This window comes from Schistocerca piceifrons, chromosome 3 (genome assembly GCF_021461385.2).
Source record: "Schistocerca piceifrons isolate TAMUIC-IGC-003096 chromosome 3, iqSchPice1.1, whole genome shotgun sequence".
Lineage (NCBI taxonomy): Eukaryota > Metazoa > Arthropoda > Insecta > Orthoptera > Acrididae > Schistocerca > Schistocerca piceifrons.
The window spans coordinates 877,676,373-877,820,551 of NC_060140.1; positions in this window are offsets into that span (position 1 = coordinate 877,676,373).

Here is a 144,179-nt window from a genome sequence, read left to right on the forward strand (position 1 = left end):
TGGCTAAGCAGTGATGGCTAGAAGACAAATGTAAGGATGTAGAGGCTTGTCTCCCTAGGGGTAAGATAGATACTGCCTACAGGAAAATTAAAGAGACCTTTGGAGAGAAGAGAACCACTTGCATGAATATCAAGAGCTCAGATGGCAACCCAGTTCTAAGCAAAGAATGGAAGGCAGAAAGGTGGAAGGAGTATATAGAGGGTTTATACAAGGGCGATGTACTTGAGGACAATATTATTGAATTGGAAGAGGATGTAGATGAAGATGAAATGGGAGATACGATACTGCGTGAAGAGTTTGACAGAGCACTGAAAGACCTGAGTCGAAACAAGGCCCCAGGAGTAGACAACATTCCATTAGAACTACTGAGGGCCTTGGGAGAGCCAGTCCTGACAAAACTCTACCATCTGGTGAGCAAGATGTATGAGACAGGTGAAATACCCTCAGACTTCAAGAAGACTATAATAATTCCAATCCCAAAGAAAGCAGGTGTTGACAGATGTGAAAATTACCGAACTATCAGCTTAATAAGTCACAGCTGCAAAATACTAACGCGAATTCTTTACAGACGAATGGAAAAACTGGTAGACGCGGACCTCAGGGAAGATCAGTTTAGATTCCGTAGAAATGTTGGAACACGTGAGGCAATACTAACCTTACGACTTATCTTAGAAGAAAGATTAAGAAAAGGCAAACCTACATTTCTAGCATTTGTAGACTTAGAGAAAGCTTTTGACAATGTTAACTGGAATACTCTCTTTCACATTCTAAAGGTGGCAGGGGTAAAATACAGGGAGCAAAAGGCTATTTACAATTTGTACAAAAACCAGATGGCAGTTATAAGAGTCGAGGGGCATGAAAGGGAAGCAGTGGTTGGGAAAGGAGTGAGACAGGGTTGTAGCCTCTCCCCGATGTTATTCAATCTGTATATTGAGCAAGCAGTAAAGGAAACAAAAGAAAAATTCGGAGTAGGTATTAAAATTCATGGAGAAGAAGTAAAAATTTTGAGGTTCGTCGATGACATTGTAATTCTGTCAGAGACAGCAAAGGACTTGGAAGAGCAGTTGAACGGAATGGACATAGTCTTGAAAGGAGGATATAAGATGAACATCAACAAAAGCAAAACGAGGATAATGGAATGTAGTCAAATTAAATCGGGTGATGCTGAGGGAATTAGATTAGGAAATGAGACACTTAAAGTAGTAAAGGAGTTTTGCTATTTAGGGAGTAAAATAACTGATGATGGTCGAAGTAGAGAGGATATAAAATGTAGACTGGCAATGGCAAGGAAATCGTTTCTGAAGAAGAGAAATTTGTTAACATCGAGTATAGATTTAAGTGTCAGGAAGTCGTTTCTGAAAGTATTTGTATGGAGTGTAACCATGTATGGAAGTGAAACATGGACGATAACTAGTATGGACAAGAAGAGAATAGAAGCTTTCGAAATGTGGTGCTACAGAAGAATGCTGAAGATAAGGTGGGTAGATCACATAACTAATGAGGAGGTATTGAATAGGATTGGGGAGAAGAGAAGTTTGTGGCACAACTTGACTAGAAGAAGGGATCGGTTGGTAGGACATGTTTTGAGGCATCAAGGGATCACAAATTTAGCATTGGAGGGCAGCGTGGATGGTAAAAATCGTAGAGGGAGACCAAGAGATGAATACACTAAGCAGATTCAGAAGGATGTAGGTTGCAGTAGGTATTTGGAGATGAAGAAGCTTGCACAGGATAGAGTAGCATGGAGAGCTGCATCAAACCAGTCTCAGGACTGAAGACCACAACAACAACAACAACCATCAAAGTACCACCCTGGCAGTTACACCGGAACTATGTGCGGGAATGTATGATGAATTTCTCAAATCACTGAGCATTTGACTCTCATTTAAAAATCAACTCTTTGATGATGAGCCATTTAGATGAATTTCGAGCCTAGAAGATTAGACATAAAAATTTTACTGGCACATTTGTGTGATATATCTTAAATTGTAATACACGCATAAAGGACCAACATTCTATGTGAAAGTTTAGCGTCTCTTGCAGCATATTAATCCCATAGACCAATATTATATGTGAAAGCTTTGCGTTTTGTGAAGCAACACTATGTATACTAATTTAAACAATTAACTTTTTCTGTTTGTGTGTTCGTGCTACTTAAACAGTGATGTTGCTATTGTCTCACTACATCACGTGTCCTTAGCTCTGAATACCCACTGTCATCGGCTGGCGAGATCACGTGACATGAGCTATGATTGGCTTACAAAAGCACATCGCAATCTCGATTTCAATGCTTCAGAAAGTAACATGTGGTGTTTGGTGGAATTCGAATTTATACTTTCATAATACGAAAATATGCAGCGTACATGTTGGTGCACATCAAAGATCTTTCCAAAACACATTTTTTTCTGTGTTTAGTTTTCTAAAACGCCGGGAAATTCTATGCCCATGTATAAAACCATAATTATTTGAAGGACTTATACAGTTCTGAGAGAAAATATACTGTCAGTTAACAGTGAAAAAGTGTGTTTTGATCCGGGAGAAAGTGTTTTTTTAACTGGGAAATCCGGGAATTTTTTTTCCTTGTCCGCGTGTACACCCTGTATAAAAGGCTGGCCCACATGTGAAGGCAGATATGTTGCAGTTACTATGCAGGATTCTTTGTGGGCATGAAAGGTAACTAATTCTGTTTTCACATGAATGACCACTGCCAAACTGTGTCCAACCACAAACTTGATCATTCGGTAGCAGAACAAGCTGAGTACAACTACACAAGTGACTTGTAACAGCTTCTTCATTATGCATGCCATTTAGATATTCCCTTCCAGCACAAGTTTCTCTGAATTATGCCAATGGGAATTGCCTCTCCAGTACATCATGTGTTCTCATAATCCCCCTGGCCCAAACCTCCGCTAACCATTTTCCAAGTTTCCCACTGCCTCATCTTTCCTTTCCATTTTCTGCTCTGTCATTGTCCACACCACTTCTTCCACATGTAATTTGTGTACTAACTTCTGCCATCAGCCTACCGCTTCCCTCATGTGAGCATCTCTCTCTCTCTCTCTCTCTCTCTCTCTCTCTCTCTCTCTCTCTCTCTCTCTCCCCCCCCCCCCCTCCCCCTCCCCCTCTCTGCTCACTCCTCCATTTCCATTCCTCTCCCTGTCTCTCTCACTTTCAGATCTCCCTTTCTGTCTAATCCACCCTCTCTTTGTTGTCTTCCCTCCCTCTCCCTGTCTCCCTCCCTCTACATATCTTATATACTCTGACACCCCACCCCCACCCCCCTCCTCACCTAGCATCCTTTTGTCTTGTTGTGCCAGTGCTGAACCATCTGTCTTTCTCACTCCTGCCTCACACTACCCCTCTACCTACTCTTTGCCTTTTATGTTTGTCCTTATCCCCTCTCTGCTTCTATCAGCCCAAGCACATCCTCTCAATAACTGCAGTAATCAATAATGAGAGTTGCCGTATCCATAATAGTGTGTGTTTGGGCTGTCAGTGTGGTTGTATATGCGAATGAGTGTACACTTTACTTGAAGGAGACCCAGAGCTCAAAATATAGTGAACACTGTTTACCTTTACATATATATCTATCCCCCACACATCAGACTGTTGCAGGCGAGTGGCTGCCTTTCCTTCATTTTACATAAAGAACTTGGTCTGTTGTGCATTCCTTCATATGGCTATATGTTTCTCCCATCTCCATTTCATTTCCAGTGAGTACATCTTTCTCTTTTGTTTGTCCCCTGACCTAGTTATCTGATTCCCTTTTTCTTCAAGTAATTCTCAATAATAAACTCTCTTATTCTTGTTGAGAACTCTTTTAAGTTTTTCCATTGATTTCTGCATTAAAATACCTTGCCTCATTGCCATGAGTAGAACTGATTGTAAACTTTCTATTTCAGACACATTTAAAACTTAAGTTTTCAATAATATTTGGTTTATTAAAACCACTCCAAGCCACTAATACTCAGCTATTTATTTATGCTGCTATCTTTAAATGACCTAAATATGAAAAATTCTCAACTGGTTCTATTACTGCGTCGGTAACTCATTTACAAGTCGTAACACAAAAATATTTTTTTTTATTGTGTTGATTGTGCATTGTTTTAGACTTATTGTTATTGATTTTTTCAAGGATGCTTTAAATTTGTCCTACTATGTGCTTCTATTAATTGCTGAAGCTTAATTGCAATAGAGACAATCACTATATTAAGCAACAAGTTTAGCATCTTACAAAGTGAAGATTGTACAGATGTAGACAAAAAGGGTCAGTTATTTAACATAGGTACTTACACAAACAAAAGAAGGTATTTTCATACAAAGAAAGAAAAGAAAATAAATCTCTATTGGAACAAGGTGTCCTCTACATGCAGCGCTGTCTCCCAGCCATGCAGCAGCTGCGCCACCTAAGCGGCCAGCCAGCCAGCAGCTGCTAGACTTGGACTCAGTGCTGATTTGTCTGTTCCAGTGTACACGTGTCTTACTTTGTTTATATGATCTGTGACTTACATGTATTGTGTCATCCTAGAAATATATTTGTTCAACTTGACATTACAAGAATTGGCGACGAGGTAGTGAATTTTTCTTTTTCATCGTTGACTCACAGGTTTCCATGGCTACTTTAGAGCAACTATTGCAAGGTCTCATTGAACAGCAAACACATCTCACATCGGCGATTCGTGATTTTGTCGCAGCATCCAGTGCAGTGCGTCTTTCGTCCTTGTGTATACCTCCTTTTCCTCCTTACGACGAAATGGCGGAAGACTGGTCTGATTACGTCTTCGACAGCACTTCTTGGCATTCCATGTCGCGCAGAAACAAACATGTAAGTCTCTGTTCCTTTCATGGATTTCACCTCAAATGTATTGGTTGTTGTTGCAATTGGCTCCTTTGAAAGCTCCTGCGTCTTTGTCCTTTGCTGAAATGTGCTCACTTCTGTCCATCTATTTTCAAAAGCATACGCATGTGGTAGCCTCTCATGTTGCCTTTTATCGTTGTCAAAAACAACCGCATCAATCCTATCGCACTTGGGCTGCTGAGCTTCACGGCCTCAGTAGAAAGTGTCAATTTGTTACTGACATTCACAAAGAATCCTATGCTGATTCCATGGTACGGGATGCTATTATCCGATCAGCGCCCAACAAAGAAGTTAGGCAACGTGCCCTTCAGTTAGCAAATCTGACTCTCGATGAGGCCCTATCCATCACACAGTCTTTTGAAATTTCTCATGCTGCTGCAACGCAAATAGAGGCATGGGGTGACGTCAGGGAAAAACAACCTCTGTGCGATGTTGACGCATCGTGCGGTGTGTCCCCGGTGGCCGACGTGGCTGCAGTATGCTCCCACGCACAGCCTCGGCCTAACCGTCAACAAACCTCTAAGAAACTACAGCAAAACCCACGGCACCTTCCTTCGTGTCCGCAGTGTTTTACGAAACATTCACGGGAGGATTGTCCCCAACGTTGGGCTGTGTGTCACACATGACAAAAACAGGGGTCATGTGTCCTCCGTTTGCTAATCCGACCGCATACCTGATGTTCATGAACGTGACACTGATTCTGCTTCTGTGTTGTCTGTCAATGGTACTTCTTCCCTTTCAGGGAAGTTATTCCTCACTGTCCAAATACTTGGTCGGGATGTTCACATGCAGTTGGATACTGGTTCTGCTGCCACTCTCATCAATTCTCAGATGTATCTTCAGTTGGGTTCTCCAATCCTATCACCTGTCACTAGGCAATTACGGACGTACAATAAACAGAAGATTTCTCTCTTAGGACAGTTTGATGCTGAGGTATCTCACAAATCCGTCGTTCGCTCTGTTCTCATATTTGTGGTTGACCATAGTAACATGGAGAATCTTTTTGGTTTCGATGCCTTTCACGTTTTTGGGTTCTCCATAGATGACTCTGTCAATATCATCTCTGATGCCATTCCTTATGCTCAATTGGATTCCTTGTCGACGACATTTTCATCCCTTTTTTCTCCTGGGTTAGGCCGTGCAAACGATTTTGAAGCTCATATCATGCTCAAACCCACTGCTCGGGCTCTGCCCATTCCTGTGGCCCTTCATGATCAGGTCAAACGGGAGCTGGATCGTCTCACTGCTTCCAGGGTCTTGCTTCCTGTCACTTCCAGTGAGTGGTCCTCTCCTGTCGTTGTCGTTTGCTAAGCCCAATGGTGATATTCGTCTCTGTGGTGATTTCAAAGTCACTGTAAATGCCCAATGCCTCATCGACACTTACCCTATGCCCCGACCTGAAGAATTGTTCACTAAACTAGCTGGAGGCCAGTATTTTTCTGAACTTGACCTGTCAGAAGCTTATCATCAATTTCCTCTCGACGCTGCTTCCCAGCAGTTCCTGGTCTTTAACACGCCTTTTAGCCTCTATCAATACCAACGACTGCCATTCGGGGTTGCCAGCGCCCCTGCTCTCTTTCAGTGATTCTTGGAACAATTATTGCTCCCTGTCCCTGGGTGTATAAATTACATGGACAACATTGTTGTCACTGGCTCCACCGCTGAAGAACATCTTCAGAATCTCCGCACACTTTTTCATGTCTTACAGACTGCCAGTCTTAAGTGTAACCTTCAGAAATAAAAATTTTTTCAGGCATCTATCAGATACTTGGGGTTTCACCTCTCGCAGGATGGTATTCGTCCACTTCAACAAACTGTCACTGTGATCGATGCCCTTCCTCGCCCTACATCTGTTAAGGAACTGCAGGCCTTCTTGGGGAAAATAGCATACTATCACAAGTTTTTACCATCTGCTGCTTTGGTGGCTCAGCTGTTGCATCGCCTGTTGCATAAAAACGTGCCTTTTCACTGGTCCGCGTCATGCGACGCAGCTTTCTAGAAATTTAAGACTATGCTGAAACAGGCCCCGTGCCTGGCTACTTATCCACCTGGCCAACATCTTGTTCTTGCCATGGACGCCTCTCAATACAGGATTGGTGCAGTCCTTGCGTACCATTTTTCTGACGGTTCTGAACAACCCATTGCTTATGCCTCCAAAACGCTCACGGATGCCCAACGAAAGTATTCTCAAATTAGAAAAGAAGCTTTGGCCGTTATTTATGCTCTTCATAAGTTTGGTGTTTTTCTCTACGGATCCAAATTTCATCTTGTTATGGACCACAAACCACTTGTTTCCTTGTTTCATCCATCAACGTCACTTCCCGACAAGGCTGCACACCGCCTCCAGCGTTGGGCTCTTTACTTGTCTCGTTTCAACTATGAGATACATTTCCGGCCGACGGCTCAACATGCGAATGCTGATGCACCGTCTCGCCGTCCTATGGGTCCTGATCTGGCATTCGATAGGTACGAACTGTTGTGTTTCCACCTGGATGTTGCTGAGCAGTGGGTTGTGGATGGGTTCCCCATCACCGGGGACCAGCTGGCGGCTGCTATGGGTTCTGATCCTACCCTCTCCTGGGTTTTACGCATTATTCAGAAGGGTTGGCCAGACCGCCCATCTGCTAAGATTTCTGACCCATTGCGGCAGTACTATGCATTGCGTTACCGCCTCACGGCTAGGGATGGTGTTATCCTCCTTTCCTCCGACAATGCTTTGCCGCATGTTGTGGTACTTGCATCTTTGCATGCTTCGGTCTTGTGCCTCCTTCACCAAGGGCACTGGGGTGTCTCTCGCACAAAATCTCTGGCGCGCCGTCATGTGTACTGGCCCGGCATCGACTCTGAAATCGCACACATGGTTGCTGCCTGCGGCCCTTGTGCATCACAGGCCACCATCCTGAAGTCATCTTTGTCCCCATGGCCTTCGCCTGAGAAGCCCTGGGAGCATATTCATGCTGACTACGCGGGACCTCTTTTAGGTACTTATTGGCTTCTCGTTATTGACGCCTGCTCTAAGTTCCCTTTCATTGTCCGTTGCACGTCGCCTACCAGCGCGGCAACCACCAATGCTCTAGCTCGCATTTTCTCTTTCGAAGGCCTTCCCTCTACTCTTGTTACTGATAATGGTCCGCAATTTTCCTCTTCTGATTTTGCAGATTTTTGTGCCCATCACGGCGTCATGCATGTCACAGCCCCTCCATTCCATCTACAGTCAAACGGTGAGGCTGAGCGACTGGTCCGCACATTCAAGGCTCAGATGAGGAAACTCCTGACTTCTTCTGCTGCTGATAGTGCACTTCTCCAATTTCTGGCTTCATACCGTTTCACCCCCATGGGCGACCACAGCCCGGCTGAGCTCTTACATGGCCAACAGCCCCGCATGTTACTTAATCTTCTGCGGCCCTCCACCTCACGGCTGCGGGTGCTTTCCCTTGGCAGGTTCACCGCCAGCAACCTTGTATGGGTATGGGTGTTGCAGTGCGTCATTCGGACCAGCTTCGGTCTCGTGTGCCAGCAACGCCTGTTCTGGAGCCGCTACACCACCTTCGGCTCTACCTGATGCTCAGGATTTTGGAATCTCTCATTACTCACAACACAGCCCTCTCACCACTATCTCGGTGCCAGCACAACAACTGACGCCACCAGGAGATGTGCCCATTTGGAACCAGATGACCATCCTCTGTCGGAGCCAATCTACTCGCCTCCTCCTCCAACGGACGCCGACACATCGCCCATGTCTCCTTTTATATCAACTGGACTTGCTGCAATGGGCAGATTGGTGCACAGGGCCCCAGCAGATTCGATCCCCACGTCTCCTGTCATCTCGACCCGTTATCATCAGGGACACTTCTGTCCGTATGGGAAGTCTCCTCCTTGAGACTTTACGGCCAGTCAAACAACACCTATGGATGTTAGCAATCTACAGGCCACCTCCATCAAGACCAGTGCAAAAAATTCAAAGGGGAGAAAAGTGTTGTGACTCGCGTTGTCTGCCAGCCATGCAGCAGCTGCCCCACCTAAGCGGCCAGCCAGCCAGCAGTCGCTAGACTTGGACTCGGTGCTGATTTGACTGTTCCAGTGTGCACGTGTCTTACTTTGTTTATGTGATCTGTGACTTACATGTATTGTGCCGTCTTAGAAATATATTTGTTCAACTTGATGTTACAAGAGTTTCCTTTGGCTCTTGATATTCTTCGGGTTAACTTTGTATCATTCTCTAGTATATATTCCAAAGCAGAGTTAAGCAACAATGGTGACAAACAATTTTCCCTGTTTTAAATTCCCCTCTGAACTTGATTTTAGATTTTGTGCAGGTGAAAGTGGGTTCTAACAATTTAATTAGTATTGTATGGAGTTGGAATTTCTTAAGATTTTCGATACTGGAGATCTATCAACACAGACATTTGTTTTTCAAAAATTTTAATGATTATTGCAAGAGGCTTGTTTTGTTTCCTGTAATATTCCATGACTAAGTTTAAATTTTCTAATTTACTTGGTTTTCCATCACAGTTACAGGATGTAAGGGTCAACAAGTCAGAATCAGAATTTTATTTTCCCATGGCATACATACATAAATAATTTTAACATCAGACAATTGACTTGCAAATAATCGATTTAAAGTACAGGAAACTCATCAATATAAATAATATAACAGAGATACATACAATGTGTCACAAAATTCAATCTTATGTACAAAAATCAGTACAATTTTCTCACTCTACAAAGAAATCTTCTACCTTAAATGGACAAAATCACAAAGAAATCGTCATCATCAATTAAAAATTCCATGAGTAAATAATGACATTTTTACACGAAGATGGCATGTAATTTTCTCTTCAGTAAACTTAGTACCATACTGTGAAATATTTTGACTTTGAGTTTATTATAAATTTTCATAGCCATGTTATGGGGAGTCTGGGAGTAGAATTTTAGTTCATGTGTCATACATAAGTTTAAAATGATTTCCTATAAAAATATTCTATATTGATACAGATAAAGACAAATAGTTCATAAATGTAAATAGAAGGAATAGTTAAAACATTTAGATCCCTGAATAAAGATCGTTTTGCCTCTCTAGGCTTAACACACAAACATCTCAGAAATGAGATCAACAGGAAGTGCAAAATGGCTAACAAGGATGGATAGAGGACAAATGTAAGGATGTAGAATCATGTATCATTAGGGGTAAGATAGATGCTGCCTACAGTGAAATTAAAGAGACGTTTAGCAAAAAGAGAACCACCTGTATGAATATCAAGAGCTCAGATGGAAAACCCATCCTAGGCAATAAAGGGAAAGCAGAAAGGTGGAAGGAGTATATAGAGGATCTATACAAAGGCAATGTACTTGACAGTTGTTGCTGTTGTGGTCTTCAGTTCAGAGACTGGTTTGATGCAGATCTCCATGCTAATCTACCCTGTGCGAGCTTCTTCATTTCCCCATACCTACTGCAACGTACATCATTCTGAATCTGTTTAGTGTATTCATCTCTTGGTCTCCCTCTACGATTTTTACCCTCTGCGCTGCCCTCCAATACTAAATTGGTGATCCCTTGATGCCTCAGAATATATCCTACCAACCAATCTCTTCTTCTAGTCAAGTTGTGCCACAAATTTGTCTTCTCCCCAATTCTATTCAATACTTCCTTATTAGTTATGTGATCTACCCATTTAATTTCCAGCATTCCTCTGTATCACCACATTTCGAAAGCTTCTATTCTCTTTTTGTCTAAACTATTTATCGTCCACTTGACAGTAATATTATGGAAATGGAAGAGATCATAGATGAAGATGAAATGGGAGATATGATACTGCATCAAGAATTTGACAGAGCGCTAAGAGATCTAAGTTGAAACAGGGCCCCAGGAGTAGACAATATTTCGTTAGAACTACTGAAAGCCTTGGGAATGCCAGCCATGACTAAACTCTTCCATCTGGTGAGCAAGACATATGAGACAGGCGAAATACCCTCTCATTTCAAGAAGAGTATAATAATTCCAATCTCAAAGAAAGCAGATGTGGACAGGTGTGAAAATAGCAGTACTATCAGTTTAATGCATCATGGTAAAAAAATACTAACACTAATTCCTTACAGAGAAATGGAAAACTGGTAGAAGCCAACCTCAGGAAAGATCAGTTTGAATTCCATGGGCATGTTGGGACACCTATGGCAATACTGGCCCTACGACTTATCTTAGAAGATAGGTTCAGGAAAGGCAAACCTAAGTTTCGAGCATTAGTAGACTTAGAGAAAGCTTTCGACAATATTGACTGGAATACTCTCTTTCAAATTCTGAAGGTGGTGGGGATCAAACACAGAGAGTGAAAGGCTGCTTACAATTTATACAGAAACCAGACAGCAGTTATAAGAGTCAAGGGGCATGAAAGGGAAGCAGTGGTTGAGAAGGTGAGTGAGGCAGGGTTGTAGCCTATCCCCGACGTTATTCAGTCTGTATATTGGGCAAGCAATAAAGGAAACAAAAGAAAAATTTGGAGTCGAAATTAAAATCTAAATTGAGTTTTGCTATTTGGGAAGCAAAATAACTGATGATGGCTGAAGAAGAGAGGATATAAAATGTAGACTGGCTATGGAAAGGAAAGCATTTCTGAAGAAGAGAAATTTGATAACATTGAGTATAGTCTTAAGTGTCAGGAAGTCTTTTCTGAAAATGTTTGCATGGAGTGTAGCCATGTATGGAAGTGAAATATGAATGATAGACAGTTAAGACATAAAGAGAATAGAAGCTTTAGAAATGTGGTGCTACAGAAGAAAGCTGAAGATTAGATGGGCAGATCACCTAACTAATGAGGAGGTACTGAATAGAATTTGGGAGAAGAGGAATTTGTGGCACAACTTGACTAGAAGAAGGGATCAGTTGGTATGGCACATTCTGAGGCATCAAGGAATCACCAATTTAGCACTCGAGAGAAGTGTGCAGGGTAAAAATTCTAGAGGGTGACCAAGAGATGAATACGCTAAGCAATTTCAGAAGGATGTAGGTTGTAGTAGTAATTCAGAGATGAAGAGGCTTGCAGAGGATGGAGTAGCATCAAGAACTGCATCAAACCAATCTCTGGACTGAAGACCACAAAAACAACAATAGGCTTAATGTCTCACATATTTCTAGTAATAGTTTTTGAAGCAGTAATATTCTGCATACACTACTTGCATTCCAGCAATAGATTATTCCATAGCTTACAATAGATTCAAAATTGCTGTGGCAAATAACTTTCCTAGTGTCCAAGTCACTTGCGTAGGACAGTACTGTCTTTAAGAATGCAAGACTGCTTAGTTTGTTTGCAAAGTAGCTTATAGGACAAGACCAGAATAATTTTTTTCTAGAAATATCCCCAGGAATTGGACAGATTCTGCTTCACTAAGTTCCTAATTTGTATGGGTAATTTTGAAGTCAACTGATTTTGATTTTTCAGATTTAAACTGTGTAAGTTACTTTTTAAGTTCAATTTTAATTCAAATTTTAATACACTTACATCAAAACCAGTGCTCTAAACTATTTAGAGTGTCAGTCAATGATTCTTTGGGAAATTTGTTTTTCTGTTAAATATGATTTAACCAATTCAAAGCACTACCATTTATTTTGCATTTTTTTAATTTCTGACAGTAGAGAATGGTTTACACATTCAAAAGCCTTCATAAGGTCACATGAAATTTCTATGACTTTTTGAGATTTGTCCAGAGATAAGCAAATTTTATCAAAAAATTTATTGATGCCACTTTCTGTACTCTTCCCTTTCTGGAAGCTGAAATGCTTTTATGTGATGATATTAGATTTTGCCAAAATTTTGGATCCAGATTGCAACAATTTTTTCACATACTTTTGAAAATATTGGTAGAAGATTTACTGGTCAGTAATTTCCTACCTCTTCCTTTGAGCCTTTCTCAGATAGTGGCTTTACTACAGTGTACTTTAGAGCATCTAGGAAGTATCCATCTTCAAATGACTGTTTTATCATTTCAGATATGGATTGTGATATGATAGTAGAAACAGTTTTAATTGCTCAAGTAGGTATTTCATCCCATACAGTCAAATTTTTATTTTTAAGGAAGGATAGTACCATTTTTATGTCTTTAGCTGTAACTCATTGAAATTTAGTTAGAACTCGCCTGTTATCCTGACTGAAATTGAAGTGTTGGACATTATCTAGGTAACTGCTTACATCAACATCTGATTTTGATATGTTTACAAAAAATCATTGAATTATTATGATATTTCTGAAGGATTTACAATGGATTTGTCACCTATCTTAGTTCTGGAAATTTCTGGAGTGCTGGCTGTGACAGTAAGTTCGGATTTTACAATTGCCCATACTACTTTTGATTCGTTTGCATGGCTCAGAATTAATTTTTTGTGCACCACGTCTTTCACTGCCTATACCAACTTTCTAAATATAGTTTTACACCTTTTTTAACATAGTTTATAAAATCTAAATTTGTATTAATTTTTGGTTCATTGTGCAATTTTCTTTTTCCGGCCTTGACACTTTTGTACCAGCAACTATCCATTTTTGTTTGCTTGTCATTTTTACATGGCAGATTGTTGGGGAAAATATTTCATTAAAAACATGCAAAAAATTCTCAAGAAATCTCTCATAGTTTTTAGAACTTGTAGTACAATGATTCTTGGCTAGTTTACTTCTTTAAATGTACAACAGTACAAGTTTATAGTTTCTTCATTGAAGCATTATTTGATGCATGTTTTTTTTCTTTTCTAATGGCTGGTTTGTTTATTTGTGGTAGCTCCAGAAACCATTCAGAATCATGAGAAATACCTAAATCAACACAGCATCTTTTTGACTCATCAAATGAATAATTTGTCAGGATATTATCTGTACAGGTTGCAGTTTGTATCCTGTCTTTTGTGAATTCTGTGCAGTTTAGCTTCAACCCAGTGATTGAATCAGATCAATAAATTCTGATGATTCATTGGATTCGTTTATTATGTTTATGTTGATAATCCTTTTCTTTTTCTGTTTTGTTAGTTTCTGTAAGAGGCTCCATAGTTTAAAGTGAAATGATTTTGCTATTTCTTAACCTGAGGTTCTGTATATCAAAATTATTTTGTCTCTCTAATAATATACAGCAACTTTCAAATATGTTCTCATCATATGCAAAATTAAAATCATCTCTTATTTTATATGTTAAAGAATTTTTAATTAGTATGCAGAAACCCCCCTGAATTTTGTTACTTATATAAAAGCTACCAACTACAACACAATTCTCTAATTTATTAAGGATTTTATTAGCCAATCCAAAGGATTGATATATTACTCCCATATGTCAAGAAAATTTGTAGATCATCAATTTTTGCTTATTGCCATTTATGTGTTTCGTTTGTAAGCCTTTTATGTTTAAATGCATCAAAAATGTGCTTTTACTGTTACCTATTGTCTTATGAATGGATTTTCTTAACAGCTCTTTAGCTTTTATTGTTTACAATTTACTAACGTTTCCATCACACTTGCATATAATTGTTTTAATGATGACAAGTTTATACACTTGCATTCATTTTCATCCATTGCCTACATTATAAGGTACAGTATTAATAAAAGCATAAAATACAAAATGTTGAAATACTTGACACTTTTATCAAATTGTGTACACAGATTACATTAGTTCAATTAATCTGTTGTAACACCTGTTCCTCTAATGTTTAGCTGTACATAATTAATTTCAGTGTAACATTAAAAAGATTTCTTCATAGATTAGAACTATATAACAAATATAATTTGATTGTAGTATAATTCCAGTGGCACATTCAAAACTTTACAGGCATCTTTGGTTGTTTGTACTTGCAAAATTTGATAGTTAGGTGTCTTCAGTTATTTATTATCTGTTCATGTGCATTGTCTTTCTGTGTACTATAAAGTTAAAATGTACTACATGGACATTGAACAATGAAAAATCCAGGATGGAATGTAACAATATTATGAGAAGGAAAGTTGCTACTCACCATATAGCGGAGATGCCGAGTTACAAATAGGCACAACAAAAAGATTTTCACACTTAAAGCCTTTGTCAACATTACACACACACACACACACACACACAAATATGCAACTCACACACACGACCATTCTGTGAGCAGCAGCAGCAGTGCATTATGGGAGTGGTGACTAGGTGGGGGAAAGGAGGAGGCTGGGACTGGGAGGGGGAGAGATAGTGTGGTGGGTATGGCAGACAGTAAAGTGCTGCAGGTTGGACAGTGGGCAGGGGAGAGGGGGGGAGTAGCGGAAAAGGAAAGAAATTGAGAGAAATAAACAAAAAAATAAAATAAATAAAAAAAGACTGGTTGTGGTGTTGGAATGACGGCTGTGTAATGCTGGAATAGGAGCAGGGAAGGAGTGTGGGGAGTGGTAGTGGTGAGTAGAGAGATGACCTCTGTGGACAGGTTCGGGGATGGGCCTAAGGATTTGAGTAGTGACTGGAGATCCTGCTGGATTACTGGAATGGGGTCACTGTGGCAAGGTTTGTAGGTGGAAGTATCTGACAGCTGGGAGAGTCCTTCCACCAGGTAATTCTTGCAGTTCAAAACAACAGTGGTGGACCCTTTGTCCGCAGGTAGGATATGGTGGACTGCGGTTTTTTCAGCAGATGTAAGGTTAGTATGCGTGCCCTGCCCATCACTATTGATGCCACCTCTAACTAATGCCCATGGCCTAGCCACCCATGGTCGTTGCACCTACAGTGACAAGCAGTCCCTCTCAAAATATACTGAGGGTCTTACTGAAGCCTTCACTGACTGTAATTATCCTCCCAACCTTGTTCAAAAACAAATCTCCTGTGCCTTATTTTTCGAGTCTCCCACCACCTCCCAAAGCACCACCACCAGGCCACAGAGGAGCAATTCCTTTGTAACTCAGTACCACAAAGGACTGGAGCAACTGAATTACATTCTCCACCAGGGTTTTGATTTGATTTGATTTTTTATTGGTCCAGTTTTATCATATAGCACAAATTGTACAATTGATATTGGACAGGTCAAAGATAAGTTACAATAATACATAGTATTAGCAGTTAAAATTAGGTACCTACTACAATTAATTTTGTTACGTATTCAGAAATTCTCTGACAGAATAGAAACAGTGCTTTATTAGAAATGCCTTTAGTTTAGCTTTAAATATTGGATGAGTAGTATTTTTTATTTCCTCTGGTATCTTATTGTGTAGTATATCGCCAATGTTAACTATGCTCCTCTGATAGGTGGTTGTTCTGTGATATTTTTGATGTATATTTGATTCCCTTCTGGTACTATAGTTGTGTACACTTTTGTTCTGTAGCAGTTTGCCTGTTTTCAGGAGGCAGTCTCTAGTGAACAAGGTAGTTTCATAAATGAATAAACTTGGAACATTTAGAACACCAAGCTCAGTAAAATGGGATTTACAGGACTCCATCTTTTTAAGACCACAAATTATTCTTAAAGCTCTTTTTTGCATTCTAAAAACCTTTACACTGTAGGTTGAATATCCCCAGAAAATGATCCCATATCGGATTAGTGAGTGGAACTATGCATAGTATGCCTGCAGTACTGTTGCTTTGCTTGTTGTAGCCTTTAAAATTCTTAGGCCATAGCACACAGATGATAGTTTTCTACACAAGTTATTTATATGTGTGTCCCACTTTAAGTCTTGCTGAATCCAAAGACCCAAGAATTTTGTGACTCTTACATTTTCTAGTGGATCATTTTTTAATTGGGCTTGAATAGACATTTGATTTGTTGGAGGAATTAAATGAAAATTGACACACACAGTTTTTTCAGTATTTATAATGAGTTTGTTTTTTGTGAACCACTCAGAGTCTTTTCATAGAACTTTCTGCTGTGGACCACAAAGTTTCTGGACTGGATCCAGTGAGCAATATGCTGGTGTCATCGGCAAACAGGATAGTTTTTGTGGGACTCATATATTCAACTAAGTCATCCACATAAATCGAAAAGAGTAGTGGACCCAAGATTGAGCCCTGTGGTACACCATATTTTATTGGTAATTCCCTAGAAAGAAAGGAGTTGTTTCTTGTTTTATTCATTTTGTTGAATTCATGCTGAAGTGATACTTTCTGCCTGCGGTTTTTTAGGTATGAACACAACCAGCTATGTGCTACACCTCTTACTCCTTGTCTTTCTAATTTTTCGAGCAGAATGTTATGGTCCAGGACGTCAAAGGCTTTTGATAGATCTAGAAAAATACCTGCAGCTAATTTATGTTGATCAAGCGATTTTAAAATGCAGTCTAAGAATTCGAAAATTGCTGTCTGTGTAGATTTAGACTTTCTAAAACCATGTTGTTGTACTGTAAGAGGTGCATATTCATTTATGAAACTTAAAAGCGTGTCATAGAAGAGTTTTTCTAGAATTTTTGAGAAGGAACTTAACTGTGACACGGGTCGGTAGTTTGATATTTTTTCAGAAGAACCTTTTTTTAGCAGTGGTGAAACTTTTGCTATTTTAAAAATATCTGGGAATAGACCAGTTTTTAAAGAGAGGTTGAAAATTTTTGCCAAGGGGTTTGCTATGTGGTGAGCACATGCTTTTAATATGAAATCAGGTACTTCATCAAGACCACTTGACATTTTATTGCTTAATGATTTAATTTTACTTACAATTTCCTTGGGGGTTTGTTTCATACACATACATAGAAGCAGTCGAGATCACTGACTTGCTGGAGAAACTTAGTACTGGTCCTTGACAGTGTATTTGAATGAGGTCTTCAGCTAGTGAGGTGAAGTATTCATTGAATTTTTCCACAACTGAATTTGGGTCTGTGACTTTTGAGCCTTCTAGTGTTAATGATACATTCTTTTTCTTTGGCACTGAACTACAAGTTTCTTTCTTTATAACTCTCCACGTGGATCTAATTTTGTTAGATGAGTTTCTTATCAAATTGTCATTCCACATAATTTTTGCCTCTTTGACTACTCTTCCATAGATTCTTTTGTAGGCTTTTGAATAATTGCGAATTCTTGGGTTACTCTATATTTCTTACAAGAGTTCTGCAGAAATCTGTTTCTCTCACTGGAAATTTTTATACCTTTAGTTACCCATTGCTTATTACTGTTTTTACTGCTTTTGGAAATGCTACATTAAAATAGTGAAGGAAGATGCTCTGAAAACTCATGTACATGCTATCGACATTGTTCTGAATGGCGATGCTTTCCCAGTTTTCCTTTGCCAGTAAGAGATTAAAAATTCTAATGTTATCTTCAGAAAAGGCATTTCTATACATAGCAGCTGTGCCTCATGATCACTATAACCCATGCTCAGTACTCTGCTTGTGAATCTGTAAGTTGTTTCTGAGATGAATATTTGGTTAATAATGGAATTTGTGCATTCTGTTAATCTTGTTGGACAGTGTATTGTGGGGATCATATTGAATGTGTTGGTCATATTTATCAAAGCATCCCTGCTGCTGCTGTCTTTTGAAAAATCAACATTGAAATCCCCACAAAGCACTATCTTCATATTTAATGTACTGATCCTGTTCAGCAGAACCTCTAGTTTATTCATGAAGACTGTCAGGTTTCCACTTGGTGCTCTATATATGTTAATAACTATGAAATTAAGCTCTGGCAGTTTGGTAATGGAAAGTTCAAAGTCTTTTTCAATTGAGTCAATATAACTTTTACTGACACACGTGCGGAATATTTGTGTCCAGGGCCTCGCTGTGATGGAGCACTTCCTTTCACGCCGATCACCTGCCACCCTACCTAAAACCTCTTTCCTCATTACCTTAGCCAGCTTCATCCTGACCCACAACTTCTTCACTTTCGAAGGCCAGACATACCAACAATTAAAGGGAACAGCCATGGGTACCAGGATGGCCCCCTCGTACGCCAACCTATTCATGGGTCGCTTAGAGGAAGCCTTCTTGGTTACCCAGGCCTCCCAACCCAAAGTTTGGTACAGATTTATTGATGACATCTTCATGATCTGGACTCACAGTGAAGAAGAACTCCAGAATTTCCACTCCAACCTCAACTCCTTTGGTTCCATCAGATTCACCTGGGCCTACTCCAAATCCCATGCCACTTTCCTTGACGTTGACCTCCACATGTCCAATGGCCAGCTCCACACGTCCATCCACATCAAACCCACCAACAAGCAACAGTACCTCCATTATGACAGCTGCCACCCATTCCACATCAAACGGTCCCTTCCCAACAGCCTAGGTCTTCGTGGCAAACGAATCTGCTCCAGTCCGGAATCCCTGAACCACTAAACCAACAATCCGAAAACAGCTTTCGCATCCCACAACTACCCTCCCGACCTGGTACAGAAGCAAATAACCAGAGCCACTTCCTCATCTCCTCAAACCCAGAACCTCCCACAGAAGAACCCTAAAAGTGCCCCACTTGTAACAGGATACTTTCTGGGACTGGATCAGACTCTGAATGTGGCTCTCCACCAGGGATACGACTTCCTCAAATCCTGCCCTCAAATGAGATCCATCCTTCATGAAATCCTCCCCACTCCACCAAGAGTGTCTTTCCGCCGTCCACCTAACCTTCATAACCTCTTAATTCATCCCTATGAAATCCCCAAACCACATTCCCTACCCTCTGGCTCCTACCCTTGTAACCGCCCCCGGTGTAAAACCTGTCCAATGCACCCTCCCACCACCACCTACTCCAGTCCTGTAACCCGGAAGGTGTACACGATCAAAGGCAGAGCCACGTGTGAAAGCACCCACGTCATTTACAAACTGACCTGCCTACACTGTGACGCTTTCTATGTGGGAATGACCAGTAACAAACTGTCCATTCGCATGAATGGACACAGGCAGACAGTGTTTGTTGGTAGTGTGGATCACCCTGTGGCTAAACATGCCTTGGTGCACAGCCAGCACATCTTGGCACAGTGTTACACCGTCCGGGTTATCTGGATACTTCCCACTAACACCAACCTGTCAGAACTCCGGAGATGGGAACTTGCCCTTCAGTATATCCTCTCCTCTCGTTATCCGCCAGTCCTCAATCTCCGCTAATTTCAATTTGCCGCCACTCATATCTCACCTGTCTTTCAACAACATCTTTGCCTCTGTACTTCCGCCTCGACTGACATCTCTGCTCAAACTCTTTGCCTTTACAAATGTCTGCTTGTGTCTGTGTATGTGCGGATGGATATGTGTGTGTGTGTGTGTGTGTGTGTGTGTGTGTGTGTGTGTGTGTGCGAGTGTATACCTGTCCTTTTTTCCCCCTAAGGTAAGTTTTTCCGCTCCCGGGATTGGAATGACTCCTTACCCTCTCCCTTAAAACCCATATCCTTTTGTCTTTCCTTCTCCTTCCCTCTTTCCTGACGAGGCAACCATTGGTTGCGAAAGCTAGAATTTTGTGTGTATGTTTGTGTTTGTTTGTGTGTCTATCGACCTGCCAGCGCTTTTGTTTGGTAAGTTTCATCATCTTTCTTTATATTAATCTGAGTGAATATTGTCCAATGTTCATATAAAATACTTTAATAAGCTTGATCTAAAGAAATATTTAGCATGTTTCTTGAGAGTTGCAGCACTGCATTTCAACCACGTGCCAAGACCCTAAATCTAAAAAATCACGCCTACAGGTTGCTACTGAGGAGCGCCTGTCATATGTTAAAGAAGAATATAACAAAATGCTGGAAGAATACACAATAAGAGAAAGAGAACTGGAAATATTACGTGGACAGATGAGTGAACAAAATGGAGATGAGCATCAGGTTAGAGAACTATTGGCATCTTCTGAAACAGAGATGTTAGAACTGGAGGGAAGACTGCATGCATTAAGGACACAGACAAATGAGGTACTGATGTGTGTTAATATAGAAAAAAAATTCTGATATTTGTAATATATCCTAAATTTTCACAAAAACTGTCAGCATTTAGTTCATTCATTCTTGTACAGTATTTACCAAATAGAAGATAAAGGATGATAGACTGCTTATCTTTCTGAAAAATACATTCTCTTAGGGGTGAGAAAAATGGAAATCATTTGTATGTGTGTGTGTGTGTGTGTGTGTGTGTGTGTGTGTGAGAGAGAGAGAGAGAGAGAGAGAGAGAGAGAGAGAGAGAGAGCTGTGTCCAAAACCTGAGCAATTGATTATATGGTGCTCAGTGTACCTCTTCTATTTGATAAGTAATGATCTGTCTTCATGTAAATATTACACACATCAAAAAAAAGTTTTGCATCATCTCGGTTCTGACAGTTCTAGAACTTGTACAGAAAACTGGAATAGAGATCAACATAAACATCATTTCTGCCCTTTTTATTGCTCATGAAAACCATACATTGCATGTTGTACCACCATACAGCGAAACCTTCAGAGGTGGTAGTCCAGATTTCTGTACACACTGGTACCTCTAATTCTCAGTAGCACATCCTCTTGCATTGATGAATGTCTGTATTCATCATGGCATACTATCCACAAGTTCATCAAGGCACTGTTGGTCCAGATTGTTCCAATCCTCAATGGCGATTCGGCGTAGATCCCTCAGAGGGGTTGGTGGGTCACATTGTCCATAAACAGCGCAAATTGTCGTCCATGAAGATGAATGCCTTGCCAATGTGCTTCCGATAGGGTTGCACTATATGTTATAGGATGGCATTCACGTATCGTACACCCATTACAGCGCCTCCCATGACCACCAGCGGCGTACATTGGCCCCACATAATGCCACCCCAAAAACGGCAGGGAATCTCCACCTTGCTGCACTCACTGGACCATGTGTCTAAGGCATTCAGCCTGACTGAGTTGCCTCCAAACAGGTCTCTGACGATTGTCTGGTTTGAAGGCATATGTGGCACTCATCGGTGAAGAGAACGTAATGCCAATCCTCAGTGGTCCATTTGGCATGTTGTTGGGCCCACCTGTACCACACTGCATGGTGTCATTGTTGCAAAGATGCACCTCACCATGGACATTGGGAGTGAAGTTGCTCATCCTGCAGCCTACTGTGCACAGTTTGAGTCATAACATGATGTCCTGCGGCTGCAGGAAAAGCATTATTCAACATGGTGACACTGCTGTCAGGGTTCCTCCGAGCGATAATCCATAGGTAGTGGTCATCTACTGCAGTAGTAGCCCTTGGGCGGCCTCAGTAAGGCATCTTATCAACAGTTCCTGTCTCTCTGTATGTCCTTCATGTCCGAACAACATCACTTTGGTTCACTCCGAGACACCTGGACACTTCCCTTGTTGAGAGCCCTTCCTGGCACAAAGTAACAATGCAGACATGATCGAACCATGGTATTGACCGTCTAGGCATGGCTGAACTACACACAACACGAGCTGTATACCTCCTTCTTGGCGGAATGACTGGAACTGATTGGCTGTCGGACCCCCTCTGTCTAATAGGCACTACTCATGCATGGTTGTTTACATCTTTAGGTGGGTTTAGGGACATCTCTGAACAGTCAGAGAGACTGTGTCTGTAGTACACTATCCACAGTCAATGACTATCTTCAGGAGCTCTGGGAACTGGGGCGATGCAAAACTTTTTGACGTGTTTGTGTTGCATCCTGGATTTTCCATTTATGTGCATTACCTTTACACATTGCTTTTCATATATTCGATCATGAGCCAGAACTCTCGGGGAGGTGAAAGAGGTCAAGATATACTTTTTATCACACTCACACAGTGAGAACTATGGTGAACTGCTTCTATAAAATATTAAAATATGTTCTTTTTTTTCCACCCATTGGCCCATCACCTCAGTGAGAAAAATGGCTGCAAAAATGCACACATACAACTAGTAACTGCTCACCAACTAAATAACTAAATACATGAGTAATTTTAAGTTCCCATAGTCTCAACTTCCGGGAGGTGGGTAGCGGGGGGAGGGGGGAGGGGGAGGAGGACAATGAGAAAATAGAGAGAGAGACTGAGAAATCAGTAGAAATCAGTGATATCAATATGATAAGATCAGAGTAATTTTATTTCCAATTTTTAAGTTGAAGGCTAAGAAAAAGTATTGCACAGTTATCCTAATGTTCTATTGTTGTTATTGTGATGTTAAGTCTGAAGCCTGGTTATTGAAGTCCATCCTGTATGAGCCTCTTCTACAGGATGTGTCCTATCAACCAGTAATTTCTGTTTTGAAGTTATGTCATAAATTAATTTTCTCTTCAAATCAGTTTGCTACTTCTTCATTAGTTACTTGATTTAGACATCTAGTTTTCAGCATTCTTCTGTAGCACCACATTTCAAAAGTTTTCGTAATCTTCTCATCTGAACAGTATCTCGACCAAGTTTTACTTCACACAAGGTCTCACTCCAGATAAATGCCTACTGCAAAATTTACAAACAGCTAAATTCAGCGTTAACAAATTTCTCTTTCTTAGAAATGCATTTTTTGTTGTTGCCAGTTTGTACTTTATATCATTTGTACTTCTGCCATCACCAGTTATTTTGATGCCCAGACAGCAGAACTAAAGTGCTATTTTTAGTGTCTTAATATCCTAGTCTAATTCCATCAGAATCATCTGATTTGATTCCATTGTCCTTGGTTTCCTTTTTTAAACCTCTTTTCAAAACAGTATCTCTTTGATTCAACTGATTTTGCAAGTCTGTTGCTGTCTTTGATAGAAGTACAGTGTCATCAGCCAACCTCAAATTGTAAATTTTTTGCCTTGAACCTTAATTCTTTTTTCTATACTTCATCTATACAGGGTGGAGAAAAATTGTGTCACGAAATTTTAAACCTGGATAGTTAATTCCGGTAAGAACCAAAATTACTAATGTTGTGTAGGTCAACAATGCACTATTTTTAAACTATGGAAACTTGGCACCATGCACTCTGATTGCCCTTTTGCCGGATGCTCTAGGCAATGCATGACCATGAATGCTTTGCCTGCCAGAGATCGTAATGTATCCAAGGCAGCCCGCACGCTCAGTGGTAGCACGCTAGCCTTCCACACTGGGGGCGTGCGGCGAATCTGCCAGGGTCCTGACACATCCATTGTAGTGTTATTATAAGACATACTGGGAACAAACCCATCAACAGCTGTTAGTTCACGTACAGAAAGCTTGAGAACAAACTGTATCAACCCTGAAAAGGGCCTTTTGTAGCTAGGACACTGTTTACTTAAAGCAGGTGCTCGAACTGGCAATCCACTGACACAAGTTTGGTAATGTTGCATGGCGTTTTGCTGAGCTCTTTCAAATTATTCCTGGCATTGCCCTTATATGATTGGCAGCATGTTGAATGTGATCCATTAATTCTTCTTCATTTCTAGGTGGTTTGCATCCTAGTGGGTGTACTAGAACCTGAAGAATCCCCACGAGAAAAAGTCCTGTTGCATGAGGTCTGATGATCATGGGGGCCATGTCCTACAACCACCTCTCTCAGTTACCTGGCTGTCAAAGAGTTAATTTAAATATCTGCACACAGCATGACTATTATGTGTGGGTGCTCTATCATGCAACAAATGTGTAGCCTTATGTCCAGGGAAACGTCTTCCAGCAGGCTGGGTAGAATTTCTTGCTAGAAGTGAAGGTAATTTTCCCCGGTAAGTTGAGGACATAGACGGGCCAACCCAATCAGATGGTCACCCACAATGCCTGCCCAAATGTTGAGCGAAAATGGGTCCTGGTGTACGTGACATGAGGATTTTCCCTTTCCCAGTAATGAACGTTTCAAATAATGTAAAGCCATCCCCGTGGAAGTTGCACTTGTCGGTAAACAACACAGTAGTGGAGAAATCGGGATCTCGTGCAACATGTCACAGAAACTACTGGAAAAACCCTAGCCTGTGTTCATATTCTGCAACAAGATTTAGGTCTTCGGCAGGGTGGAAGCTAAAAGGATGCTGGACATCATCCCCCAAAACCTCCCAGACTAACCGATGAGTGACCCCCATGTCATGTCCAACCACTTGAGTACCTATTGTAGGTGTTTCCTCAAAGCACACAAGAACAGTCTCTTCAAACGCAACTTCCCATTGTGTTCGATGTCTTCCAGCATCACGATGATATTCTGCTAATGAGCCTGTTTTGCCACGTCATGGGTGAATTGCTGTAAATGTTTGCAGATGTGGGTAGCATCTTGGCGGGTACCATTCTTCATACAACCATCAAGCTTCATCTGCTTAACTGTCAGTTAGTCCATAAACAAAAACCTTATCTTGTTGCAAGTGATGTGTGTGTGCTCCGAAGCAAAGCTTAGGTGTGAATGCCTCTGATGTGAGGTGGAAACGAACAGCAAGACCTATATGACATGTGTGGGTATCATGTTGGGGCAGTGATGGGGTGAGGTACGTTTGTATGTGTGAACTGACAACCATAGTGCTGCCCGTTAACCGCCTATTGGCAACAGGGCAATCCCACGGCAAATCGGAACACATGGCACCAAGTTTTTCTAGTTTAAAAATGGTGTGTTGTTGACATATGCAACATTAGTAATTTTGATTCCTACTGGCATCAGCTATCCAGGGTTAAAATTTCATGACACAATTTTTCTCCACCTCATATATATGTACATACATACTCTGCAAGCCACTGTATGGTACGTAGTGGGAGGGCCCTTGTACCACTGCTGGTCATTTCCTTTCCTGTTCCACTTGTAAATATAATGAAGTGACAAAATATTGTGTCAGACCTCCTTTTGCCCAGCAGCCTGTCATGGCATGGACTCAACAAGTGTTGGAAGTCCCATGCAGCAATACTGACCCTTGCTACCTCTATAGCAGTCCATAATATTGAAACTGTTGCCGGTGCAGGATTTTGTGCATGAATTCATCTCTCATTTATGTCATATAAATATTTGATATGATTCATGCTGGGTGATCTAGTTGGGCAAATTATTCACTTGAACTGTCCAGAATTTTCTTCAAACCAGTCATGAACTATTGTGGCCTGGTGACGTGGCACATTGTTGTCCATAAAAACCCCATCCTTGTTTGTGAACGTGAAGTTCATGAATGGTCTTAAAGTAGCCAAACATAACCATTTTCAGTCAGTGACTGGTTCAGTTGGACCAGAGGATCCAGTCGATTCCATGTAAACACAGTCCATATCATCATGAAGCCATTAACAGCTTCACAGTGCCTTGTTGACAACCTGAGCCCGTGACTTCCTGGGGCCTGCACCACACTTGAAACCTACCACGAGCTCTTACCAACTGAAATCAGGACTCATCTGACCAGGCCACAGTTTTCCAGTCGCCTAGAGCTAGAGTCCAACCAATACTGTCCCAGGCTTAGGGGGACAGTGCAGGTGATGCCGTGCTGTTATCAAAGGTATTTATGAGAGTCGTCATCTGCCAAATCCCATTAATACCAAATTTTGCCTCCCCCCCATGAACCATGGACCTTGCCGTGGTGGGGAGGCTTGCGTGCCTCAGCGATACAGATGGCCGTACCGTAGGTGCAACCACAATGGAGGGGGAGGGGTATCTGTTGAGAGGCCAGACAAACATGTGGTTCCTGAAGAGGGGCAGCAGCCTTTTCAGTAGTTGCAGGGGCAACAGTCTGGATGATTGACTGATTTGGCCTTGTAACATTAACCAAAACGGCCTTGCTGTGCTGGTACTGTGAACGCTGAAAGCAAGGGGAAACTACAGCCGTAATTTTTCCCGAGGACATGCAGCTATACTGTATGATTAAATGATGATGGCGCCCTCTTGGGTAAAATATTCCAGAGGTAAAATAGTCCCCCATTCGGATCTCCGGGCAGGGACTACTCAAGAGGACGTCGTTATCAGGAGAAAGAAAAATTGGCATTCTATGGATCGGAGCGTGGAATGTCAGATCCCTTAATCGGGCAGATAGGTTAGAAAATTTAAAAAGGGAAATGGATAGGTTAAAGTTAAATATAGTGGGAATTAGTGAAGTTCGGTGGCAGGAGGAACAAGACTTTTGGTCAGGTGATTACAGAGTTATAAATACAAAATCAAATAGGGGTAATGCAGGAGTAGGTTTAATAATGAATAAAAAAATAGGAGTCCTACCACAAACAGCATAGTGAACGCATTATTGTGGCCAAGATAGTCACAAAGCCCATGCCTACTACAGTAGTACAAGTTTATATGCCAACCAGCTCTGCAGATGATGAAGAAACTGATGAAATGTATGACGAGATAAAATAAATTATTCAAGTAGTGAAGGGAGACGAAAATTTAATGGTCATGGGTGACTGGAATTCATCAGTAGGAAAAGGGAGAGAAGGAAACATAGTAGGTGAATATGGATTGGGGGGAAGAAATGAAAGAGGAAGCCGCCTTGTAGAATTTTGCACAGAGCATAACTTAATCATAGCTAACACTTGGTTCAAGAATCATGAAAGAAGGTTGTATACCTGGAAGAATCCTGGAGATACTAAAAGGTATCAGATAGATTACATAATGGTAAGACAGAGATTTAGGAACCAGGTTTTAAATTGTAAGACATTTCCAGGGGCAGATGTGTATTCTGACCACAATCTATTGGTTATGAACTGCAGATTGAAACTGAAGAAACTGCAAAAAGGCGGGAATTTAAGGAGATGGGACCTGAATAAACTGAAAGAACCAGAGGTTGTAGAGAGTTTCAGGGAGAGCATAAGGGAACATTTGACAGGAATGGGGGAAAGAAATACAGTAGAAGAAGAATGGGCAGCTCTGAGGGATGAAGTAGTGAAGGCAGCAGAGGATCAAGTAGGTAAAAAGACGAGGGCTAATAGAAATCGCTGGGTAACAGAAGAAATATTGAATTTAATTGATGAAAGGAGAAAATATAAAAATGCAGTAAATGAAGCAGGCAAAAAGGAATACAAACGTCTCAAAAACGAGATCAACAGGAAGTGCAAAATGGCTAAGCAGGGATGCCTAGAGGACAAATGTAAGGATGTAGAGGCTTGTCTCACTAGGGGTAAGATAGATATTGCCTACAGGAAAATTAAAGATACCTTTGGAGAGAAGAGAACCACTTGTATGAATATCAAGAGCCCAGATGGAAACCCAGTTCTAAGCAAAGAAGGGAAAGCAGAAAGGTGGAAGGAGTATATAGAGGGTTTATACAAGGGCAATGTACTTGAGGACAATATTATGGAAATGGAAGAGGATGTAGATGAAGATGAAATGGGAGATAAGATACTGCGTGAAGAGTTTGACAGAGCACTGAAAGACCTGAGTCAAAACAAGGCCCCGGGAGTAGACAACATTCCATTAGAACTATTGATGGCCTTGGGAGAGCCAATCCTGACAAAACTCTACCATCTGGTGAGCAAGATGTATGAGGCAGGCGAAGTACCCTCAGACTTCAAGAAGAATATAATAATTCCAATCCCAAAGAAAGCAGGTGTTGACAGGTGTGAAAATTACCGAACTATCAGTTTAATAAGTCACAGCTGCAAAATACTAACGCGAATTCTTTACAGATGAATGGAAAAACTGGTAGAAGCGGACCTCGGGGAAGATGAGTTTGGATTCCGTAGAAATGTTGGAACACGTGAGGCAATACTAACCTTACGACTTATCTTAGAAGAAAGATTAAGAAAAGGCAAACCTACATTTCTAGCATTTGTAGACTTAGAGAAAGCTTTTGACAACGTTAACTGGAATACTCTCTTCCAAATTCTAAAGGTGGCAGGGGTAAAATACAGGGAGCAAAAGGCGATTTACAATTTGTACAGAAACCAGATGGCAGTTATAAGAGTCGAGGGACGTGAAAGGGAAGCAGTGGTTGGGAAGGGAGTTAGACAGGGTTGTAGCCTTTCCCCGATGTTATTCAATCTGTATATTGAGCAAGCAGTAAAGGAAACAAAAGAAAAATTCGGAGTAGGTATTAAAATCCATGGAGAAGAAATAAAAACTTTGAGGTTCGCCGATGACATTGTAATTCTGTCAGAGACAATAAAGGACTTGGAAGAGCAGTTGAACGGAATGGACATAGTCTTGAAAGGAGGATATAAGATGATCATCAACAAAAGTAAAACGAGGATAATGGAATGTAGTCGAATTAAGTCAGGTGATGCTGAGGGAATTAGATTACGGAATGAGACACTTAAAGTAGTAAAGGAGATTTCCTATTTGGGGAGCAAAATAACTGATGATGGTCAAAGTAGAGAAGATATAAATTGTAGACTGGCAATGGCAAGGAAAGCATTTCTGAAGAAGAGAAATTTGTTAACATCGAGTATAGATTTAAGTGTTAGGAAGTCATTTCTGAAAGTATTTGTATGGAGTGTAGCCATGTATGGAAGTGAAATGGACGATAAATGGTTTGGACAGGAAGAGAATAGATGCTTTCGAAATGTGATGCTACAGAAGAATGCTTAAGATTAGATGGGTATATCATATAACTAATGAGGAGGTATTGAATAGAATTGGGGAGAAGAGGAGTTTGTGGCATAACTTGACGAGAACAAGGGACTGGTTGGTAGGACATGTTCTGAGGCATAAAGGGATCACAAATTTAGCATTGGATTGCAGCGTGGAGGGTAAAAATCGTAGAGGGAGACCAAGAGATGAATACACTAAGCAGATTCAGAAGGATGTAGGTTGCAGTACGTACTGGGAGATGAAAGAGCTTGCACAGGATAGAGTAGCATGGAGAGCTGCATCAAACCAGTCTCAGGACTGAAGACCACAACACCAACAACACGGATCACAAACCATTTGTTTCCTTGTTTCATCCATCAACGTCACTTACCGACAAGGCTGCACACCGCCTCCAGCGTTGGGCTCTTTACTTGTCTCATTTCAATTATGAGATTCATTTCCAGCCAATGGCTCAACATGCAAATGCTGATGCACTGTCTCGCCTTCCCATAGGGACGAACTTTTGTGTTTCCACCTTGATGTTGGCAAGCAGCAGGTTGTGGATGGGTTCCCCATCACTGGGGACAGGCTGGCAGCTGCTACGGGTTCTGACCCTACCCTCTCCCAGGTTTTACGCTGTATTTAGAAGGGCTGGCCAGATCGCCCGTCTGCTAAGACTTCTGATCCGTTGCGGAACTACTACACTTTGCACTACCGCCTCACAGCTAGGGATGGTGTTATCCTCCTCTCCACTGACAATCCTTCACCGCGTGTTGTGGTAACTGCGTCTTTGCGTGCTTCGGTCTTGCGCCTTCTTCACCAGGGACACTGGGGCGTGTCTCGCACAAAATCTCTGGCGCGCCGTCATGTGTACTGGCCTGGCATCGACTCTGAAATAGCACACATGGTCGCTGCCTGCGGCCCTTGTGCGTCACAGGCCGCTGCCCCGAAGTCATCTTTGTCCCCGCAGCCTTCGCCTGAAAAGCCCTGGGAGCGCATTCATGCTGACTTTGTGGGACCCTTTTTAGGTACTTATTGGCTCCTCGTAATTGACACCTACTCTAACTTTCCTTTCATTGTCCATTGCATGTCGCCTACCACCGCGGCAACCACCAGTGCTCTCTCCTGCATTTTTTCTTTGGAAGGCCTCCCCTCTACTCTTGTTACTGATAATGGTCTGCAGTTTGCCTGTTCCGACTCGGATTTTTGTGCTCGTCATGGTGTTATGCATGTCACGGCCCCGCCGTTCCATCCACAATCCAACGGTGAGGCTGAACGACTGGTTTGCACATTTAAGGCTGAGATGCGGAAACTTCTGACTTCTTCTGCTGCTGATGATGCGCTTCTCCAGTTTCTATCATCTTACCGTTTCCCCCCCATGGGCAACCACAGCCCGGCTGAGCTCTTACATGTCCGACAGCCCCACACGCTACTTCATCTTCTGCGGCCTTCCACCTCACGGCCACGGGTGCCTTCACTTGGCCGGTTCACCGCCGACGACCTCGTCTGGGTACGGGGATATGGCAGGCAGCCGAAATGGAGCCCGGGCCGCATCTTAAGACACCATGGCAGATGCCTGTATGAAATCCAAACGGACACGGGTGTTGCAGTGCGTCTTTCAGACCAGCTTCGGCCTCGTGTGCCAGCAACGCCTGTTCCGAATGCCGCTACACCACCTTTGGCTCTACCTGACGCTCAGGATCTTGGCATCTCTCAATACTCACAACGCAGCCCTCTCACCGTCATCACGATGCCAGCGCAAGATCGGACGGCACCAGGAGACGTGCCCATTCAGGAACCGGATGACCATCCTCTGTCGGAGCAAATCTACGCGCCTCCTCCTCCAACGGACGCCGACACATTGCCCATGTCTCCTGTCATATCAACTGGAGTTGCCGCAACGGGCGGATTGGTGCATGGGGCCCCAGCAGATTCGACCCCTACGTCTCCTGTCATCTCAACCCGTTATCATCGGGGACACTTCCGTCCGTACGGGAAGCCTCCTCCTTGAGACTTTACGGGAAGTCAAACAACACCTATGGACGTTAGCCATCGCCAGGACACCTCCATCAAGACCAGTTCAACAATTTCAATGGGGGGAAAAGTGTTGTGACTCGCCGCTCATTCAAAGCGCCGCCGCGCAATTACGCGCATCCTCTACTTGCGGCGCTGTCTGCCAGCCATGCAGCAGCTGCGCCACCTAAGCGGCCAGCCGAGCAGCGACCGCTAGACTGGGACTCAGTGCTCATTCAAATGCTAACGTGCACACATGTCTTGCTTGTCAACTTAGTCTGTGACTTATATGTGTTGTGTCGTTCTGAAATATATTTGTTAAACTTGGTGTTACAACACAAACAAATAGTGGGAAATAAACAAATGGATTATCAAATTCACCATTGTGAGGTCTACTTTTGCAAAATAGACTTTATTTGTTTAAATTTAATCAGACATTTACGAAACAATTAACTAGTGATGTGAGGAAAAATTTATATCCGAATTTTCATAGTCAAATAGAGAATGGGAAATGTACAAATAGGGTATCAAATTGACCAGCATAAGTTCTAGTTTTGCCAAAAAATATTTAATGGATTTAAGGTAAACACAGAAATTAAGGAAAACTTAATTCCAGATTTTCAGAGCCAAACAAAGTGTGGGACATGGACAAACAAGGTATGAAATTGACCTGCATGTGGGGGCTAGTAATCATGGTATTTAAGAAAAACTTCATTAACAGTTTGAGAAAAAATAAAAATATTTCATGAACAGCTGCTACTAGCTACGAGACTGAAGTGCGAAAAAGTTTATCTCTTCAAGACCTAGCTATTTTATGCATTAATAGTTGCAGTGGTATTATATTTAACTGCCAAAAAGGCTTCCTTTCAATCAAGTACTAAATTCAGAACATTCCAAGAATATAAGATGCTAGGAAAGCAAATGAGGTGTCAATGTGATCATGCTTTCTGAAAAAACTTGAAAATAACACAATATTTTGACAAAAGAAGTGGTCAGTGAAATTATTTGTCTAAAAGTAAGAAATAGAATATTAGAGATTTTTCCCCCTCCAGACAGTCATGCATGCTTTTACAGGTTAGCATTTCTGCTTCAGCCATTCCTGCTTTGCCATTCTACACTTTATGTCATCTCATTTTTAGACAGCTTTTGTGTACTTCACTTTCTGCATTTTTAGATTTTCTCACTTTCATTGTTAAATTAAATATTTTGTTTGTATGCTAAGGATTTTTGCTGGGCTTTGTCTTTATGCATGTTATAGTTAGCAATATATACTATATAAATATTATTTTATAGATGGTGTTGATACATATTTGCATGAAGCAGGACACACAATATAGATATTAGTGCAAAAATTAACTGAAATCTTGCAAGCTACTTTGGTTACCATTAAACTCATTCTGCGCCCACTTGACAACCTTAAGAATTAGAAATCGATAGACTGGGATGAAGTTTCTCTTTTTCTACTGAAAATTATGCCAGTAAGAGTTAATCAGGCCATTAGCCTACTTAATAAGCTGTGTCTGTACTTGAAGTACATGTATACCCAGAAATCTGAAACTGGTTGTAGTCAAATTCTTCTATAAAAAAAGTGAAAGAAAGCAGGTCAGAAGTACAGGATGAAATGTAGCATCAGGTGTGGCATTATCATTCTCCTTTAATTGTAAAGAATTTACTATCTTCTGTTTTATTTTCTTTGAAATAATTTCCATCAGTTTTAATTAATGTTGAACTTTCATTATCTGTATGAGTATGGGTATATGATGTGATCAGATGATATGATTGAACCCAACTAACTGCTTTTATGTAATTCACTCATTCTTTTTTTTAACAGCAGTGTTGTATTTTTTCTTCGGTGATGAATCTCGTAATGTAGTAGTCTTAGATCCTCCTTGTCACTCTTTATGGTGTTGGTAGCTCTATGCAGTGATGTAGGAATGTCTCCTAACTATGGGGGATGTATGCTAACTGCATCTGCCACACACTGCCTGAGGAGTACCTCAAACAAACAATGAAATATGAAACATATATTTTAACATTTGCAACATACAGGATATCATCTACATACAAATAACATCTTTCAGGAATACTTTGGTCCCATTTCATTATTATTAGAAGTAAGACAAAACTACTTATATCCCATTTCATTATTATTAGAACTGTGACAAAACTACTTATACACATGCTGTACAATATTGCAGCGAATTCCACACCTCTACTGCTTGTAGGAAAATCTCCTAATTAAATTCAGCCAAGTACTGTGTGCTCACATGTGCCGTCTCATATAAATGAGTAAAAGTGCATCAATTTTCTAAGTAATTTAATTCAAATATGAATAGTGTAGGAAAAGATAGATTGCTATTTACTGTAAAAGAGATACATTAAGTCACAGACAGGCACCATTAAAAGACACTTACATAAAACTTTTGGCCACAACTTTAATCAGTAAAAGCGAAGTGCACACCATTCACACACACAAGCAAGCTCATCTCATGCATACATGACTGCCAACTCCAGCAGCTCGGACTGGAATGCCAGAATTGGTGGTCATGTGTACATGAGGGGTGTTTGCTTGTGTGTATGAATGATGTATGGTTCTCTTTAGCTAATTAAGGCTGAGGCCAAAAGCTTGATGTATGTGTCTTTTAATTGTGCCTGTCTGCAACTTAACATTTCTTCTTTACAGTAAATAGCAATCTATCTTTTCCTACATTGTTGATATTCCTACTAGAGTTACCATTGTTTTATTCAAATATGAACTATTATGAGCAGAATCATTCTTTTCAGTCATAAAATGAACCCTTGAGCATTAACTGTGTGTGATTTTAATTCTCATTAATTAATAATTATACTATTCAGTACGTTCACACCATATTTCATTGGCTTTTGAAAGCTACGAGTTTATGAGTTTGTGACTATTCCTATTATGTGGAGCGGCGGCAATCATTAAATAACACACCAAAATACATGAAGACAACTTTATTATGCGTGAATAATTACAAAGTCGTACACAGTCACTGGCACAAAACAGAATGAAAGGCAATATGGGTCAGAGAGCCTGCTATGGCAAAGATATATCACTTGTAGGGACAATAGTCGCCACAGAGCCCCCCCTCCCCCCCCTTGCAGTGTGGAGCATGGTGGTGCATAAAGTCCTATGCCAGCCCAGTAGGGGTGGAACACTTGATGATCACAAAAGCACTTGGCCATGGTGAAATCACACGCACAACACTTGGGAGTAGGTGTAGCAAGCTCGACTGAAGCTAGGATATAATTACTGTGCCAATGGTGTGGAACCACCGGTCGTCCAGCCCATGATGTAGGATGCAAGGGGGGGGGGGGGGGGGAAGGGGGGGGGGGGCCCATCCAAATCATGATAGGATTCCTGGGAAGGAGAGCAGGTGTCATGTACGTCGGTGTCACTTGCAGAGTGCTTCTGCAAGGTCCACGCAGGTTTCACCTGATGGAGCGAAACAGTTATTGGTTTGCCGTTGTTAAGAATCGACAATGTGGAAGGGCCTTGGGACAGGACTTTAAATGGACCAGTGTAGGGAGGCTGCAGGGTCGTCCGTACTGTGTCGTCACGTAACATGAGATAAATTCACATGTGGCCAGTTCCTTATGCATGAACACACGAGGCCTACAGTGGGCAGAGGGCAGGGGAGGTTTGATGAGTGCGATGTGCCCTCGGATGCTCTCAATGAGTGCTGGGAGCTCGGAAGAGCTTGGTAGCGGCGTATCCTCGACAAATTCGGCTGGTAAAACCAGGGGCTCCCCGTAAAGGATCTCGGTGAGGGAGGCTTGCAAGTCCTCTTTGTATGCGGTGCGGAGGCCTAGCAAACCCCGGGGGAGAGTGTCAGATCACTCGTCACCATGGCACAAAAGTGCAGCTTTAAGTGTGCGGTGCCAGTGCTCCACAAGTCCATTGGCCTGGGGGTGATAAGCGGTTGTGTGAAAATTCGCAATGCCACAGTACAAACAGAGGGAGGCAAACAGCTGTGATTCAAACTGCCTACCTTCATCGGTGGTCAGTGAGGTAGGGCTTCCGAATCGGGAAATCCAAGTGGCAACGAAGGCCCAAGCCACAGACTCAGCCGAAATATCTTCTAAAGGGACTGCCTCGACCCATCTAGTGACCCTATCAATAACAGACAGGAAAGAGCGAAGGAGAGGGAAAAACGAAAGGATGTGGGTTTTTAGGGAGAGGGTAAGGAGTCATTTCAATCCCGGGAGTGGAAAGACTTACCTTAGGGGGAAAAAAGGACAGGTATACACTCGCACACACACACACACACACATATCCATCCGCACATACACAGACACAAGCAGACATTTGTAAAGGCAAAGAGTTTGGGCAGAGATGTCAGTCGAGGCGGAAGTACAGAGGCAAAGATGTTGTTGAATGACAGGTGAGGTATGAGCGGCGGCAACTTGAAAGTAGCAGAGTTTGAGGCCTGGCGGATAACGAGAAGAGAGGATACACTGAAGGGCAAGTTCCCATCTCCGGAGTTCTGACAGGTTGGTGTTAGTGGGAAGTATCCAGATAACCCGGACGGTGTAACACTGTGCCAAGATGTGCTGGCTGGTAAGGAAGGTGGTTTGGGGATTTCATAGGGATGAACTAAGAGGTTACGAAGGTTAGGTGGATGGCGGAAAGACACTCTTGGTGGAGTGGGGAGGATTTCATGAAGGATGGATCTCATTTCAGGGCAGGATTTGAGGAAGTCGTATCCCTGCTGGAGAGCCACATTCAGAGTCTGATCCAGTCCCGGAAAGTATCCTGTCACAAGTGGGGCACTTTTGTGGTTCTTCTGTGGGAGGTTCTGGGTTTGAGGAGATGAGGAAGTGGCTCTGGTTATTTGCTTCTGTACCAAGTCTGGGGGGGTAGTTGCGGGATGTGAAAGCTGTTTTCAGGTTGTTGGTGTAATGGTTCAGGGATTCCGGACTGGAGCAGATTCGTTTGCCACGAAGACCTAGGCTGTAGGGAAGGGACCATTTGATGTGGAATGGGTGGCAGCTGTCATAATGGAGGTACTGTTGCTTGTTGGTGGGTTTGATGTGGATGGACATGTGAAGCTGGCCATTGGCCCACTAACACCAACCTGTCAGAACTCCGGAGATGGGAACTTGCCCTTCAGTACATCCTCTCTTCTCGTTATCCACCAGGCCTCAACCTCCCCTAATTTCAAGTTGCCGCCACTCATGCCTCACCTGTCTTTCAACCGAAGTCCGAATGGGCGACTATTTTACCTCCGGTATATTTTACCCAAGAGGACACCATCATCAATAACCATACAGTAAAGCTGCATGCCCTCGGGAAAAATTACGGCTGTAGTTTCCCCTTGCTTTCAACCGTTCGCAGTACCAGCACAGCAAGGCCGTTTTGGTTAGTGTTACAAGGCCAGATCAGTCAATCATCCAGACTGTTGCCCCTGCAACTACTGAAAAGGCTGCTGCCCCTCTTCAGGAACCACGCGTTTGTCTGGCCTCTCAAGAGATACCCCTCCGTTGTGGTTGCACCTACGGTACGGCTATCTGTATCGCTGAGGCACACAAGCCTCCCCACCAACTGCAAGGTCCATGGTTCATGGGGGGAGGGCCTTCAACAAAAGTTTAAAAAATCACCAACATTCATCCACCCCCAATACCAGATCTCTTTCCTAACATAATATGACAGTCTGTGAGCTAATACTTGTACAAGAGATGTCTCTTCTTTTGGAATAGCTAAATATTTTTATGTAGTGAGATGCCACTCTGTATACTTCTTTTAACTACTCCATGAACTTTTATAATACTTTGGATCTAATAATTCTAATGTTTCTGTTTGCTTGTCGATCAGTACTTTCGTATAAGCTTTTCCTGAAAATCCTCCCATGATTTAAATTTTCCTAATGGACAGTTTCCCATTCTGTCGCTAAGTACCTGAGAGTCAAATTTATTCTGTTTAAGTCCTCCCATTTCGTAGATAATGATCTGAAGAGTACCTTCAAAAATAGGTAGTATATACTTGCCCATCAGGCTTGAATTTAGGAAAGTTTCTGTAAATTCATTTGTGTTCCAAGCTGAAGCTGCCCTAACTGATCACCTCATGTCCCATTGTTACCACTACCTGACCTTTTGCAGTGTTCTAATTGGGTCTTTTCCAATTCTTCCCACTTGTATATTGCCCACAGAATTAGGCATAGTGTTGGCAGAATCAACTTTTTCTTATACTTTCAGCTCCACAAATTCCTATAGCCATTCTTCCAAATGAGCCGATGTGTTTCACTGAATTCTCTGCTCTGTTCTAATGAACTTATGAGTTTTGATAAATTCCTTATTCTGTTCTAACACCTCTACCCTGCCTCGTGTATCAGAGATTTTTATTATTTAACGACTTAAGTCCATTATGTTCTTTGTTTCTTATTAGATCGCACTGTTTATTCCCTGTAACTCCTTAGACAAATTTGATATTATTGTTTCTAAATGAAGAATCTTAACAACTTGTGTATCAATGATAGAAGTATATTCTATTGATTCCGTTTTAGTGGTTTTAACTTCGGTCATCAGTTCCACCGACTTCACAAATAAGGCCATCACATTCTCTTCCACTTTTAATGTGACCACAGGCAATAGTAGTAACCAAACTAAATATTTAGAATTAAAAGTACTTCTATATTGTCACTTCGTGTTAACCTCCCTACGCCAATTGAACCTTAGTTTAAACACAATAAACTGCATGAAATCTCAGTTCTAGGCTGAGAACTGCTCACCTGACGATGAGAACAGTTCACTGTGCTATGATCCCAGCAATCAGCATACACATAGCTTGTGTATTGTGTCATTGAACTGTGCCTGGTCAGTGTGCGGCTATGAGCCGCTGTCATGATGACATGACGATTGTCAGCAGCTATAGTGATGTCATGAACTGCTGAGTCAGTTGTAGCCCCGCAGCCCAAGACAGGAAATCATCATAGTCAAACGAAATCTTCTTGTATTCCCATGTCTAATTTGACTTGAACATTGTCATGTCTACTGTTGTTGTCAGAGTTGTTATGGACAACAAAGTTTAATCTCAAAGTTACCATTTTCATTCAGTTTGCTCAACTTCTTTTAAATGTTATTTGAAGTTACTTTTCTTCATATACACTGCATATTTTTATCTTTCTTATAAATGTATGTTGTTGGTATCATTCATCCTTGGTAACAATGAATTTTCCCAAATTATTCCAACAAAACTTGCATAAAATCTTTTAATTCTCTGTTTCTTTGTAGAATGAATATAGAATGTAATTTATTCGTATCATAAAGTACAGTTAGAAATCAAAGATTTTTGTACTGGAGACACATCAGTTTACTTTTAAAAAATAAGGTTATAATAATTAACATATTTCAGCCAGCATTTCTGCATTTTTACACATGAACAATTTAACAAGAACATATACAACAATTATGGTCATTTTGCAGCTTGTAATACAATTTATACAATAGATTAACAATTTATTATACAATACATAATCTTTATTGTTTCTTTTCTTTTCAAACTGCTAAACTGTCCTGCATGAATTCTGCATTCGAATAATAACATTTTTCCACTAGTATATTAAATAACAATTTTTTTAGTGGCTCTAACTCCATATTTAACAGATTTGTGTTTTTAAATTTATTGTAAATTTTTAATCCTGTGTACAATGGTGTTTGAGCATAAAGTTTTAAATTATGAGAGGGAAGTTTGAAACTGTCTCTGTGATGAGTACTGCAATTGTGGTTGAAATGAAAATTGTCAAGTGAGTTTTGATTTTTATAGATGAAAATAAAAATTTTGTAGATATACAGAGAAGGAATGGTTAGTATTTTTAATTTTTTAATTAATGGGCAACATGATGTTGTTTTTTGGACTAAACACATGTTTCTTATTATTCTCTTTTGAAGTGTAAGTACTCTCAGGCTGTTCATAGAGTTTCCCCAGAAAATAATTCCATATCGAATTATAGTCTCAAAGTAGCTGTGGTAGACTATCTTCCTGGTGGCCATAACGGTGTAACCAGATAAGACATTCATCACATAAGCAAGGCTGTTTAGTTTGTTTGCTAAGAACTCTCTATGTGCCTTCCAATTTAAATTTTTGTCAAGATTTAAACCTAGAAATATTATGTAACTTGCTTCTGTCATTTCCTGATCACTGTGCACTATTTTTGTGGGCAATGCTGATGATGTTTTAACACTGAACTGCACTAATTGTGTTTTTGTGACAATGAGTTTTAATCCATTTGCTGAAACCATAATTCTAGGTTTCCCATTATGTTTTCCACAGTATCATGAATTTGTTCTAAATTGTCATTTTAAATTAAAACCGAGGTGTCATCTATGAATAAAAGGGAGTGATCATCAATGTTTAAAGATAAATCATTTGTGTACAGCAAAAAAGGATAAGGCCCTAAAATTGAGCCCTATGGGACCCCTGTGCAAATCTTTTTCCAATCAGAGTGATTTTTTCCCATTTGAATTTAGAATAACTCTGTGCTTTCTTTCTGAGAAATAAGATTTGCACCACTGCTAATCCATGTCCTTTCATGGCCATCACAATGGACTGGAATGTTGATAGTTTTTGGTATAGTTTCAGTGTTCCGTTTCCAGTGTTTGATCTGTAATCTTCTTATATTTGATACCAGTAGCTTAATTTAATAAGATTTCTTTTTGTCACCTTTTCTTGTTATTTGGTAAGGTGGATCTGTTAGTCAGTTCCATCCAACTGTGTTTCACAAATCTTCACAGGACTTATGCGTTGATGGGTGCTGAAAGAGATTGTTAATTCTCCTCCAAACTCTCTGAATGATGCAAATGACAGAACTTTAAACTTTCTGTATTCAGTACTCTTTTTACAACACAATCTCATGTACTAAGTGGGTTGACAGATCGCCTTAAACCTATGTAGCTTTTGCAAAAGCAAGACAACAAGTATATTTTACATAAGTTAATTTGACATCCTTTTTTCACAGCATCAACTGTAGTCATGACCTTTCCTCTTTTTCTCGTGTTGTTCCAAACACCTCCAAAGCTTGACTTCAAGGAACAAAAGGCTCCACACACCAGGTTGAGATACTCACTCACCATCTCATCTTGTAGAAGTGATGGGCTCAAGACATTTTTCCATCTGCACAATCATAAAAATATCTCCCACAGTGGGATGTCCCAACACTTAGTACTAAATGGTCATGAACATTTCTCATTATCACTGAAGCTCGGAAGTAAGACATACTATTCTAAAAATGTCATGTCACACTTCAATGAGACAGGTGAAACACTACCAGACTTAAAGCATAATGTAATAATTCCTGTTCCAAAGAAAGTAGATGGTGGCAGTTGTGAGTGTTAGTAGTGAACTATCAGTTTAATAAGTAATGGTTGCAGAATCCTAACACAAATTATTTACTGAAAAGTCGAAAGACTGATGAAAGCCAACCATTGGAAATATCAGTTTGGATTCTGGAGAAATGATGGAAATGCAAGGTAATACTGACCCTAACTCTTTATTATGAGAAAGAAAGTTGCTACTCACAATATAGCGGAGATGCTGAGTTGCAGATACACTATGTGATCAAAAGGATCTGGATGTATCCAAAAACATATGTTTTTCATATTAGGTGGATTGCTCTGCCACCTACTGCCAGGTACTCCATATCAGAGCGACCTCAGCAGTCATTAGGCATCGTGAGAGAGCACATGGGACACTCTATAGAACTCGTGGACTTCGAACATGGTCAGGTGATTGGGTGTCACTTGTGTCATACATCTGTACATGAGATTTCCACATGCCTAAACATCTCTAGTCCACTGAAATGGAAACGTGAAGGGTCACGTACAGCACAAAAGCGTATATGCAAACCTCGTCTGTTGACTGACAGAGATCGCCAACAGTTGAAGAGGGTCATAGTGTGTAATAGGCAGACATCTCTCCAGACCATCTAACAGGAATTCCTGACTGCATTAGCGTGCATTGCAAGTACTATGACAGTTAACCGGGAGGTGAGGAAACTTGGATTTCATGGTTAAGCAACTGTTCATAAGCCACATGTCATGCCAGTAAATGCCAAATGACACCTCGCTTGGTGTAAGGAGTGCAAACATTGGACGATTGATCCGTAGAAAAACATTGTGTGGAGTGATGAATCATGGCACACAATGTGGCGATCCTATGGCAGGGTGTGGGTATGGTGAACACCCAGTGAACATAATCAGCCAGCATGTGTAGTGCCAACAGTAAAATTCAGAGGTGGTGGTATGGTGTGGTCATGTTTTTCATTGAGGGGGCTTGCACACCTTGTTGTTTTGCATGGCACTATCACACCACAGGCTTACACTGCTGTTTTAAGCACCTCCTTGCTTCCCACTGTTGAAGAGCAATTCGGAGATGGAAATTGCATCTTTCAACACAATCGAGCGCCTGTTCATAATGCACGGCCTGTGGTAGTATGGTTACATGACAACAACATCCCTGTAATGGACTGGCTAGTAAAGAGTCCTGACCTGAATCCTATAGAAAATGTATGGGATGTTTTGGAACACCAACTTTGTGCCAGGTCTCATTAACTAACATTGATGCCTCTCCTCAGTGCAGCATTCAGTGAAGAATGGCCTGTCATTCCCCAAGAAACCTTCTAGCACCTGATTGAGCATAAGCCTGCAACGCTTTTAGCCCCGGTGGGACTTAGTAATACTACTTAGCAATCATATACAACCGCTCACTTGACGAAAAGTCTGTTCCTAAAGACTGGAAAGTAGCACAGGTCACACCAATATTCAAGAAGGGAAATAGGAGTAACCCATTGAATTACAGACCCATGTCATTGACCTCAATATGCAGTAGGATTTTGGGGCATATACTGTACTCGAACATTATGAATCATCTTGAAGAAATGACTTATTGATACATAACCAACACAAGTTCAGAAAATATTGTTCTTGGTAATGAGTGCTGTTGACAAGGGATCTCAGATCAATTCCATATTTCTAGATTTCAAGAAGGCTTTTAATACCATTCCTCACAAGCGTCAATTTGCGTGCATATGGAGTATCATCTCAGTTGTGTGACTGGATTCGTGATTTCCTCTCAGAGAGGTCATATTTTGTAGTGATAGATGATAAATCATTGAGTAGAACAGAAGTCATATCTAGCATTCCGCAAGGTAGTGTCATAGGCCCTCTGCTGTTCCTGATTTACATAAATGATCTAGGTGATAATCTCAGCAACCCCCTTAGACTTTTTGCAGATGACGCTGTAATTTACCATCTAGTAAAATCATCAGATGATCTATTCCAATTATAAAATGATCTAGAGAGAATTTCTGCATGGTGCAAAAAGTGGCAATTATACTAAACAAAGAAGAGTGTGAGGTCATCCACATGGGTACTAAAAGAAATCCCGTAAATTTTGGGTATACAAATTGCACAAATCTAAAGGCTGTCACTTTGACTAAATACTTAGGAATTACAATTACGAGCAACTTAAATTAGAAAGACCACATAGATAATATTGTGGGGAAGGCGAAACAAAGACTGCGCTTTGTTGGCAGAACACTTAGAAGATGTGAGAAACCCACTAAAGAGACAGCCTACATTACACTTGTCTGTCCTCTGCTGGAATATTGCTGCATGGTGTGGGATCCTTACCAGGTAGGATTGACGGAGGGCATCGAAAAAGTGCAAAGAAGGGCAGCTTGTTTTGTGCTATCACGCAATATGGCTGAGATCGTCAGTGATATGATACGCGAGTTGGGGTGGCAGCCACTCTAACAAAGGCGGTTTTCTTTGCAGCGAGATCTATTTGCGAAATTTCAGTCACCAATTTTCTCTTCCAAATGCGTAAATATTTTGTTGACACCCACCTACATAGGGAGAAATGATCAACATAATAAAATAAGAGAAATCAGAGCTCGAACGGGAAGATTTAGGTGTTCCTTTTTCTCACGTGCCATTCGAGAGTGGAATGGTAGAGTAGTAGTATGAAAATTGTTCGATGAACCCTCTGCCAGGCACTTAAGTGTGAATTGCATAGTAACCATGTAGATGTAGATGTAGGTGTAGAGTGGAAGCTGTTATCAAGGTTGTGGGTGGGCCAACATCATACTGAATTCCACCATTACTGATGGAGGGCGCCACGAACTTGTCATTTTCAGCCAGGTGTCTGGCTACTTTTGATCACATAGTGTAGGCATGACAAAAAGACTTTCACAGTTATACCTTTTGGCCATTAAGAACTCCTTCAACAAAATACACACACACACACACACACACACACACACACACACACACACACACGACTGCAGTCTCAGGCAACTGAAACCACACTGCGAGCAGCATCACCAGTGCATGATGGGAGTGGTGACTGGGTGGTTGTAAGGAGGAGGCTGGGGCAGTGAGGGGGTAGGGATAATATGATGGGTGTGATGGACAGTGAAGTGCTGCAGGTTAGAGGAAGGGCAGGGGAGAGATGAAGTGGGCGGGGGGGGGGGGGGGGGAGTGGCAGAAAAGGAGAGAATAGCAGGAGACTGAGTGTGGTAGTTGAAAGATGCTGTGTAGCGCTGGAATAGGAAAAGGGAAGGGGCTGGAAGGATAAGGAAAGTGGCTAACAAAGATTGAGGCCAGGAGGGTTATGGGAACATAGGATGTATTTCAGGAAAATGTCCGATCTGCACAGTTCAGAAAAGCTGGTGTTGGTGGGAAGGTTCATATGGCACAGGCTGTGAAGCAGTCATTGAAATGAAGGATATCATGTTTGGCAGCATGTTCAGTAACAGGGTGGTCCACTTGTTTCTTGGCCACAGTTTGTCGGTAGCCGTTCATGCTGACAGACAGCTTGTTGGTTGTCGTGCCTAAATAGAATGCAACACAGTGACTGAAGCTTAGCTTGTAGACCACATGACTGGTTTCACAGGTAGCCTTGCCTTTGTTGGGATAGGTGATGTTAGTGACCAGACTGGAGTAGGTGGTGGTGGGAGGATGTATGGCACAGGTCTTGTATCAAGGTCTATTACAGGGGTTTGAGCCGTGAGGTAAGGGATTGAGAGCAGGCGTTGTGTAAGAATGGATGAGTATATTGTGTAGGTTAGGTGGATGGCAGGATACCACTATGGGAGTGGTGTGAAGGATAGTGGGCATGACATTTCTCATGTCAGGGCACAATGAGAGGTAATTGAAACCCTGGCAGAGAACGTAATTTGGTTGCTCCAGTCCTGGGTGGTACTGAGTTACAAGGGGAATGCTCCCCTGTGGCCAGATGGTGGGACTTTGGGAGGTGGTGGGAGACTGGAAAGATAAGGCAGGGGAGATTTGTTTTTGTACAAGGGTGGAAGGATAATTACAGTCAATAAAGGCATCTGTGAGACCCTAAGTATACTTCGAGAAAGACTGCTCGTCACAGCAGATATGATGACCAAGGGTGGCTGGGCTGTACAGAACGGACTTCTTGGAATGGAACGGGTGGCAGCTTTCAAAGTGGAGGTATTGCTGGTGGTTAGTAGATTTGATATGGATTGAGTTACTAATGTAGCCATGTTTGAGGTGGAGGTCAACATCTAGGAAGTTGGCTTGTTAGGTTGAGTAGGACCATGTGAAACAAATGAGGGAGAAGTTGTTGAGGTTCTGGAGGAATGTGGATAGGGTGTCCTCGCCTTCGGTCCAGATAGCAAAGATGTTATCAGTGAATTTGAACCAGGTGAAAGGTTTAGGATTCTGGGTGTTTAGGAAGGATTCCTGTAGATGGCCCATGAATAGGTTGGCATAGGATGGTACCACATGGGTTCGCATAGCCTTAACCTGGATATGTTTGTACATAATGCCTTCGAAGGAGAAGTAATTGTGGGTGAGAATATAGTTGGTCACGGCGACTAGGAAGAACATTGTTGGTTTGGAATCCATCAGGTGTTGGGAAAGGTAGTGTTCAATAGCAGTAAGGCCATGGGCATTAGGAATGTTAGTGTACAAGGAGGTGGTATCAATAGTGGTAAAGTAACAGGAACTGTGGAGAGCCGATGGAGGAAATTGTTGGTACCTTTTATATAGGAGGGTAGGTTCTGGGTTATAGATTGAAGGTGTTGGTCTATTAAAGCAGAGATCCTCTTGGTGGGGGCACAATAATCAGCCACAATGGGGTGTCCTAGGTGGTTAAGTTTATGGACTTTAGGAAGCATGTAGAAGGTAGGAATGCAGGGAGTGCTAGGCGTGACCAGAGAGATGGACTCTGGGGAGAGATTATAGGTTGGGCCTAAGGATTTGAGTAGCGACTGAAGGTCGTGCTGGGTTACTGGAATGGGGTCACTGTGGCAAGGTTTGTAGGTGGAAGTATCTGACAGGTGGTGGAGTCCTTCTGCCAGGTATCCTTGCAGTTCAAAATGACAGTGGTACACCCAAATACATGTGAAAAGTTATGAAAAGGATTAAATGGATGCAAATGGCGAAAACAAGACTAAATCTGAGGGAGTCACCAATAGGGAAAAACGAAAACTCATTAAAATTGGTGATAAGTCACAAGGATCAAAGTAAAGAATAACGAATAAAAATATATATATTACAGTGAGTAGCAGGTCTGAGGGTGAATAAATGTGAAGAAGGGGGATGGCATATGTGACTGGGTGGTAGAATTAGTGGGTGTGAACTTCTGGCAGTTTCCGGTGATTAAAGGTGGCTGTGTGGTACTAGTGTGCAAGACTCACACTCCCCCTTGGATGTCGAACTTACTTGGAGTTACTTCGCCGATCTTCTTTCAGGATAGTCAGCTGTGATATTCTGCCCAGCTTCTTCTCCAAGTAATAGATGCTACTCTGGAGGAATTTATTATACTTTTAAATAACTCAGTACACTCAAGAATACTTTGAATTCAATCTCACTATATCTCAAAACATATAACAGTTTTCATACACTAAACATTTCCTATAAGCTCGACACCTTCTGGTCTGACAGAAGCTATTAGAATCATCTTTCTATACATACAGTCTATAAATCTCTCCAAGTTTAACAAGACAACTGTCCTGACTTTACAGCAGTAAATGAGAGAATGAGTGAACAAAAGTCTCTTCTTTTCTTTCAACAACCTTCAAATGTTCACACCAATAATGTTTTATATCTCACACAATAATATTTTATAACTCACAGAGAATGATTCGTTTACTTCATGGGCCGGATGTGTAACTTCTTAGGCACCGATCATCCATCCTATACACGACTGTCCTGTATGCACATAATTGTGGGGCAGTAGACATAGTTCTACGTTACCACACTTATCTCTAAAATAACATGTGTTCAAGAGGGTGAAAATACGAGTGTCTCTAGAATTTACCCCAAATTCTCTAGGCACTACATATCCCCCTCCTTAGCTCGAACACACAATATTTTATACATGTTTGTTATGTACATCAATATCGTATTTGTATAACATTACTTTATGATTCCAACAGTTTTGCTTTTAACAATTGTCTACTTAGTACATCATGGACCTTTTGGTTAATTTAAACTTTGTAAGGACAAGGATCTTTTTGTTCCCTTTCCAATTATCCATTCTGAGTGTGCATTACCCAAGTGTATGCTGTTATTTGCTCTTACTTCATGTACTCCTTTCTCTAAGTATGGAAATATTCACTATTTATTACAATCTGGAAGAACTCTGTGTCAATAAATGTGTTCTTTTCAACACATGTAACTTCACACAAATATAACAATGCAAGTGGAAATGAGGATTCAAACTTACCAGAATAATCTCTACAAGATTTGTGACTTTTGTCACGATACTGCTGTTTTTCTTTAGGCACAATACCTATACCTTACCCAAAGGCAGACACTATGAATGCACTACAGCATTCCGTTTTGTTAGGTACGCCCCTTTAAACAAATTCCTAATATAATATGGTACAGGTCAATCCCTTTCTTGGTGACCCTGTCTGCACGGTATAGGTCAGCCTTCCTTGGGTCTGCCTACCTGCCCTTTTCCATCCAGTCAATTCTGGGTGCACCCTGCTTATTCTTCCTGAGCAGGCTTCATAGTCCATTGCCCTAGTATACCAATTTATGTGCACTGTGATTCAAAACTACCCGGAAAAATTAATATTCTATTTTACCCCTCACACTCGCTTCACAATACTTACTTTAACCCTTTCTTGAGTCGTCCATTGCTCTTCCAGTCCTAAGTTTCCAATAGACACCATACGTGGGAAAATATGTAGACACACACACACACACACACACACACACACACACACACACACACACACACACACACCTACTAATGCACTGCTTGTCCCATTACCCTACAATTCATCAGAATAGTCGTTAAACTGACACCAATTCTGTCCATTTAAGTATATGCCATAACATAATGAACCACCAGGTGTTCCTCCTTCTCCAACGTACACTTACTATGATGTAATACTGTCATCATAACTGTGAATACTCTCAGTTCTTACCTATATAAATATCCCTGTACATGACCATGAATACTCTTCTGTACATACCTTTATGTGATTTGGAACAGTAAACTCACATAACCATGTGCGCATACCTATCACTATGTGCACCATTTTCCCCCTCCAACTCATGACGGTTCTCACATTACCTTAAACTGTACTCTTTCCGTTTGTGTCTTTGTATTTCACTGTGTGTATGCATATGGGTATTTGTGTAGTAGCCTGTTTCTTCAGCCAGCTTATGTAAAATAACTTGAAGGTTATAGAAAACCACGGAAATTGAGAAGGACTTCAGCAATAGAAGTGTGTGCATATGGACAGAGGGAAAGGTAGACTGGTACTCAAAAGAGAAGTAAGAAGGGAATAAGTAGAAATGGTTGCTAAGATCGAAGAAGAGAAAGAAGATAGCCCCAAAGACAGGAAACTCTTCCCACCCCTCTTCCCAGAATCCCCACTTTGCTGGTACTTGAGTGAGTATAGATGTAGATGTAGCGAGATGTAGAAGCCAGAGGAGGTATGATGTTAAATGTCTCCTGCAGAACGGACACTCTCACCTTCACATTTGAAGTCCCTGAAGAAAGATATTAGCATCTCCTATGGAACAGCAAATGGTGAAGAATCAGTCACATTTGTCTAAGAGGGATGTGTGAAAGGTGTGGTGTGTGTGTAGTGTTAACCTTGTGTACCTTCACTACCCACCCCCTTTCAAAATTGATACAAACCCTCCCCATTCATACGATATCTCACAAGCGGTATAAATATTCTATAAAAACAGGAAATTATACACTACAACCAAATAGTTATTTTACCAGTTAGTCACTTCACTTTATATCTTATACACACATAAAATACCCTGTTCATGTTATGTCATCTGTATATCATTCTTCTTAAACAGTACCATCATATTATATCATCACCTAGAATGTTATTCTGTTAGTTTTACCTCATGCTTAGAGGTCACTGTTTACCATGCCCTCCTTAAATTAGTCATAACTGTGCAGTCATAGGTCACATAAATACTAATATGATAGGATAGTTTAAGAAGTTGTAAATATATTACAGAATAGTTGAAGATTTTAAGGGAATTTGGTGTAAGAAAACTAATGTGGAAGCAACACCGAACTCAACTCAGGAACCAACGGTCGTCACTCCACCTGTTAACACAGAATGTTAACATCCCTGGGGAATAATGTGATTCCTTCTGGATCCCATGTATCTGCTCTTAACCTCACTTGAGCATGTGCAGACCTATACTTCTTGTTAAATTTTGTGTGAAAGTCCACCTACAACCAAACAATTACCATTTTATTATGTAACCCAACATTAGGTAAAGTTATTCTGTGTTCTAACTTGTTCTGGATAAGTTGGAATTCTCTCCATGAGTCATCCATAATCTTGATAGTATCATTAGGTTTGGAAAACTCAACAGTTGTGACATTTTGGGAGATTATACTCTCGGTAATTTCTCGATCTACAATTAGCTCAAAAGGTTCTGCCAGACTGTTCATACTTATAATGTCGAAGTCAACTACCTTTTCTTTGAAATTTTGTTCTACTTTATTTACTCACAAACTGACAGTTGGTATACCAACACCTGGAATTTTTGATTGAATAATCGATATTAATTCCTTAGATCGATCTGTGCTCTCTTTCAATATATTCAGTTTCTGTCTTACAGAATTACATTTAACATTACATACATTTTCACAAGATTCTAATTTTTCATTAAACTCTGACTCTACGCTACTACACTTGTCTTCAATATCAAATTCTAGTTTCTTGGTCAAATTCTGTAATTGCTCCTCCTGTCTTTGCTTAAAGTCTGTAAATATTTGATTCATTTGTACTGTTAAAGAATTACTTAATTATTTCTTTAAAGCTACTCGTAAATTTTCCACTTTATCATTTAATGCCTCAAATATAGAATTTAAAGCTTCACCCTGTGCTTCTAGTTTTTCAAAAGCTTCACCCTGTGCTTTGAGTTTTTCATTTAACGAAGCATTCTGAACATTTATAGCATTTAATTGAATACTCTGAGCTTTGATAAGTTTTTTACTGTAGACAAATCTGGCATGTTTTTGTTCACCATCATGGCCATGGCTAGTCCTGTAGTGTAGGTTGTTGTTCCTTCTCCATAGTCCTAACCTTTCGTGATCTCATGATCATTAAAAAAAACCGCCTCTGCAAATAATGACCACCCTAGTTTAAATTTAAATGGTTATTATCTTGAGCTCACCTGGCATAGGATTGTAGGCTGCATTGGTGAGGTGTAGAAACGGCACCGGTGAACTGCACAGGCACTGGCAGCATCACACGTTGGTTGTGGCAACGGCGTCAGCAGGCGCGAAGCCAGCAACTCGAACAGCAACCAGCAACGATGGCGTGTTACTGCGACTGCTTCGACGTTGCCTGGTTACTGTGTCGGTGTTGGTTGATTACTGCATCGGCTTCAGCGTCAGCTAGTTACTGCCTGTGTGAGGATTGTTTCCTCCCCACAAACGAATCTTTTTGATTGGATCTTGCAGACCAATTTCTTTGTCTCATTATTATGTGTTGCTACGGCAAATCTCAACTTTTTCTTATCTCAATCTTCTTCAAAAAAATTACTCCTTTTCTTGTCCTGTCACGTTCGCCACATTCTGGTAGTTTCTGGTGATTAAGGGGGGCAGTGTGATACTAGTGTCCAAGACTCACACTCCCTCTACCTACTTGTAGTTACTTTGCCGATCTCCTTTCAGGATAGTCTGCTGCGATATTGTACCCAGCTTCTTTTCCGAAGAACAGATGCTACTCTGGAGGAATTTTTTATACTTTTAAATAACTCAGTGCACTCAAGAATACTCTGAATTCAATCTCACTATATTTCATAACACATAACAGTTTTCATACACTAAACATTTCCCATAAGCTCGACACCTTCCAGTTCGACAGAGCTATTACAATCATCTTTCTATACATACATTCTATAAATCTCTCCAAGTTTAACAAAACAACTGTCCCGACTTTATGGTAGTAAATGAGAGAATTAATGAATAAAAGTCTCTTAATTTCTTTCAACAACCTTCAAATGTTCACACCAGTTAATGTTTTATATCTCATAGAGTATGATGCGTTTACTCCATAGACGGGACGTGCAACTTCTTAGGTGGGCTCGGTGACTACCTGCTCGCGCCGATCGTCCATCTGATACACAAGCGTCCTGTATGCACATAACTGTGGGGAAGCAGACATAGTTCTACTTTACCACACTTATCTCTAAAATAACGTGTGTTTGGGATGGTGGAAATATGTGTGTCTCTAGAATTTACCCTGAAATTCTCGAGGCACTACAAACTTGGACAGAATGGAGGAAGTCTGGGGGAGGGGGGGGGGGGGGGGGGGGGGGGGGTTGTAGGATGGATACTAGATCATGTGGCACTGGAAGGGTGCGGGAGTTAAGACGCAAACATATGGGAAATGACATAGGGAGAGTGATCAATTTGAAAGTATAGGATTAATTATATTGGCGGGAGTAATGTGGGACATAAGGTGCTGCACCAACAACCAGTGTGATTTTGTAGCCATCTGTTGTGTGCGGCCGAGGTGGCTGTTACAGTGTGGCTCGTAAGTAGAGTGCAAACTGCAGTTTGTAAGGCAACAAGAGAGACACAGGAAAAAAGACAAAGAAGAATGAACATTGAGTATAGTGATGCAAAAGAAAATAGTAACGAAGGAAACAGCACTAATGCAAATGCAACTCACACACGAGTGCGGTCTCAGGCAACAGAAACCACAATGCAAGCAGCAGCACCAGTGCATGATTGGAGTGGCAACTGGTTGGGGGTAAGGAGGAGTCTTGGGCTGGGAGGGGAAGGGATAGTATGGTGGGGGTGACAGACAGTGAAGTGCTGAAGTGCTGCAGGTTAGACAGTGGGCAGGGGAGAGATGGGAAAGGGGGGAGGGGGGGGAGAGAAATGAAAAGAGACTGTGTGTGGTGGTGGAACGATGCCTGTGTAGTGCTGGAATGGGAACAGGAAGGGGCTAGAAAGGTGAGGACATTAATTTCTCTGTCAGGGTTTTGATTACCTCTTGTCATGCCCTGAAATGAGAAATGTCCTGCCCTCTACCCTTCCCACCCGTCTCACAGTGGTACACCAACATCTACCGAACCTACACAATATACTCGTCCATCCTTATACAACCTCTGCTCCCAATCCCTTATCTCATGGCCCATACTCCTGTAATAGACTTTGATTCAAGACCTGTCCCATTCATCCTCCCACCACCACCTACTCCAGTCCGGTCACTAACATCACATATCCCATCAAAGGCAGGGCTACCTGCCTCTCACGTGGTCTACAAGCTAAGCTGCAACCTCTGTGCTGCTTTCTATGTAGGCACGAGAGCCAACAAGCTGTCTGTCTACATGAATAGCCTGTGTTGCCAAGAAACAAGTGGACCATCCTGTTGCTGAACACGCTGCCAAACATGGTATCCTGCTTCACAGCCTTTGCCCTATGGATCCTTCCTACCAACACCAGCTTTTCTGAATTGCATTACATCCTATGTTCCCGTATCCCTTTTGGCCTCAACCTTCCTTAATCACTATCCTTGCCCTTCCACCTGCTTCCCTGTTCCCATTCCAGCACTACACAGACGTCATTCCACCACCACATCCAGCCTCTCTTTATTTCTCTCCTTTTCTGCAACTCCCCCCCCCCCCCCCTCCGTCCCCACCTCTCCCATGCCCTGTGTCTAACCTGTAGCACTTCACTGTCATCACTACCACCATACTATTCCTCCCCTTCCCCACCCCAGTCACCTCCTTACCCCCACCCAGTCACCACTCCCATCTGCACTGTTGCTGCCACTCACAGTGTGGTTTCAATTGCCTGAGACTGCAGACGTGTGTGAGTTGCGTTTGTGTGAGTGTGTTGTGTGTGTGCATTTGTGTGTCTATTGTTGAAGAAGGCCTTAAGGGCTGAAAGCTGTAATTGTGAGAGTCTTTTTGTTGTGCCTATCTGTTACTTAGCATCTCTGCTATAGGGTGAGTAGCAACTCTCCTTCTCGTAATATTGTTACATTCAATCCTGAATTTTCCATTGTTTGATTTTTGACTTTACATGTTCTTGTAGAAGATATGTTAAGGAAAGGTAAACCTACATCCATGGCATTTTTAGACTTAGAAGAAGCTCTTGAAAGGTTGACTGTAATATACTCCGAAATTTTGAAGGTAGCAGGGGTAAGATACAGAGAGCAAAAGATTATTTACAACTTGTACAGCAACAACACATCAGTTGCAAGAATCAAAGGAAACATTGGTTGAGAAGGGAATGAGACAGGGTTGTAGCCTATCCCTGATGTTATTCAATCTGTATTTCAAGCAAGCAGTAAAGGAAATCAATGAAAAATTTGGAAAAGTAATCGAAGTTGAGGGAGAAGAAATAAAAACTTCAAAGTTTGGTGAGTACATGGCAATTCTGTCAGAGACAGCAAAGGACTTGGAAGAGCAGTTGAACAGAATGGATAGCATCTTGAAGAGAGTTTCTATGATGAACATCAAGAAAAGTAAAACAAGGTAGTTGAATAAAGTCAAATTAAATCAGGTGATTTTGAGAGAATTAGATTAGGATATTAGACACAAAAAGCAGTAGACGGGTTTCACTGTTTGGCCAGCAAAATACCTGATTATGATTGAAATTGAGATGCTATAAAATGCAGACTGGCTGTACCAAGGAATGCATTTTTAAAAAAGGACAAATTTGGTACATAAACTATAAATTTATGTATTAGGAAGTATTTTCTAAAGATATAAGTCTGGAGTGTACACTTGAATGGAAATGAATTGTGGATGAGAAGTAGTTCAGACAAAAAGAGAATAGATGCTTCTTAAATGTGGTTCTATGACATTCCACTATAATTTAATATTGAAAACAAATTTGCATATTTTGTGTTTTGGCTTCTAACTGATCGTCAAAGCATATTGCAGAATGTTAAAAACTGTTTGTAGTTGAATGCTACTTATCTTAGGTCTCCTCTGTTGTTATAGGTGTCATTATGGATTATCTTGCTTGACTGTGTTGCATTTGTTAATGGATTAATCACATGTGTAGGAACAGAAAGCTAACATTCTTAGTCACTAAAATTATGTACACATAGCTCTAGTTTCATCTTCACTGTATTATCAAATCCTATAGAAATACATTGATCTTGTTGTGAAACATAACAACAGAGTACTTCTCATACAGACTTAAAAAACCATCGAATTACAACTACCAAATCTGCATATTTCTCTACAGAACTTGACTCAAAAAATTTTGCACAAAAGCTAATCCATATGGTCTGTGCTCACAGTTCAATTACAACTATCCACAGTGACTGACTAATTTCATACTGTCTGCACATTCTTCTAGAGAACTTGACTGAAAAACGTTTGCACAGAAGCTAATCCATATGGTCCGTGCCACACTACAACATATAACATAACAACAATTACTTTTCCTAAACAGATAATTACATCAATTAACTTAAGTGAAAATTTACATTGTATAAAATATTTTTGACATCGTGTAATACTGCAGATTGAAATAAATCTTCTGTCATTAGGACAGTTCAAACTGACCCTAACATCTGACCCCCACAAATGTTCGAGAACATTCTTGAGTGCATTACATGTTACCACTTCTTGCCACATAATAATATGTCCATCATTCTCAAACATGATCATTTTGATGGTCTAGGTGTTACGCTGTGGGAAAGTATAAGGTCACATGAGCATACTGACCTGCAAGTCTTTGCACACAGTACACTCACCAGCCAACATTTTTGTGACACTGTTTTCTTTCACAATGTGCACCTTTTCAGGTTTGCATTCAGTGCTGACTCCTTTTTTATGGGTGCCACTCCTCAATGGCATCAATTATCACAGGTGTAGGTGCTCTTAGAGTGAGAGGATATTCAGTGAGTGGACTGGCCTGCCAATTCCCCTAATTTAAATCCCACCAAGAATGCATAGAATGTGTTGGGGAGATGTATTGCAGCACAGATTTGCATTGAGGAGATGTATTGCAGAACAACCACATGCACAATAACCATCCAGCAGTTGTCAACGACACTGGTGGAGGAATGGAGTACCCTACCACATGAACTCCTTACCAACCTTGTGACCAGCATGGAGCACATTGCAAAGCATTCACTACCATTCATGGTGATTGCTTACCCTATTAAGAACCTTATCCAGCCTTTCATAATGTCCAGAGATCATCATGAATCATGGTGACTTCAGTGTAATTGAATAGAAGTGTCATTTCTGTTGTTGCCATGGCATGTTTCTTTCAGTTACCTTCTGGGCTATATTTTAACATTTTTTGTACATATTGTTAAATTCAGTGAGCTTTGTTACTTGGCAGTGACATATCATGCGAAATTTACTTTCATCTTTTAAGTTTTACTTACCAGTGTATCTGAAGACACAATAATAAAGGACACCAAATAACATATGAATAATTATGATTTCTAGGTTGCTCTGTACCAGGAGAAAGTCACCCAGTCAGAACAAAATTTAATAACCTCAAAAATCATGTACTTTAAAGTGCAAGATCAAGCAGAAAAGTGTAGAGTATTGATCAAAGAACATGCACAGGAAACTGAAAAATATCGCAAAAAGGTTTGTGCATTAACTTATATCACTGATGTTATCTTTCATTTTGTATGTGACTTTTAGATTTCAGAAGCCAAAGATTTAGTTCTCATAACTGTCATCAAAACAATAAAATCCTGCATTTCCTGTGTCATTTCAAAAGTCTGTATTTGTTTGTTTTATAAAACTTGACCAACTAGTCTATGGTATATGTATGCTAGTGACTGGAGTTACATTAACTGACTCCATAGAAATAAAAATAAGTGCAGGAAGTGGCAGTGTATTGGAAAAAGACTTAGATGTAATTTGCTGACATTTCAAGAATACTTACCAAGAGGTTATATATAATTGAACATACTAGACTCAGTGAAGAACTGAGTAATGCCTTTATAAATGTTTCACTGCAAAGATATTTTCTGTTATCTTATACAGGTTCATACTAGGAAGTTCAAAGTAAATAATGATAAATAACAACTAGCTGTCACTTACTAAATTTAACATCCTTATAATGGGGGTTGACAAAGATTAAACTTTTACCTCTCTCCCACTCAACCATATATTGGATTTTTCTCCAAAGATTCCTCAGGTGTATTGTCTGTGGTGTTTTCGCAGATACTTGCATTTTTTTGATGGAATTAGACCATGTAAACTATGCTCATTACATGTTTCATGCATGCCTGCTGCCAGTAGGAAAGGTCAGTTTTACTAAAAAACTATTTTTTTTAATGAAGTTTTATGCATCTATTCAAAAGGGTGATCTTAACTAAATGTAGTGTGATAATATGTTGAACAATATGTATTAACAGATACATAAAAACATGAGAAATAAGCAGTCCAGCTGACTCTCAGGAGAGAGAGCCACTGTAAAATACAGGATACGCAGAATTTAAAGTGAATGTAAGTTGTACTGTAACTAAGACTCATATTTATCAAGGAATTATTATCGCAGTATACAGAATAAGATGCTGTTGCTGCTGATGTTAAGACTTCTTGTCTATTGTACATGATATTCTTGTAAAATCTTCTGATCTGAATTTTTAGCTTCCTTACAGGGGTATTCTTCCAGAACTGGCTGCACATTGTAGCTGACCGTCACACTTGAACTTTTAAGGATAGTATTTCCCACATTTATTGCCATATCATTTGATAATTGTGTTGTGCAAACACACCATTATTTAGAATTGTATGTTGTGGTGGTGCCCTCCCTATTGTATATGATTCAGAAGATGAAGATTCTAATTTTGTTGAAAATTTTCTTGCAGATTGGTAACGGACAACATCATCGAGAGGATGCAGATGCTGTACATACTTCTGGAAGCTCAAGTACCAACTCCATCCCTGAAAGCACTTACGTACTTGGTGATGAGATTACACTCCAACATGGCAACAAGAAATGGACTCTTAGGGGAAGACACAACCTTAATTTTGAGCTATTTGATTAATTAGAAGTTTCTTCACAACCACCATCTGCCTTTGGTGTAACAACCTTATTAGAATTTCTGAAATTTCAGAGCGATGGTATTTCACTGATGTTATTGTCATCAGAGGACCAGATGATGTTAATGAATTGTGTAGACGAATTACTATTATCTCACAAAACTATCCTGGAGAAGTTATCATGTACAAAAAAGATGGGGACCATTTCCACATTATCCATGACTGTATCTACTCCTCCAGACGATGCCAATGCTGTTTCTGCACTGACTCATTTATTGCCACCAGAATTTAAAAAACCAATCGACGCACCAGAGCAATCGCAGCCATTTCCGACATCGACTGGCTCAATATATTGTTATATCTCTACTTGCAAAAATGGCCAAGTTGTGGACAATTATGGCTTAGAGGAGCAAATAAGCGATGACGTGTTGAGTATGAAATTGTACAATGGTAAAGTTTCATCGAAGGATCCCTCCATGTATTAGAATTATTGATCAGTGCAGAACAGGGGTCGACAGTCATGGAACACGTAAATGGCCTCATAGCAAGTGGCAGCCAATCATTACAGGTAAAGGGTGCAACACTGAAACCACAGAGTCAAAGATACTTTCTCTATTAATATCTTATTATTGCATTCCTCCAGAGAACATCATCAATGTAATACCATTGGCTCATCCGTATTTTATAAATTTAATTGATCCAAAGTTTAAAAGGTATTTGGACATGGGAATGGAGTTGTACAAAAAAACTATTAATGAATTGGATTTAAAAGGTTTAGAAAATTTGTTTGCTTCTGGTTCAGAAGATAATATTTTCTATTCCCACATTACAGTAGTCTGGGAATATTATTACACTTTGCAAGATTCTTTATGTTGGTTAAAAAAATTACTTTTATTTCAATGTAATGATGATACGGATTAAACTACAAAATTTTTAACAAATTTAGTATTGTGGTTTAACCATAATGGTTTATTTCAGTGGCAGGATGTGAATGGTACAGAATGTTATGTTCCTAATAAAAAATTAAGCACTTTATGTATTGTTGGACGCTCAAATTCTGGTAAAAATTGGTTTTTCGTTTTTTTTATCTCTCTCGCATTAAATGTTGACACATTGGATGATGCAACAATAAGACATGAAATTTCATTGGAAGAAGGTGCTACTGAAGATTTTAGAAAAGTTTGTGAAGGGATAGCATGTAATATTCATGTAAAATATGAAGAAGACGCCATTTTAAGATGTACTCCATTGTTATTGATATCAAATTCTCAACCTGTAATATGTTCTCGCCCTGATTTCAATAATGTATGGTGAGAACTGTCCGTTAGAAATTTCATGAACTGAAAAATGCATCTAAAAAACCGTATCCACATGCTTTTTTAAATTTATTGTAATTGTATAAAGTGAAATATTAAATAAATGTAACACTTGTTTCTACTACATATTGTTTACTGAAACTCTATTTTTACAAAATTAATGTAACATTGTCCTGTACAAATTTGCTTAGAATATATACAACAAAAATATTACAATTGTTTCATTTCATATTGTCCCTTATATATTGATGACTCCTCACTCCTTGTTACATTAGTCATATAAATCATATCAGAAGTTTGAACATTTGCTACATTTGCATGAGGATAGTGGGTTTCTAAAGCATCTGAATGCACAGAACATTCAGAAATAACTTCAAATAACATTTGGGTATCTGAGTATTTTGCTACATCAGAATTTAAACTACTTGTACTTAAAGCATACATAGGATTTATCCCAACATGAAGATTGGGTTGAACATTAGTATCATGAAGTATAATATTGTAGCCTGCAGAAGCAATGTCAGCCATCCCTATTAAATTGTTGTATCCAGATTTATCTCCATTCGTTACTAAACTAACAGCTCCTACTAGTTGCTCTTGAATTTGTGTTGGTTCTAACAGTGTTGTAGAAAAATTATCACAAGTCATGAAAGGATTACAATGCTTATGGCCATTCATTCTGTATGGTTGAGGTACACCGGATGAATTATAAGTAATGGGAAAAATATCATAATTACATGGTTTTGGTATTTTAAGAAAACCTAATGTGGGGTTATATTCATAATTAACAACAACACTTCCTGTACGTGCATCGGTATCTACTTCATAAATACATGATTGTACACATTTCCAACCCCAATGATGTAAGCCGTTCTCTTTTGTGTTTGACACACATGCATAATAGTATTTCAAATTAATAGGTTGCCTAAATTGATGTGCAGGAACTGTAGTTAAAAAAGCGTCTTCGTTATTTTGATATCCATACCATGACTTCCAAATTGGAGATAAATCTCGTTTATGGTCAGTACTAGTTGTTTCCATTGGGGGCCGAAGCACCAAATGCAGTAGGCTTTACATTAACACCAGGAATTTTCATATTAATGCCAATACTAGTAATCATATTTTTATTTTTATTTAATGTTGCAAGTTCTGAATCCAATGAATTAGTTGGAAAAGCAATCCTAAGGTTACGGGCAATTACTTTTGCATAACAATCAACAATTCTACTACCATCCAGAAGTAAATCAAATCCAGAAGTAAATCAAATTCAGATGGCGTCATGTACAAAAATGGTCAATCGACTGGAATTTCAGTTAAAGGTGTTATCATAAAAACAGCACTTTCATGAGTCATTACTTTTTATGTCAACCCATATGTAAAAAATCTATGTACTTTCCTATATCGCGTTAAGTTTCCCGTGTCTAAAATGAATGGTGCAGGCAAAGGTACATCATGTGTATTTGCTGAATCAGTCATTTCTCTTGATGGTGCTGCAGTGCCTGTTAATGATTTCTTTTTTTCTTGGCATCGTTTGCCTTTTGCAATTGTGCTATATGTTTTCCTGAATCTACATCCATACCACTCATATTTGTGTCAGAGTCAGAATATGGAACCAATGGTGCACCGGCATTGTGATCATCTGATTCTTCTTCCGAATGCTTTAAGTCATCTTCAGAGAAGTTGTCTTCATGATGAGGGGCAGTTTCTCCAGTTGATGCTAATGATGTATGTCCAGAAGTTGATGGTTGCTCGTGATCTATAGGCAAACCACGACGTACATGAGACATTAGCCATTGTTCATATGCATAATGTTTCTGGCCTTCTTGCATTTGATTCCAATTTGGACATTTCCAAGGTGGCCAATCATAATTCTGAAGGCAAGAAACGTTTATATTATATTCGATACATAATACAACAATTATAAACAAAAAGATAAGATAAAGAAATTCACATACCTTGTTGTTTGACATCATGTTTTTTTGGATATAACACTTTTTCAAGTTTCTTTGCAACAAATGTTTTCAATTTCAATCCGTACTTTCCTGCAATGAATACCAATTTCTTGTATGACTCCAATCAATGGCAAAGTCTATAATCGCTTTAGCATCCAACTGCTGTACTCATTACCTAAATTCTTCTTCAGTAAAAACAGGTTCTCGAGCTTCCTTTAGTAAGCGATCATACCCAACGTCATGTTCTTCAGCAATGGCATCAGCTCCACTTCGTGGTATGTATATATTTATAGGGTTTCCAGGCCCAACATAGTCACTACCTGGTAACATGGCGTAGTTTCAGCTTTATCCATTTCTATTGCTGTGTGACCTTCCTCACCGTACTGATATGGATGGCGCTGGTTCAGTCCAGTATTGACTTCTTCCGCCAGCTTTGGCTCGAATTAAAATTCAACAACTTCTTCATCTAAATCATCATATACTGGACTTTGACCAAATCTAATTTTATTTGCAGCATCTCGCCTACCAACTGTCCTTATACTGTTGCTTCTATTAACATTAAAATTGTTCCCCCTTTCCGACATTTCAGTATAGTCCATTGGTCCTGGATATAAAGTTCCTCCATCGTACTGTATTGAACTATGCTGTCCTGCACTTGTATACTCATTTAACCATGACATTGCGCTGACTAACAAAGATTTACTAGTATCTCCGTTTATATAAATATAAGGATAAAAACCTCTCATAGTATGGCGCTCTAATTTTAAAATTTTTACATATGCCAACCTTTTTCTGGCGTGGGTGCTTGCCCAAATAGTGTCCTAAAAGGACAACTATCTCAGTGGGACAGTGACACTGCCATGCTGACCTTTGGACCTTGGGTGTCATGAAACATGAATCATGGTACGCGCGTGCCTTTTCGTTTCGATACCCAAGGTCATTTGGTCACTGTGTCCTGACCAGGGTCAACTGCTCAGGTTGAAAGGTCAACATGGCAGCCTCACTGTCCCGCTGACATAGTTGTCCTTTTAGGACACTATCTAGGCAAGCACCCACGCCAGCAAGTGTAGAAATTTTAAAATTAGAGTGCCATGCCATGACAGATTTTTATCCATATATTTATATGAATGGAAATTCTAGTAAATCTTTGTTAGTCAGCACACTGTCATGGTTCGATGAGTATATAAGCACAGGACAACATAGTTCAATACAGTACGACAGAGGACGATATTGAAATGGCGGAACGGGGGAACAATTTTAATGCTAATAGAAGCAACAGTATAAGGACAATTGGTAGGCAAGATGCTGCAAATGAAATTAGATTTGGTCAAAATTCAGCATATGATGATTTAGACAAAGAAGTTAATTGAATTCGAATTGAAGCAGAAGCTGACAGAAGAAGTCAATACTGGATTGCCCCAGTGCCATCCATATCAGTATGGTGAGGAAGGTCACACAGCAATAGAAATAGATACAGCTGAAAATATGCTTCTGTTATCTGGAGCACATGAAACAGCAGTTGATGGCATGACCTTAAGCTCCTCGTTATTAAAAGTGCAAATAGTTAACACTGCTGGTGTAACAGCTTTAGCAGGTCCTGGAGTAGCATAGGGGACAATGAAACTAATTGAAAGAGTAAAAAATAAAGGATTAACATTACCACAAAGCGCTTATGTTTGGCCTGGAAACCCTATAAAGAAGTGGAGCTGATGCCATTGCTAAAGAACACGACGTTGGGTACGATCGCTTACTAAAGGAAGCTTGAGAACCTGTTTTTACTGAAGAAGAATTTAGGTAATGAGTACAGCAGTTGAATGCTAAAGCGATTACAGACTTTGCCATTGATTGGGAGTCATAAAAGAAATTGGCATTCTTTGCAGGAAAGTATGGTTTGAAATTGAAAACATTTGTTGCAAAGAAACTTGAAAAAGTGTTATATCCAAAAACCTGATGCCAAACAACAAGGAATGTGAATTTCTTTATCTTATCTTTTTGTTTATAATTGTTGTATTATGTATCAAATATGATATTAACGTTTCTTGCCTTCAGAATTATGATTGGCCACCTTGGGAATGTCCAAATTGGAACCAAATGCATGAAGGCCAGAAATGTTATGCATATGAACAATGGCTAATGTCTCGTGTACGTCGTGGTTTGCCTATAGATCACGAGCAACCATCAACTTCTGGACATACATCATAGGATCAACTGGGGAAACTGCCCCTCCTCACGAAGACAACTTCTCTGAAGATGACTTAGAGCATTCGGAAGAAGAATCAGACGATCACAATGCAGGTGCGCCATTGGTTCCATATTTTGATTCTGACACAAATATGAGTGATATGGATGTAGATTCAGGAAAACGTACAGCACAATCGCAAAAGGCAAATGACACCAAGAAAAAAAAGAAATCATTACCAGGCACTGCAGCACCATAAAGAGGAATGGCTGATTCTGCAAATACATGTGATGTACCTTTCCCTGCACCATCCATTTTAAACACAGGACCTTAACGCTATATAGGAAAGTACATAGATTTTTTACAGATGGGTTGGCATACAAAGTAATAACTCATGAAAGTGCTGTTTTTATGATAACACCTTTAGCTGAAACTCCTGTCGATAGACCATTTCTGTACATGACGCCATCTGAATTTGATTTACTTCCGGATGGTAGTAGAATTGTTCATTGCTCTGCAAAAGTAATTGCTCATAACCTTAGGATTGCTTTTCCAACTAATTCATCGGAATCAGAACTTGAAACTTTAAATCAAAATAAAAATACGATTACTAGTATTGGCATTAATATGAAAATTCCTGGTGTTAATGTAAAGCCTACTGCATTTGGTGCTTCGGCCCCTGTGGAAACAACTAGTATTGACCATAAACGAGATTTATCTCCAATTTGGAAGTCATGGTATGGATAGCAAAATAACGAAGACGCTTTTTTAACTACAGTTCCTGCACATCAATTTAGGCAACCTATTAATTTGAAATACTATTATGCATGTGTGTCAAACACAAAGGAGAACGGCTTACATCATTGGGGTTGGAAATGTGTACAATCATGTATTTATGAAGTAGATACCGATGCACGTACAGGAAGTGTTGTTGTTAATTATGAGTATAATCTCACATTAGGTTTTCTTAAAATACCAAAACCATGTAATTATGATATTTTTCCCATTACTTATAATTCATCCGGTGTACCTCAACCATACAGAATGAATGGCGATAAGCATTGTAATCCTTTCATGACTTGTGATAATTTTTCTACAACACTGTTAGAACCAATACAAATTCAAGAGCAACTAGTAGGAACTGTTAGTTTACTAATGAATGGAAATAAATCTGGATACAACAATTTAATAGAGATGGCTGACATTGCTTATGCAGGCTACAATATTATACTTCATGATACTAATGTTCAACCCAATCTTCATGTTGGGATAAATCCTACATATGCTTTAAGTACAAGTAGTTTAAATTCTGATGTAGCAAAATACTCAGATACCCAAATGTTATTTGAAGTTATTGCTGAATGTTCTGTGCATTCAGATGCTTTAGAAACCCATTATCCTCATGCAAATGTAGCAAATGTTCAAATTTCTGATATAATTTATATGACTAATGTAACAAGGAGTGAGGAGTCATCAATATATAAGGGACAATATGAAATGAAACAATTGTAATACTTTTGTTGTATATATTGTAAACAAATTTGTACAGTACAATGTTACATTAATTTTGTAAAAATAGAGTTTCAGTAAACAATATGTAGTAGAAACAAGTGTTACATTTATTTAATATTTCACTTTATACAATTACAATAAATTAAAAAAAGCATGTGAATATGGTTTTTTTGATGCATTTTTTAGTTCATCAAATTTCCTCCAACGGACAGTTCTCACACATACATTATTGAAATCAGGGCGAGAACATATTACAGGTTGAGAATTTGATATCAATAACAATGGAGTACATCTTAAAATGGCATTTCCTTCATATTTTACATGAATGTTACATGCTATCCCTTCACAAACTTTTCTAAAATCTTCAGTAGCACCTTCTTCCAATGAAATTTCATGTCTTATTGTTGCATCGTCCAACGTGGTCAACATTTAATGCGAGAGAAATAAAACAAACAAAAAACCAATTTTTACCAGAATTTGAGAGTCCAACAATACATGAAGTGTTCAATTTTTTATTAGGAACATAACATTCTGTATCATTCACATCCTGCCACTGAAATAAATCATTATGTTTAAACCACAATACTAAATTTGTTAAAAATTTTGTGGTTTCATCCGTATTATCATTACATCGAAATAAAAGTAATTTTTTTAACCAACATAAAGAATCTTGCAATGTGTAATAATATTCCCAGACTACTGTAATGTGGGAATAGAAAATATTATCTTCTGAACCAGAAGCAAACAAATTTTCTAAACCTTTTAAATCCAATTCATTAATAGTTTTTTTTTTACAACTCCATTCCCATGTCCAAATACCTTTTAAACTTTGGATCAATTAAATTTATAAAATACGAACGAGCCAATGCTATTACATTGACAATGTTCTCTGGAGGAATGCAATAATAAGATATTAATAGGGAAAGTTCCTTTGACACTGTGGTTTCAGTGTTGCACCCTTTACCTGTAATGATTAGCTGCTGCTTGCTATGAGGCCATTTACGTGTTCCATGACTGTCGACCCCTGTTCTGCACTAATCAATAATTCCAAAGTTTTCCCCTTCCACTACGTGGAGGGATCCTTCGATGAAACTTTGCCATTGTACAATTTCATACTCACCGGGTAATCACTTATTTGATCCTCTAAGCCATACTTGTCCGCAACTTGGCCATTTTGGCAAGTAGACAATATATTGAGCCAGTCAATGTCAGACATGGTGCGATTGCTCTGGTGTGTCGATTGGTTTTTTAAATTCTGGTGGCAATAAATGAGTCAGTGCAGAAACAGCATCGGCATCCTCTGGAAGAGTAGATACAGTCATGGATAATGTGGAAGTGGTCCCCATCTTGTTTGTACATGATAACTTCTCCAGGGTAGTTTTGTGAGATGATATTAATTCATCTAAACAATTCAATAACATCGTCTCATCCTCTGATGACAATAACGTCAGTGAAATACCATCGCTCTGAGATTTCAGAAATTCTAATAAGGTTATTAAACCAAAGGCAGATGGTGTTTGTGAAGAAACTTCTAATTAATCAAAAAGCTCAAAATTAAGGTTGTGTATTCCCCTAAGAGTCCATTTCTTGTTGCCATGTTGGAGTGTAATCTCGTCACCAAGTACGTAAGTGCTTTCAGGGATGGAGTTGGTACTTGAGCTTCCAGAAGTGTGTACAGCATCTGCATTACCTTGATGATGTTGTCCGTTACCAATCTGCAAGCAAATTTTCAACAAAATTAGAATCTTCATCTTCTGAATCATATACAGTAGGGAGGGCACCACCACAACGTACTCTTCACACAAAGATTCCATTATGAAGAAGTTTACTCACTGTTGTGGTTTCCTCCATCAGTGATGATCTGGCAACTGCAGAAGCTGAGCTAATGATGCACGGACCTAGTTTCTCTCTCTTATATACCCAAAAATTCTGTTGCTAAAGTACTTTTTTATTTGTCATAAGTTTTTTATTATTTCTTCTCATGCTCTGATCGTGCCAACCTTTTGTTGGCATGGGTGCTTGCCCAGGTAGTGTCCTAAAGGACAACTATCTCAGCAGGGCAGTGATGCTGCCATGCTGACCTTTGAACCCGCGCAGTTGACACCGGTCAGGACACACCTACCTTGGGTGTCGAAACGAAACGGCACGCGCGTGCCATGTTTCATGTTTCATGACACCCAAGGTCGTTTGGTCACTGTGCCCAGACCGGAGTCAACTGCCTGGGTCCAAAAGTCAGCATGGCAGCGCCACTGACCTGCTGAGATATTTGTCCTTTTAGGACACTATCTGGGCAAGCAACCACGCCAGCAAAAGGTTGGCATGAGCATAGCACAAGAAGAAATAATAAAAAACTTGTGACAGATAAAAAAGTACCTTAGCAACAGGATGGATTTTTGGGTATATAGGAGAGGGAAACTGTAGGTCCGTGCATTTATTGCCTTGTCATTTGATAACTGGTTGTTAAAAGGTGTTGTAGGATTGCTGGGGCATTCATTGGTGTACTAGTGACTGAATGGCAGGGTATGACTGACACCTTGTTTGTGTTTATGTTTGCGTAGCCAGTTGCAACTCAGCAAGTCACCCATAGCTAAATATAATGAAAAATTTGCCAAAATCTAGACTTTGCTAATGTTTTACAAAAATACTGAATCAGTGTAAACAAAATGTCAGTGACTCAGATGAAATTACTAAATGCCTGAACAGTTTTAATTTGAAAATGGCCTTAAGCTACAATCAATCATGGAATAATAACAATATTTTCAATATGACACTGACTTTATTAAATTAGTCGCATTCAGAAAATTAAGTATTAAAAAAGATTTGAACTATTTACCCCTTAAGAGTTTCAAAAGTAAATCTTGCAGTTGCCTGTACATATCACTCTATGTTTCATGCAATAATTCAGAAGTGTATCCAGAGAATAATAACTCTTGTAACATACTTACGTGTTCTTCTCTACGAACAGCCACATTTGCAGTCATTGTAAACATAAAAAATAAATACAATGTTCAAAAAGTGTAGGAAATATGACGTAAATGACTACACACCAGTCAATGTCAGTCGCCACATAGAGGAGGCATTGTTTCACGGACAGGCGCAATGAATATAATTGCTAGACATATTCAGCTATCAGACTAAGTCCTTAATCTGACATGGAAAATGCACACTCATTCACACAAGCAAAACTCACACACCTATGGTTATCATCATCTCCAGGCACTAAGGTCAAACTGCGACTATGTCTGAGGTAAGCAGCAACCTTTGTTGGGGTGGGTGATGGGGGTTCAGAGGAGGTGTGGGCAGAGAGGGGGAGAGAGTGCACAGTAAGGGTGGGGGAAGACACTAGTATTGCCTGTGGGAATGTGCAGAGTCATGGTGGAGACAAGACAAGATTGTTAGGTGTAGCACCAGAGGACTGTGCTGGGAAGGGAAGCGGGGAAGGGGATGGGATGTGGGGAGGGGGAGGGAAGGACATTGCAGGGGAATGGAAATTTCAGGAGCTTTGGCAGCATAGAAGGTATGTGTAGTACTGGAGTGTGACCAAGCATGGTGATAGGCAGGTGGAGGATAGGGCCTAGCAATGGCTATGATCAGGGTGTTATGTGAATGAGGGACATGTTGCAAGGAACTGTTGTGGGATCTCTCCATACAACACATACTTCGTTCCTGTAATGCCCCGGCTTCAAACTTTTCCAGTATCTGGTCACCACCTGCCTAACCTCTTCCCTGCTCCCACTCCAGTACTACACATGCATTCTATCCTGTCAGTGCACCTGACCTGCAATGTTCTTTTCCCCTTCTCTACTTCTCTTCTCTTCTTTTCCTCCCCCCCCCCCCCCTTCGCCCCTCAAAACCCCCAGTGCCCAACACAGCCAACTGATGGTGAGCCTAGCAGCCCTACCCTACTCCAGCCACATCTCTGCATACTCTCACAGGCAACACTAGCATCTTCCCCCATCCCTACCCTACTATCATTCCATCTCCCTGGCCCACATCTCCTCTGCATGCCAACTATGCACCCCAGTAAATACAGGGTGTACATAAAGTCCAGGAACATTTCAGTTATTTATTGCACAAGAGCTTGTGTACAGATGTCATACATTTTGCATTTTGTAGAGAAACTCGGAAAGTTTTTTTTTTTTTTTTTTTTTTTTTTTTTTTTTTTTTTTTTTACAAACATTTGTTATGCAAACTGTGAGTGACCTGGCAGACGTCAATATGATAATCAAATTCTCCCCATACCCACCCCAGCATGGCATCATAGACTGTGGGAGTCTCTTTCCAAATTCTCTCTCAGAGCTCTGCTACATCATGTGGCAGAGGTGTAGATACACCAGATCTTTAATGTGTCCCCACAGAGAAAAGTCACACGGAGTGAGATCTGGTGATCGGGGAGGCCATTTCATGAAACAGCTGTCTCCTCCTGTAGCATGGCTGATCCATCGATGTGGCACCTCCATGTTCAGGTACCCATGAACTTCACGATGAAAATAGGGTGGAGCCCCATCCTGCTGAAAGGTGAACAGAGAGTCCGATTGCATTTGAGGCATCAGCCATTGTTGCTGCAACATGTCCAAGTAGGGATATCCAGTGACAGCGCTCTTGGTGAAGAAGAAGCCCATACAGTTTTCGACGTGACATGGCACAAATAACATTTACCTTTGGGGAATCACGCTCAAATTCAATGCATTTGTGTGGATGCTTTGCACCGCAGGTTTGACAATTATGCCTGTTCACTTTCCCATTAGTGTGAAAAGTGGCTTCATCGCCAAAAATTAAGCAATCAGCAATGTCATCCCCACCCTCATTCAATTGTTGCAACTGCGAACAAAATTCAAAATGCTTGTCTTTGTCATCATCATTGAGGTCCTGCACTAGCTCCAATTTGAATGGTTTTATAGACAGCTTCTGTCACAGGACTTTCCACACTGTCATTGGAGCCATTTCGAGTTCAGGGGATGCACAACATACCAATTTCCTCTTTATGAACGTCTCTCGTACGCTCTCCACATTCACTTCACTGACACTGGGACGTCCACTTCTCTTTGCCGGGGACAAGCAACCTGCTGTAATGAATTTGTTGTGCCAATGGTAAATGGCCTTCCTTGTTGGTGGCTTTTTACCGTACTTGGTTCTAAACATCTATTGAACAGCTGTAACATGCATGGTTTTGTTGAACTCCAACACACAGAAAGCTCACTCCGTACCTGAACTCACCATGTTTGTGACTAGCGCTGACTATTGGCAAATTACCAAACTATGCTATGGCGATATAAATGAAAAAAAATCAGGGTTTCTCTTCAAAATGACATATGTATGATATCTGTACAATGTTTGGTTCTTGTGCAATAAATAATTTAAAGTCTTCCCAGATTGTATGTACACCCTGTATCGCTGTGTACCTCAGACACAGTCGCAGTTGTACCTTTTTCCCCGGAGATGACAGTAGCCGTGTATGTGTATGTGTGTGTGTGTGTGTGTGTGTGTGTGTGTGTGTGTGTGTGTGTGTCATGTTGTCATGAACATGTGTCAATTTTCTGTTTCTGATTAAGGACTTAGTCCGATAGTTCTTTTTCATTGTGCATATCTATGACTCAACACATTCTGTGTGTGGTGAGCAGGAATCTATCCTTTGCATACTGTTGTTATTCCACCCTGGTTTTTCCATTGTTTAAAACTGATGTCATTTGTAGATCATAATGGTGTACTTACTAGGTCAGAACATGAATTCCTAAAATGTAGTTAAATCTGATTGACAAGGATACATTTAGATCTGTCTAAAGCTTTTCACATTGTAGACCAACAGACCACTTCCCTTAACCCCCCCTCCCCTTCTCACGTACAATTTGATGTCTCTGTCAGTTCTAACATTCTTCACTTTAGAAGTAGAAGATCTAACACAGCATAAAATCAAAGTATGCACTCACTATTGTTAATATTTCACTTAGCACTATGATTGTAAACAGAGGTATACAGTGTGTGGCTGTGCAAGCATATAAATGAGATGAATACTACTAGTTTCAATTACTTTCACCTGCAAAAGTTAGTGATTTATATCACTTTTTCCCTTAGTTGGAGGCCTTCTCTCTTCACTCTTGCCTTACCCAAGTTCTTATGGTTTTACTAATTCTACGCATGAATGCATGAACCAAGTCAGATTTATAGATGACTGCAAGTTTGCCCATCCTGTGAATGGGCACCATTATCTTCCTGGAGTTCTCTCTGGAGCTAGTCAGCCCACAAGCCCATTCTTATGGACTGGGCCTCAAGTGAGAAATCAAAAGTTTCCTGTATTAAATATAGCTTGTAATTCTAGAATTCCTTGCCATTTTAGGCTGTTTTAGGCTGTTTACAGTTTCTGATGTGACAAGGCACAAATGACATTTACCTTTGGGGAATTACACTCAAATTCAATGCATTTGTGTGGATGCTTTGTACCCTTTGTGCAAAACTTGAAAATTGATATATGTAAATATATTAACATCTTTAGCAAAATGTTCTTTGCAGTGGGGGGAGGGGGGGGGGGATGATGTCTGCCCGCACCCCTCCCCCATGACTTTCCTCTCCCCTTCTGTTGAATCTGCAGCTGCCCTACGATGCCAGAACATTATGGCAAACAAGGAATCTTAATGATCATTCTCTGATAATTGAAAATGGTTGGCAACAGTGAAGTATACTGGCAGAAAATGCCACACCAAGTACCCACTGAAATGATATCAAAGGAACACCAATCACAATTGACTTCTTCTTGTGCAACAAAGTTATATTGGAATTTGATTTGCAACGGAAAGCCGATTTGGGTGTTTTAACGGGTTATTGTGAAGTAGGCTACAGAGTGCTAATAAATAATAAGATAGTTGTTGCTCGACATGTGGACATTGTTGAAAGTGGTGTTAAATGTATTGGGTTTAAAGATTATGATTCAGTAAGTGAATATTCTAGTGATTCTGAACACGAAAGTATAGAAAATGAAACTGAACTAATAGAAAAACAGAAGGAAATTGAGAAAAATGAAAAGCTTTCTGATAATCATGAACCAGAGAAAGTACTTGAGTTGAGGAGATCATCTAGAGAAAGAAAACCAAAAATATTAAATGATTATGTTTACAGCAATTTTATTTATGTAAACTTTTGCAGTGCAAATAGTCCGGAAAGCTTTGAGGAGGCGATTAACAGCGCCGAATCAAATTATTGGGAGAAAGCAATGAATAAGGAAATTGATTGTTTGAACAAAAAAAAACATGGGAATTAGTAGATAAACCAGTTGATAAAGAAGCCATTGATGTAAAGTGGGTTTTCACAAAGAAATCAGAAAGTGTTTACAAAGCAAGATTAGTTGTCAGGGGGTTTCAACAAAAAGAAGTCATTGAGGATATTTATTCTCCAGTAACCAATATGCAAACATTAAAGATTTTGTTGTCATACTGTTGTCAAGAAGGTTTGGTTATAGAACAAATGGACGTAGAGACTGCGTTTCTAAATTGTAAAGTTTTATCTGAAGTTTATGTAAAGCAGCCAAGAGGATATGATGATGGTATGGATAGAGTCTGTAAATTGTATAAAGCATTGTATGGTTTGCGAGAAAGCTCACGAGCTTGGTACAATTGTCTTGACGAGTTTTTAAGAAGTTTAGGTTTTAAAAGGAGTAAATAAGATTATTGTCTTTATGTATTGCGAGATGGAGATGTCTTGATTTATTTGATTATTTTTGTCGACGATTTGCTGATTTGCTGTGTGAGAAAAGAAAAAATTGTTAAGATTAAGAACTTATTGTCAAAACGAATTAATATGAATGATTTAGGTGAGGTAAAAAGATATCTTGGCATCGATATTAATTATGATTGCGAAATAAGAGTTATGAGTTTGAGTCAAGAAAAATATATTGATTCGTTAGCTGCGAAATATAAAATTGAAGATTCGATCTTGTACAAAACTCCAATGGAAGTAAATTTAAAGTTAGAACCAGCGTATGAAGATTGTAATGACGTTAGATATAGGAACTTGATAGGTGCACTCTTGTACGTAAGTTCGGGTACTAGACCAGATATTAGCTATAGTGTGAATTACTTGAGCAGATTCCAAAGTTGTTACAGTAGTACTCATTTTAAATATGCTTTGAGAATTTTGAAATATTTATATTTAACTAAAGATTTGAAATTAAACTATTGTAGGAATGAAAGTGCTGAGATATTAGATTGTTTTGTGGATTCAGATTTGGCAGGTGATAGTGTGGATAGAAAGTCAACTTCTGGTTATGTATTTAGATTATTTGGTAATGTTGTATTTTGTAAGTCAAGAAAACAAGCGAGTGTTACAAAGGCTTCATCTTTCGCAGAATATGTAGCATTGTCTGAAGCTGTAAGTGAGGTGAAACTTGTACATGATATTTTAGACATTTTTAATGTTAAATTTGAAAAACCTGTTGTCATAAATGAAGATAATTCAGGAGCATTAAATATAGCGAAGTTTGGTAATTTTACAAAGAATTCAAAATACATAGAAGTGCATTACCATTTTGTGAATGAGTATTATTTACAGGGACTCATTGATATTGTTAAAGTAGATTCAAATGAAAATGTTGCAGATATAGTCACAAAGTCGTTATGTAAAGAAAAATTCATTAAAATTAGGAATATGTTAAAAATCGCGATATAAATGTAAGGAGGTGTGTTGGAATTATGTAATACATTTATATCGGATATGAGAAAGTTCCAGAACATCGTTCTAGAATAAGTTATATCGAGTATGTTCGAGAAGTATCGATTGTGGTGACAGCTATGTTTGTGTATATATGCGTGAATGATGAGGCGCAATAGATAGTCTTCGTGTGTCTTTTGTAAAGTGAACATATGTATATTTTAATAAAGTATTTTATAAGTAAAAGTGTGAACGTGATTCAAAACACAAACAAAAAAAAAACCGACTTTGTTCAGGTTGTAATAATTGTTTTCATTTGAAGACTCTGTTTCAAGGTGATGACTTTTTGTGTTCTAAATGTTTTGCCAGGATAACAAAAATGATAGTATTCGAACAAGGTGAAGCCTTCCATGGTGCATATGATGCAGATTTTGCATCAATAGAGGAAGAATTAAATACCCTGGCTCAGTCAACTACATAGGTAGGTGTTAGTCCTATTAAAAACTGTGGTCAGTGAAGTCGAATCGTAAGCTCTATGTGTCAAGTAAGCGCAGAGAAATTACTAAAAACTGACCACACTCTTCAAAGTAGAAATTCCATCTTCAGAAGAAAATGAACTGAAGCACTCTTGCACCTCTTGCCAGGAATTTTTCCCAAATACCAATTCAGATGTTGAATATTGTGCATCCTACAGTGAAAAGGTGCAACTTTTAACTATTATTCCAGAGACATTTTCAAAGAAAACAGTTTTGAACCATGTTCCATCAGTATTTCCTAGCAGATGGCGGCTAGTGTTAAAGTAAATCGTGTATCTCCGCAAAAAAAAGTAAAATTCGATGGAAAAAAGAAATCGTGTATGAGTTGTAAGAACGAGATATCAAAGCTAAGTTAACGTATAAAAAGTCTAGAATTCATAATCGGTACTCTAAAACAAGATATAAAAGAACTTCAGTCGGGAAAATACGGGAAGCAAGAAGACACGGTTTCCACAGGAAAATGGGAATCAGTGACCGAAAAACTCTATCCAGGAAGATAAATCTCTAAGAAGCAGTCTAACTTTAATACAAAAAAACAGTGTGCAAAAATCGAGTGTAGTAAATCATGGAATACAGACATCTGAAGAAAAACTGTTGCAAGGAACTGAAAGTAAACAAAAACGTGTGCAAACAAAAACTCTAGCATGGTAGCGGAAAAGCATGTAAACAGATCAAACTTTCCTCGAAATCGCGAACTACCAAACATACCGGTAGTGAAAAGTAAACTGTCAAATTCTCAAAGAAAGTTATTGACCGATTCTAATATCGTGTGCAAAAACAGATTCAGTGTGCTATCAGAAAAAACGAACAGACAAAGTGAAGCAAATATACAAACGAAAGTTTCGGAACCGAAAACAACAAACGAAAACAGTCAACGTAAAAAACAAGATGCTGGCATTATTTATTTATTTTCTGATAGTCATGGAAAAGGACTGGCAAATATCATGAACGAAAAACTAATGAATGAAAGTGTTATTGGATTTGTGAAGCCAGGTGCTCCACTGCGAGAAGTTACTCAGCATATTGACACACAGTAACCATGGAAGTTGTAACTCTTGCATTATTTTAGCTGGCACAAACGATGTCTACAAGAACGAGGCAAAATTCGCTTTGCGATCTTTAAGGGAAACATTGGCAACAGTTATGGACATGAAAGTTTTAGTAATAAGCATCCCTATGAGACATGATCTCATCAAAACATCGTGTGTGAATGCAGAGATCGAAGCAACTAACCGAAAGTTCGAGAAAATATGTAAGCTCTTCAGAAATGTGACATATATTAATGCAGACAGTCAAAAAAGAGAAGATTTCACTACCCATGGATTGCACAGAAACATGAAAGGGAAAGTAGCACTGTACGATACAATCATGGAACAATTAAACCGAAATCAGCCAGGCTTAGTGCAGCCTCCAATTGTAGCAGCAGGAGCAATGGAATCACCAATTTCAAATGAAGAGCATATTACTCCAATGACTTCAGGAAGTGTTGAAGCGGCAAGAAGAGGATCCCCATCTAGCTTAGTTGCAGTTCCTCAAATTACAACTCCAAAAATTACAGCAGAAACGCCATCACACTACAAGTCAACTTGCCCAACACGAAACAGGAAAGAACCACAACGTTTTTTATGGCAAGTGATTCCAAAGAAATGTTGATTTCATCTTCTAAAACATCGCTCTAGAAAGAAAACTTCAATTGTAAAAGTGTTAAAAATGATATGTCATGTGCAGCTGTCGAACATAAGGTAGGCCAAAACAACCTAGTAAATAAGTCATCGTCGAAATTTATGCTCCTGCACCAAAATGTACAATCCTTATCAAATAAAGTTAATGAGATAGAAATATTGTTATCAGATGAACTAAAAGAAGTGTCTGTTATATGTATTAGTGAGCACTGGTTATCCGAAAATATATGGTACATCACACAAGGATAGAGGGCTTTACTCTTTTTTTTGTAGGAAAACCTCCATGCATGGAGGAACATGCATATATGTCAGAGAGGACGTCAAACACGAAAATTTAAAGTTCACTAACCAGCTAGGGGAAGAGCAAAACTTCGAAATTTCTGCTACACAACTGACAAATTTAAATATAATTGTTATTTGCATATATAGAAGCCCAGATGGAAACGTAACTACTTTCATTGAAAATCTTGAGAAGGCACTTAACAGTATAAAAATAGTAAAACAACCATCATATGTGGTGACTTTAATATACACTCCTGGAAATTGAAATAAGTACACCGTGAATTTATTGTCCCAGGAAGGGGAAACTTTATTGACACATTCCTGGGGTCAGATACATCACATGATCACACTGACAGAACCACAGGCACATAGACACAGGCAACAGAGCATGCACAATGTCGGCACTAGTACAGTGTATATCCACCTTTCGCAGCAATGCAGGCTGCTATTCTCCCATGGAGACGATCGTAGAGATGCTGGATGTAGTCCTGTGGAACGGCTTGCCATGCCATTTCCACCTGGCGCCTCAGTTGGACCAGCGTTCGTGCTGGACGTGCAGACCGCGTGAGACGATGCTTCATCCAGTCCCAAACATGCTCTATGGGGGACAGATCCGGAGATCTTGCTGGCCAGGGTAGTTCTTACACCTTCTAGAGCACGTTGGGTGGCACGGGATACATGCGGACGTGCATTGTCCTGTTGGAACAGCAAGTTCCCTTGCCGGTCTAGGAATGGTAGAACGATGGGTTCGATGACGGTTTGGATGTACCGTGCACTATTCAGTGTCCCCTCGACGATCACCAGTGGTGTACGGCCAGTGTAGGAGATCGCTCCCCACACCATGATGCCGGGTGTTGGCCCTGTGTGCCTCGGTCGTATGCAGTCCTGATTGTGGCGCTCACCTGCACGGCGCCAAACACGCATACGACCATCATTGGCACCAAGGCAGAAGCGACTCTCATCGCTGAAGACGACACGTCTCCATTCGTCCCTCCATTCACGCCTGTCGCGACACCACTGGAGGCGGGCTGCACGATGTTGGGGCGTGAGCGGAAGACAGCCTAACGGTGTGCGGGACCGTAGCCCAGCTTCATGGAGACAGTTGCGAATGGTCCTCGCAGATACCCCAGGAGCAACAGTGTCCCTAATTTGCTGGGAAGTGGCGGTGCGGTCCCCTACGGCACTGCGTAGGATCCTACAGTCTTGGCGTGCATCCGTGCGTCGCTGCGGTCTGGTCCCAGGTCGACGGGCACGTGCACCTTCCGCCGACCACTGGCGACAACATCGATGTACTGTGGAGACCTCACGCCCCACGTGTTGAGCAATTCGGTGGTACGTCCACCCGGCCTCCCGCATGCCCACTATACGCCCTCGCTCAAAGTCCGTCAACTGCACATACGGTTCACGTCCACGCTGTCGCGGCATGCTACCAGTGTTAAAGACTGCGATGGAGCTCCGTATGCCACGGCAAACTGGCTGTCACTGATGGCGGCGGTGCACAAATGCTGCGCAGCTAGTGCCATTCGACGGCCAACACCGCGGTTCCTGGTGTGTCCGCTGTGCCGTGCGTGTGATCATTGCTTGTACAGCCCTCTCGCAGTGTCCGGAGCAAGTATGGTGGGTCTGACACACCGGTGTCAATGTGTTCTTTTTTCCATTTCCAGGAGTGTAGATTTCAACAAGAACTCAAAAGACAGATTAAACCTTGAGGCCTTATTAAAAACCTACAATATACATACAACTATCAAATCTCGCACCGGAGTCACCAAATCGTCAAGCAGTGCTATAGATCAGATACTAATAAATACAGGTAAATATTTATACAAATCTGGAAATATGAATACAGGTGTGGTGTAGAGCGCCATAAAAATCGATATTTGTTCTGTGCGTAAGTGTGCTATCTTTGAGGAGAGGGCTTTGGAGAGCATGTTGGACGCTAACGGCAGTTAGCCTCGGAGGATGCTAAGTTCACCCAACCTGGATATGATGTGACGTCATTATGACGTGTATACGCTTTATTCGATTAACACACCTATCGACTTTTACGAATGTTCGAGATACTAAACTGTCGTCTGCTAGCGTTCTGAAAACAGCGTATATGTATTTCGCCAAAATAAAAGAGCTGGATATTAGTAGAAATATTCATGAACGTGGCCTTGAAAACACCACGGACAACACGTTTCGTAAAAAAGTGAAGTCTTCTTATGTCCCGACCAGATTAGATTGTGTGATTGTTGTATTGAATGCTTACGCCGAAAATAATATTTATTTACTATCAACATTTTAGTATGGTTTCATACAATTGGTCTTGTCAGTACATATTAGATTGTAGCAGCATACTCTTGCTGACTTTTTTTCTTAATTTATATAGCTGAAAGAGAACTCGTGCACGTTTGTTACCTAAGTAATTTATGTGTCCATCCCAAGATAGTCTTTTATCAACCATAATTCCAAGTAATTTTACACTCGGACCGCTGAGACAGGTACCGTAGCGTCCAGTAATGACTGGTGTGTAGAATGATTGAATTTCGAACTTAAAAAGAAAAATATGAGGCATTGTTGAAGAAAAATCGTCGACCGGAGATGAAATACGAGGGGAAGTGGATTTCTCAATGTAATCTTAACCAAAGGTTAGTGTCTAGTACTGATTGACGTATGAAATAATTGAATGCAGTGTCAAAGCATTCCACGGTGGTATGATAAACCAGACGTACTGTTTATTATGTCATGTATACAACCACAATAGTTTTAGCATGTACCTGGCCATGTCAGTGTGGTTTATGTCAGCGGTATAATTTGCTAAGACAAGATTATGCAAAATACGATTTGCATCACAACATGAGCGGATACCTTAAACTATGCAGAAGTCTCGTTACTTTTGCTGGATGCAGCTTGCAGAAGATGGCAGCAGTAAAGGTCTCTTACTCGGAGAACCAATGTGTTAGGTCATCATATACTCAGTTCAGCTTTAGAGTCTACTGTTCACAAACAAATGGCGCAGAGCACAGCGCTACCCTGTCACAACCTCTCGAAAGTTCAGAAAAGTCGAATAGTTGATATACGGTTTCTATCGTTTTCGATGTAGCGTGTATACGTCATAATGACATCACATCGTATTCAAGTCCGGTGAACTTAGCATCCTCCGTTAGCCTCCGGACTTGTATCTGGGTAGACGCTAAGTGTGAATAAATCTGTAAATGAGAGAATTCTAGTTCTTTACCTACAACTATACCATATTCCCTCACAGGTTTCAGTGATCATTATGCACAGTTTATTGAATTCCCAGTAGAGACTGCAGGAAATACTGAACAACAAATGACGAGAAAAGGTAGAAATTTTAGCGAGCACAACCTAGAACACTTCAGGCACTTAAGAAAAAAGAAACATGGAATGATATAGACAACTATGAGGACATATGTAAAAAGTTTGACATGTTCATGGAAATATTCTCCCATTATTTCAATATTTCTTTTCCAATTAAAAACTAAAGAAAGAAATGTTACATGGCTGACGAAAGGCATTAAAATATCATGTGCTGAAAAGAGGAGACTTTATGAAATCTCAAAAACACAAAATGTTACAGAAGAATTTCTGATGCATTTCAAGAATTATAAGAGAGTGCTTCAAAAAGTCATAAAAGAAGCTAAAAAAAACAACAAATGATCACCATATAAAAATGGCCAGGAACAAAATGAAAGCCATGTGGAAGATAGTCAGAGAACAAGTAGGAAATGAGACCTCCCAAAATGTAAATCTCCAGGTAATCCAAGATGGCAAAAAAATTACAAATCCAGAAGAAGTAGCCAATGCTTTTAATACATACTTTGCAAATATTAGTGAAAAATTACTATCTGACATAAAATCTTCAAATAAAAATCCTGCTACAACACCATCAAATCAAAATAGAAATTGCAACTCCCTATTTATTACTCCAACCAACCCTAAAGAAATTATACTATCAATTAGAGAGTTAAAAACAAAATTTTCAACAGATGTGGATGAGATTCCAGATTATGTCATTAAAAATGTGGGTGACCTCATTGCAATACCATTAGCACACATTTTCAACAGTTCATTAACAAATGGAGTCTTTCCTTCCTGCTTAAAGACAGTGAAACTAAAACCACTGTTCAAAAAGGGTAAGAAAGAAGACATAGCCAATTATAGACCTATTGCCTTGCTATCTATATTTTCGAAAATACTAGAAATTTTTTTTTATAAGAGGTTGATAGATTTTCTAGAAAAGTGCAAAATATTATCCACAACCCAACATGGCTTCCGGAAAGGCCGATCAACAGAAACAGCAATATATGAATTTCTGGGTGAAGTACTCAAAAAAATTGATAGTGGACAAAAAGTAACTGGCATATGCCTTGATCTGTCTAAGGCTTTTGACATCATAGACCACACTCTATTGCTGCAGAAGCTTGGAAGAATTGGTATCAGAGGTATGCCTAACAGCTGGCTTAGATCATATCTTACTGACCGCAAGCAAATAGTAGAAATACATTTTCACAAAGAAAATAAATCAACAAGACACTATTCTGATTATAAAGCAGCAAAAATATGGAGTACCGCAGGGCTCGGTGCTGGGCCCCATCCTATTTTTGATATATATAAATGATCTAACATCAACGAACCAGTACCATAGCACTATCCAGTTTGCAGATGACACAAGCATATTAGTCAGCGGGAAGACTGCAGAGATACTACAGACAAGACTGTCTGAGGCATTAACAAATGTTGTAAACTGGTTCAACCAAAACAAACTAATAATAAATAAAAGCAAAACAGTAGCATTAAATTTTCATAATATCAAGAGAAACATTGAAGAGGATATAAGAATTCAGATGTCAGACACGGATATTGCAAGTGTGCCTAATACAAAATTTCTGGGGATCTGGCTACAGGATAATCTTAGATGGGAAACTCACATTGACAACATATTAAAGAAGCTAAGTACCATGTGTTATTTAATGAGAGTGCTAGAAAACTGCTGTCATAAGGACTGTCTAATGACAGTTTACTATTCTAATATACATTCTGTCCTAAAATATGGGATCACTTTTTGGGGTAACTCGCCATCCTGCCTAAAACTATTCAGGATGCAAAAAAGAATAGTGAGAATCATGGCTGGAATAAAAAGGAACAAACCATGTAGACCATTATTTAAAAGGATGGGGATTCTTCCCCTTCCATGTATTTTCCTATTTGAAAGTGCAATGTTTATAAAGAAATATACAATAACAAATCCTAGTAACCTCCCCAAAAATGAAAATGTTCATCATCATAATATAAGACAGAAAACTGACTTTCATGTACTGCATACAAAAACCAGTTTGTGCCAAAAAGGAACATTACACCATGGAAAAATTATCTACAATAAATTGCCAAGAGAAATTAAAGTAAAGACTGATGTAAAAATTTTTAAAGCAGAATTAAAAGAATATCTGTTGACACATTGCTTTTATAGTGTGGAAGAGTTCCTCCAAAATCCTCGAGAGTCTAAGTGATGATTATGCAAATACTGTAACCATTAATATTGGCCTATAAATACATTCAGATGTAATTCTCAAGTTTATATTGGGGTTCAAGTATAAGTTGTATAGCGACTTGCCCAGTATATGAAGTAAAATTCTGTGAATGTAATTCTCTAGTGTACATGTCAATTCATAGTGTAGAAGAGTTCCTCAAAAATCCTTAGAGCTTAAGTGAGGATCATGCAAATACTGTAATCGTTAATATTGGCTTATACATGTATTCAGTTGTAAACTTCAAGTTTCTAATGTTGTTTAATTATAACTTACACATTGACTTGCACAGTATATGAAGTGCTGTAAAATTTTGTGAACATAATTTTCTAGTTTCTAAAGTGTTTTAATTGTAAGATATACTTTGACCTGTCCAATATCTGATGTGCTGTACTGTACATGTAAGATTTACTGGAGCAATAAATACAATACAATACAATACAATATTAAAGTACATGGTAGACAACTCAAGAAATGTGAGGTCTGTCAAAGGAGTCCCTATTATGGCCACCCTGTAGAAGCAGCTTGTATTGTTATGTTAGATGCTGATGATGTTTACTATAGTGTTAAGACATTTTGTAAGAAATACACACCCAAAAGTGAACAATCTGTCAACAGAACTGGAAGAACTAGAGAATTTATTGAAACTGGTTTCTGCAAGAAAGAAAAGAATTATTTTCATTAGATACATTGTGGCGGTGCAGATCATCTAACATATACCCATCATACCTAATGGAAATAAAAATAGGACAGCTTAATAACATGAGAAGACCCAGCATATCACATGAAACTAGGAAAGTGACAGAAGAGTTTAATTTATATATATTGTGTTTCCAAGAACAGCAGTCTAAGGCAAGAATGGTCCCCAGTATGCCAATAACTGCCCAGATAATCAGGTAATGGCAATGTACCATCACAGCAATAATAGTATTTAACAAGGCAATTACAGTGATGAAAATAACACAGTATTAGTTCAGAACATTGTGGAAATATTTGCTGGAAAGGAGAGTTGCATCCTGGTTTCTGTGTGTTTTAAATTTAGTGATTAGATAGATGAGGTTGTGCTAAGACAAAGATATTAAACACCTAGGATGAATTAAGCTCTTCTTTATGCCACTCATTAAACACAAAGTAAATATTGTGGTATAGCTGCCTGATGGATGACACATGAAAGGGAATTAGAAGAAGCTATCATGGAACTCAGCCTACAGGTATTGAAAGAACCTTGCAGTCTACCAACCTATGAGGGGAGAATCAGAGTAACATCAAACACAGACATCACTCCAACAAATATGCTTGCAGCATGCCATTAAAAATGCCGGAAAGTTGAAAGTGGAATAACATCAAGTGATCCAAATATCATATACTGCTCCATCACTGGAAGGAAAATCCAAGACATCACAGAAAAAAAAAATGTGCTTAAGGCCCAAATACAACATCAAGGAGGCTAACTGGGAGAAAATGAGAAGGGTGAGTCCAGGAAGTCCATCATTGGGTGATAATACAGATGTTAAAGTGCAAGTAACTGACAGTGGCTATACATGGAGCAATGGAGGCAGAAGAGGTACTTCTAGAGGAGTACCTTGCATGTGGACTGAAGTGCTACAGAAGACGTGGGAAGAAGAGCCAGGAAGATATACTATAGTTGCATGACACAAGAAGAAAGAATTCAAAGACTGATTTGACACCTGCATGTTAAAAGTTTTAAGTAAAAGCTATGAAGGAAGAGGGGAAAAAAACAGATCAATGGAAAGAATTCGTGGACACTTACTAAGAAACTGATCCCTGGGGAATGCTGTATGGAATAATCTAAGAGAAAATGCTATTACGAATAGTCTTGTCCTCTTTGATTCCACAATGTTGTGCACAATGGCCATAGGTTAATTAAGGAAGGATAGGAACACAGCAATCGGTCACAGTCCCACGTTTTTTTTTTTTTTTTTTTTTTTTTTTTTTTTTTTTTTTTTTTTTTTTTTTTTTTTTTTTTAAATTATTATTGCTTATCAAGAATTCAGCTATAAATAGCCATCTTCAGTGCTAAAATACAAGTAAATTACAGAATCAGAATTGCTTTACATAAAACTATAAGTAAAACACTGTGTTATCCAATAGCAATGATCCATTCCAGATAACTAACCATTAGTGTGAGTTACCATCCATCAAGTTTGCAGCTGTTCATGTCGTCATATGACTTTCGTGGTGTATAGGCTGATGGTTTTATATTAATTATTTAGTTTATCACTTAACTACTATGATATGAGTGACTCTGCTATATTTTAGATTTTGACAAAATTCAAATCTGTACGGAACTATATTTTATCAAGACCATCTTCAAAGGAATTTTTAATGTGATGTAGCAGTTCTGTTTTAGACTGTTGTATGAACCCATTAATGATCTTTTGCATAAGATTTGGTGGATTGCTTCACCATTAATACATGAATGAACACATTGCAAATCAGCATTTCTTGAAGCATGTTAAAAGTGATAGGCAAATATACATGCTGGTTTTATTAAATAAAACAAGGGTTTTAAACTACTATATTGGAATGAAGCTAGGTTAGTTATTTTTATAATATAGAGGATGGTACACTTATACTACACGATGCAGACTGAGGTGGCTGTACCTGTTGTTGTAAACAGTAACCACAGTTTCCATTTTCCTATATGCCAGTGAAGTCAATTCATAGGTCAACCTTCTCTGGGATGTATGTATTATGCTCACGCAATGGATATTGTCGATCTTCAAAAAACATTCAGAACAAAGCATTAACTTGCACCATGAACACCGAATTAAGAATGGAGTGCCACAGTGATCACAAAGGTTCGCATCATCAAGATCGAAGGCGAACTCCTGGAGAATTACAAATCTTGCAGATGTTTAGCTAGAGATCCAGTCTTAAAGAATTCATATAGAATCATATTGGTGTGACGGGCTGATGAGAGCTGTGGAATGTGACGGTATCCAACCAAATCAGAAAAAGTCTGCTCTGGAGCTTATCATGAAAGTGGCTATCCTTTAAGGCCTTGCTGTAGACAGTGCAATAATATATTTTATAGACCAGAAAAAAAAAAATCCAGACGCTGAATTTTTCCAGTGGTTCCAGGTGGTATGAGCTGCAAAGTCACACACTTTTTGGGAGGGATAGTTTGCTCAAAAGGAGTATGATTTTTATACGCATACCAGAAATCAAGCAAAATTAAGTTGTTTTGACCAGCTGTTGGCCAAAAGCAGGATTGAATTGTAACTCACACGTTATTAGTTAGTTGACAAGAATGGATCATTGCTATTGGATAACGTGGTGTTTTACTTACTGTTTTATGTAAATCAGTTCTGATTCTGTAATTTACTTGTATTTTAGCAGTAAGGTAGCTTTTTATTGCTTGATTCTGGATATACAAGAATAATAAAAAACTAGTGAGATTGTGACTGATTGCTGTGTTCTTATCCCTTCTTAACAGTCTTGTCCATGCTTGAAACAAACTTTAGGACAGTGACATAAAGCTCAGAACAGTCAAGTGCTGTGCTAATGGAAACACTGCTTTTGACAATGAAGGAAAAGACAAGAAAGAAGATTAGTGTAAATTATGAACGATGTTATGTGCAGTAAATTATGAACAATGTTACGTGCAGAAGCAATAAGCTTGTGTATCCTTCTGTACAAGAAGAAATTAGGCAGATAATTTTAAGACTGAAAAATAAAAAAATAAAAATGTGTAGAACATGATGTAACCCTTGCTAAAGAACAAACCTTACGTGACCAATTAAGTATTTACAGTATTATGAAAAGGGTAGATTGCTACTCACTAAATAGAGGAGATGGTGGGTTGCAGACAGGCACAGCAGAAATACAGCTGTACATTTGAGCTTTCAGCCAAAAGGCCTCAGTGACCAGAGGCAGTGGTCATGTGTGTGTCAGAATTGTGTTTGTAGGAAAGTGTGTGTGTGTTTTCTACTTTAGAAGGCCTTTTGGCTGAAAACTCAAACATAAAGCTGTCTTTTTGTTGTGCCTATTTACAACTCAACATCTCCTCTGTATGGTGAGTAGCAGTCTTATCCTTTCCACAATACTGTCATTATTCCATCATGGATTTTGCATTGTTTGATTCGATATTTACTTCTGTGAACTGTAGAACGAGTGTCTCTTGCAAGAAAGCGTTCCTGCACCATGGACGAATGCTGCGGTGGTGATTATTAGGAAAGGGCATGACAGGGATCCAGTGATACCCAAATCCTGCAGACCAGTTTGTCTTCTAAACATTCTTGGTAAGATATTTTAAAAACCATTATGCAAAAGATTCAAGATCATAGACTACAACATGGGGTGAGTCCTTACCATTATGGGTTTGGAAGAGGCAAGTCAACTGAAGATACAATTAATATAATGATCTTGCATGGTCAACCTAGTGGTGGAACACACTACTGACACTCAAACCTCCATATGTCAGACACACGGATCTGTGCAAAAACATTATATGTTACAGAGTATCAGCCAAAACTCAGATTTAGTTCATACTATGTGCTGTCGTCCTGCAGAATTGGCATAAACATTAATTAAAATTAACATCAGAACTAGCAGAGCTCAGGAAAAGTGTGTCTGTGAATGATTAACACATATGGCTTGTGTGGGCGAGCTAGTAGAGCATTGGGTCATCGTAGTAAGCATCTCGGGCTCTATTCCCAATGATGACAATTTTTTTTAACTGTATTAGGTGTGAATGTGTTATATGGGACAACATGTTTATGAAATCTAAAAGGGCTGTTGGGAGTTTTCAGCAGTGTCCTCTTGGCAGTCTGCTTTCACTTTGTTTCTTTGAAAGTAATAAATGTATAGGGTACATTTGAGTTTGACACAGTATAGAAACAGAACAGAAAAATAAAGAAACAACTTCATCATATATGTAATAGCATAATAACAACAATAATGACATTAAAACTAATAGTAGTAATAATAAGCAAAATTATAAAATTAAAGTACATAACATTCAAAACTCAATGCAAACATGACCTCTCCCCTCTAAAAAAAACACACACACACACAATGTCATTCATTCAGGAACAAATGCTTCATAATATTGGTTGCATACAAATAAGCATGTGAAGCAAATTATTTTCGTTCACCAAGCACATTTGATGAAATCCACACTTGCACATCCACCCTGTAGATTGCAGAGTGATATCTTGTGTCCAAAACAGAACTTTGTCATAGTTTCAAAAGGTCTGGATTCATCAGGGAGTTTAGCCATTTTCCACCCATAAAAGTGAGAATTATAGAAACATGGAGAACAAAACTGCTTGTATGTGACGGATTGCAGCTTAAGAAGATTGTTCCTTTGTTGCAGACTAATCTGTTCCAAAGAATCACGAGCAGTGTTGGATATATTATGAATCATATGCTTGTACATTTTGAAGAAATGAAGATCAAGAGATTGACAAATGGAAATTGTGTTTACAGGAACTATGTGAATTGTGATTTTGTCTTCTGGTAGGTTACTTTGTGCGTGCAGATCATAAAGAACACTAGCATCTTTATGGGTCCTCTAAGAATCCAGTGTTAGCAGATGTTTCTCTTCACTGACTTTTTCCACTACCCCTTTTTGTATAAATGTCTTGAACAGTTCTTTGGTTATTTTGCCGGAGAAGTGAGGTTGGTTGATTACAGTTTAGTGCTGGGAACATGTACTGATGTGTATGAGTGCTCAAGAAACGAGACTCCTGAAGGACAATAAACAGCTTTGGAGCAAGTTTACCCATCTGTGAAAGCAATAGAATAACTGTGTATGTATTGCTTGTCACATGAACAGACTGTACAACCCCTGTAATATCCGTAGAACCTCTAGTTGAAAGAGTGCAGCCAACAGACATCTCCTTGTTGAATTTACTTTTGTTGGTGTTGCAGATATTTGCATCTGTGTAGGTTGTCACGAGCGCATGAGTTGTTCTTGCCAATCCTCTACCGTTTTCTGGATGATGTTTCTGTTGTGGTACATTTTCACTGTAGCTAAAGATCTGACTTTATGGCATACAATATTGTTTTTATGCTTTCAATGCAGCAACCAACTGCGACTGGCATCTAATCTTGGGAAATTTACTTCTCGCTTTTGCTTTTGCCCACAATTTGATGTCTGGTGGTGGTGGTGTTTGCAGGTTTCCATCATATGCATTGTACTATGCGTGTTCTTTTCCTTCACAGACATTAACTCTCCTCTTTCCCACTGCTGTTTCCATTCATACAACATACACACAGTGCAGGTCATCTAGTGCAAAATCTGCTTTTCATTGCAGACATCATATGATGTGCAAATATTTGGCTTCAGCTGCTTTTTGATGTTGAGCCAATATCTGAGCATTTTGATTTTCTCATTTCTTGAATAAAACACAACCCTTTTCTCCTTCTATGGTATTTCATCATTTCCGTCACTTAAGGACCCCTCTGGTGAAGATGTTGACTCTAGTCCATTCACTTGGTCACAAACGAATGATTCCAGTCCACCTGGTGTGCACTCATTGATATCTAATGTTTCCTCTCCAATGAAACTCAATGCATTCCATTGATCAATTATGTCCAGTAGGAATGCTACACACTTTCTCCGCTCTTCAGTTCTTTCTGTTGTTGTAAGTACACACCAGTCACTATGCAACAGTTTGACAAGAATGTCAATAACGTTCCACAGATTCATGTAGCACAACAGCAGTACCTGCAGAGTGCAGACTGGAAAGCAACTGCAGACCCATTTGTCTGTGTGTGCACACACATGAGACTCTGCTCACAACACGCACTTCTAACATATGCGGTGCTGCCATCTGCAGTCAATTATTATTATTATTGTTATTATTATTACTGTCACAATTATGAAAAGGAAAGTAGCTACCCACCATATAGCAGAGATGCTGAGTCGCAGATAGGCACAACAAAAAGACTGTCACAAATAAAGTTTCAGCCAGTAAGGCCTCTGTCAACAACAGACCCCCCCCCTCCCCCCCACCCACCCACACACACACACACAGATGCAACTCACACACACACAAGTGTGGTTTCAGTTGCCTGAGACTGCAGTCATATGTCTGAGTTGCATTTGTGTGTGTGTGTGTGTGTGTGTGTGTGTGTGTGTATGTGTTTTGTATATTGTTGACAAAGGCCTTACTGGCCGAAAGCTTTATTTACAACAGTGTCTCTCTCTCTATCTCTCTCTCTCTCTCTCTCTCTCTCTCTTTCTTCCCCCACCTGCGACTCAGCATCTCCGCTATATGGTGAGCAGCAACTTTCCTTTTCATAATTGTTACATTCCATCCTGGATTTTCCATTGTTTTATTACTATTGTCATTATTTTGTTATTATTGCTATTAATGCTTCTGCATGTATGATGCAATTGTTTCTTTCTTCTATTGTCACATTGCCTATGTTTATTCTCTGTTTATTCTTTCATTCAGTTGTAAGGTGTGGTATTATTTTTTGGGGAAATTCAAGCAATATATAGCGCATACTAAAGTTACAGAAAAGAATAATAAGGAACATGTGTACTGCCCATCCAAGGACATCATGTTGCCCACTATTTGAAAAACAACAGTTATTAACAGTTCCCTCCTAATACATCTATGACACTATCATCTTTCTACACAGCAATTTAGAGTTATTCGAGAAAAACTGTTTCAATCACACGTATGACACAAGAAACAAAGACAATTTTATGCTTCCCGCTCATCGCTTGCACCTATATGCGCAGTCTCCTCAGTATATGGCAATGAAAATTCATAACAAGCTAAAAGGAAAGAATGTTCTGAGTATGAACCTAGAGACACTGAAACAAATATATATGATATACTTGTCAAACGCTGCTACTACACTGTTGAGGAGTTCATGAAGGATGAACTGAACATTTTAGCAGGATAAATTTACATATAGTCTTGTGTGTAAATGTAGCTGTGTTTCACAAAAGGGAGGAAAGAAAAATAAAAGTTTATATTAATGTTAAAATTCTTTGTACCAATTAGGCCGAAGTTGTGTTATCCATTTTTTGACGTGGCTCCTGTACACTAATCATATGATTCGAAATTGTATGTTATGAGACGAATAAAACACTATTCACTATTCATATGTGTTAGCTGCTTCATCATGAGTGACGTGTGTTCTCTCACACATGTCCGACAGAACACCACACTAATGAAGCAAAGACAGACTGCCAAAAGAACATCTCTACAAACTCTGAAAAGTATTTTTACATGCCAGGAAAATGTTTTTCCATGTAGCAGTTTCATATGTAAACAGTTTAAAAAATAGTATACATTTTAAAAAATAGTCATTAATGGGGTTTTGAAACCAGGACCCTTGGTACAAGAACCTAATGCTCTACCAACTCACCCACGGAATCCACACAAGTTAACCACTCACAGATTTGGTTGACCTATGCTGTGATGGTTCTGGTGTTACTTTTAATGAACGTTTACACCCGTTCTGCTGGGTGACTGCACATGCTACGAACCAAGTCGGAGTTTTGGTTGATACTCTATCAACGTGCAATGTTTTGTATGGGTCTGACATATGGAGGTTTGGGAGTGAGCTCAAAATGATTGAGTTCAGATGGTGCTTCACAACCCATACCATCTGGATTTCCCTACCCCCCTCCCCTCCCCCACCACCAGCTTTCCTGTATTAAGCAGATGAGAGCTATCCTTAGAACATCTCCCTTTCTCCCGTGATCCTCCTGGCTTCCATCTCCTCTAACCCACTGCACCCACAGCCTCTACTTAACAAATCATCTTCCTCTGGCTTGTCACTTTCCTTCCGATCCACACCTTAACATCATCATTGGGCACTGCATGAATTAACCGGCTTCGGTGCCTATGTGTGCAATCCTCTCCAGTACACGTACTGCCTCCCTGTTCTATATTTCTACCCTGTCCCCAACTGCCTACCTCCAAGCCATCAGCTACCTCTCTCTAACACCTCCTCCTACTTTCACCCTCTTTCTTTCTCTACCCACACCACTCAACACAACCCGCCATTCCAGTCCACCTGCAGAACTGAGACCCCAGCATTGTATTTCAGCCAGCACTGTGTAGCTGCAGAGTGTGTGTGTGTGTGTGTGTGTGTGTGTGTGTGTGTGTGTGTGTGTGTGTGTGTGTGCCAATGCATGCATATGCATGTGTGCATCCGTGTGCTCGTGCATGCAGGCATGTTTGCTTGCTTATGTGTTTGTTCTCTATCTTGTTAAAGGGTTTGTCTGAAGGCCAGCAAGTTTTTATTGTTTTTTATGTGCCTGTCAACGACTCAATTCTTCTACTATTTGGTGAGTGGTCTCCTTTATTCCTAAATTATTTACCTTCTATCAGTACTGCCCTTACCATCTTTGCTTATTTTACAAATCATCTGAGTAGTTGTATTCTGTGGCTACTAATCTTTGTTATTTTTGGGGTAAATAGTTTAAATGCTAAACTAAGCACCAGTTCTTAAATACTGAGTTAACTAATAGTGATTGAAAATGCCTTAGATTGTTACTCTATTGCTTAACTATATTACTTCATTATTTAAACTCATACACAATACAAATCAATTTATGTGACTTATTTTATTTCATATTTTGATCTAAAGTTGCTATATATTTTATTTCATATCCTGTCTCTAATATTGCAGTATCTGAAGACTCAACAGGCTGCTGATGACTTAAGAAGACAAATGGAAGTAAAAGAAACAGAAAGCAACCATATTCACAGTCAAGTTAGCATGGAAATATCACTTGTGCAGGTTTCTGAGCTCTAACATCAACAAACTTTAGATAATTTAAACTACCTAAATGTACTTAGCTGTTTAGTAAGTATGATAACTTCACTTATGTCTTTCAGAATCAATTTCAAGAACAACTGCAGTTATTGTCTTCGATACCAGATGCAGTCAACAAACTACAGCTTCAAGTGCAGGAAGAAGAGCAGCAGTGGTGTATGGCCGAATTTCGACGCAGGGAACTGATGCATGAGCTTTATGATGCTAAACAGCAGGTTAGTATTTTCCTGTAGGCGTTCGGTTTCAGTAATGCAGTTGTAACATTCCCTGGCCTTGTAGTAAACGTGAAAACAAAAATATTAATTGGAATTGCTTCAGAATGCTTGCAAAAATTTTGCAGTGTCAGCGTCTTCAAGCAGCAATGTTGCTTTGTATAGAACAATATTTATGGTAACTTGTACGTCATGTTGTTTATCAAATTAAGTGGCATTCTGCTTGCCACTTTTGACTGGTTAATCTTTAAATAAAAACTCATACACTTCAGATAAGTTTGTTTGCTGACTTAAGTAACTTTCTGACTGTTTTTCTATGAAATAAAAATTATGAATACATGTACTTTACTGGTAGCAGTTCTAAACTTCCATGTACTGTACTCCAATTGATTGCTTTATTCTCTTCCACAACTTACTGGTTCGGTAAGTGCAGCTACCCGAGCAGAAATATTTTTTAACAATGTGAACCAGCACATGTATTATTGACAGTAAAATTGTAACTTAGTTATAATTAAAAATAGTAATTAAAAATTATCGAAATAAACCATGGCATACTTATTTCACTATAATTTCCATATCTGTAAACAATAAACTGCATTCCTACACATCAAAACTCACATCATAAGTGTCTTTAAAAATTAAAATTATGATGTCTTTATTATGGATATGCTTCCTTTTTGCTATCATTTATATCCTAACTCCTTATTATATATTGTCATATCGTGTGTACCGGTATTACTCTACTTCAAATTACAAAAAAAGACTAAGAATATAGCATTTATTTATATCATGAACAATGATTTCTGTTTAAAAAAAATTGGCGAAGATATTAATAATTAACTTTCCATATCACATAATGAATAATAATCAGAGCCATCAAAAAATAAGAATATTTTCATGAACGTTTTCATGCACTACAAGAAGTACAATGGTTCGTTTCTTAAATACATGTATCATGTAGCACTATAAATGAATCTTAATCTATTACAGAAGACAGTGCAACAATGGAACAGGGTACACATTTGACAAAGATTGAGAATGCTTGCACAGTTTCATCTGATATGCAAACATTTGTTTCCATAGATTTTGCTGATATTTTCTTTTTCTGTACATGTGTACCCAGTAATCCACTGTAACACCTGTAATAATGTAAACATAACATGCCACCATCATTTTCTTTCTACTGATTCCATTTGTGGCCCATAAACAATACATTTGACTGTCACTTTGCTCCATATAAGTGCAAATTTCTTTAATTGCACTGTCATAGGGGTTATGTGAGACTAATGTGGAGGAAGTAATATGTTACTGTACGTGTCTTTCAACATCCACAATCAGATTTTAAAGGGTAAGTCTTCCTGTGCTATGAAATGGCTTTCTCACAAAGTGGATTCTGCTGAATATTTATAATGCTCTGGCACAGGTTAAAATGAAATAAACTTATAATGAATCATGCAACCCTTCACTAAATCAATCTCTTTTTCTTCTGTTAATCAAACTGTTAGGTGTCTCAGAGTGATGAAAAACACTGAAGAATCACCTGGATGTCAGTTTTATAATTAACTTAACTTCATGGATTGATTACTAAAAATAACATGAACTTCTTCCATGGCAAGAGAGATGCAGTGAAATGGCTTATAAATAATAGTGTGTCAAGTACTGAGAACTTCGATTATTTTCTAAGAAGTTTTCTGTAGGTATTCAATGAATCATTCCCACCTAGGATCTGGTACCAAAAAGTTAAAAGTAAACTAAACTGGATTGCTCCAGGCTTAAAGATACCTAGTGCTTGAAAACAAGAGCTACATAAAAAAAATGAAACATAATAAAAACCCTGAATTTGTTAACTTGGTGAGATGTTATGAAGTTGTATTTAAAAGTGCTGTTAAAGTTGCCAAAAGAATGTCAAATGGTAAGTTCATTGTAGGACATAAGAATAAATCTAAAGCACTATGGTCTCTGATTAAATCAGAATTAGGTACGACAGTTAACCTCCAGGAAATCTCAAAAATCAAACAAAACAACTGTACTATTTCAAACCCTGCTCATAAATAGCTCAATGTTTTAATATGTTTCTCATAAATGTAACAAAATCTGATGTAAATGTGACTACTTATCAAAACAGTGTGATTTCTTTGGCCTGGACCAGAATGGCGACCCCTTGTGACATTTAGTAAAGTCTTGGCCGAAGATGTAAAAAATACTATTTGGTTGTTAAAAAACTAAAATGCTGCAGGGTGGGATCAAATACCCACCAAAGTAATTAAATCTGTATATGATAAAACAGCATACCCTCTGTCCTTCATAATCAATCAATCATTTGAGCAAGCCAACTTCCCTGATGTGATTAAGTATGCAGAGGTAAAACCACTACACCAAAAAGGATCAAGATAGGATATGGGAAGTTTCTGCCCCATCTCTATCCTCCCAGTGCAATCCAAAGTATTTGAAAAAATAGCTGCAGTCCAGATAACAAATTTTATTGTGAGACATAGTGTTATTGTTAAAAACCGATATGGGTTCTAAAAAGGGAAAAGCACGATGAGTGCTATAACGAATTCGGTGAAAAAACCTGCTAATCACTGGACAGAAGCAACAAAGTAGCAGGTATCTTCTGCAACCTTACAAAGGCATTCGATTCTATGAATCAATCTATGCTGCTTCATAAAGTAGACAGGTATGGCTTCGGACATAATGCTCTGCAGTGGCTCACGTCTTATATCAGGGTGTATATGACCCGGGACAACAGGGAGATCCGGGAAAAACCTGGGAATTTTTTCATCCGGTAGAAAACCGGGAAAAACCCGGGATATTTTTAGAATTCCGGGAATTTTTCATTGTTTTAGTTTTCAGTTAATTTTTTTTACTTTTGACTGGTAAGAACCGATACTCTAAGAAAGGATATTACTGTATCCCGCTATTGCAGAATAATACTTCAACAATTAAACATAAACTCGAGAAAAAAAACGAAAATAACTTAAATTGCAAAGAAAATGCGCCATATACAACAAAGACACACAGTGCTCATGCAAGTGTCTGCCAATTGAAAATGTGTCAAAGGATTTAGGAAGACTATGCAGTGCTTCATAAGAACAAATTGCCTCCAATGAGCGTGAGGTCGTAACTGTTTACAGTTGATTTGTTTTAGCAGATATGCGCGGGCTCATGCGCATGCGCAGTTGAGTCACGTTTGAGTAGTAGATTCTCCCGCTTCTGGCAACAGGAATGTGGCTGTTGGCTGTGCAAGCAGTCACAACAAGCAGCTAGATGCTACTGGGAAAAGGGGGCGCCAAATTCATATTCTTGAGGAAAAAAACTTGTTTCACAAAGCACCTAGCATCCAGCGCATGTTTGCCTATTGATTATTCATATGATTTTGAAACGCTTCCCTGTTGGTTTTTGAACACATTTTAAGTTGATTTCTGAGTGAATCATAAGTTGACTTTTGAATGCGTGCATAGTGTATGTGATGTCTCTGTCAGGAGAATCCTCGTCGCATCTAGAAATAAACTTTCCGCAGACAAAAGGGGACGGGGCTATACGAGCTGAGGGAGTAAAGCCGAACTGATGAATGCCAATCGCTGCCTGATTATGTGGTTGATTGGGTTTGCAAATGATCAGCATTGTTATAATTACTAGCGAAATCCATAGCTTCAGACCACCAGAATGGAAATAAACAACTGACAGGAATAACAGGTGAGAAAGATTATGTATTATCTTCTCGGTGTATCCAAGAAAACGAAATTTTGACAGAAAATTTTTGGCCAGATCGCTACACTAGTAAGGACCAGTAGTACAGTCCCTGGATAGCAGCCACGTAAGTTCTATTCTGGAAGTAACGCGGAAAATGTGTTGTTCGAACACGTAATAACGCCTAACCAGAAAATAATCGCGGGCCAAATAAACCTGTGATTCTGGCAAGCTTAGTGAAGTTAATCGGCGAACTAATTTTGACAGTGGAAACAGTAGCTACAGAATTGGTGATGACGAGAGTGTTTGTTAGAATGAGGAAGAAGAAGAAACGGGGACATCACACAAATTATTGAAGAATAAGATGATCCCAAATTTATATAAAAATTTCATAATACTACTTTTCGATCTCATGCTTGAGAAGCTGGTGCATATGAATGAAATGTGAAACTATGTCCTAACATAAAGCTTTTTGCTTGTAGTAGGCCCAATAGGCATTTGATATTGGTACTTATTGGATTATATTCTGTCGTGTTATAAAAATTGATATTTGTGTCAAAACAGTCTCGTATATTTGGTGTGTTACAAAATTGCTGCCATATTAGAAAGGCCTATTTTGTTTTATCTAGCAGACAGTGACAAAATATACGTAATCAGATCGAGAAACCACACCAGTCTTGAGTATTATTTGTATTAACGGCTTTTTCAGTATTAGATAACGACATTTCGATTTTTCATGTAACAAAACGTTTGACAAACTTTGATGAGGTAATAGATTCTTTCGCAGAAAGGAAAGCACGCCATGTAAAGCTGTAGCAAGATTAGAGACAAGAAAAAATGCTAGGAGCTCAGGTTTGAAGAAATGTGTAATTTCCTGCTTATCTCTTGTCAGTATTGGTTTTATATATCCTATATTTGATTTTATGTCACACAAAACAGCAAGTTATTAACTAATAGGCAATAAAGAGTTCAGATTTTCTGAAGAGTTCTTGTTCTCTTGATTACAAATAATCCCATCCACTATTAATTGCGAGATTTCTTTTAAAGAGCGGCGGGCTGTAAAACCGGCCGACTGGGAGCAGGAGAGGCACCACAGGACATTTCAATTTCCACTCCTGAATATTGTTTGGACGTGCGCTAGAAAAATGGTTTATGAAGAGGTGTGGCGGCACTGCACTTTGGCTTACTTAAGACCAAATAATATGTCTTAAATTTCCTTGAATACATATGTTTTATGTTTCAGACTTTTCAGAAAGATGTGCGCTACAAGATGAACATATTTTGAAAATTCGATTTTTTTTAGTATTGACCCGGTTTCCAAACATTGTAGATCCCGTACTGATGCGCAGAGCAGTCTGAGTTATAGTGGGTAGTCTCCACGTGACCCGTGTTTACATTTAGTGATTTTACTGTTTCCCCTTCGTTTACTCTCACGTCAAATGAAAACAAAATGGATATCTGTGGCCGGGAGCTATCAAGTGAATTAAAACAAATCAAATAATTACAGAAGGCTGAAATACATCATTAGTTTCAGATTTGATTTTATTTCCACCTTTCTGACAGTCAAGCATTAATCGCCTTGCGGAACAATGAAGTTATTTTTGTCTGCTAAAGAAATATGACTTATGTTAACCTTTTCCGCAGAAGCAGTCAATGTATTTGAAACGAAATGTTTAATTCCACAGTACTGGCTAGTTTCAACTGTTCGCTTCTTTTTAAGTGCACGTTTTCATTTTCTAGCACATACGGCATTATATCATAAAAAGAACCAAACATGATATAATACAGTTTTGGTGTTCCAAGAAAATTTACATCCAGAAAACCGCACTGAAAAGCTTAATATCAGGTCGAGGTCTACTTCATAGGGAATCTGGACATACGAATGTGCCCTTTAAGTATGCACTTTAAATGTGCACAATTTAATACGGTTCATGAAATTCCGATTCTCTTGCAGTATCCTCTGATGTCTTCTTTCTTTTATGACATAATTTATGAGCTTTCAATGTTTTACATGTACGTACATACGGGCTTCCTACGTCATGGTAGCTACCCAAGCACGGTGTCGCCTGTTATCTGCGCTCTCTGGCAACTGCTGAAACAAACCTGTTTCTAACAGGTCACAGGAAAATATTGTGAATGGTGGTTTGAAAAGCGGTACTTTCAAAGTAAATATCCTTTTACGTAAGTAGAGCTATGTGCAAGAATGTACCATGAATTTATTAAATCACAGAGCGTTAGACTCTCATTTAAAAATCAGCTCTTTGATGACGAGCCATTTAGAAGAATTTCGAACCCTGAAGATCAGACATTTATGACATCATTAAAAATTTTACTGGCACAGTTGTGTGATATATTTTAAAGTGCCCATGCGCAAAAAATATCAACAGTATATGCGAAAGCTTCGTTTCTCTTGCAGCTTGAGCCCAATATTATATGTGAAAGCTTTTCTTTTCTTGTAGCAACACTATGTATATTAATTTAAACCATTAACTTTCCGCCGGCCTATGTGGCTGAGCGGTTCTAGGCGCTTCAGTCTGGAACCGCGCGGCCGCAACGGTCACAGGTTCGAATCCTGCCTCAGGCATGGATGTGTGTGATGTCCTTAGGTTAGTTAGGTTTAAGTAGTTTTAAGTTCTAGGGGTCTGATGACCTCAGAAGTTAAGTCCCATAGCGCTCAGAGCCATTTGAACCATTAACTTTCCCTGTTTGTGCGTTCATGCCTGACTACATCACGTGTCCTCTGCTCTGAACATCCGCTGTCGTCGGCTGTCGAGACCATGTGACATGAGCTACAAACGGCTTACAAAAGCGCATTGAAATCTCGATTTCAATGATTCGGAAAGTAACATGTGGTGTTTGGTGGAATTCCAATGTATGCTTTCGTAATACGAAAATACGCAGCGTACATGTTGCTGCACAACAAAGACATTTCCAAAACGTGTCTTTTTCCCCGAGTTTCGTTTTCTAAAGTGCCAAGAAATTGTACGCCTGTGTATAAAACCATAACCATTCAAAGGATTGATAAGGGAAAATATACTGTCACCCAGGAGAAAGTGTAATTTTAACTGTGAAATCCGGAATTTTTTTTTCCTTGTCCACTTATACACCCTGTATATGACAAACAGGAAGCAAAGGGTAATCACAACATCTAACACCACAAATTATGCATCTCAGTGGGATACAATATCACAAGGAGTCCCTGAAGGCTCAATCTTAGAGCCAGTATTGTTTCTCTTTTACATAAATGATTTACCTCTTAATATCAATGCCCAGCCAGTCATGTTTGCTGATGATAAGTCAGCACTCCTTGAAAAACTAAATGAGGAAGGAATTTCGGATCGTGCTATAAACACACTAAGCAACCTAGATACATGGTTTCAACAAAATGGCCTTAAACTTAACTTTTCAAATAACTTGTTTACACAATTTAGAACCAAACAATAAAAAATCAGTGACATCAGTATTGTACATAAAAATCAAGTTATGGATGAAGCTCAGTCCATTAAATTCTTGGGATTAAACTGGGAATAAAATTTAAGCCAGCAAACACATATAGATTATTTAACTACAAAATTAAACAGTCTTTCCTTTGCAATGGATATTCTATGTGGTAAAACAGACATAAGCTGCAGAAAAGTGGTGTACCACAGCTACTTTGAATCCATAATTAGATATGGTTTAATTTCTTGGGGAAATTCGAGCTACATTTCATGAATCATGCTACTTCAAAAAAGAATTGTTAGACAAATGTGTGCTGCCCCTCAAATAACATCCTGCCACCCATTATTCAAGAACCTAAAAATATTACCTATCCCTGCATTGTACGTATTTGAAATTATCTTTTATTTTTACATAGTAATCCTGAGCTAACAGAAGAAAACCATTTCAAACATATGTATAACACTAGATGCAAAGAAAATTTCATGCTTCCACATCACTTAAAACTCTACCAACAGACACCCCAGTACATGGGAATGAAAATTTACAATAAACTCAAGGGTAGGCGTGAACTGAGCATGGAGATAGGTTCACTGAAGAGAAAACTATATGATTGCCTGGTGGAAAAATGCTACTATTCAATTAAGGAATTTATGAGGGATGAAATCATCATTTGAATAGTGTGACTGTTTAATATTATAGCATTTTGTATAATACTGTATACATATATAAAGATAATGTACTGTTACATCATAAGAAAAACAATTTAATAATAATACTATGGCTATCATGTGAATAATGTGACTGTTTAATATTATAGCATTGTGTATAATATTGTATTCATATACAAAGATAATGTAATGTTACATCACAAGAAAATCAATTTAATAACATTACTATGTCCAATGTCATCCTGTACTGGTAAAAAGTAGTGATAGGGAATTATGTGATTATGTATATCATAAAGCCAAAATTGACATGTCTCTTGTAGAGCATGATCTGTAAAGGGATGTTTTGAGACAAATAAAATAGAATACAAATACAAAGCTATTCCTCAGTATTCTTCCTGTGAATCTGAGTCTTGCACATTCCATCCCCACAATTCAATGTATGTGGCTGTTCTGCCTTCTGTAACTACAGATAGATGTTTCAAATCAAACAAAATATGTGCTGCCCTTAAACATGTATAAAAATCGTTGCTTGATTTTATGTCAGAAACAGGAAGATAGCATCACTGTATGTCTTCAGGTACATGAGTAATGTACAATTTAGAATAACCTTTGAGAACTACAGCTATCAACTCACATTTGTGCATTATGATGTTTATGGCTCCTCTGCCCCTGCCGCCCCTCCCCCCTCCTTTGCCCCTTACCAAAAATGTAGCCATATCTTTACTGAGAAAATTTGTAAACTTACAGTTACTTTTGTGGTCTTCAGTATTAAGACTGTTTTGATACCTAGCTGTCCATGTTAGTCTATGCTGTGAAGTCTCTTTCATATTTGCTTAACTGTTGCACTTTACATCCACTTGAGTCTGCTTGCTCTAATCAGCCTGTGTCTCTCTTCCTCTACATCACACTACCCCCTGTACTCTCCTCCACCATAAGTTGATGCCTCAGGGTGTGTCCAATGAACTGGTTCCTTCTTTTAGTGAAGTTATGTTATAAGTATCTTTTCTCCCCAGTTTGATTCAGAACCTCTTCATTAGTTATCAAATCTATCCATTTAACCTTCAACATTCTTCTGTAGAACCACATTCTGAATATTTCTATTTTCTACTTGTATTTAATGTTTATTATGTATGTTTCATTTCATTATAAGGTTCATGAATGTTGTTATTTACATTTACTTGTTGGATTTTAGATTGCTCATATTTTCAAAACCCAAATAAATTCATCTCACAAGCAAATACTATCAACTCGACCTCATATTTTAAAAAGGACAAACCACATTTGCAAGATATCAGCCCCATCAATTGATCCCATGCAAAAATTTTGACCATAATTTGGATTGTAAGCAGTTATGACCTTCTGAAAGCATAACTTTTAAATTGTGTAACTCATAGCCCACTGCAGCTGCTTAATGCCCAAGTGCGAAGTATTGTACAGTGGAATGACAGCCACAGCACTCTTATTCTTTTTCAAGAAACCACATTATTCTACATGAAAAGTAGTAAATAATAAAAGTATGTAATATGTAAATCTTCTGCACATATATTTTCAATATTACTTTAAAAAATTTTCTCGTATTGATTCCGCAGTTCTCTCCCTCTCTGTATATATATCCTCAAAATCAAAATGAATAAACCTAAGCAACAGAAGAATTGAAGTTAACGAATTTCAATCTACAATTTAATCTTGTCATTCGTGTTGAGGAATAACATATCTCCTGCAAATCAACTTCACATCAATGGTGCCAGCTTCAAAATCCAACAAAAATAATGCACAACAGTGATGTTAATAATAAAATAGCACTACACTATGTATTTAGTGATACACTCCTTCATTTCAGTCACTTCTGCTTCATTTGTGAATCACTACATAAAAATGTTCAAAGCAAAGAGATCTTTCGAACTAGGTGCAGGTTGGACACTGTGCATTTTGACATAATAAACAAAGCATGTTATCAATATCAACAAAATATTTCACAAACCTCTTCCTCACACCACTGTACAGCACTTTGCATTCAAGCACTAAGCAGTTTTGCAGTGGGGTGGATTAAGTGACAAACATCCAATGTGTGCGAAAATTTAAAAGATGTAGTTTTGGAAGGTCATAACTGCATGCTGCCAGAGTTATGGCACAAATTTTTAAGTGGGATTGATTGCTGAGGCTGATATCATGGAAATGTGCATATTTTGTCCTTAAAATATGAGGCCAAGTTTTGATGTTTACTCGTCAGCCAGCTAAGAAGTTGAATAATTTATCTATATATAATCTCTGTTTTGATCAAGCTCACTTTTATTCAGTATGTAAATCACTGGATCAAAAATTAATTTCAAAAATACTGTTGCAGGTGCACTTGTATCATTTAACTCAATTATTCACCACATTGCACCAAAGAGATTACACATATAGTTCCAAAAAGCACAATAAATAAAATCCTTTATTCACCTAAAAATATACTCCAACATTTCAAAAAAACATCACTCTCAGTTAAAAATATTCTGTGTAAACTTCCTCTGACTTCGTACCTCACAAAATTAAAGTAATCATTTAAAAAAATTATCATTGTTATATCAATTAGCAGTCCATTACTCTCAGATATTATTTAACCTCACATCAAAGAGCATCACCAACTTCTGCTCAAAATTAACATACATTAACATCGAAGTTAATCAAACAGATTCTCCTCCTCCCTCTCTCTCTATCCATTTCCTTCCTCTGTCCATCGACTCCTCCCCCTCTGTCTGTCCCCCTCCTCCTCTTCCCTTTCTCTATTCATTTCCACCTCCCATCTCTCTTTCCAGCTCTTCCTCCCCTGCTCTCTTCTGCCCCTCTCTTCCTCCCCCTGTCTCTGTCCATCTGCCACTATCGCCTTTCTCTATCCATCCCCCCCCCCCCCCCCCCAAAAAAAAAAATAAATCTGTTGCCAATCCCTTCTGCCACCTCACTCTCACTGTCTGCCCAATTCCTCCTCCCATCTTTTGTCTCAACGTTATCACCTCCACCCCAGTAAGAGGCTGGCAGCTCTTAACCCCATCCACCCTCCCCAGTATTTCTTTCAATATTGTAACTGGTATATGTACCACGTTTGGTAGCAATTGTTCCAGGAGTTTAGGACATGTTAAATATACAGGGTGATTCAAAAAGAATACCACAACTTTAAAAATATGTATTTAATGAAAGAAACATAATATAACCTTCTGTTATACATCATTACAAAGAGTATTTAAAAAGGTTTTTTTTTTTTCACTCAAAAACAAGTTCAGAGATGTTCAATATGGCTCCCTCCAGACACTCGAGCAATATCAACCCGATACTCCAACTCGTTCCACACTCTCTGTAGCATATCAGGCGTAACAGTTTGGATAGCTGCTGTTATTTCTCGTTTCAAATCATCAATGGTGGCTGGGAGAGGTGGCCGAAACACCATATCCTTAACATACCCCCATAAGAAAAAATCGCAGGGGGTAAGATCAGGGCTTCTTGGAGGCCAGTAATGAAGTGCTATGTCACGGGCTGCCTGGCGGCCGATCCATCACCTCGGGTAGTTGACGTTTCATAACTAACCTTTTTCGTAGGACTCTCCACACAGTTGATTGTGGAATTTGCAGCTCTCTGCTAGCTCTGCGAGTCGATTTTCCTGGGCTGCAAACAAATGCTTGCTGGATGCGTGTTACATTTTCATCACTCGTTCTCGGCCGTCCAGAACTTTTCCCTTTGCACAAACACCCATCCTCTGTAAACTGTTTATACCAACGTTTAATACACCACCTATCAGGAGGTTTAACACCATACTTCGTTCGAAATGCACGCTGAACAACTGTCATCGATTCACTTCTGCCGTACTCAATAACACAAAAAGCCTTCTGTTGAGCGGTCGCCATCTTAGCATCAACTGACGCTGACGCCTAGTCAACAGCGCCTCAAGCGAACAAATGTACAACTAAATGAAACTTTATAGCTCCCTTAATTCGCCGACAGATAGTGCGTAGCTCTGCCTTTTGTCGTTGCAGAGTTTTAAATTCCTAAAGTTGTGGTATTCTTTTTGAATCACCCTGTATTTCACATACATTTAATATTTTCCACAGTATTTGTACCCTTATTTCACCTGTATCTCTAGCCAATTTCACTCTCCAGTTTCATTTTCATACAGCTCAATTTTTATGGTCCTATGTCTCCTGAACTACATGTCGTACAATGGTATAACTTCGCAGATACATCGATGTGTATATGTGGCTACCATCTGTGAAATTTGTTGTGAGTAGAGTTAATAGTTATGAGGTAACAAATCAAAACATCATGTGTAATGCAGCAATTTTTCATGCGGCTCAATGTTTATGACATCATAGCAGGTGGTTATAATTAAAGCGTAGCTACACATGGAGATAAAGTGTGGGCTGCAATTATTGTATGATGCCAAAAGTTGGTAGAGATGCTAATATGTTAATGCAGAATCAATTTACAGTGAAAAGAAGTAATTCCAATTTTAACTACCAGCTGCAAATCTGGCTCTGTACAGCACTTTGTCAACATCACCGGTGCTCTTATTGAACAAAATCATTACACCTGTCTCACTTTTTTACCATTTCTGCCTTTGTCCCATTCCTAATCCATTATAGATGAAAACATTGCATTCACAGTTCCAGATTTGCTCCTAGTGGCCAAAATTGGAACTAACTTTTTCCCAGAGTAAATCAGTTCAACATTAACTCCTTAGAATATCTACCAAGTTTCACTGCCATATGATTATTACAGCCTATGCTGGACCTCTGTGAGTAGGTGCACTTTCAATATAACCACCTGGTATAAGAATGTGGTTCAGTTGTTCCAGCCCAAGGTGTTACTGGGTGACGAAGTGATTTCTACATCTACATCTACATCTACATGACTACTCTGCAATTCACATTTAAGTGCTTGGCAGAGGGTTCATTGAACCACGATCATACTATCTCTCTACCATTCCACTCCCGAACAGCACGCAGGAAAAACGAACACCTAAACCTTTCTGTTCGAGCTCTGATTTCTCTTATTTTATTTTGATGATCATTCCTACCTATGTAGGCTGGGCTCAACAAAATATTTTCGCATTCGGAAGAGAAAGTTGGTGACTGAAATTTCGTAAATAGATCTCGCCGCGACGAAAAACGTCTTTGCAACTCACAACTCGCGTATCATATCTGCCACACTCTCTCCCCTATTACGTGATAATACAAAACGAGCTGCCCTTTTTTGCACCCTTTCAATGTCCTCCGTCAATCCCACCTGGTAAGGATCCCACACCGTGCAGCAATATTCTAACAGAGGACGAACGAGTGTAGTGTAAGCTGTCTCTTTAGTGGACTTGTTGCATCTTCTAAGTGTCCTGCCAATGAAACGCAACCTTTGGCTTGCCTTCCCCACAATATTGTCTATGTGGTCTTTCCAACTGAAGTTGTTCATAATTTTAACACCCAGGTACTTAGTTGAATTGACAGCCTTGAGAATTGTACTATTTATCGAGTAATCAAATTCCAATGGATTTCTTTTGGAACTCATGTGCATCACCTCACACTTTTCGTTATTTAGCGTCAACTGCCACCTGCCACACCATACAGCAATCTTTTTTAAATCGCTTTGCAACTGATACTGGTCCTCGGTTGACCTTACTAGACGGTAAATTACAGCACCATCTGCGAACAACCTAAGAGAACTGCTCAGATTGTCACCCAGGTCATTTATATAGATCAGGAACAGCAGAGGTCCCAGGACGCTTCCCTGGGGAACACCTGATATCACTTCAGTTTTACTTGATGATTTGCCATCTATTACTACGAACTGCGACCTTCCTGACAGGAAATCACGAATCCAGTCGCACAACTGAGACGATACCCCATAGGCCCGCAGCTTGATTAGAAGTCGCTTGTGAGGAACGGTGTCAAAAGCCTTCCGGAAATCCAGAAATATGGAATCAACCCGAGATCCCCTGTCGATAGCGACCATTACTTCGTGCAAATAAAGAGCTAGCTGTGTTGCACAAGAACGATGTTTTCTGAAACCATGCTGATTACGTATCAATAGATCGTTCCCTTCAAGGTGATTCATGATGTTTGAATACAGTATATGCTCCAAAACCCTACTGCAAACCGACGTCAATGATATAGGTCTGTAGTTCGATGGATTACTCCTACTACCCTTCTTAAACACTAGTGCGACCTGTGCAATTTTCCAATCTGTAGGTACAGATCTATCGGTGAGAGAGCAGTTGTATATAATTGCAAGTAGGGAACTATTGTATCAGCGTAATCTGAAAGCAACCTAATCGGTATACAATCTGGACCTGAAGACTTGCCCGTATCAAGCGATTTGAGTTGCTTCGCAGCCCCTAAGGTATCTACTTCTAAGAAACTCATGCTAGCAGCTGTTCATGTTTCAAATTCTGGAATATTCCATTCGTCTTCCCTGGTGAAGGAATTTCGGAAAACTCCGTTCAATAACTCCGCTTTAGCGGCACAGTCGTCGGTAACAGTACCATCGGCACTGCGCAGTGAAGGTATTGACTGTGTCTTGCCGCTTGTGTACTTTACATACGACCAGAATTTCTTCGGATTTCCTACCAAATTTCGAGACAATGTTTCGTTGTGGAACCTATTAAAGGCATCTCGCATTGAAGTCCGTGCCAAATTTCACGCGTCTGTAAATTTTAGCCAATCTTCGGGATTCCGCATTCTTCTGAACTTCGCATGCTTTTTCCATTGTCTCTGCAACAGTGTTCGGACCTGATTTGTGTACCATGGGGGATCAGTTCCATATCTTACCAATTTATGAGGTATGAATCTCTCAATTGCTGTTGCTACTGTATCTTTGAATTTGAGCCACATCTCGTCTACATTTGCATAGTCAGTTTGGAAGGAATGGAGATTGTCTCTTAGGAAGGCTTCTAGTGACACTTTATCCGCTTTTTTAAATAAAATTATTTTCCGTTTGTTTCTGGTGGATTTGGAAGAAATGGTATTGAGCCTAGCTACAACGACCCTGTGAACTCCTTTGTAGTTGGTTCTTGGGGGTGGTGAGAGGATTGTAAGTGTGTGGGGAAATGACACAGGAGACTTGTTTGCAGATGGGGTCTGGAGGTAATGCATGCCTGCGAAGGCCTTGTTGAGACCCTCAGGCAAGGGAGTTCTACTCACTGCAGGTATTCAAAGCACCACTATCCAGCCCCTATCCTACCCACAGTTCTTCCTCCATGTCAACTGCTTGTAGCTCACAGACCCTGCATAGCTGACATTTTCAATTTGCCACATTCCCCAAAAACTCCCTATCAACACTCCACTAAATCCATAGCTGAAACATTTCTGTAACACTGTTGTTAACCTTTCCACCAAAACCCACAAAAGTTTCAGTCCTATCGAAAGGCCTCACTTTTAGCCCTACACCCAAATTTATCCATGTTGGACTGGTCTATGACCTACTTTCTTTCTCTCAATCCCTGCAATGGAAACATTTCTTTGCTACCAATCTCTCCAATCAAAGCCAACCTAATTCCAGTCTTGAACTCTCTCTCCCATTCATACCACCATCCAACCATGATCCATCCCTCCCACATATCCACCCCCTTGTCACTTTCCAGGAATTCCTTACCTCCAACTTGGCCTTACCATATTCAGAATACCAATCTTTCAGCAGTGGATGAAAGGATAGCCATATACAATCCCAAAATAAATCCTAAACTAATTGTCTTACCTGCAGACAAAGGTTCCATCACTGTCATTATGAATTGCACTGACTACCTGGCAGAAGGCCTCTGCTAATTATCTGATTACTCCACTGATAAACTCCGCCACACTGATCTCATCCCAGAAGTCCAGCATAGTCTTGAATCCTGCTTAAAGCCTTACGCCCTTCACAGAACCTCTCCCTTGAATCAATTTCCCTCCTCACTCCTATGACACCCTACACACCAACCTTCTACATCCTCCACAAAATCCTCAAACCAAACAATCCTGGATGCCCCATTTTGCCTGGTTATTTTGCCCTCACTGAAAGAATTTTGGTCCTCACTGATGAGCACTTCCAACTAATTGCCCATAATCTATCCTTCCACATCAGAGATATCAACCTCTTCCTTCACAAACTCTTCACCATTCCCACACCTATACCTCCTGGACCCCTACCCATCACTGTAGATGCCACTTCCGTATGCACCATTCTACCCCATACAAATGGTCTCACTGCTTTTGAACACTACCTTTTCCAACCTCCTTCAGACTCCAAACCCAGTACTTCATTCCTCATACACCTTACTAACTTTATCCTAAATTACAACTGCTTCTCCTTTGAAGGGAATATATACAAACAAATCCATAGCAAGATGGCGGCTAGTGTTAAAGTAAATCGTGTATCTCCGCAAGAAAAAGTAAAATTCGATGGAAAAAAGAAATCGTGTATGAGTTGTAAAGACGAGATATCAAAGCTAAATAAACGTATAAAAAGTCTACAATTCATAATCGGTACTCTAAAACAGGATATAAAAGAACTTCAATCGAGAAAATACGGGAAGCAAGAAGACACGGCCTCCACAGGAAAATGGGAATCAGTGACCGAAGAAAACTCTATCCAGGAAGATAAATCTCAAAGAAGCAGTCTAACTTTAATACAAAAAAACAGTGTGCAAAAATCGAGTGTAGTAAATCATGGAATACAGACATCTGAAGAAAAACTGTTGCAAGGAACTGAAAGTAAACAAAAACGTGTGCAAACAAACAACTATAGCATGGTAGCGGAAAAGCATGAAAACAGATCAAACTTTCCTCGAAATCGCGAACTTCCAAACATACCGGTAGTGAAAAGTAAACTGTCAAATTCTCAAAGAAAGTTATTGACCGATTCTAATATCGTGTGCAAAAACAGATTCAGTGTGCTATCAGAAAAAACGAACAGACAAAGTGAAGCAGATATACAAACGAAAGTTTCGGAACCGAAAACAACAATCGAAAACAGTCAACGTAAAAAACAAGATGCTGGCATTATTTATTTATTTTCTGATAGTCATGGAAAAGGACTGGCAAAGATCATGAATGAAAAACTAATAAATGAAAGTGTTATTGGATTTGTGAAGCCAGGTGCTCCACTGCGAGAAGTTACTCAGCATATTGACACACACAGTAACCATGGAAGTTGTAACTCTTGCATTATTTTAGCTGGCGCAAACGATGTCTACAAGAACGAGGCAAAATTTGCTTTGCGATCTTTAAGGGAAACATTGGCAAAAGTTATGGACATGAAAGTTTTCGTAATAAGCATCCCTATGAGACATGATCTCATCAAAACATCGTGTGTAAATGCAGAAATCGAAGCAACTAACCGAAAGTTCGAGAAAATATGTAAGCTCTTCAGCAATGTGACACATATTAATGCAGACAGTCAAAAAAGAGAGAATTTCACTACCCATGGATTGCACAGAAACAAGAAAGGGAAAGTAGCACTGTGCGATGCAATCATGGAACAATTAAACCGAAATCAGCCAGGCTTAGTGCAGCCTCCAATTGCAGCAGCAGCAGCAATGGAATCACCATTTTCAAATGAAGAGAATATTACTCCAATGACTTCAGGAAGTGTTGAAGCGGCAAGAAGAGGATCTCCATCTAGCCTGGTTGCGGTTCCTCAAATTACAACTCCAAAAATTACAGCAGAAATGCCATCACACAAGTCAACTCGCCCAACACGAAACAGGAAAGAACCACAACGTTTTTTATGGCAAGTGATTCCAGAGAAATGTTGATTTCATCTTCTAAAACATCGCTCTGGAAAGAAAACTTCAATTGTAAAAGTGTTAAAAATGATATGTCATGTGCAGCTGTCGAACATAAGGTAGGCCAAAACAGCCTAGTAAATAAGTCATCGTCGAAATTTATGCTCCTGCACCAAAATGTACAATCCTTATCAAATAAAGTTAGTGAGATAGAAATATTGTTATCAGATGAACTAAAAGAAGTGTCTGTTATATGTGTTAGTGAGCACTGGTTATCCGAAAATACGTTACATCACACAAGGATAGAGGGCTTTACCCTTTCATCTTTTTTTTGTAGGAAAACCTCCATGCATGGAGGAACATGCATATATGTTAGAGAGGACGTCAAACACGAAAATTTAAAGTTCACTAACCAGCTAGGGGAAGAGCAAAACTTCGAAATTTCTGCTACAGAACTGACAAATTTAAATATAATTGTTATTTGCATATATAGAAGCCCAGATGGAAACGTAACTACTTTCGTTGAAAATCTTGAGAAGGCACTTAACAGTATAAAAATAGTTAGTAAAACAACCATCATATGTGGTGATTTTAATATAGATTTCAACAAGAACTCAAAAGACAGATTAAACCTTGAGCCCTTATTAAAAACCTACAACATACATACAACTATCAAATCCCCCACCAGAGTCACCAAATCGTCAAGCAGTGCTATAGATCAGATACTAATAAATACAGATAAATATTTATACAAATCTGGAAATATGAATACAGGTTTCAGTGATCATTATGCACAGTTTATTGAATTCCCAGTAGACACTGCAGGAAATACTGAACAACAAATGACAAGAAAAGGTAGAAATTTTAGCAAGCACAACCTAGAACACTTCAGGCACTTACTGAAAAAAGAAACATGGAATGATATAGACAACTATGAGGACACATGTAAAAAGTTTGACATGTTCATGGAAATATTCTCCCATTATTTCAATATTTCTTTTCCAGTTAAAAACCAAACATTAAAAACTAAAAAAAGAAATGTTACATGGCTGACGAAAGGCATTAAAATATCATGTGCTGAAAAGAGGAGACTTTATGAAATCTCAAAAACACAAAATGTTACAGAAGAATTTCTGGTGCATTTCAAGAATTATAAGAGTGTGCTTCACAAAGTCATAAAAGAATCTAAAAAAACAACAAATGATCACCATATAAAAATGGCCAGGAACAAAATGAAAGAAGATAGTCAGAGAACAAGTAGGAAACGAGACCTCCCAAAATGTAAATCTCCAGGTAATCCAAGATGGCAAAAAAATTACAAATCCAGAAGAAGTAGCCAATGCTTTTAATACATACTTTGCAAATATTAGTGAAAAATTACTATCTGACATAAAATCTTCAAATAAAAATCCTGCTACAACACCGTCCAATCAAAATAGAAACTGCAACTCCCTATTTCTTACTCCAACCAACCCTAAGGAAATTATACTATCAAATTTTCAACAGGTGTGGATGAGATTCCAGATTATGTCATTAAAAATGTGGGGGACCTCATTGCAATACCATTAGCCCACATTTTCAACAGTTCATTAACAAATGGAGTCTTTCCTTCCTGCTTAAAGACAGTGAAACTAAAACCACTGTTCAAAAAGGGTAAGAAAGAAGACATAGCCAATTATAGACCTATTGCCTTGCTATCTACATTTTCTAAAATACTAGAAAAAATTTTTCATAAGAGGTTGCTAGATTTTCTAGATAAGTGCAAAATATTATCCACAACCCAACATGGCTTCCGGAAAGGCCGATCAACAGAAACAGCAATATATGAATTTCTGGGTGAAGTACTTGAAAAAATTGATAGTGGACAAAAAGTAACTGGCATATGCCTTGATCTGTCTAAGGCTTTTGACATCATAGACCACACTCTATTGCTGCAGAAGCTTGAAAGAATTGGTATCAGAGGTATGCCTAACAGCTGGCTTAGATCATATCTTACTGACCGCAAGCAAGTGGTAGAAATACATTTTCACAAAGAAAATAAATCAACAAGACATTATTCTGATTATAAAGCAGTAAAATATGGAGTACCGCAGGGCTCGGTACTTGGCCCCATCCTATTTTTGATATACACTCCTGGAAATGGAAAAAAGAACACATTGACACCGGTGTGTCAGACCCACCATACTTGCTCCGGACACTGCGAGAGGGCTGTACAAGCAGTGATCACACGCACGGCACAGCGGACACACCAGGAACCGCGGTGTTGGCCGTCAAATGGCGCTAGCTGCGCAGCATTTGTGCACCGCCGCCGTCAGTGTCAGCCAGTTTGCCGTGGCATACGGAGCTCCATCGCAGTCTTTAACAGTGGTAGCATGCCGCGACAGCGTGGACGTGAACCGTATGTGCAGTTGACGGACTTTGAGCGAGGGCGTATAGTGGGCATGCGGGAGGCCGGGTGGACGTACCGCCGAATTGCTCAACACGTGGGGCGTGAGGTCTCCACAGTACATCGATGTTGTCGCCAGTGGTCGGCGGAAGGTGCACGTGCCCGTCGACCTGGGACCGGACCGCAGCGACGCATGGATACACGCCAAGACCGTAGGATCCTACGCAGTGCCGTAGGGGACCGCACCGCCACTTCCCAGCAAATAAGGGACACTGTTGCTCCTGGGGTATCGGCGAGGACCATTCGCAACCGTCTCCATGAAGCTGGGCTACGGTCCCGCACACCGTTATGCCGTCTTCCGCTCACGCCCCAACATCGTGCAGCCCGCCTCCAGTGGTGTCGCGACAGGCGTGAATGGAGGGACGAATGGAGACGTGTCGTCTTCAGCGATGAGAGTCGCTTCTGCCTTGGTGCCAATGATGGTCGTATGCGTGTTTGGCGCCGTGCAGGTGAGCGCCACAATCGGGACTGCATACGACCGAGGCACACAGGGCCAACACCCGGCATCATGGTGTGGGGAGCGATCTCCTACACTGGCCGTACACCACTGGTGATCGTCGAGGGGACACTGAATAGTGCACGATACATCCAAACCGTCATCGATCCCATCGTTCTACCATTCCTAGACCGGCAAGGGAACTTGCTGTTCCAACAGGACAATGCACGTCCGCATGTATCCTGTGCCACCCAACGTGCTCTAGAAGGTGTAAGTCAACTACCCTGGCCAGCAAGATCTCCGGATCTGTCCCCCATTGAGCATGTTTGGGACTGGATGAAGCGTCGTCTCACGCGGTCTGCACGTCCAGCACGAACGCTGGTCCAACTGAGGCGCCAGGTGGAAATGGCATGGCAAGCCGTTCCACAGGACTACATCCAGCATCTCTACGATCGTCTCCATGGGAGAATAGCAGCCTGCATTGCTGCGAAAGGTGGATATACACTGTACTAGTGCCGACATTGTGCATGCTCTGTTGCCTGTGTCTATGTGCCTGTGGTTCTGTCAGTGTGATCATGTGATGTATCTGACCCCAGGAATGTGTCAATAAAGTTTCCCCTTCCTGGGACAATGAATTCACGGTGTTCTTATTTCAATTTCCAGGAGTGTATATAAATGACCTAACATCAGCCAACCAGTACCATAGCACTATCCAGTTTGCAGATGACACAAGCATATTAGTCAGCGGGAAGACTGCAGAGATACTACAGACAAGACTGTCTGAGGCATTAACAAATGTTGTAAACTGGTTCAACCAAAACAAACTAATAATAAATAAAAGCAAAACAGTAGCATTAAATTTTCATAATATCAAGAGAAACATTGAAGAGGATATAAGAATTCAGATGTCAGACACGGATATTGCAAGTGTGCCTAATACAAAATTTCTGGGGATCTGGCTACAGGATAATCTTAGATGGGAAACTCACATTGACAACATATTAAAGAAGCTAAGTACCATGTGTTATTTAATGAGAGTGCTAGAAAACTGCTGTCATAAGGACTGTCTAATGACAGTTTACTATTCTAATATACATTCTGTCCTAAAATATGGGATCACTTTTTGGGGTAACTCGCCATCCTGCCTAAAACTATTCAGGATGCAAAAAAGAATAGTGAGAATCATGGCTGGAATAAAAAGGAACAAACCATGTAGACCATTATTTAAAAGGATGGGGATTCTTCCCCTTCCATGTATTTTCCTATTTGAAAGTGCAATGTTTATAAAGAAATATACAATAACAAATCCTAGTATCCTCCCCAAAAATGAAAATGTTCATCATCATAATACAAGACAGAAAACTGACTTTCATGTACTCCATACAAAAACCAGTTTGTGCCAAAAAGGAACATTACACCATGGAAAAATTATCTACAATAAATTGCCAAGAGAAATTAAAGTAATGACAGATGTAAAAAATTTTTAAGCAGCATTAAAAGAATATCTGTTGACACATTGCTTTTATAGTGTGGAAGAGTTCCTCCAAAATCCTCGAGAGTCTAAGTGATGATTATGCAAATACTGTAACCATTAATATTGGCCTATAAATACATTCAGATGTAATTCTCAAGTTTATATTGGGGTTCAAGTATAAGTTGTATAGCGACTTGCCCAGTATATGAAGTAAAATTCTGTGAATGTAATTCTCTAGTGTACATTTCAGTTCATAGTGTGGAAGAGTTCCTCAAAAATCCTTAGAGCTTAAGAGAGGATCATGCAAATACTTTAATCATTAATATTGGCTTATACATGTATTCAGTTGTAAACTTCAAGTTTCTAATGTGGTTTAATTATAACTTACACATTGACTTGCACAGTATATGAAGTGCTGTAAAATTTTGTGAACATAATTTTCTAGTTTCTAAAGTGTTTTAATTGTAAGATATACTTTGACCTGTCCAATATCTGATGTGCTGTACTGTACATGTAAGATTTACTGGACCAAAAAATACAATACAATACAATACAATACAACACCCTCCTATGTCAACCTATTTATGGGCCATCTGGAGGAGACTTAGCCTCACAAAATGCCAAACACCTAAGCTGGTTCAGGTTCATTGATGCTATCTGCATAATCTGAACTCATTCCTTCACAACTTCGACATCTTCTCTCTCATCAACTTTAAGTGGTCCTCCTCAGCCCAGTGTGTCACCTTCGTAGATGTTAACCTCCTCCTCTCTGATGGCTCCATCCATGACTCTGTCCACATTAAACCCACCAACATAATCTGCATTTTGACAGCTGTCATCCCTTCCATGCCAAAAGATCTCTCCCATACAGCCTAGCCACCCGAGGATGCTGAGGGTCTCACTAAGGCCTTTACAAAAGGCACTATGCCCTAGACCTAATCCACAGACAGGTCTGCTGCCGTTTCACATACAACCTCAACCCTTCTATGACCCGCAAGTAGCAGCTACAAAAGAGTAGCCCCTTCGCATGCAATACCACCCTGGTCTGGAACAACTGAACCACATCCTTCCTCAGGGCTTCAATTATCTGTCATCATGCCCTGAAATGAGGGACATCCTACCCAAGATGCTTCCCACCCCTCCTAAAGTAGTTTTCTGTCACCTACCCAACATCCAGAATATCCTTGTCCATCCCTATGCCAATCCCAATCCCAACCACTTGCCACTGGAATCATATGCTCGTGAAGAAGCAAGTGGAAGACTTGCACAATTCATCCACCCAGCACTTCTTATTCCAGTACTGTCACAGGTTTATCCTACCTCTTTAGAGGCCGGGCCACCGGTGAAAGCAGCCATGTCATACACCAGTTCTGCTACAATCATTGCACAGCCTTTTATATTCTTGTTACTACCAACTAGCTGTGAACAGGATGAATAGCTATTACCAAACTGTGGCCAGGAACAAAGTGGACCACCCTGTGGCACAATATGCAGCTGAACATAACATGGTTTATTTCAACGTCTGCTTCACAACCGGACCATCTTGTTTCTCCCCTCCACCACCAGCATTTCTGAACTGCACAAATGGGAATTATCCATACAACACATTCTTTGCTCCCTAAATTATTACAGCCTCAGACTATGGTAACCTACTGCCCCATACCATCTACACAATAGTTTCTGTCCCCTCTGTCCTATCGCCTCCTTCCTATTGTCGTTCCCTCACCCTCTTTGTTTACCGATCTCTGCCAATGCACCCACCCATCTTTCTCCTTCCCTGTTACTCTCTTATTATACTCCCTGTGCCCCTCCCTCCCCCCTCCCCCCTCCCCACCTTCATGCCCCACAGTCTCTCGATGCTGTGTCTGTTGGCACTCTAGTTGCTGCACATTTTGCCAGACAGTGCCGTTCTCTCCCCCCACTTGTATCCTGCTATCCCTTCCCCTTCCCCACTCCCTTCAGATTCCTACTTCTATGTGACAGTTGCATTCCAGTCCAAGTTTCTGAGATGGTGGCCATGTGTCCATAAGATGTGCTTGCTTGTTTGATTGAATGTGTGTATTTCCTTCTCTGAAGGAGGTTTTGGCTGAAAGCTAAATATGTAACTGTCTTTCCATTGTGCCTGTCTGCAACTCAATGTGTCATCTGTATGGTGAACAGAAATCTATCTTTTTCTTATATTGTTGATATTCCAACCTGGAGTTTCCATTGTTTTATTGTTTGATAATTTTTTCCCCATGATTCATTAATTTCATTGCAAATTTTCATCTTGCTAATTGGGATAAACTCTTTTGGACAAGATTGCTATTTTTTTTTTTTTTTTTTTTTTTTTTTTTTTTTTTTTTTTTTTTTTTTTTGAAGTGAGTCAGTAAATAACTCTTCTCCAACATTATCCAAACTGTGCACAAAACACTCCTACTGCTAACTTCCAGATTTGCAACTGAAGGTTAGAGAATTCACATACGGTTTTGTTCCGTACATTTTCAGTGACTCAGTGTGAGAATCATTAGTACATATAGTAGACTCTAACATTTCATTTGCAACTTACTTTTGAACTTTCCTCTGACAACTTAATGAATAACAAGGAACCATCTTCCTCCTCATCCAAAGAAAATTTCAATCCAACAAAATTTACCAACATTTTCATTTTCATTTCTCTTAATTTCACAGTCATCAATAACATCAATTACATTACAAATACTAATTACATCTTCATCTACTACATGTTTCTCACCCTGCTCTCGTTCCACTACTTCACTCTCAGAAAATATCTCATTTCAGTTATCATCACTAGTCTATTAAAAATCATCACTAGTCTATTAAAATTTTTCCCCGTATTGACATTGTGAATTTTTTTCCAGGTCTCCTTCCTGCAACTCATAATTAAAAATTTTTGTTCTTCTTTTATTGTGATCTTTAACCCAGTCTTGCCGGAAATTACTCCAAAACTCTTGATCCACACTAATTTTATTAATTTGGTGTCCTTGTGTATTTACCCTTCTCTTGTAGCAACCATTCTGTGTTTGATATCAGTGGCCATTATTGGGCCATAAATTAAATTTATTACTCTTCGCTCTCATATTGTGGACCTTCAACAGTGTTACCATAAATTTACCAGCTTAGTAATTTTAGTGCCCTGACAGAAATGCTGAGGTGGATGTTGACTATGAATCCAGTTTCTATTACTTTGTTCATATTCCCTGTCACATTGTCTCCCTCTATATCAAATTCTCTTGGTGGTTTCTGTGATTATTACCTCCATTTCTCCCACGATAATTATTATTTTCTCAGCTCCCATTGTAAACAACCCATACTTTGTCATTTCTATAAAAAGCTCTATGCAACTTACCTACCTATTTAAGAAACTGTACAACCAATTTGTCAGGCCCATACACCAACTCTCATTGAACATTCTCAGGTAACCTTCTCATTGGTTCATCAATTTGTGTCAGTTTATCAAAAAGTTGTTTAGATGAACAATACTAACCCTTGTCCTCCGTAACCTGGTCCATTGAGGAATTTGCTTTTCATTGTAGCATTTTCTGACTTTGGTCAACATTTATCAAAGAAGCACTTTTAAAAATCTTGATATGTTAAATCCCATGTTCAAGTCTGATTTCCCCAAGATAGTGCCTTTACATCCAAATGTCCTTTTGCAAATTAACTCTAACAGTCAGGTCTGGAATGAAATTGTCTTTATATTATTTCAATAAATGAACAGGATGCAACCTGTCATCCCCAGTAAAACTTTTAATTGACATATTAGACAAAACAAAATGTTACAACCTATGTTAAACAAATTTTTGCTGCTACTCCTTCAAGTAAATGATGACACTGTTTTTGAACCTCAAGCAAATTATTCTCCAAGTGTGACACACTATTCTTACATTCACTGTCTCTGTCAAAAATGGTCTTTTCAACACTAACAGCTTTTTCATTTATGTTATAAAATTTCAGCAGTATGATGTTTCTAGCTATTCCACTTCCTAAACCATTTTTAGACTCAGTATTAATATCATCATGTCATTCATAAATTGTTCTGATAATGGTTTGTCTGTTGCCTCTACTGAGTATTCCATATTCTGATTTTGAAGTCCTAAACCTTAATCATCCTCCTCAAATAACGCCTGGACTGAACCATTTATCTCTCTTCTTAGGACCATTTTCAAAGTTTTAACAATAATAGAAGTCTACAAAATTATGTTTCACATGCAAAGGAGAGTTATAACTAATAATTTTTTGTCACTGCACTCTACCTGATATGATAATTAGATAAGAAAGCTGAAATAATGTAATTAACTTCCACTGTTGTGTTTCAGTTGCATCCTCTTTCTTATTCAGTCCTATTGTTCACAGATGTTAATTGCTTTTCCATTTTGTGTCCATTCTGTTGACTTTTGCATTCATTATAATTTTTTTCACTTTTAGGTTATCTGTAGAATACGTCAGTGATTAATATTTGCTCGTACAAAATTGATATCCCAGGATGAGGCATCCGTGTTTAATGTGCTGATTCAATACTGTATATACAATGATTTGTTCATGGAATGGATGTTTCTCATTGTTCTGAATGGAATTGCATTGAAGGTTACATTCACTTTACTGACATATAGTTTTAACTGATTACCTTGAAGATGGCTTTTTTGTATCCTTTAGAGGTGTGATAAAGCCACAGGTTTGCTTTGTACAAACAAAACCCACTGACAGAAGGATTCTGAAAGTCTGGTGAATCTCTATCTACTAAATGTAATAAATATCTGCACTTTGAGTAATTGTATTTTAATTCTTCAAACATTGGAATAATAAAATGTAATAATCATTAGCTTCTAAGAGCTATCAGTTAAAACTATATGTCTGTTTTCTATCTCGTCCAAGATGGGAAGTCAGTCACTTTTCTCATCTTTATTCAATGTTTTTAACAGTGTCACTTTTTTAAGCTTTTGTCCCATGCCTGTTTTGCTCCTTTAGGAAAAAATAAATTATTTACATTTGTTTCCCAGTTCCTGTATACTGTTTGTTCATTAACGATTTGGGATGCCCCAGTAATCAAAGTAGATAAAATCTAAACTGAAATTTGAGATAGATTGTGGCCTTTTTATATTTTGCACTACTTTTATTAGTGTCAAATATTCCTCTACTAGTTGATAAAACCAGCTTTGTCTGGGTATTCAATCTGCCAGTTTTCTTTTAGAAACAAAAACAACAATTAGTTGTGTTTGTAGTGTAATATGAGAAAAATTTCATTTCCATGTATTTATGAAAACGCCTTTGAAATTATGAAACAGTCATACAAAAAATATGCATAATGTACAAATGTATTAAGTGCAGTACCCAAATTAAGAAACATAGTATGCAAAATACAATTTCTCTGTAATATTTATTTCTGTATGCTGGGCACAACTGCTTCACGTGTGCACAACACAATTTTGTAAACATCTCTATGACAACACCTCTTCATAATGCTATAGATATCTATTGTTTTTCCCAATAGCCATTTGCACTTCACAGTTGAAACCTGTCAAAAGCACTGCCAGGTGTTAGAGATTTCCTTAAGTTGACTTGACTGTAGGAGTGACTTAGTAGCAGACAACAGATGTATTAAAACTACATGCTTGATGCAGCATTTTTTCATGCATGTCAGTGTCAATGACATCATATTGGTTGAACTATGATATATTTATGTGGGTAATTCAGTAGCACATGTAGATACTGCCTCCGAAATGTGTTGTGAATAGAGTTAATAACTAAAAAGTAATAAATTTAAACGTCATGCACAATGTGAAAATTTTTTACCCACCTCAGTGTTCATGATGACATATCTCCTGAACTATGCATGATATAATTTTTTAGGTGCATTTAGTGGCATTTGTGGATATTTTCTATGAGATTTATTGTGAGTAGAGTTAGTAACACAGAAATAACAAATTTAAATGTCATGCATGATGTAGCATTTTTTTACAAATTTCATTGTTGATGGCATCATACCTTGTTAGCTGTGGTAGGCAGGTGGTTTTTTTCCCAACAGCAATTATTGCCTGACTGTAAGGGGTATGTATACCAAGTTTGGTTGAAATTAGTCTACTGTTTTAGGAGGAGATGTGGAACATATACACATATGCACATCCATTTTTATAACGTGTGGGTTACAACTGCTTCTATTTTTGTTCCAGATTCTAATTTTTCTGTAGCAACAAAACTGCTGTAGTGATACTTCATTTGATTTTGAAAATAGACTTTTTGAGATGGGAAAATGCAAGTTCCTTAGTGACTGGCTTGAAAAGATATAGTTTTAAATGCAGAGCTACTGCACAGGAAAAATTTAGTCAAAGAGAAATGTTTTGCAGTGTGTGTTCTTGCTCTATTAATTTTGAGACAAAAGGTTTTCAGGCAGCTTTTAACCAATCAAGTCCAATAAAAATTAAGTGTAACTTTCAAATTAAATGTGGACCACATCAGTTACATTTAGAACTCCCATTCAGACTTAACCTTTAAGATCAGTATGTGCATCAACAATACATGCATTAAATATCAAGGATAGTTCCACCACTGTTGAATTGATTTGCTCAATGAATTCATTGATTACCAAGTACCCTATGCATTCATCAAATGATACTATAACATTCTTAAGATGATGTTCCGTTGGTAGTGTTCCTGAAAAGCTTTCACTCTGATCTCAGAAAATGAGGTACCTAATAACTGATGGACAGTACCATACTTCCAGAAACATATATTAGAAGAAACATGTTCATCATGTTACATATTGAGTTATGGTGAAGCAGCCAATTTTAAAGCTAAAAAAGCATACCAGCAAAGTGAATGATGAAACGTTACATCAGAAATTACATGAAGCACTTTCTGAAGCCAACTTGTCCCTAAATAAATGCCTTATGCTGGGATTAGACAAACCTAATCTAAATTAAAAATGTTTAGCCCTTTAGATAGTGATGTCCAGGAGGCCCGAGGTAGAGAACTTATAAGCACTGGAGCGTGCAACATCCAATCAATCCTTAATGCCAGTGTAAAGGCTACAGAGTTTGTAAGTGAAGAAGCACCTGAATTTCTAATCAATATTTACCATTATTTTGACAGTTGGCCTGTTCACTGGGAAGAATTTGAAGGAGTTCAGTCTTTGGTTTAACATTCCACATCACAAGTTGTATAGGCATACAGCCAAAAGGTGGCTTGCTTTAGGACCTTCAGCCAACAGGATTTTGGAACAGTGGGATGGTATTCAGTACTACTTTCTTAAGCATATACCTCTAAAAAAATTCTTTTGCAGTCCAAATTCTACAACATCATTGTGAATGCTTTAATAAAACCCTCAGTGAAAGCAGAACTTAATTTCATAATTTCTTTCTGAAATTCTCCATAATGAACTCTTGACACTGGACAGTCTGTTTCCTCTTGACCAATGAGTTATTAGCAGGCAAGTAACAGAAAAGCTTAGTAAACTGGAAGAGTGTGACAAGGTGTGGTTTCTGAATAATGCCCCAAAACATATGTCACAGCTTGCAAACAAGTGATGGAAGAGACATGCCTATCAAGAGTGCCATTGAAAAGTTTTAGGTTTTTAGATCCCAAAGAAAGAACAAAGAGCAGAAGTTACAGTGAGATTTTAAAGACTGAAAAAATGATCACACCTGATGTCCAGTAATATTACTTATTAAATGAATGAAATGTTCTACAGTTTGAAAAAGATGATAACAAAGATTTTGACAACTACTGGGACAGCAGCACATCTCAAAAAGAGACTCACCTTTCATAGAGTTAAAGTATCCAAATGTTATAAAACTTGTTGTGCCACAGAAATGCAAACATAGAGAGAAGGTATTCCATTTTGAAGCACATATTAGGAGAAATAAGGCATTGAAGACTGAAAGATTTTTAAATTGTGTTTTGACTGTGTGGGATGCTTTTGGACAATACACCCTTTTTTTTCTCTGTCCATTGACTCACAGATCGTTAGGTATGGACAGCAAGCTTTTGCAAATTATACTGCTTACAAGGAAGACTGTGAAAGGAAAAGGAACTGGAATTAGAAGGAAAACAAAAAGAGGAACAAAACTAAAGTCATCTTGAAGAGGAGATTTGAAAGATGAAGGATGTGAAAAATTCAGTTGACAATGAGGCAGTTGCTCTCAAAGGAAAAAACCGGCAACTATCTATCGAGATATGAGAACGTTTCTCTCAAGCTTCATCTAAACTGAAGGAAGCACTTAAAGAAAATTATTTAAAGGAGGCAAAATTGACACAGAGTATGTTTGAGGGTGCACAAATCATGAAACTGGAAGAAAGAGTACAAAAAGTGGAGGTGGAAACCATTCAAAAAAATATTGATACAAGGAAGTATAGTATGATTCCTCTATTTCTGCCAAGATTCCAAAAAAACAGTAATATAAAAATATTTTGTTGATGTTTTCCTAATATTGAGGTGTAGAATATCAATAACTGTAAAGATATGATTTATATTTTGTTTGTAAATTACAGCTACCAATTACAAATACCAAATTACCAGTGTACCTCCATATAATAATAAATTTGTGTGAAGGCAAAAATGGCCATACCCCATCCAGGCTCTTAATAGAGACATCTGTTATGGTCGTAACTGTGCTTTTTGGCATGGGTTATCAAAAATGGAAACAAGGCATTTGTGCCATATCCGTTTAATGAAATAATTTGTCACCTTTTAATCACTTGTATAAAATACTTTTATCACCTTTCAATCATCTTTTTCAAATATTTTGTCACCTTTCGCAACTCCATTACTCACGACTTCCTGCAAGTATTCACAAAGAAGAAGTGCAAAGCTAACATTTGAAGCAAACAGGTTTGAATCATTGTCAAAGACATTATCTGACAGCTATTTAGCAAAACTCGATAGATTATAAGTAAGATTTTTGTGTTAAATCCTCAAAAGTTGGTGGGGAGGCTTGCGTGCCTCAATGATACAGATAACCGTACTGTAGGTGCAACCACAACAGAGAGGTATCAGTTGTGAGGCCAGACAAATGTGTGAATCCTGAAGAGGGGCAGCAGCCTTTTCAGTAGTTGCAGAGGCAGCAGTCTGGATGATTGACTGATCTGGCCTTGTAACACTAACCAGAATGGTCTTGCTGTGCTGGTACTGTGAACAGCTGAAAGCAAGGGGAAACTACAGCCATACTTTTTCCCGAGGGCATGCAGCTTTACTGTATGGTTAAATGATGATGGCGTCCTCTTGGGTAAAATATTCTGGAGGTAAAATAGTCCCCTATTTGGATCTCCAGGCGGGGACTACTCAGGAGGACGTTGTTATCAGCAGAAAGATAACTGCCATTCTACGGGTCAGAGTGTGGAATGTCAGGTCCCTTAATTGGGCAGGTAGGTTAGAAAATTTAAAAAGGGAAATGGATAGGTTAAAGTTAGATATAGTGGGAATTAGTGAAGTTCGGTGGCAAGAGGAACAAGACTTTTGGTCAGGTGAATACAGGGTTATAAATACAAAATCTAATAGGGGTAATGCAGGAGTAGGTTTAATAATGAATAAAAAAATAAGAGTGTGAGTAAGCTACTATAAACAGCATAGTGAACGCATTATTGTGACCAAGATAGATACAAAACCCACACCTACCACAGTAGTAAAAGTTTATATGCCAACTAGCTCTGCAGACGATGAAGAGATTGCTGAAATGTATGATGAGATAAAAGAAATTATTCAGATAGTGAAGGGAGACGAAAATTTAATAGTCATGGGTGACTGGAATTCGGTAGTAGGAAAAGGGAGAGAAGGAAACATAGTAGGTGAATATGTAATGGGGGTGAGGAATGAAAGAGGAAGCCGCCTGGTAGAATTTTGCACAGAGCATAACTTAATCATAGTTAACACGTGGTTCAAGAATCATAAAAGAAGGTTGTACACATGGAAGAAGCCTGGAGATACTGACAGGTTTCAGATAGATTAGGGGTATAATGATCAGACAGAGATTTAGGAACCAGGTTTTAACTTGTAAGACATTTCCAGGGGCAGATGTGGACTCTGACCACAATCTATTGGTTATTAACTGTAGATTAAAACTAAACAAACTGCAAAAAGGTGGGAATTTGAGAAGACGGGACCTGGATAAACTGACAGAACCAGAGTTTGTAGAGAGTTTCGGGGAAAGCATTAGGGAACGATTGACAAGAATGGGGGAAAGAAATACAGTAGAAGAAGAATGGGTAGCTTTGAGAGATGAAATAGTGAAGGCAGCAGACGATCAAGTAGGTAAAAAAACAAGGGCTAATAGAAATCCTTGGGTAACAGAAGAGATACTGAATTTAATTGATGAAAGGAGAAAATGTAAAAATGCAGTAAATGACGCAGGCAAAGAGGAATACAAACGTCTCAAAAATGAGATCGACAGGAAGTGCAAAATGGCTAAGCAAGGATGGCTAGAGGACAAATGTAAGGATGTAGGGGCATATATCACTAGGGGTAAGATAGATACTGCCTACAGGAAAATTAAAGAGACCTTTGGAGAAAAGAGGATGACTTGCATGAATATCAAGAGCATAGATGGAAACCCAGTACTAAGCAAAGAAGGGAAAGCAGAAAGGTGGAAGGAGTATATAGAGGGTCTATACAAAGGTGATGTTCTTGAGGACAATATTATGGAAATGGAAGAAGATGTAGATGAAGATGAAATGAGAGATATGATACTGCATGAAGAGTTTGACAGAGCACTGAAAGACCTAAGTCAAAACTAGGCCCCGAGAGTAGACAGCATTCCATTAGAAATACTGATAGCCTTTGAAGAGCCAATCCTGACAAAACTCTACCATCTGGTGAGCAAGATATATGAGACAGGCAAAATGCCCTCAGACTTCAAGAAGAATATAATAATTCCAATCCCAAAGAAAGCAGGGGTTGACAGATGTGAAAATTACTGAACTATCAGTTTAGTAAGCCACGGCTGCAAAATACTAACTGGAATTCTTTATAGACAAATGGAAAAACTGGTAGAAGCTGACCTCGGGGAAGATCAGTTTGGATTCCGTAGCAATGTTGGAACACGTGAGGCAATACTGACCCTACGACTTGTCTTAGAAAATAAATTAAGGAAAGGCAAACCTACATTTCTAGCATTTGTAGACTTAGAGAAAGCTTTTGACAATGTTGACTGGAATACTCTCTTTCAAATTCTGAAGGTGGCAGGGGTAAAATACAGGGAGCGAAAGGCTATTTACAATTTGTACAGAAACCAGATGGCAGTTATAAGAGTCAAGGGGCATGAAATGGAAGCAGTGGTTGGGAAGGGAGTGAGACAGGGTTTTGGCGGCCTCTCCCCGATGTTATTCAATCTGTCTATTGAGCAAGCAGTAAAGGAAACAAAAGAAAATTTTGGAGTAGGAATTAAAATCCATGGAGAAGAAATAAAAACTTTGAGGTTCGCCGATGACATTGTAATTCTGTCAAAGGCAGCAAAGGACCTGGCAGAGCAGCTGAACGGAATGGACACTGTCTTGAAAGGAGGGTACATGATGAACATCAACAAAAGCAGAATGAGGATAATGGAATGTAGTAGAATTAAGTCGGGTGGTGCTGAGGGAATTAGATTAGGAAATGAGACACTTAAAGCAGTAATGGAGTTTTGCTATTTGGGGAGCAAAATAACTGATGATGGTCGAAGTAGAGAGGATATAACATGTAGACTGGCAATGGCAAGGAAAGTGTTTCTGAAGAAGAGAAATTTGTTAACATTGAGTATAGATTTAAGTATCAGGAAGTCGTTTCTGAAAGTATTTGTATGGAGTGTAACCATGTATGGAAGTGAAATGTGGACGATAAATAGTTTGGACAAAAAGAGAATAGAAGCTTTCGAAATGTGGTGCTACAGAAGAATGCTGAAAGTTAGGGGGGTAGATCACATAACTAATGAGGAGGTATTGAACAGAATTGGAGTGAAGAGAAATTTGTGGCACAACTTGACTAGAAGAAGGGATCAGTTGGTAGGACATATTCCGAGGCATTAAGGGATCACCAATTTAGTATTGGAGGGCAGCACAGAGGGTAAAAATCGTAGAGGGAGACCAAGAGATGAATACACTAAACAGATTCAGAAGGATGTAGGTTGCAGTAGGTGCTGGGAGATGAAGGAGCTTGCACAGGATAGAGTAGCATGGAGGGCTGCATCAAACCAGCCAACAATTTTATAAGAACATTTGAATTGAATTGATGAAATGAAATTCCTGATACCAATAGTATCGAAGTGTGAATATGTCTCTGGTTTGATTACTGTGAATATGTCTCTGGTTTGATTACATTACATCACAGCATGCACATGCATCCACACACACACACACACACACACACACACACACACACACACACAAACAAACAGATTGTCAATGTGATGGCACATGTGTGTACAAAAACAAACAAACAAACACACACACACACACACACACACACACACACACACACACACACACACATTGTCAACACAATGGCATGTGTGTGTGTGTGTGTGTGTGTGTGTGTGTGTGTGTGTGTATGTGTGTGTGTCTGTTTGTTTTTGTACTTTAGGTCGACAAAAGTTTTATTCTGAAAGTATCTTTCTCTTTTGTCTGTGCCTGTCAATGACTCAATGCATCTGCCATTTGGTGAGTGGTCTCAATTACTCCTAAAGTACTTGCATTAAGCCAGAACTTTCCTTATCATATGAATTTGTAACCAGTTTAAGTAACAAAGAACATCAAACATATACAGAGAAGGAATATGGAATGTTTTACTAGTGAGAGACTTACAGAAATGCTGCAAAATTCCTACTGGCAGACACACTAAGAAAGACACTTCATATCCCATGCTTGCTCATAAAATTCCAAGAATCTGCTTTCAGGAAGATTTATACAAGCATTCTTCAGCCCCTACAATTTGCTTCTGTACAGATCTTAAAGATAAAAGTAGATTAATAATAGCATGCATAGAGGAATCCAAGGTGGCATGCTTGGCACAATTCATTCTGTGGGTGAAATGGGAAAAAACTGCAAAGTATGCCACCATAAAAGTGCCCTCTGCTACTTGTTTTACAGTCATCCATGGAGTATAGATGCTTGCCCTGAGAATCATCCCAATAAATAGTAGCCTGGCATTTGTTTTCCACATGTGAGACAGCTGCACTGAGGCACACTCAGTTACATTTGCTTACAATGATTGTGATGGTGATGATGATGATATGTAATTCTACATCAAAATGCAGGTACCAGTATCTGACAAGCAGTTAGACACTTGTATGATTACTTATTTTATGAGCACATGCTATATTAATTAAGCAAAGAATGGAGCTAGACCCTTTGTGTTTTGCAGGTCTTTAAACAAGACATTCACTCTATGTACAGCCTCCTGCATCTTATGAATACAGACATTTCACGGTTGTGCTTGCTGAATTCCACAATGATGTAGGATCTGATCAAACTATTCATGATATTGTGTTACAAAATGTACCATAGAATTTTTGCAGCAGACTGATGTGAAAGAGGTAAAAGTCATTATTCTTCCTGAAAGCAAGACACATTTATGAAAAAGCCTGTTGTACAGCCACCTACAGTAATGCCAGGATAGCAATGATGGAATCATGTACCCTCATTGAAAATGGCTGAAAAACCATCTATGATGAAAAACGTATTGCTCTTTCATCTGGTTTCTTTAATCCTATGTTTTCCTAGGAAATAAGGGCAAAGCTGGAATTACTATTAGGGCAGATTTGGTCCTCCAGGTTTCTCTCTTCAAATTGAGAAATTCACCTGTCATATGAAACTAAAAAGGACATTGATTCCTCCATCTGTTTATATGAGCATAATAACAGATTGTAATGAACCTCACATTTTGGATGCAGCCATATGTTATCTCATATTAACTTCGAGAAAAAATACAGTGTTGCTTTACATTACATAAAGCAACAATCCTGTGGCCTACAATCATACACAAATAGTGCACTACAACTCATTTATTTACAATGATGTCACAATTTACAAATATTTAAAAAGTTTCACTTTTTGTTAATTTTTGTACATAATTTTTCCTTAATGACTATTCACTGTAACAGTAAATACAGTAGCCAAAAATAAGCACTGATTCTTTGAAAGATTTGCAAAGAATCACTTTCACATCATTTTCTGCACTCTGGTCGCACCTGATCAGAGTGTTCCATTGGAAAGAAATTTGAGAGGCTGAATTGTACCTGCAGAGCAATGTAAGTTCTCTGCTTCAAGACTTATTAAAATGGGCCTTCCTGGTACATCTAGCAGCTCTAATTCCATACCTCAGACCAGCCTTGCATCCATTCAATTGTCTGCCTCCTGTCTCATCAAAAGTAGGACTACCTGTGAAAGTAGTCATGTGATCTACAAACTAAGCTGCAATCACTGAGCTGTTTTCTATATGGACATGACAACTAAAAAACTGTCTGTTCCCATAAATGGTCACTGACAAATTGTGACCAAGAGACAGCTGGACCACCCAATTGCTAAACATGCTCCCAACACAACATGCTTCACTTCAATGATTGCTTTACAACCTCCACCATTTGGATCATTTCTACAAACACCAGCTTTTTTTAATTGTGTGGGTTGGAACTTTCCTTGTGATATATTCTACATTGCCGTAACCCCCCCCCCCCCCCCCCTACAACTGGCATCAATCTTTGCTAGTCCCTGACCTCCATTTACCTATCCCCTTCCCTGCTCCCACATCAGTACAATATAGACTTCCATTCCACCAATGCACCTAGTAGTCTTTTGTCCCTTCAATATCTCTCCTCCCATCCCCTCAAACCTCCTGACTGCATCTAGCAGCCCTACCCTGTCACTAGTATGTCCCTGCACACTGCCACAAACTGTACTATACATTCTCCACCCTACCATGCTATCCCTTCCACCTCCCCACCCCATGCCTCCACCTTGCCCTCACCACCTGATTGCTACAGTTACAACTCTGTTCAGCCATAGCGGCCAGAGACAGTGGTCATATGTGTGGGTAGTGCTTGGGTGAATGTGTTGTGTGCTTTCTACTTCAGAAGACCTTTTGGCTGAAAGCTAAAATGCATAGCAGTCTTTTTTTGTGTCTATCTGCAACTCAACGGCTCCTCTATGTGGTGAGTAGTGATATGTCCATTTCATAATATTGTCACTAGTATCGGTGTATTTTAATTATGTGTTCTGGTGTCAGCAATTTTTTACTCACATTTTTTATAATCTACATTTTTTTAACTAAATAATATCCTCACTGAGAACTTTTACAGTGGTGTTACTCTTTTCTTTATAGTATGTATGCATGATATCTCATTTTGTACTGTATCAATAAGTGTGTGCTCCGTGTGTTTACTAAAACATGTTCAGTTGACAGTTGGTCTATGGAAACTACGTCTGTTCACCACCTCACCACTGTTGCCTTGTCCAGTGGAAATGTTTGGTATGGTTCAATATGGGCATTTGTATCTTATACTTGTGTCATCAGCAGCAATTGCAGTATATGAATAGTCCTTTTCTACTTTTCAAATATCATAATCAGCAACAGAAATAGTTTGAGTATCATACATCATGTTTTATCTTATTTTACATTCTCATGTTTTACTTTCCCTAGCCTGGGAATGAATTATCCATGGCTCATTCTTTCTTTTGTAATTATTTTCCTGTCCCTGTAGTAATTATCTGTCCAGTCACTTTCTGTGTTCTATTCTCTGGCCCTCTGTAGACATTCATCCACATTTGCTTATTTTCCGTTAATAAGTTCTGAAAGCTGAATTTTTCTCTGTTTTGGAGGTCTTCATCTATTATACTCATCTGATCTAAGTTTTCCTTCATATTATTGATTCAAATATTTTTCTACTTTTAGTCACTGGAATTATGCAAAATTTGTTTGGTTATTCCACATACTCCAGTTTGTTTCACATCAAGTGGAAGGTATACATTCAGTAGTTGTTACTATAGCCAAGTTGTGTAAGAAGATCTCTGATAGCTGGCAGCACTCTTGCAAGCATTCAACTGTGAAATGTAAACAGCTCCACTTGAAAACTACAGTAGTCTGTGGAATTGCAACAACACTGAGACATTCCCATAGAGTCATTTACAAAACTACGTTATGTGAAGGGTTAAGGTAAGCACACAAAGCTGCCATACCCATCAAACCATAACTGTTAGGGATCTACTAACCCCAACTCGACTATAGACTTCATATATGGCAATGGGACACTGTCTTTTAAGGTGGAAACATTTTAAAACTGAAGACCAAAGAGTAATGTTGGAAACTGCACAAATGGATCAGAGGAAAGATTAGAATGAAAGACATAATTGTGACCTTGATGAGGCACATAGCCAGACAAATAGATGGTATATGGACTAATGAAGTTCTTTACTGGATTCCAAAAACTAAAAAGGATCAAGATAACAATGAAATAGAAATCAGGCATTTGATACTTGAAACACTGGTGCACATAGCTGTGTAGACAGCACTGTTTGTAGTCACATTAAAATTTGGGACCATTAGCTTCAATATTTCATGATTCCTGTATCAACTATTACCAGAGGACTGAATATTCTCTGTCAAGCAGAGCTCTCTCTCATTAGCATGGCCAGCCAGTGTGGCTGAGCAGTTCTAGGCGCTTCAGTCTGGAACCACATGACTGCAACGGTCGCAGGTTCAAATCATGCCTCGGGCATGGATGTGTGTGATGTCTTTAGGTTAGTTAGGTTTAAGTAGTTCTAAGTTCTAGGGGACTGATGACCTCAGCTGTTAAGTCCCATAGTGCTCAGAGCCATTTGAACCATTTATTAGCATGAGAGACTTTACCCCATGTTTTTCTTTTTGTTCCTGTTCAATTTTATTTTGATTTATCATTGGAGAAAACAGTAAGATAGATGAATTCTGTTCAAAAAATTCTGGAACTATGTCCGCAGAATTTTTCTGCACTTTTGCTTATTGTGCATGGTCTCCTTTGAAATTCTCTCCTTTACATTTGATACATTGCTCTCGACATCGTTTCCATTTCTGGAAGCATTCTTGGTATGCTTCTTGCTGGATAGTGCGAAGCGCTGTCTTCAGTTTTTCTTTTATCTCATCTGTCATTGCAAATCTATGTCCATTAAAGGTGGTTTTCAGTTTTGGATATAAAAAGAAGTCTGCAGTATGTGGGGCGGCGGATAAAAGTTTGTAAAAATATAATTTTCTGTATAAACGCTTGCATGTAGAATCAGTTTCTAGCTTTTAGAATGTTGTTAATGCTGTCTTTTGCCGTTCTCAACACTGGCTCTCTATTTACTTCGTGGCCCCCAGAAAGTGATTTAATAAAACTTGGAGCCAGTAAATAGATATCCTAGTGCCCACTTTACCTGAGAATGTTATTATAGCTGCAGCTTATAGCTCTGAGGAATTAGGAGATTGTCCGGGATTTCTAATCAAAAACGGTTTTCCAAAATAGTTGAGTATATTCTGAAATTCACTGATAAAAACCACAAGTATCCCTACAACCTAACTAACAGAGCAGTTCAGAGTCTAATGCGCTGATGCAACTATAAATGTCCGAATTAAATGTTAAAAAAGAATGCTCGCCATAATTTGATGAAAATACTTCATCAAACGCCACGCTAAATATTTGGTAGAATGTCTGTCCCGCGACGGCACGTGAAAATATGACAACACGCAATTGAAGCTAGATAATGAAAATCATTCCAGAATTAACACTTCACATGAAATGTTTTCATGGTTCCGCATATCTCTAGTAACTTAATACGGCACCCGAGGCTGTTGGTAGCAGATACACTGATGCGACGCGACTACCGACACAGATGGCGTGTCATTCAGCGTCTGGAGAGAACTGGGGCCTTGCTTCCTCGCGCAGTGTTCTTATATATAAAGCCGCGGTGCGGACGGCTGAGGGAACGCCTGATCAAATCCGCTCTCCCGACTAGCCGCTGGGCTAGTAACGCACCACTTCAAGTTACATAATAATTTACAGCTTCTTTGGCTGATGGCCGAAGAAGCTCTTAATTTAAATGTGCATTCAGCACGCAGGTAAGTATTGATAATAAAATTTTGACGTGGCTAAGTTAAATACTTTGAGCGAGAGAATTAATTAAATTACACTGCACGCAGCAGATGAGCTCTGAACTGTCCCTTTTGAGATCCGCTATCGCTATAATTTTATAGGTATTAAAAAGAAACTTTACACATCTTCATAATCATAGCGGACCTCCAACCTATTTAAATCTAAACATCCTAGCCTTATTTACTAGCCTACTTAATCTATCTTGCTTCCTTCAGTTTTGAGATGAAAACCAGAAAATCATGAATTTCCACTAAAATCTTAATATGTGAAATCCAAAGTACTGATTTTATTAAATCATTATGAAAGATGAATCTAAATATAAATTTTGAAGTCTCTAGCTCTTTTCTGTTGCGCCAATGATTTTTCCAGAAAAACGTCCAAATCTCGGAAATGGCTGAAGTTATCGAACTGATATTTAACACACATTAATTTAGTATTATTTCTGACATGCTAGAAAAGTTTTAGCTCATTTGCTTGATTTTTAAGGTATTGCGCAACATTTATGACGTCAGAGCTAGTTACAGCAGACTGGCTGGCACATAATGGAAACTGATGTGAATTTACTACAACGTGAGTAGGCTGCTTCCCTACATCACCCTCTACTTGAATTTTTTGTTTATGAATGTTAATGAATGAAAAAAAATTTAATTACAAAAAGGGAAGCAAGAGTACAGTTTAACTCCCTATGAAAAATCAAAATTGAAATATAAACCTGTATAAACATTAAAGAAAACTGATTACCTACATTAATTATTTAAATTGTTTACATGTTCACTGCCTTTTAAACAATGTCATTACTCAAAATTTTAAGCAAAGTCAACGAAATATTTTGGCATACATATTGCCTTAGACAAATAAACAACTACAAATTGAAAAATTATGAAAATCTTAGATCCATTAAATACATTAAATACATTTTTACATACACAAATTCAAAGAAAATAACATGATACATAAACAGATGATTATCTCTTAGCAGTCTTTTCTAAACCTGAAAGAAAAAGTTCACAAATAATTTTTACACACGTGGTTGTAGCCGCTTTGGCTGGCGTCCTACACTTCTATTCACAAGGGTAGAGGAGGGGAAGTTGCTATGGTGTGCGTCCTTCACGTTCTCTCTAAATTACATGGGGGAAAGGGGAGGGGTCACTGTGAGTTGTGTCCAAGTCACTCCACGCTTTCACGCAGCTACCAGGCTGCCATTATCTGGTTTGTCCTGTAGAACAAACAAAAAGAGTGCCTCAGACTCTGTTCACTTAATCTCTATGTGTGGGTCACAATGAAATGGGGATATATATACATTTTATCCTTCAGTATGTTGCTGGAACAAAGTTAACAGAATTTTTTCAGTATTACTCTCGCGGTTACTTAACTGTCATAAAATCGTTAAACAAATGGCTCAAAACGCCTTTGGTCATGTACTAGAGAAAATCTATGCTCAAGGCATACAATCATGAATCATATTTAATCTGAATTTATTATTTCTGGGCCGGAACACTGAACCAATGCTCGGTACATTCCTAATACATTTGTATTTTAAACACTTAACTGACTCATCTTTGATTACCTTATTCTTAGAGATAGTATGAGTATGATTAGTGGTTGTTTTCTCAGCTTCCATGTACATGTGAGTAACTTTTGGTAATAGTACAGTTGTGAGTGTTCCAAAACACACTACGTTTTGTTGACTACTAAATCCACTTATTGGTCCTCTGCTGTTGTCAGTTCCACATCTGCAATTACGTACTTACTTACTTTGAAGTGTATTTATGCGGAGCTAAAATAATATTTTACGTCTGCCATTATGTACTTACTTACTTTGCTAGTGTATGAACTTAAGTAATACTCACTCCATTAATATTTAAAGCATAGGACAGCACATTTATTTCATATTCATAGTGTATTGTAGTTGATTAGTTTGCTCACGTGGCAATCCATTTCCCCTCGATCGGACGCTGAAACCTCAGGTAGTCTCTCTCGGACCTACCACTAAACTGCATCAAGTAATTATGGACGAACGTAATGCTAAATTCCTTAAACCTATAGGACACCATGAGCTGCTCTGTCTCATCTAACATAAGGGTACCTACGGTCGCATTCACGCCTCCAACTCGTAACCTCAATACGTGTAGGTGTATCCTGTCACACACTACACTAAAATAATGGCCAGCTCCAACCTTATAAATACTTCAGGGACGTGTCCTTCACGTCTCAACCACAAACACTGCTCAATTCTATTACACTGCCTTTCCTTGCTACACCAGGTGAGTTTAATCTTACAACTTATCTGCATATTTTTCATAACACTAAGCAATCTCTTTCTTACTATTTATTAGTTAGCTCTAATGCATACACTAGGTTTCACTACCACTTCAGATCTTGCTTGTACATGAATTCATATATCGTTTTAAATTACTGTTGGTGGACCATTCCAATAAAACAACACTTTGTACTTACTATATTACCAGGGTACTATACATAATTGTTACTCAAATACATTTATATCTTAATTACGTCATACTTCTCTATTGTTTGTCACTATTAGGTTTGTCACATTAGGTATTTTTTTTTCACTAATCGGTAAATAGAATGGTTACATAACTCATGGCTTGATAGCCATGACAGAAAATTTTCATGTCTGGAAAGAAAAGGTCGAAATTTTTGTGGATAGGAAAGATGAAGAATGAGTGAGACCTGAAATGGGAAAGAAGATCTCACACAGCTGGGACTGCACAGCTGCCACACTGTGTAGAGGTTACAGAACAACCTCCTCCCTACAGCATTCATTAGTTTAATGCTGTAAAGAACAGTTAGAAATTTTTATATGTTGTAAGAAGACGTCGAAATTTTTGTAGATAGGAAAGATGAAGAATGAGTGAGACCTGAAAGGGAAAGAAGATCTCACACAGCTGGGACTGCACAGCTGCCACACTGTGTAGAGGTTAAAGAACAACCTCCTCCCTACAGCATTCATTGGTTTAATGCTGTAAAGAACAGTTAGAAATTTTAGGTGGATAGAAAAGATGAAGAGTGAGTGAGACCTGAAAAGGAAAGAAGATCTCACACAGCTGGGACCGCACAGCTGCCACACTGTGTAGAGGTTACAGAACAACCTCCTCCCTACAGCATTCATTAGTTTAACGCTGTAAAGATAATTATACCGGAAAATTTAGTATTTGGAAAGAAAATGTCGAAATTTTTGAGGACAGGAAAGATGAAGAATGAGTGAGACCTGAAATGGGAAAGAAGATCTCACACAGCTGGGACTGCACAGCTGCCACACTGTGTAGAGGTTAAAGAACAACCTCCTCCCTACAGCATTCATTGGTTAAATGCTGTAAAGAAGAGTTAGAAAATTTTAGGTGGATAGAAAAGATGAAGAGTGAGTGAGACCTGAAAAGGAAAGAAGATCTCACACAGCTGGGACTGCACAGCTGCCACACTGTGTAGAGGTTACAGAACAACCTCCTCCCTACAGCATTCATTGGCTTACTATGAATCTGCCACGTCAATCTGAAAATACTTTATGATGCCTTTTTAGAACCTGTCTCAGTTCTTCCTTTTGATTGGCTGAAATCCTATCGATTTCCTGCAATTTAGTTTCTATTTTGTCTAAAACAATTGCTTCTTCTTCTTCTTCTGTATTCAGCTTATTGTTATTAAGATTAACACCTTCGTCCCAATACCTCCTATTTTTCAGAACTCGTATAGGCAGCTCCCAAGTTTCATGATCAGTTACTACATGTTTATCACTAAAAGGTACTATAATTACTCCGGTTATTGGCAAGACCATTTTTAACTGGCTTCTTTCAAAGTCAACAACACTCTGATATTTCGACAAGAAATCTATGCCAATTAAAACCTCAATACTGAGATTGTTTACAATTAAACATGGATGATCAATTAAATTACCATTAATGTTAAAGGGTAGTAAAGCTTCTTGCTTTATCGTTTTTGAAACCTTGCCAGTAGCACCAATTATTCTTAGTCCTGATACCCTCATTACTGTAAGCTTATCTTTACCAGGTAATGCGTCAAAGAAGGACTGAGATATTGCACTCACCTCACTTCCACTGTCTAAGAGGCAACGAACATTGATACCCAACATATTCACTATTATTATAGGGTGGCTTATTCTAGGTTGTACAGGTGGTTCCTCACATTCATCTAGTAGTTCCTTTTGGATTTGTCTCCAACTAAAGTGATCGACATCTGTCTTCATTACATTTAGGTCACAGTGTGTAGGGGTTTCCTGAATTACATTTTCAGCTGCCTTTTCCAGTCGGTCTATTAATTTTAAATCGAAACACCGCACGACTTCATTAAATTTAGTTTGCTGAACATGACCCAAATTACTATAGTCTGAGCGATTCTGCGCCTCCAGACCGGGCATAACATTAGTTACAGCTAAACCACTTTCACCATTATCGTCGGTTTCCTTCTCAAGTGACAACTGGTCACAGCTACTGGGTTTATCGACCCCAAACAGCCTACCCTCTACATTCCCACTTATCTCCTGTCCTAAATCTATTAGTACATTATCAACATCCTGCACAGGCACTTTAGATAAGAGCACATCATCCTCATCGTAAATATAAGCATGAATTTCTTCTGCTTCTTCACCTGACAATTCAATATTTTGTAGCTCGTCCCTATCGCTACACTGCTGCGCCTTCTCTTTCTCTTCCCACTTAGAAAGCGTCTCTAATACGGTATCTATCAAATACTGTGAGTGATCTAATATTTCTGTTGTATCCTTAGGTGCTACCGACTCTTCATCCACATGTTCAGTTTGAGTATTCTGATCTGTCTTACCAATTCTCTTAACTACTGGCATAGGAAAAGTAACCGCCTGGTGAGCGCCAGTGTCCTCATAGACGGGAACTAGTTTTCCTGCCTCGGCCTACTACTGTTTCCTTTAGTTTCATTATAGTTAACTGGCATAGCCTTACTTTCCGTACTGTTGTTTACATGCATATTTCTGTTTGGAACAAAATTATTATCCCTTGGATGCCATTGTTGGTTCTGATAATTATTTCCCCAATTCCTACCTCTCTTAGGATGACGAACACCTACTGTTCTGATGTTTACATTGCCATTTTGCTCGTTCCTAAAATTACTATTATTATTATTGGCATTACGGTTATTACGTGCTTGCTCTTCATTGGCAGCAACACGTTCTACACGTTCCAAATACTCAATGAAACGATCCAGATTGTCTCTAGGGGCTGATATAATTCTAGTTTGCCAGTACCATGGCAGTTTAGCTTCCAGACCTAGTATAATCATTTCTGGTTTTAGCTTTTCCGCCAAATGTGACAAACGTGAAATCCATGACCTAGCAAACTCTTTAATGGACTCCTTTCCTGCATTGAAGCGTTTTCCACTCCAAAATTCTCTCAACACTTCATTTTGCTTATTGCTAGACCAATATTCATTAATAAAAGCTGTTTTAAATTCCGCTAATGTTTTACACTTCAACATAACATCAGCTGACCAACGCATGGCGTCACCTGCTAAATGGCTTCTAATAAACGAGATTTTCTCTCGTTCAGACCAAGTTGATGGAATCACATCTTCAAAATCGTTCCAGAAATCTAGCGGATGGATATTTTTATCTGGATCGAACCGCAAAAACTGCCGACACCCGATAAAAGCGGCGTTTGCAGCTACAACTTGTTGTACATTACCATTACCAGAAGTTACTGAAGCTACTTTACTTTCAATGTTAGCAATGTCAGTACTGATATTTTCTACTTTCGTTTCAACATTATCTACTCTTTGCACAATATGAGTAGTATCAGTTTTGATTGCATTTACTTCTGCTTGACATATGTTTACTTTTATATTAACATCTTTAAATCTATCTGAGCACAGTTCAGATTCCGCCTCGATCTTTTCTGTTAACTTGTGCTCCAGCTTCGCATCTTCCATTTGGAAGTCTTTGCGAACCTCAGCAACTTCGGATTTAACTGTTTTATACATTTCAGAAAACTGTTGAGCAACCTTTTTCTTAATATCTTCATGATTGCAATCAATTTTATAATTCAAACTGTCTAGATCCTCTTTCAACTTATTGCAACCAGCCTTGAAGGTATCGTCCATTACCTCCAATCGTTTATTAAAATTTGTTTGGCTGGCCACAATTTCAGACTTTAATTCAGCATTACTGCTTTTGACCTGTTCACTTATTTCAGATTTTAATTCAGCTGTCATTTGTGCATTACTGGCAGCTATTGCTTGCAATATAACATTTAGATCCACAGCCCCAGCATCTTTGGGTTGCTCACGAGCTGGCTTTTTATCACACTCAGGTGACGAAAAACTGGCTCCAATACCAGAATCATCAAACCCAAATGAAACTTCTGATTGATTAGTCATATCTAACTGCTCCTTCTTAAATTCTACCATCTCTGATGACTGTTTCATTTTTAATTCATCAGAGAAACTATCATCCAATAAATTTACAATTTCTACTTTCCGCTTTACTACAGGGGTCTCTATTATTGAATCATTGCCCCTTCGCACACTACTGTCAGGAGACAATACTTCATGTTTCACCTTAACATTACTACTTTCATGCATATTTACACTCGAACCGTTGTCTGGATTTACAGTTCCCTCAACAGACATAGGTTCTGATTTAAGTTTAACCTCAGTTTCTTTTGACGGTTCCATCGCTGACAGTCTTTTAGTGCAGGTTAGTAAAATTTTTAACAACTTTTCACTTAACTTAGTTCCTTCTGCACGACGTATGGCGTTGCCGGCGCGGCGTACCAGGATTCCTGATGCGACGTGGCACGTTGAGCTGCGGACGGCTCTCCGACGGCTGTTGTGTGTTTGCGTGGCCCGCAATTGCAGGCTCTGCGCCGGCTGCTCCAGGGGACGACTGCGGTACGGCGAAAACTGGTTTCTCGCGATGCCGGCAGCACCGCTAGACTCAGTGCCAGCTCCGTCAATCCAGAGGCGTTGTTAATCCAATTGCGTCGTCCATATGCACACGTAACACTTTCACTGCTTTATACTCAGTTGCATGTCGCATTTCACTCGCGAATCCGAATAGTTAAAAATCACTTTCACTTAGTTGATTTCCCGGCCGATGCACCATATGTGGGGCGGCGGATAAAAGTTTGTAAAAATATAATTTTCTGTATAAACGCTTGCATGTAGAATCAGTTTCTAGCTTTTAGAATGTTGTTAATGCTGTCTTTTGCCGTTCTCAACACTGGCTCTCTATTTACTTCGTGGCCCCCAGAAAGTGATTTAATAAAACTTGGAGCCAGTAAATAGATATCCTAGTGCCCACTTTACCTGAGAATGTTATTATAGCTGCAGCTTATAGCTCTGAGGAATTAGGAGATTGTCCGGGATTTCTAATCAAAAACGGTTTTCCAAAAATAGATGAGTATATTCTGAAATTCACTGATAAAAACCACAAGTATCCCTACAACCTAACTAACAGAGCAGTTCAGAGTCTAATGCGCTGATGCAACTATAAATGTCCGAATTAAATGTTAAAAAAGAATGCTCGCCATAATTTGATGAAAATACTTCATCAAACGCCACGCTAAATATTTGGTAGAATGTCTGTCCCGCGACGGCACGTGAAAATACGACAACACGCAATTGAAGCTAGATAATGAAAATCATTCCAGAATTAACACTTCACATGAAATGTTTTCATGGTTCCGCATATCTCTAGTAACTTAATACGGCACCCGAGGCTGTTGGTAGCAGATACACTGATGCGACGCGACTATCGACACAGATGGCGTGTCATTCAGCGTCTGGAGAGAACTGGGGCCTTGCTTCCTCGCGCAGTGTTCTTATATATAAAGCCGCGGTGTGGACGGCTGAGGGAACGCCTGATCAAATCCGCTCTCCCGACTAGCCGCTGGGCTAGTAACGCACCACTTCAAGTTACATAATAATTTATAGCTTCTTTGGCTGATGGCCGAAGAAGCTCTTAATTTAAACGTGCATTCAGCACGCAGGTAAGTATTGATAATAAAATTTTGACGTGGCTAAGTTAAATACTTTGAGCGAGAGAATTAATTAAATTACACTGCACGCAGCAGATGAGCTCTGAACTGTCCCTTTTGAGATCCGCTATCGCTATAATTTTATAGGTATTAAAAAGAAACTTTACACATCTTCATAATCATAGCGGACCTCCAACCTATTTAAATCTAAACATCCTAGCCTTATTTACTAGCCTACTTAATCTATCTTGCTTCCTTCAGTTTTGAGATGAAAACCAGAAAATCATGAATTTCCACTAAAATCTTAATATGTGAAATCCAAAGTACTGATTTTATTAAATCATTATGAAAGATGAATCTAAATATAAATTTTGAAGTCTCTAGCTCTTTTCTGTTGCGCCAATGATTTTTCCAGAAAAACGTCCAAATCTCGGAAATGGCTGAAGTTATCGAACTGATATTTAACACACATTAATTTAGTATTATTTCTGACATGCTAGAAAAGTTTTAGCTCATTTGCTTGATTTTTAAGGTATTGCGCAACATTTATGACGTCAGAGCTAGTTACAGCAGACTGGCTGGCACATAATGGAAACTGATGTGAATTTACTACAACGTGAGTAGGCTGCTTCCCTACAAGTGGCCATCTCTGGAGAGTACAGAGGATGTCTGGGGAGTAAAGAGGATGACGCATCACAGTGATTTTGTTTTTTGTGCAATAGTCACACACTAACAGAGATGAATATGCAGGTGCATTATCTTGATGCAAGAGACATGAATTTTCTCACTACATTTACATTAATTGTCTCACCACATTTCAGGCTGCCTCCATCTCACATTTTCTTGCAGGCATCACAACATGTCCCAGTTTGACCCAGTGGCACGAATTCACGTTGAACTAACCTTCAAAGTCAAAGAAAACTATCAGCATAGCTTTGGCATTTGACCTTACCTGACAAGCTATTTTTGGTCTTGGAGAACCTTTCCCAAACTATTGTGAAGATTGAACCTTGGTCTCAACATCATAACCATAATCACCAGTTATGATTCTTTCAAGGAACATCTCATTCTCATTTGTGTGATCCAAAAGCTCTTCACAGATTGCAAGGTGGAGGCCTTTCTGTCCTTGACTCATGAGCCATGGGACGAAAATGGTGGCCACGATGCATTCCAAGATGCTTTGTCAGGATTTCATGACATGATTCAACTGAAATGTTACATTCTTCTGCAATCTCTTGAACAGTCAGTCCTCAATTGACACACACAATTTTGTTGATGTTCCTGACATGAGTGTCATCGGTAGATGTCGAAGGGCATCCTGAACGAGGGTCAACTCTTAACTTCCATCTGGCCATTTTTAAACTGAACTTCTATCTGGCCATTTTCAAACTGTGTGAACCATATGTAACACCGAGTATGGCTTAAGCACTCATCACTGTAGTTTTCATGCATCATTTGGTGTGTCTCTGTAAAGGTTTTCTAGAGTGTCACACAAAATTTAATGCAGATATATTACTACTCTAACTCTGCCATCTCGAAATTCACAAACTGTGTGTCACAATGTTCCCCTCAGTACTGCACTGAACAATGTCTAACAGACATACAACAATGAAACTTCTGCCAGTTACACATTAAATGCTGGTGTGTGCAGGGATACCTACCACATTTTGCTCCAAAACACCATTGGCATGAAATTTCGAATGTTCCAGAAGTTTTTGAACAGAACAGATATACAAAACTACATTTCAGAAAATATTAAATTTATCTTCTGCTTCATTAATATTCAGTGTTCATATTTTAATGGGTAAATATTAACACAGCCACAAAACAAAGCATTACGCCACAGGTCAGTAACAGTTAATAGATGAGATCCTGCAATAAAATTTGTGTGTAAAGAATTGAACATTTTGTTTAACAGTCTGTACTACTATCCATTTCACTTAAATCAAGATTAAAGTACAACAAGCACACTATATATTGCCTACCAGCTTAAATGTATGAATTATGTAAACTTCATTCATTCTTACTGTTGCAGATGGATTGCTATACAAAAGAAATAAATGAAATTCAAGTAAGGCTACAGCAAAGTAAAGATGAGCAGAAGGAGTTACATAAACAACTAAAGAATTGTGAGAAGGAAAACGAGGAGTTACAAAATGAAGTCTCAGCATTAAAGTAATGTTAATTTTCAGTTTTTGTTTCCATTGTTGTGAAACCCCGATGAATAAGGACTTTTAAGAGATGGAAATTATTTATTTTTTATTTTTAGATGTTTCTTGTTTATATGGTCCACCTCCAGCAATTCTATTGTACTTGAATGTATTTCTTGTATTACTTCTGCCATTTATTGTTCAGAAACTATTTGTTTTAATGCTTTTTAGAATTTTGTTGCATTTATCTAACGCCATTCAGAGACTGGATACTTTAATATACAGCATGTACATTAAGTCTGGGAACACTTTCAATTATTTATTGCGCTAGAACCAAACATTGTACAGATATTATACATGTCATTTTGAAGAGAAAACCTGAAAGTTTTTTTTTCATGTATACCACCACAGCATAGTTTGGTAATTTGCCAATAGTCAGCACTAGTCGCAAACATGGTGAGTTCAGGTGTGGAGTGAGCCTTCTGTGTGTTGGAGTTCAACAAAAACAAGTGTGCTACAGCTGTTCAATGGATGTTTAGAACCAAGTATGGTAAGAAGCCACCAACAAGGAAGGCAATTTATGACTGGCACAACAAATTCGTTACGATGGGTTCCTTGTGCCAAGCAAAGAGAAGTGGATGTCCCAGTGTGAGTGAAGTGAATGTGGAGGGCATATGAGAACATTTATAAGGAATCCAAAGAAATTGGTGTCACTCATGGTTCAAATATCGAATGTTTGTAAAAAATACTTTTAGAGTGTCTCTTCAAAATGCAATATGTATGACATCTGTACAATGTTTAGTTTTTGTGCAATAAATAATTGACAGTGTTCCTGGACTTTCTGTACGCTCTGTTTATTAACAATAGAGAGTTAACAGTGTAAATTAGAATTTGAGCACATCTTATTTTACAATAGAAACTCATATATGTATAAAAATTAAAACATACACAAAACAAAACTTTATTATTAATTTAATTTACTAGGTGTCGACACCAGATTTCACTTTCTGTAGCAATGTCTGAGTTTTGATCAGACATAAAGTGTACTTTTTGGTTTCACCGTATACACACTAAGTACATTTCTCATGATTTTGTCTTAGTGCTACTATTTCTTTCAGTTTATTGTCCCAAAATATTCCTTAGCAATGTACAAACATGCTGTTTTCATGTACTCTCTTAGTTTTGTTTTGAAGATTGGTAGTGTTTTACATTTTTTTTTAAATGGCCTGACAGTCATTGTATAATAAGCATCCAGCTGTAGCAGGGTCTTTATCAACCAGCTATAGTTGGATGTTGTTGGTGTGATAATTGTGTTTGACTCCTGTGCTTTAGTTGTTGAATTCTCCATGTAGCGTCAATGATCAGTTTAATTTGAGATACATGATAATTTCACAGACATTCATAGAGGGAACTATCAAAATTTTAAAATATTTCCACAGTACTGTTTACCTTGTATTTTAATTCTACACATTCGTCCAGGGAAACATCGAAATTTTTTAAAAAAATTCACAATATTGTTTACCTTGTATTTTAATTCTACACTTTGTTGTCTGTTTTCTGCAAACAATTTTATAGACCGGTTGCATTCTACCTGATACCATATCTATGCAGTTTATCTAACAGTATAGTGTAGCATACACAATCAAAGGCTTTTGACCGGTCCAGGAATATGTTACAAAATTTTCATTTTCTTCTAATGCTCTGATTATGTGTGTCTTGAAGCTTGTTTCTGCTGTTTTTGCAGACTTCCCTTTTCTAAATCTGTGGTGTGCTTCAACCAGGGTGTTCTTTTTTCTGTGAATTTTATAAATCTGTTGTTAATAGTGATTTAATCTGTGAGAAGGTGGGTCAAATCATTATAGGCCTGTATTTACGTGGATGCCTTCACCACCAACTTCATAATTTGGTTCTACTTTTCTCTTTTTTAGACATGGTGGGGACAGTTACCATTACCAGTTTACTAGGAATATCTGAGGCATTGCCAGATAGTGTGATGAGTGTTTGATTACTTTTGCAGGTATTCTATTTATGTCATCTGTATTTTTCTTTGAATGCTCTTATTATATTTGTAATTTATGTTTCATTTGTTGGAAAAAAGAGTAGGCATATTGGAAAAAAGAATAGGCATATTGCTATTTCTGTTATTTCTGGTACAGTTGTACTCTTTTTACCCCCTTTTCTTCCCATCAGTCTTCTGACTGGTTTGATGCGGCCCGCCACAAATTCCTCTCCTGTGGTAACCTCTTCTTCTCAGAGTAGCACTTGCAACCTACGTCCTTTATTATTTGATGCATATATTTCAATCTCTGTTTTCCTCTGCAGTTTTTGACTTCTACAGCTCCCTCTAGTACTGTGGAAGTCATTCCCTGATGTCTTAACAGATGTCCTATCATCCTGTCCCTTCTCCTTATCAGTGTTTTCCATATATTCCTTTCCTCTCTGATTCTGCACAGAACTTCCTCATTCCTTACCTTATCAGTCCACCTAATTTTCAACATTCGTCTATAGCACCACATCTCAAGTGCTTCGATTCTCTTCTGTTCCAGTTTTCCCACATCCATGTTTCACTACTATACAATGCTGTACTCCAGACATACATTCTCAGAAATTTCTTCCTCAAATTAAGGATGATATTCGAAATTAGTAGACTTCTCTTGGCTGGGAATCTCCTTTTTGCCATTGCTAGTCTGCTTTTGATGTCCTCCTTGCTCTGCCCATCACTCGTTATTTTACTGCCTAGGTAGAAGAATTCCTTAACTTCATCTACTTTGTGACCATCGATCCTAATGTTAAGTTTCTCAATGTTCTTATTTCTACTACCTCTCATTACCTTCATCTTTCACAGCATTTCACTCACAAATAAATAGAACATTATTATTGGAAAATATCACTCGAGCTGCTGCCAATTTATGTCACAGATTTAGATTTATGTCACAGCATGCATTACCCACTATTTACTCTCAATCCATACTCTATACTTATTAGACTGTTCATTCCATTCAGCAGATCATGTAATTCTTCTTAACTTTCACCAAACACTTTTTCGAGGTCGACAAATCCTATGAACGTGTCTTGGTTTTCCTTTAGTCTTGCTTCCATTATTAACCACAATGTCAGAATAGCCTCTTACCTTTCCTCTTACCTTTCCTAAAGCCAAACTGATCGTCATCTAGCGCATCCTCAATTTTTCTTTCCATTCTTCTGCATATTATTCTTGTCAGCAACTTGGATGCATGAGATGTTAAGCTGATTGTGTGATAATTCTTGCACCTGTCAGCTTTTGCCATCTTCGGAATTGTGTGGTTGATGTTTTTCCAAAAGTCAGATAGTATGTCACCAGACTCATACATTCTACACACCAACATGAATAGTCATTTTGTTGCCACTAACCCCAATGATTTTGGAAATTATGAGGAAATGTTACCTATCCCTTCTGCCTTATTTGATCTTAAGTCCTCCAAAGCTCTTTTAAATTCTGATTCTAATACCGGGTACCCTATCTCTTCTAAATCAACTCTTGTTTCTTCTTCTATCATATCAGCCAAATCTTCTCCCTCATAGAGGCTTTCAATGTATTCCTTCCACCTATCTGCTCTCTTGTCTGCATTTAACAGTGTAATTCCCGTTGCACTCTTTAATGGTATCACCTTTGCTTTTAATGTCAACGATGGTTGTTTTGGTTTTCCTATATGCCAACCATCATTGCTTTTTCGATTTCTTCACATTTTTCATGCATCCATTTCATCTTAGTTTTCCTCAGTGACTTGTATTTCTGTATTCCCGAGTCTCCTGGAACATTTTTGTACTTCCTCCTTTCATCAATCAATTGAAGTATTTCTTCTGTCACCCATGGCTTCTTCCCAGTTACCTTCTTGGTACCAAAGTTTTCCCAACTTCTGTTATCACCCTTTTTAGGGATGTC